This window comes from Mesoplodon mirus (assembly GCF_964341445.2).
Source record: "Mesoplodon mirus genome assembly, chromosome: 11".
NCBI lineage: Eukaryota > Metazoa > Chordata > Mammalia > Artiodactyla > Ziphiidae > Mesoplodon > Mesoplodon mirus.
Window position 1 is genome coordinate 96,496,564 of NC_138987.1, and position 133,904 is coordinate 96,630,467.

The 133,904-nt window shown below is 54.5% G+C and overlaps 11 protein-coding genes across 21 annotated transcripts; 3 read left to right on the forward strand and 8 right to left on the reverse strand.

Moving 5' to 3' along the window:
- The first annotated feature begins 18,419 nt into the window (after positions 1–18,419).
- Positions 18,420–20,469, forward strand: SPSB2 (splA/ryanodine receptor domain and SOCS box containing 2). Of its 2 annotated transcripts, none has more exons than XM_082635564.1 (2): positions 18,420–19,230; positions 20,166–20,469. In XM_082635564.1, the coding sequence occupies exons 1-2, from the start codon at positions 18,564–18,566 to the stop codon at positions 20,291–20,293; spliced, it is 795 nt and encodes a 264-aa protein (XP_082491690.1). In that variant the 5' UTR covers positions 18,420–18,563; the 3' UTR covers positions 20,294–20,469. The 2 variants fall into 2 exon arrangements, with proteins under 2 accessions (XP_082491690.1, XP_082491691.1); XM_082635565.1 differs by having other exon boundaries at positions 19,670–20,286.
- A 139-nt stretch (positions 20,470–20,608) lies between these two features.
- Positions 20,609–24,209, reverse strand: TPI1 (triosephosphate isomerase 1). Its single transcript, XM_082635557.1, has 7 exons — positions 24,047–24,209; positions 22,789–22,912; positions 22,601–22,685; positions 22,394–22,526; positions 22,022–22,107; positions 21,344–21,431; positions 20,609–21,225 (listed from the first exon to the last, which is right to left on the reverse strand). The coding sequence occupies exons 1-7, from the start codon at positions 24,159–24,161 to the stop codon at positions 21,107–21,109; spliced, it is 750 nt and encodes a 249-aa protein (XP_082491683.1). The 5' UTR covers positions 24,162–24,209; the 3' UTR covers positions 20,609–21,106.
- Positions 24,210–25,556: 1,347 nt separating this feature from the next.
- On the reverse strand, positions 25,557–38,853 carry USP5 (ubiquitin specific peptidase 5). 3 transcript variants are annotated; one of them, XM_082635501.1, is made up of 20 exons: positions 38,671–38,853; positions 35,554–35,679; positions 35,238–35,304; positions 34,907–35,040; positions 34,605–34,750; positions 34,179–34,363; positions 33,615–33,709; positions 32,870–33,063; positions 32,070–32,141; positions 31,711–31,798; positions 31,457–31,582; positions 30,830–30,983; positions 30,320–30,494; positions 29,612–29,700; positions 28,380–28,571; positions 27,734–27,877; positions 27,503–27,648; positions 27,131–27,284; positions 26,804–26,888; positions 25,557–26,180 (listed from the first exon to the last, which is right to left on the reverse strand). In XM_082635501.1, exons 1-20 carry the CDS (start codon positions 38,779–38,781, stop codon positions 26,087–26,089), a joined length of 2,577 nt encoding a protein of 858 aa, XP_082491627.1. In that variant the 5' UTR covers positions 38,782–38,853; the 3' UTR covers positions 25,557–26,086. The 3 variants fall into 3 exon arrangements, with proteins under 3 accessions (XP_082491627.1, XP_082491628.1, XP_082491629.1); XM_082635502.1 differs by having other exon boundaries at positions 28,449–28,571; positions 38,671–38,852; XM_082635503.1 differs by having other exon boundaries at positions 26,094–26,180; positions 26,808–26,888.
- An 803-nt stretch (positions 38,854–39,656) lies between these two features.
- CDCA3 (cell division cycle associated 3) lies at positions 39,657–41,888 on the forward strand. The gene is made up of 6 exons (XM_082635563.1): positions 39,657–39,733; positions 39,948–40,122; positions 40,369–40,495; positions 40,875–41,168; positions 41,306–41,409; positions 41,536–41,888. The coding sequence occupies exons 2-6, from the start codon at positions 40,003–40,005 to the stop codon at positions 41,689–41,691; spliced, it is 801 nt and encodes a 266-aa protein (XP_082491689.1). The 5' UTR covers positions 39,657–39,733; positions 39,948–40,002; the 3' UTR covers positions 41,692–41,888.
- A 2,130-nt stretch (positions 41,889–44,018) lies between these two features.
- GNB3 (G protein subunit beta 3) lies at positions 44,019–50,964 on the reverse strand. Of its 3 annotated transcripts, XM_082635550.1 has the most exons (10): positions 49,937–50,964; positions 49,613–49,699; positions 49,295–49,333; positions 47,663–47,769; positions 47,511–47,574; positions 47,231–47,393; positions 47,080–47,146; positions 46,780–46,981; positions 45,017–45,233; positions 44,019–44,238 (listed from the first exon to the last, which is right to left on the reverse strand). In XM_082635550.1, the coding sequence occupies exons 2-10, from the start codon at positions 49,667–49,669 to the stop codon at positions 44,132–44,134; spliced, it is 1,023 nt and encodes a 340-aa protein (XP_082491676.1). In that variant the 5' UTR covers positions 49,670–49,699; positions 49,937–50,964; the 3' UTR covers positions 44,019–44,131. The 3 variants fall into 3 exon arrangements, with proteins under 3 accessions (XP_082491676.1, XP_082491675.1, XP_082491677.1); XM_082635549.1 differs by having other exon boundaries at positions 49,295–49,699; XM_082635551.1 differs by lacking the exon at positions 44,019–44,238 and having other exon boundaries at positions 45,022–45,233; positions 46,780–46,851; positions 49,295–49,699.
- A 150-nt stretch (positions 50,965–51,114) lies between these two features.
- On the reverse strand, positions 51,115–61,577 carry P3H3 (prolyl 3-hydroxylase 3). 4 transcript variants are annotated; one of them, XM_082635508.1, is made up of 15 exons: positions 60,741–61,570; positions 59,673–59,825; positions 59,120–59,321; positions 58,893–59,039; positions 58,302–58,438; positions 57,792–57,881; positions 56,690–56,742; positions 56,508–56,575; positions 56,271–56,395; positions 53,598–53,699; positions 53,172–53,322; positions 52,836–52,953; positions 52,684–52,759; positions 51,807–51,947; positions 51,115–51,661 (listed from the first exon to the last, which is right to left on the reverse strand). In XM_082635508.1, exons 1-15 carry the CDS (start codon positions 61,236–61,238, stop codon positions 51,506–51,508), a joined length of 2,217 nt encoding a protein of 738 aa, XP_082491634.1. In that variant the 5' UTR covers positions 61,239–61,570; the 3' UTR covers positions 51,115–51,505. The 4 variants fall into 4 exon arrangements, 3 of the variants coding, with proteins under 3 accessions (XP_082491634.1, XP_082491635.1, XP_082491636.1); XM_082635509.1 differs by having other exon boundaries at positions 58,908–59,039; positions 60,741–61,567; XR_014295281.1 differs by having other exon boundaries at positions 51,528–51,661; positions 51,807–52,009; positions 60,741–61,577.
- A 427-nt stretch (positions 61,578–62,004) lies between these two features.
- Positions 62,005–65,683, reverse strand: GPR162 (G protein-coupled receptor 162; the record flags this gene model as incomplete). The annotated part of the gene is made up of 4 exons (XM_082635537.1): positions 62,005–62,857; positions 63,161–63,318; positions 63,912–64,101; positions 64,817–65,683. 4 exons carry the CDS (start codon positions 65,681–65,683, stop codon positions 62,318–62,320), a joined length of 1,755 nt encoding a protein of 584 aa, XP_082491663.1. The 3' UTR covers positions 62,005–62,317.
- A 4,734-nt stretch (positions 65,684–70,417) lies between these two features.
- Positions 70,418–90,177, reverse strand: CD4 (CD4 molecule; the record flags this gene model as incomplete). Its single annotated transcript, XM_082635340.1, has 9 exons — positions 90,145–90,177; positions 83,040–83,145; positions 82,736–82,900; positions 74,645–74,803; positions 73,998–74,231; positions 72,671–73,009; positions 71,502–71,702; positions 70,808–70,929; positions 70,418–70,489 (listed from the first exon to the last, which is right to left on the reverse strand). The coding sequence occupies exons 2-9, from the start codon at positions 83,086–83,088 to the stop codon at positions 70,418–70,420; spliced, it is 1,341 nt and encodes a 446-aa protein (XP_082491466.1). The 5' UTR covers positions 83,089–83,145; positions 90,145–90,177.
- A 9,174-nt stretch (positions 90,178–99,351) lies between these two features.
- Positions 99,352–105,102, reverse strand: LAG3 (lymphocyte activating 3). 2 transcript variants are annotated; one of them, XM_082635545.1, is made up of 8 exons: positions 104,656–105,102; positions 104,204–104,351; positions 103,559–103,818; positions 102,641–102,904; positions 101,969–102,244; positions 100,199–100,441; positions 99,784–99,911; positions 99,352–99,504 (listed from the first exon to the last, which is right to left on the reverse strand). In XM_082635545.1, the coding sequence occupies exons 1-8, from the start codon at positions 104,711–104,713 to the stop codon at positions 99,400–99,402; spliced, it is 1,482 nt and encodes a 493-aa protein (XP_082491671.1). In that variant the 5' UTR covers positions 104,714–105,102; the 3' UTR covers positions 99,352–99,399. The 2 variants fall into 2 exon arrangements, with proteins under 2 accessions (XP_082491671.1, XP_082491672.1); XM_082635546.1 differs by having other exon boundaries at positions 103,559–103,814; positions 104,101–104,351.
- A 1,392-nt stretch (positions 105,103–106,494) lies between these two features.
- PTMS (parathymosin) lies at positions 106,495–111,308 on the reverse strand. The gene is made up of 5 exons (XM_082635575.1): positions 110,762–111,308; positions 107,658–107,729; positions 107,411–107,486; positions 107,211–107,272; positions 106,495–107,049 (listed from the first exon to the last, which is right to left on the reverse strand). The coding sequence occupies exons 1-5, from the start codon at positions 110,804–110,806 to the stop codon at positions 106,999–107,001; spliced, it is 306 nt and encodes a 101-aa protein (XP_082491701.1). The 5' UTR covers positions 110,807–111,308; the 3' UTR covers positions 106,495–106,998.
- Positions 111,309–120,620: 9,312 nt separating this feature from the next.
- On the forward strand, positions 120,621–125,263 carry MLF2 (myeloid leukemia factor 2). 2 transcript variants are annotated; one of them, XM_082635570.1, is made up of 9 exons: positions 120,621–120,827; positions 121,412–121,489; positions 121,742–121,868; positions 122,125–122,160; positions 122,795–122,848; positions 123,240–123,368; positions 123,535–123,694; positions 124,268–124,480; positions 124,724–125,263. In XM_082635570.1, exons 2-8 carry the CDS (start codon positions 121,440–121,442, stop codon positions 124,453–124,455), a joined length of 744 nt encoding a protein of 247 aa, XP_082491696.1. In that variant the 5' UTR covers positions 120,621–120,827; positions 121,412–121,439; the 3' UTR covers positions 124,456–124,480; positions 124,724–125,263. The 2 variants fall into 2 exon arrangements, with proteins under 2 accessions (XP_082491696.1, XP_082491697.1); XM_082635571.1 differs by lacking the exon at positions 122,125–122,160 and having other exon boundaries at positions 120,622–120,827.
- Positions 125,264–133,904: the final 8,641 nt, after the last annotated feature.

Genomic DNA, 133,904 nt, shown 5'->3' on the forward strand with positions numbered 1-133,904 from the left:
ACTATACCAACTGACAGGGATGGAGTAAGAGTGTGATGTATGCTGAAGCACTGTATCGATTGCTAAACCCAGCTTGGGACCATTTCCATCCATCCTCATCTTTTGATGCAAACCTTCTGTGGGATATAAAGGGAGAAAATCCAGCAAGAGCCACTAAAATAATCCTCATCCGGCACTGTCATATAAACAATCAAGAAGAATTGGTACAGCCACACCCAGGCACTCAAGCCTGTGTGACTTGTTGAAGGAGATGGAAAAGAGAGGTTGAGATGCAACAGACATTTCTGGAGGGACGTTGTGCCAGGTATTTCTGCCAGACATGTGTGAGATGCCTTTGCAAGTGCTACTGAATCTCCACATCAGTCCTGTGGGATAGATATTTGGGAGAAGAGGAAATTAAGGCTTAGTGAAGCTAATATTCCTGCATGGGGGAAGGGAGATATTACCAATCCTGTAGAATCTAATGTAAATAAAACAATTAGGTCTCAAGGTAACATGTCGTGTGATTAATTGTTAACGTGTGCGTTACAGACTATACAACAGGAAAAGTGGTCTGATGGCAGATGTGTTGAGTTGAAAATCGGGAAATACTACCTCCTGCCTTGTCCGGCTTGGCTAATATAGTTCACAGACAAATCTGTTCACTTGGTATCATGGAACTAGCTGGGGTTTTAAAGTCAGAGGGAGCAGGTTCCAAACCCACTCCACCACTTAATAGCTGCATGTTCCTCAGCAGGTTATATCATTTTACTGAGGTTTCATTCTCACATTTTTGAAATGGGGATAAACACGTCCACCTCAAAAGACTGCTGGACAGTTAAAAGAGTGTCAGTTACCGCCTTCACTTAGTTGTCCCTCGTAAACATCTCCCACCCACCCCTTGCCTGTTTCCTCGGTCCTGGGGGTGTTGTGAGGAATAAAAAAGAGTAAATAGGGGACTTCCCTGGTGGCGCAGTGGTTAAGAATCCGCCTGCCAATGCAGGGACACGGGTTCGAGCCCTGGTTCAGGAAGATCCCACATGCCATGGAGCAACTAAGCCCATGCACCACAACTACTGAGCCTGCGTGCTACAACTACTGAATTCCATGTGCCTAGAGCCTGTGCTCTGCAACAAGAGAAGCCACCACAATGAGAAGCCCACGCACTGCAACAAAGAGTAGCCCCTGCTCGCCGCAACTAGAGAAAGCCTGTGCGCAGCAATGAAGACCCAATGCAGCCAAAAATAAATAAATTAATTAATTAATGGGAAAAAAAGAGTAGATAGGAAAGCTCTCTGAAGGGCTAGAAGTGCTTTGCAAAGGAGTTATCACATTGCTGGAGTGTGGAGAAGGGGAACATCCAGGTGGTTTGATGTAGTCGGAGAGAAAGGATGTGATTTTCTTCCTTGGCGCAGAGGAAAGGGAGGTATCATTTAGCATGCTTTTGTTAAGCACATACTCTCTGCCAGGCTGGACTGGCTGGGCACTCAAGGACAATAAAACACAGGCCCTGTGTTCAGGGGGCTTACAGTCCAGGGATAGGGTTAGTGGACAAGTAATTCAATATAATGAGAAATATGTTATAATAATGAAACCCAGCACTTACAGGGCTTTTATGAAGTGCCAGGGGATAATTTTATAATACACATGCACACCTAATATCACATATGCAGGGCAGAGATTCTAGACAGAGGAGGCGCCAGTATTAAGTCCTGGAGGAGAAAGAGCTCAGTGTCAGTGGAAGGAAGGCAGGGGTTCTGCTGGCTGGAGCGGAGGTGCACTCAGGGGCATGAGGGAGGGGCAACAGACGGCTGGACTTTATCCCCAAAGCTGTAAGGAGCCGCTGGAGGTTTGATTTTGTTTTGTTGGCAAGGACTGAATTGATGCCGTGGAATGAGAGCTAGAAACTCCACGTCCTTCTCAGTGACATCCTTCCCCCAGTGCCTGGTCCAGAGAACATCTCCTTCGATTACAAAAGTACTATTTAATTAAAATAAAAATGCAAATAGGGCTTCCCTGGTGGCGCAGTGGTTGGGAGTCCGCCTGCCGATGCGGGGGACACGGGTTCGTGCCCCGGTCCGGGAAGATCCCACGTGCCGCGGAGCGGCTGGGCCCGTGAGCCATGGCCGCTGAGCCTGCGCGTCCGGAGCCTGTTCTGCGCAACGGGAGAGGCCACAACAGTGAGAGGCCCGCGTACCGCAAAAAAATAATAATAATAATGCAAATAATAGAGATGTGTATATAGAGGAACATAAAAGTCCATGATCTCCCTCAGCACCACTCTCATTAATATATAGATTTTTAAAAGACAAAAATGGTATCAATCATACATACATCTGGATTATTTTCATTTAACAATATGTCTTAGACATCTTTCATATTACTAAACATTTATCTACCTCTTTGTTTATAGTTTTCTAAGTCTTCCATTATATAGCTATATGGTAATTTTTTAACTGTTTTCTGTTGAGGTGTATTAACTTTAAAGAAAATTATCAACATTATAAACAATCCTGCAATAGAAATCCTCATAGATATATCTTTGCTCTTCGGTGTGAGTACTCTGTAACAGTACTTCTCAAATTTTAGTGTGCATAGGAATTGGCTGAGGAGCTCATTAAAATGTAGATTCCGACCCCTTAAAGTGATACCAATGCTGCTGGTCCATGGACCGCATTTTGAGTAACATGGCTCTGTGGAATACATTCTTAGGAGGTGCAATTTCTGGTTCAAAGTGTATGTACTTATCTTTACCAGTCTTAATAGATTGAAAAATAGATATGTCGATATTATTTTTTTCAGGGAGGTTCGTTTATTATGGCATTTTTAAGTTATAATTAACATGCAACATTATATTAGTTTCAGGTATACAACATAGTGATTTGATGTTTTTATACATTGTGAAATGATCACCCCAATAAGATGAGTTACCATCTGTCACCACACAAAGTTGTACAGTATTGACTATATTCCCTATGTGTACACTATATCCTCATGATTTATTTTATAGCTGGAAGTTTGTACCTCTCAATCCCCTTCATCTGTTTTATCCATCTCTCCATCCCCTGGCCCTCTGACAACCACCAGTTTTTTCTCTGTATCTATGAGTCAGCTTCTGTTTTGTTTGTTCATTTGTTTTGGTTTTTAGATTCCACATAAAAGTGAAATCATGCGGTATTGTTTTTCTCTGTTTGACTTATTTTACTTAGTGTAATATCCTCTCTCTGACTTATTTTACTTAGCGTAATATCCTCTAAGTCTATCCATGTTGCCGCAAATGGAAGATTTCATTCTTTTTTATGGCCAAGTAATATTCCACTACCACACACACACACACACACACACACACACACACACACACATCTTCTTTATCCATTCATCTATGGATGGACACTTAGGTTACTTCCATATCTAGCTACTGTAAATACTTCTGCAATGAACACAGGGGTGCACATATCGTTTGAATTAGTAGTTTCATTTTCTTCAGATAAATACCTAGAAGTGGAATTGCTGAATCATATAGTAGTTCTATTTTTAATTTTTTGAGGAACCTCCATACTGTTTTCCATAGTGGCTGCACCAATTTACATTCCCACCAACAGTGTGTGAGGATTCCCTTTTCTCCACATCCTCGCCAACATTTGTTTTTCTTGTCTTTTTAATAATAACCATTATCAAATAACCACAAAATTATTGTAATTTGCATTTTTGATTGTTGGTGAGGTTTTTTTAATATGTCTATGTATTTGTATTTATTTTACAAAATGCCTTTTCATGTCCTTTTTCATGTTCCTGCTAAGTCATTAATTTTTAAAATTGATTTGTAGGAGCTTTATATGATCTGAATATTAACTGTGGTGGAAACGGCCAGTTTCTTACCTGATATTCATTCTTGCCATCTATCTCACTAACAGAACTGTTTTTAAACAGCTTATATAAATGAAGTTATACAACATGTGGTCCTTTGCGTCTGGCTTCTTTCACTTAGCATTATGTTTTCAAAGTTCATCTGTGTTGTAGCATGTATCAGTACTTCATCCCCTCTTAATTGCTGAACAATACTCCATTGTATGGTTTATACCACATTTTATTTTATTTCTTCATCAGTTGAGAGACATTTGGTTCTTTCCATTTTTTGGCTATTATGAATAATGCTACTATGAACGTTCATGTACAAATTTTTGTGTGGCCGAATATTTCCATTTCCCTTGGTTATATACCCAAATAGCATCAATAAAAAAATAATACTTTTAGTATCAAGATATTGAGTTCTATACAGTAATGAATGGATTCCAAAGGAGGACATGATTCTTTGCCATGTGGAGATTTCATTCTAAAATATTTACAGTTTCAACATATTCATTTATTCAACTATGAATATTGAGTGCTTACTAGGTACCAGGCATTTTGCTAGGAGCCTGAAATAAAATGTTACAAATAGAACCAGACCTCATATATTTCAACTAGTTTATTGGCCAATTTTTCCTTACAAGTGGAATTGTAACTGGATCATATGGTAACTCTATATTTATCCTTTGAGAAACTGCCAAACTGTTTTCCAAAGTGGCTGCCCCACATTACATTTCTACCAGCAGTGTTTGAGGGTTCTAATTTCTCCGTATCCTGGCCAACATTTGCTATTACCTGTTTTTGATTATAGCTGTCCTAGTGGATATGAAGTGGTATTTCATTGTGGTTTTGATTTGCATTTCCCTGATGGCTAAAGATGTTAAGCATCTTTTTTGTTTTCATTGGCCCTTTGTATATCTTCTTTGAGGAACTGTCTGCTTAAACTCTTTGCTTATTTTTTAATTGAATTATTTTGTCTTCTCATTCTTGAGCTAACAGAACTTTTATATTACTGGGGCAACACTGTGCCCAGCTTAAAAAATATATATGTTTCTCAACCTCCATTCACTGCTGATAGGTCGGTTAGTGAAACTTCTAGAATGTCCCTTTTTCCTCCTCCCTTTTCTCTTACTTCCTCTGTAAAGTAGAAATGTGATGGCAGGAGTTCCAGCAACCACATGGGGCTGTGAGATGACCCAGAGAATATGAGCCACATGCTAAGATGCCAGAACAAAAGTAGAAAGCAGCCTACGATACAGAAAATATCATGAAGCTATCGTATCACCACTGAACTGCCTGTCTCCAGACTTATTTTATGTAAAGAGAAAAACTGGTTAAGCCTCTGGGTTTGGGGGATCTATGTTGTAGGCAAATGCAATTCTTAGTTGATTATAACAAATTATCTCAAAACTTAGTAGCTTAAAACATTTATTATCTCAGTTTCTGTGAATCAGGAATCTAAAAGTATCTTAGCTTGGGCTACAGTTATCTGATGGATTGACTGGGCCTGGAGATGGTTCAGTGACATGGCTGTTAGCAGGACTGTTCCTTGCCATATGGGCTTCTCCACAGGACTGCCTGAGTGTCCTCACAATTAGGCAGCTGGCTTCCCCCAAGAGAGAAGGAGACCAAGGTGGAAGCCACTGTGCCTTTTATGACTTAGTCTCCAAAGTCACACAGATCACTTCCACTTTATTCTATTTTTAGCAGCTAGTCACTAAGTGCAGCCCACACTTAAGTAGAGGGGAAATAGGCTCCACCTCTTGAAGAGAGGAGTATCAAAGAATTGGTGGACGCGCAGGCTCAGCGGCCATGGCTCACGGGCCCAGCCGCTCCATGGCATGTGGGATCTTCCCCGACCGGGGCACGAACCCGTGTCCCCTGCATCGGCAGGCGGACTCTCAACCACTGCACCACCAGGGAAGCCCCGTGCCTTATCTCTTTACTTTAGCAGAGCTGAGCTTCTGCCACTAGCTTTGTCCTTGGAGTGTCTGGGTGAGAACAAATCTTCAGTTTTACTCCACTAGACAAACCCCAGCTGTCCAGCCCAGAGGCTCATCTATCTCCTACCTCAGGCAGAGCAAAGAACCTTCTTTTCCAGCATACCCCACTACCCTTGGATACAGTTTAATGTGAGATGATAAATGAGATGATCCTTATGAGATGTCCTTTAATACTATTTGGTCAGAGTTTCTGTGACTCAGTGGAAAGCATCTCGATAAACCTGTCCTTGTAAAATCAGTGATAGATACTCAGAAGAATTTTTTTTTTTTTTTTTTGGCTTCGCCGTGCAGCTTGTGGGATGTTAGTTCCCAGACCAGGGATTGAACCTGGGCCCTTGGCAGTAAAACCACTGAGTCCTAACCACTGGACCGCCAGGGAATTCCCTAGGAAGACTTTCTTTGTATCTCTATCAGCCATAATTTGCAGCACTTCAACAAAAGGGGTGTGTGTGCGTATGTGTGTGCGTGCATTTTTCACATTCAAATTATACTCTACAAACTAAATAACATCTATAGCAGTGATATGCAGGTAAATGTTTAACAGCAGGCTCTCCAGAGAGAACAAAAGGCCCTCCTTTTTAGCATATACTGATTTTTCTGGTGTAAATTCCCACCATGGCTGATTGCAAGTATCAAACTGGCAACTCACAATGTCATGTTTCCACCATACAGATACAATAGAGATAAATATTGGGTTGGCCAGAAAAACCCGAATGAATTTTTGGCCAACCTAATAATTTCAGTTTTGTTAAGGGCTGAATTGTGTACCCCCCAAGTTCATAAGTTGAAGCCCTAACCCCCAGTACCTCAGAGTGTACCTGTATTGGGGATAGGGCCTTAAAAGAAATAATTAAGTTAAAATGAGGCCACTAGTGTGGGCTCAAATACAATCTGACTTGTGTCAATATAAGAAGAGGAAATTTAGGAATTCCCTGGAGGTCCAGTGGTTGGAACTCCATGCTTTCACTGCTAAGGGCCCGGGTTCAGTCCCTGGTCGAGGAGCTAAGATCCTGTGGGCCGAGAGGCGTGGTCAAAAAAAAAAAAAGACGAAATTTGGACACAGAGGTGCACGCACACTGATAAAAATATGGTGTGAGGGCACAGAAGAAGGCAGCCACCTTCAAGTGAAAGACAGAGGCCTCTGTCAAAACCAAACCTGTTGACACCTTGCTCTTGGATTGCCTCCAGGACTGTGAGAAATAAATTTCTGCTGCTTAAACTATTTTAGCATTTTTGTTATGGCAGTCCTAGCAAACTAATACAAAAAGGTAGTAAGATAATTAGAAAGTGATGAGTTTGAGTACTTTTTAACTTTTGTTTTTAATATAATTTATTTAAATTATATTTATACAATTTTATTTTAAATTTTTTTTATTTTTTTTAATTAATTAATTTATTTTTGGCTGCGTTGGGTCTTCGTTGCTGCGCGTGGGCTTTCTCTAGTTGCGACGAGCAGGGGCTACTCTTCATTGCGGTGCGAGGGCTTCTCATTGCGGTGGCTTCTCTTGTTGCGGAGCACAGGCTCTAGGCGCACGGGCTTCAGTAGTTGTGGCACGAGGGCTCAGTCATTGTGAGGCATGGGCTTAGTTGCTCCGCTGCATGTGGGATCTTTCCAGACCAGGGATGGAACCCATGTCCCCTGCATTAGCAGGTGGATTCTTAACCACTCTGCCACCAGAGAAGTCCCCGATTTTATTTTTTTTAATGGCTGCATTTAATAACCGGCTCACAGAATTCATGAAAAATTAACAAACAGCTCTCACAAGCCCGTTCAAGCCAGCTCCAGTTCATTGCATATTTCAATGAGTCTCAAATTTCTATTTCTAACCAAGAACACTTTTCTCAGTCCAAGGCTTCTATAGTTAACCTCCTCCTTCTCAGTTTATATAACTGAGATCTCAAAATTAAAATATACAAACAAATTCCATATCTTTTCCTCTAACTCTGCTTTTCTTCAGTGCTCCCCATGTCACCATTCAGACACCATTCAGATGTTCAAACCAGAAACCTTGCGTCATCCTTGCTGTTTTTTTCTCCCTCAATGACATTTTTCCCCAGGGGCTCCCATGAATCTGTCACCAATGTGATCCATCCCACCTCCAAATATATCTTGGTGACTAAGAAACATATTCACAGCCTAAACGTTGAGAGCTATGTTTTATTCAGTGGACCTACTAAGGACTTCAATTCCGGGAGGCAACATCTCAAGTAACCCTGAGAAAACTGGTCTGAGGAGGCAGGGTGGGAACTAGGACGTAGAGGAGTTTTGCAACAAAGGGCAAACAGTAGTGACAGGGATAGAATAGGATAGTTATACAGGTAGCTGTAGAAGTCCCAGTGGGGGACTATAGATAGGGAAACCTAGGAAACTTTGCAAGACCACTGTAAGTTAATGATCGCTCAAGAAAGCTACTGGAACATCGTGGAACGAAGCAGGCTTGCTTAACTATAAAGCCATAAACAAAAGCACGAGATATGCCCCAGGCCATTAGGTGGAAGAAAAGTGTCACCACCTTTCTACTGATTTAAATAAACGCTACGATAATCCTAGTTTGACCTCATAGGGTCAGACACTCTCTTGCCTGATACAAAGGAGGAACTAGTGATGTAAGCCTCCTGTCTACTCGAAGAATGTGGTCTTTTCCCCTCCCTCTTTCCTTTGACTATAAAATTGTAGCCCACTTAATCCTCAGGGCAGAGAGTTCCCTCACCTGCCTGCTTGCATCTCTTACAAGCATCCTATATTAATAAATCTACTTCTTGCCTATCACTTCATCTCTCGCTGAATTCCTTCTGCGCTGAGACACAAAGAACCTGAGCCTCAGTAAGTCCAGACACCAGGTGAGTGATTCTAATTAAAAGACCGGGGGTTCAAGTCCCAATCAGGGTTCTGGCTGCTTTTGAGTCCCGGCCACGTGGGTTCAAGTCCTAATCTGGGTTCAGACTAGGTTCGAGTCCCGGTACGGGGGTTCAAGTCCAAATCTGAGGTGCACGGTTTCAGCAGGAAAAAAAAGATTACTGTTAATAAAAGAAAACTATACATCTCAAGTTAAGGAATTTAGCGCTTTTCTGTGTCTGGGGAGATGCAAGAGTCTGGGCTCAGTGAAATCATTCCTTTGATAGGCACCTCAGCTATCTGGGACCTGTATCCTGTGTTTTCACATCCTGAGTTTCCTCAGGTTCACCGTGGGGAGTGGCTGCAGTCTGATGGCTGCTAGATGGCAGGTATTCTTTGTTTCCTTCCTGAGTTCCTCAGGGCTCACCAGCTCACCACTGGAGGACTGCAGTTGCTGATGACTGTGACATCCTTTGTTTACGGATAAGGCAGGCAATGTTTTATTTCTCAGTCTTGATTCCATCTACTTCCTTCCATCTTCTGTGACACCTCTCTGGCCCAAACTATTATCATCACTCTCTGGAACTAGTACAGTAGCGTCCTAAATCGTCTTCCTGATTCCACACTCTCTCATCCAACCATCTTTCAAGAGCAGCCATAGTAAGCTTTTTCAAATGTAAAGAGAAGCCTCTGGCTTTTCCTGTTGCTCTTAGGATAAAATGGTTACTCATCACCCTAGCCTAGAAGCAAAGCCTGAAACCGAGCAGGACCCTGTGGGGCCCTCCCTGGTACAAATCCTTTCTGTGTCCCCTGTTTCTTATCTGTAGAAAATAGGCTTCATTCACAAACTTCCCTGAGTTCCAAAGGGCAGGTTCAAACAGTTGCTAATCAGGGAAGGGAGGGAATGCAGAAAAAAGGGGGAGCAGTGAAGAAACAATAGTGCAACCTTGGGGCAGGGTCCTGGTTCCTCCCCAAGAAATATACATAGTAATACCTTTGAGGCTTCCCTGATGGCGCAGTGGTTAAGAATCCGCCTGCCAACGCAGGGGACACGGACACGGGTTCGATCCCTGGTCCGGGAAGATCCCACTTGCCGTGGAGCAAGTAAGCCCGTGTGCCACAACTACTGAGCCTGCGCTCTAGAGCCCACAAGCCACAACTACTGAAGCCCGCAGTCCTAGAGTCCGTGCTCCACAACAAGAGAAGCCACCGCAATGAGAAGCCCGCGCACCGCAACGAAGAGTAGCCCCCGCTCGCCACAACTAGAGAAAGCCCGTGCACAGCAACGAAGACCCAAATGCAGCAATAAATAAATAAATAAATACAATTTAAAATAATAATAATACCTTTGAGCTCTTCTGCAGGAATTAAGGCCCCCACCCAGGTGGAGGATGGCACCGCCCTGTTACCTCACCACCAACCAATCAGAAGAAAGTCACACCCTGTAGCCCTCACCCCAAATTTTGCCTATAAAAATTTCTTCCCCCAAACCATCAAGAAGTCCTGGGTTTTTGAGCCCTGGCCACCTGTTCTCCTTGCTTGGCCCTGCAATAAACCTTTCTTTGCTCCAACTGGTTTGTTTGGCCTCATCATGCATTGGGTACGTGAACTTGTGTTCTGTAGAAAGCCCAGCAAGGTCTGACCTTTGCTATTGAGCTCCAGCCACACTTGGGTCATAGGGCCAGTTCTGAAACCGTGCAACCCAGATTGGGACTTGAACCCACGGTTTTGTTTTGTTTTGTTTTTGCGGTACGCGGGCCTCTTTCTGTTGTGGCCTCTCCCGTTGCGGAGCACAGGCTCCGGACGCGCAGGCTCAGCGGCCATGGCTCACGGGCCCAGCTGCTCCGCGGCATGTGGGATCTTCCCGGACCGGGGCACGAACCCCTGTCCCCTGCATCGGCAGGCGGACTCTCAACCACTGCGCCACCAGGGAAGCCCCGTACCCACGGTTTTTTAATTGAGATCACACACCTGGCCTCAGGACTTAATGAACTCAGGTTCTTGATGTCTCATGGCAAAAAGAATTCAGTGAGACACAAAGTGATAGGTAAGAAGTGGACTTATTTAGAGAGAAACACACTCCAGAGACAAAGTGTGGAAGGCGAGAGGCCCTGAAATATGGGGGTGGTTAGTTTTTATGGACTGGGTAATTTCATAGGCTAATGAATGGGAGGATTATTCCAACTATTTCGGGGAAGGGGTGGGGATTTCCAGCAACTGGGCCACTGCCCACTCTTTGGCCTTTACAGCCTCAGAACCGTCATGGTGCTGGTGGGTGTGTCCTTTAGCATATGCTAATATATTACAATGAGCATATAATGAGGCTCACGGTCCACTGGAAGTCGAAACTTCTGCCATCTTGGACCTGGTTGGTTCTAACCAGTTTTTGTCATGTCCTATGGCTACATCATTCTTTTAAAGGTTGTGCCCTGCACCCTTCCCTCTGTTTCAGTTCCTTCTCCCACCTAACTCCCTTCTTCTTGTGGCTTTCACTTATATTCTTTTCTTTTGTGTGGAACTCTTAACTAACACCTTGATACTGAACCAAACTTGGATCTGCTTGCCCACGCACAGTAAAGCCAATCTAATGACACCAGGTTGTGGTGAAGGAAAATCCAGTGTTTATTGCAGGGCTGCCAGAGAGCAGCCCAGGGCAGCTGGTGCTTAAGACGCTTAAGACACTGAAACTTCCCATGGGTTTCAGCAAAGCAATTTTAAAGGCCAGGTGAGGGAGGGGGAGTCCCAGTGTATGTGATCAGCTCGTGCACAATTTTCTGAATGTTGGGGTAACAGGCCCGTGTCACAGGGGTTAACATTATCAGTCCTTAGGCACCAGTAGGCTATGTGCTCATAGCCATCAAGCGGTTAATTTTTTCCACTTGGTGGTGGTTCTAGCATCTATGAAACAACTCAGGAAATGTGCATCAGATACTATCATCTAGGTACTTTGGAGAGAAGCTATAAAACAGAGGCTATGTGGGAGGGGTCTGTCCCAGAGAGGCCCACAGGGTCCTGCTCGGTTACACCCTGAGGTCTTCTAGGCCTTCTCAGAAAGGCCATTCTCCTTTTCTTTTTCTTTAATTAATTAATTTATTTTATTTATTTATGTTTGGCTGCCTTGGGTCTTCATTGCTGCATGTGGGCTTTCTCTAGTTGCGGCGAGCGGGCGCTACTCTTTGTTGCGGTGCATGGGCTTCTCATTGCGATGGCTTCTCTTGTTGCAGAGCACGGGTTCTAGGCGCGCGGGCTTCAGTAGTTGTGGCTTGCAGACTCAACAGTTGTGGCTCGAGGGCTCTAGAGCACAGGCTCAGTAGTTGTGGCACACAGGCTTAGTTGCTCCACGGTATGTGGGATCTTCCTGGACCAGGGCTCGAACCCGTATCCCCTGCATTGGGAGGCGGATTCTTAACCACTGCGCCACCAGAGAAGTCCAGAAATGCCATTCTTAACCATAATCTAAATTAGGATTCCCTCTTACCGGGCCCTGCTTTTCCTTGATGGCAGCAAACACAATTTGTCTTTATACCTGCATTTGTGGATCGAGTTTTTTCCTTTCCAAATGTCATCAAGTACTTCTATGTCAGATTCTGATCTTCTATCTCCAACAGACCTTCAGTTTTGCTCTGCATCCCCAACGCCCAGGCCCAGTGCATGCCACATAGTAAGTGCTCAATAAATACTTGCAGAATGAGTATTAAATGTGATTTTTTTTTTTTTTTCAGTACGCGGGCCTCTCACTGTTGTGGCCTCTCCCGCTGCGGAGCACAGGCTCTGGACGCGCAGGCTCAGCGGCCATGGCTCACGGGCCCAGACACTCCGCGGCATGTGGGATCTTCCCGGACCAGGGCACGTACCCGTGTCCCCTGCATCAGCAGGTGGATTCTCAACCACTGCGCCACCAGGGAAGCCCTAAATGTGATTTTTCAAAGTAATTAAGAACTTCCTGCCCTCAATTTGGATTTGCTGTATAGATGAAATGCCTTTAGCTCCTCCCTCCACTTTGTGAATCACTAATGAGTGAACAAAGGACAAGCCAGGGAGCTAGCCCCTTAGGATTCACTAGAAGGAAGTGAAGGCCCTGAAGGATATAAAGGTGGAGAAAAACTAGAAAAAGTTAAGTCAGTCTTTTAAAAATTAGCAATGATAAAGGGGCATTCGATTTGGCAAGTAAGACTTTTGATGACCGACTGATCTAGGCTGGCAGAGTTTAAGAGGGAGTGGGTTTTGTAGGCGTGCTCCTTTCCCCTGCAGTTTCTAGAATAACCTGGGTGTCTCCTACTTCCGGCCTCGCTCTCCTCCCAGGTGAACACAAATACTGTCTCCTGTGGAGGGTCCCTAGACAGAACTACGCTGACCGTGGGAAGAGGAGAGAGATGGGGAAGTAAGGACGCTTTTTTGAGTGATGGAGGAAGGAAGCCCTTCAAACGCAGATAAACTCCATCAGCAGATCTGCTGAAGCACTGTTCCTTCTACTCTCCAGTGGAACCCGGAGCTACAGCCGCCCCTCAGCGGCCCTCACTTCCGCCCTGGGGCCTTTGTTCCGGCGCAGAATGTTCCAGACGCAAACGCCGGCGCCGGAAGGAGGTGAGCGGGGGCGGGAGCTTGCAGGCCCGCGGCGGGCGGGGCGGGGCGGAGACCGCGTCACCGCTGCGGCCGCTGGGAGGCGCGCGAGCCACTCGGGCGGCCCGTCTGCCGCGCCTGCGCACGTAACCGCGCACGTGACCGCGACTCCGGCGAGTCAGCGTGTCCCGCCTCCCGCAGCGCCGCGGTTACGTAGCCGGCGCCCGGGCGGTAGCGCGGGTGTCACGTCTGCTTCAGGGCGTGTTTCCTGCAGTCGCCATTTCGTCCCCGCCCGGGGATTTGGCTCAGTGGCTTCTCATTTCTTGAGCCCCGTTGCTGCCGTTTACCAGATCTAGTCACAGAGAAGTCGTTTAACCTTTCGGAGCCTCGCTCTGTGAATCTGTAAACATTGGGCCGTCTTCGTTGTGGGGATTAAATGAGATGTGGTGGGGTTTCATCGTAGTCACCCTTGCCCAACGATTCTCAGATTAAATAGGGCGGAAGGTCTCCAGCCACCGTTCCATGCGAGCGGGAGGAGGCGGGAGACTGGACTTTGTGCTCTTAGCTGGTTCTCAGCCTCTCATTGTGTGTTTTTTGGGAGGCTGGGTTCTAGTGTTTTGCTTTTTAAGCTAGATTCCAGTGTTTTAAGATGCCTCTTTTCCGCATAACACGACCCACTTGAAGGCAGTCTAACCATTTCATCTGGCGCCCAACCAAAGAAACAGATATCCCTTCCCATGCTGGAAGAAAAATGAGCTTACTTAAGGAGGGGCAGTGTGTCCATCTCCAACGTGGCACATGAGTATGATCTCAAGAAATCACATGTGGGTCTTCCCTGGTGGCGCAGTGGTTAAGAATCCACCTGCCAATGCAGGGGACACGGGTTCAAGCCCTGGTCCAGGTAGATCCTACATCTTCCTGGGCGGAGCAACTAAGCCTGTGCGCCACAACTACTGAGCCTGCCCTCTAGAGCCTGTGAGCCACAACTACTGAGCCGACGAGCCACAACTACTGAAGCCCGTGCGCCTAGAGCCCGTGCTCCGGAACAAGAGAAGCCACTGCAGTTAGATAACCGCGCACCACAACGAAGAGTAGCCCCCTCGCCGCTACTAGAGAAAGCTGGCGTGCAGCAGCCATAAATAAATAAATAAAATTTATTTTTTAAAAAACCACATGTGCAATCAAGATTCAACAGATTTCGTGAAGCCAGGTCATCAAGTTCTGTAACTGTTAAAGTGACAGCAAAGTACATGTGATAAATCTTTAAAAGCACTAAACTTATTCCTGGAAGAAATGAAGCAGAAGTATGTGCCTCACAATGGCCATACATGGCAGAAAAGGAAAAAGAAAAGCTCTTGGTCTCAAGTCACAGTTCACACCTCCTGCCAGAGAAGACAGCCTTGGGATGGAAGGATTTCGAAACCAGCCAAGGATGGCATAACAGTTTTAGAAACCAAAAACGTTCAAACTGTTGATGAGGCTGTATCAGTGGAGGAACAGGAAGCAAAAGCCACCCAGAGCTACTAAAAAGAAGTATTGGGCAAAGGGCTAGCTTCCAGAATATAATGAGGCTGGTATCTTCTGATGGGGAAATGCCCAATTGCCATTAAAGTTCCAAACTAGAAACACAAGGCCCTGGTTTGATAGCAACTAATGACCTTGTGACCACCTCTCTCTTCTTCTCTCCTGGTGGCAGTGTAGCAGTCTGTTTAATAAAGCCAGAAAGTTCTACAGAGGTAAAAATCCCAGTGCTCCCGCCGCCCCCACTTTTTTTTTTTTTTTTTTTTTGCCACGCCTTGCAGCATGTGGAACCTTAGTTCCTGGATCAGGGATTGAACCCGTGCCCCCTGCAGTGGAAGCACGGAGTCTTAACCGCTGGACTGCCAGGGAAGTCCCCACATCCTTCTTTTTAATATGCTTTCTTCTTTCCCTTTAATTAAAACAATGTAAAATGTTATTCTGTACATCATTATATGTGTACTGCCATGTATTGTATTTTACCTGAAACTAACATATGCTGTACCTAATAGATGGGGTAAGGTATTTTCAAGGGTAATTTTAACTCTGAGACAAACCTGTCACCTTACCTCTGCCGACTCTCTATCCCCTAAAAATGTGAAGCGTGTAGCACAGTGCCTGACACACAGGAGGTGCCAGTTCAGCGCCTTCAGCCTGGACACCCACTTTCCACAATCCACACGCACTCTCTCACTAAAATTGCCGATGACCCAAAAAATCATGTATGTAATCAAACCTGAATTGTCTGCTGTGCTGTGTCCTCCTTGACCCTCTCCTCACTCTACACATTTCCTCCAGGGCTCCTCTTGTTCTCATAGTTCAACTCCTGGCTGAAGGCTGATACACCTCCCAAATTTATATCTCCAGTCCAGGCCTCTCACTGCCCCCTCCAGCCCTGCCATTTTCTTTTTCTTTTCCAGACCTGCCACTGTCAAGCGTGTTCTGGATGGTTCTATTGGGTTGTTGCTCAGGCACCTCAAAAACACGTCCTAAAGTGAACTCACCATCTCTCTCTCCCACCCTCCTGCCCCTGCTCCCATCGGCTCCTCTTTCTGTCATCTCCGTCTTCTCGTGGCATCACCTTCCAAAAAAGTCTTCCAGGCTAGAAAACTTCCCTTTCTCTCTCTCTTTTCCCTGGCCTCAGCATCTAATCAGTCACCAGCTCTTGCAGTTTCATCAGTGTTTCTTGAATTCTTTTCATCCTTTTTTTTTTTTTTTTTTTTCGGTACGCGGGCCGCTCACTGTTGTGGCCTCTCCCGCTGCGGAACACAGGCTCCAGATGCGCAGGTTCAACGGCCATGGCTCACGGGCCCAGCCGCTCTGCAGCATGTGGGATCCTCCCGGACCGGGACACGAACCCGTGTCCCCTGCATCGGCAGGCGGACTCTCAACCACTGCGCCACCAGGAAAGCCCTTTTCATCCTTATTTTGACTGCCCTATTCCAGGCTCTCAACACTTGTCACCTGGGCCGCTCCACTGCTGCCGGGATGCTTTTTCTAAAAGAAGTTTCTGACCATGTTCCTCTCCCGCCTCTCTCCTACGTGGCTCCCCCATTACCCATCTGTCCTACAGGGTAACATTTGCATTCTTAACTTGGCCTGCAAGCCCTCCTGATCTCACACCGACTCCCCTAGGCTTGCGTCTCACGCTGCAGCAACCCTGAAATCTTCCAAGTTCCCCAAACCCAGCTACCGCTTCTGTTTTATTTTCATGTTGACCTCTCAGTCTGATGTCTTATTCATGCAGCAACTCTAATCCAACCTCCAGTCCTGCAGAACTACCTCTCAGGCAAATTTCTTGTCATTCTTAAAGATTCAGCCCAAGGACTTTCCTGGTGGTCCAGTGGGTAAGACTTCACGCTCCCACAGGGGGCCTAGGTTCGATCCCTGGTGGGAGAACTAGGTCCCGCATGCATGCCGCAACTAAGAAGTCCACATGCTGCAGCTAAGAGCCAGTGTGCCACAACTAAGACCCCAGGCAGCCTAAATAAAAAATAAATAAATAAATACTAAAGAAAAAAAAAGATTCAGCCCAGTGTCATCTCCTCCAGGACACTTTCCTTTCTGAACTGCTTGATCTCTGGTTAGGAGTCCCATCCTTTTAACTCCTATAGTACTTTCTGGATATCCAGAATTTTATCTACCGCACGATAAACTGTTTCCTTGTAACTTCCTTGAAGATTCCCTGCTTAATCCTCAGAGCTCAGCACAAATGATTAAATTTGAACCAGAAACTAAGTGCTTTATGTATATATAGAACCTCACTGAATCCTCACTAGAACCTATGCAGTAGATACCAATAGTATCTCCATTTTACAGAGGGAGAAGCAGGCATGAGGAGGTTAATAAATGTGCCCAAGTTCCCCCGCATACGGGCCTTCAGGTGTTCACACCCAGTCAGCCTGGCTCCACAGCTGGCATCATTTACTACTAATATTATATTGCCTCTCTATAAAGTGGGCACTTAGTAAATGTTAAGGAAACAGGAATAGCTATGCTTAGTGAGTACAAACTATCTAGCAGACTCTGTGCTAAGTGCTTCACCTGGATTATCTCAACTCCACAACAACCCTGTGAGGTAAGTACCATCATTATTCCCATTTTACGTAAGAGAAAACAGGTTTAGAGAAGTCTGGCAACCTCTCCAAGGTCAGAGAACTAATTATAGTGGTATAGCTTCACTCACAACCAAGGTCTTATCCACACACTCTACCAGATGAGGCTGACAGCTCAGGAATGGATTGACGGGTAGGATGAAGGCTAGAACAGCACGCAGACCCATGACGCCTACCGTTCAGAGCCAGAAACTCAAGAGTTCAGAACCTCAGGCACAGAGCAGACTGACTCACAACCCGGGTCAGAAAAAGATCAGCGCAGTGACAGTGACCCAGAATCACCAGGACTCGGAAATAGATGTCACCACAATGGAAGCCCTTCCTTGACCTCCTGTCCCATATCCCTAGGGGCTCAGGAACTGCTGGCCCAGGAGGCTCAAAGTTCTTGACGGTGGAGAACAGACCTCCAAAGCGATGATACCACGAAAGGGTTAACCCCCAGCTTGGGCGGCCAGGAGCGGACTCCAAGGAAGCCTGGTAAGATATAAGCGCCCGGCCCGCCTCCTCGCGGGGGCGGGGCCTCGGGGCGAGGAGCGGCCTGGGGCTGTGACCAGAGGTTTACCGCCCGGGAATGGGCTCTACACGCTACGTGCCCCCAGCGGCCCAGGCCGGAGCCGAGTGTTAACCGTCCCATGAGGGGCCCCGCGGGGGCGCGGTCTCGGGGCGGGGCGCGACCCGAGACGACGACGAGAGAGTTAACCGCCCGGAGGGGCCGTGGGGGCGGGGCCTCGGGGCGGGGCGAGGCCTGGGGGAGGTGCTGGCGGCGGAAGAGGCCGGCGGTCTTCGCCCGGCGCGGCGGGCACTTTAGGCTGGGCTGCTCCGGAGGGCCTGCGACCTCCCGGCACGGGAAGCCCTGCGAGGTTCGAGGGCGGTGACAGGGGTGCGGGGCGCGCGAGGGGGAAGGTCCCTCGACAGGCCGAAAGGCGGCGACCTCACGAGTCCCGAGAGACCGGGACAGGTGGGTGAGGGCAAGGTAGTGATGGGCCTGGGAGCTTTGGGGGAGCAAAGAGGGAGGAGCGGGGCGGTGAGCAAACCTGGGGAAAGGATGGGGCGCCTGGGTGAGGAGTCCCCTCCAGGATCCCTCGCTTCACACACTCTTCTCTCCCAACTCCTCTCCGGGTCGATCCCGACCGGGAGCTCGACTTTCAGAAGAGAGACGCCCCAGCAAGCCTCTTTAGGGGAGTTCTCCAGATCCTCATCTCCATGGGCCAGACAGCCTCGGCAGGGGGCGGCGGCAGCAGCACCCACAGCCCGCAGGCCCTGTACCCTGACCTGTCTTGTCCCGAGGGCTTGGAGGAGCTGCTCTCGGCTCCCCCTCCTGACCTGGGGGCCCAACGGCGCCACGGCTGGAACCCCAAGGACTGCTCAGAGAACATCGAGGTCAAGGAAGGGGGGCTGTGCTTTGAACGGCGGCCCGTGGCCCAGAGCACTGATGGGGCCCGGGGTAAGAGGGGCTACTCGAGGGGCTTGCACGCCTGGGAGATCAGCTGGCCCCGGGAGCAGAGGGGCACCCACGCTGTGGTGGGCGTGGCCACGGCCCTCGCGCCGCTGCAGGCTGACCACTATGCGGCGCTGCTGGGCAGCAACAGCGAGTCGTGGGGCTGGGACCTTGGGCGCGGGAAGCTGTACCATCAGAGCAAGGGGCCCGAGGCCCCTCGGTATCCAGCCGGACCTCAGGGTGAGCAGCTGGAGGTGCCGGAGAGGCTGCTGGTGGTTCTGGATATGGAGGAGGGAACTCTGAGCTATGCTATTAGGGGCACCTACTTGGGGCCGGCCTTCCGCGGACTGAAGGGCAGGACCCTCTATCCAGCAGTAAGCGCTGTCTGGGGCCAGTGCCAGGTCCGCATCAGCTACCTGGGCGAAAGGAGAGGTGAGGCCTGGGGCAGGTGTGGGGAGAGTAAATTCTGCCACTGGGGTCTGTGGTTTTGGGATGGAAGCTCAACGCCTTACAAGAGCAGAGGGAACTGGCCTTCATCTGACCCATCTCCTACCCCTGTTCAGTGCCAGGAATGGCTGAGAGTCTTCACAGCTGTTACCTAACTCAATCTTCCTAACAGCCATAGAGGTAAAAGTAAGGCTTGGGAAAGTAACTTGCTAGCGAGAGGTGAACCCTCGGAATGGACTGGAGCACTGTGGGAATCAGAGCTTCACAGGGGATCAGCCCCTGGAGCCAGAGGTGCAAAGGGTTAGATGTGTCCTGGGCTCGGTGTACAAGTCCCAGAGGAAGAGGACTGGCGGTGCCAGGCGCCCGGGGTGTGTACCCGGCTCACTGGGCTCTGACTCTGACACATACCTGCTTCCTTCCTCAGTCGAACCCCAGGAAGGAGCCGTTGAGGTCCAGGCACCTGGAAGAGCAGTGAAGGAGGCAGGGCCTTGGGGCTGAGCGGACTTAACTGTTCTGCAGTTGCTGAGTCTGCAGCAGAGGGTGGCTGCCTCTCCCCCGTAGCCCATGGGAGCTATTGTAGAGTGGAGGAGGGCCACCCTTCCTTTCATCTCCTCAGCCCCAGCTCTGGGGCCTCTCTGGATTCCAAGCCTGGGCCAGCTCCACAGTCACAGCCGCCTCGGCCTGTTGCTTAGAGGGCCTTACTTAGAGCTTCACCCTAACTCCGACCGGGGACGTGTGAGATCCATGATGCGTCCGCCACAAGAGCAGATGCAGAACTTTGGGGCACCTTAGACCTCCCCTGAACCGAGGTGGGAGCAGACTTGCAGCAGGAAAACGGAAGGGACTCTGGGCAGGACCCCATGGTTTGATGATGTCTGGCTGGTGGCCGCACCTGTACTTACCTTCCCTCATTCTCCCAGCCGAGCCACACTCCCTTCTGCACCTGAGCCGCCTGTGTGTGCGCCACACCCTGGGGGCTATGCGGCCAGGCCACGTTTCTGCTCTGCCCTTGCCCCCCGCCATGAAGCGCTACCTGCTCTACCGGTGACCCCTGTGATACCACAGATTGCGCTGGGGGAGACAGCACTGCTGGCCTAGACCAGCTGCCTGGAGCCAGTGAGGCTGGGTCCCACCCCACCCCAAGCTCTGGGGAGCACCACAGCCCCAGGGCCACCCAGAGGGTGGAAGGGAGGGAGCTGTTACTCAAGGCTGCGGCAGCCTGGTACACAAGACATTTCTGCAAGTAAAAGTTGGAAGAGATGTGCTGCTGTAGAAACCTGTGGGTTTTTTTGTTTTTTGTTTTTTTTGCACAAGGGTCCCGTGGCTGCCTCAAAAGGGAAAAAGATGATCTGGACAAGTTCAGTGAAGAAGGACACACCCCAAGGCTTAGTGCCAGGTGTTTATTTCCCACACACGCAGGACTGCTCACAGACACAACACACACAGGCATCGGCACCGTGGGAGGGAGCAGCACCCCGGCCTCAGCAGAGGACAGGGCTTTCTCTCAGCCCGATCTCATGGCGTGAGATGGGACAGGACGGGTTCTTGCTCCTGCCTTCACTGGGGACTGAGGGGACCCATAAGCAAACACCCCTCCCACCGCTCAGCCAAGCTAAAGCCACCTTGGTGACAGGTTGAGTTCCAACTGATACAGTAAGTGGAAGCGGGAGTGGCCTGGTCCCAACCATTACAGGGTAGGGTGTAAACGGTAAAGGAAGAGGTACACTTTGGATTAGGCCACAAGAGGCAGCAGGTGACACCATCAGAAGCACGTGTGAAGGTCGGGGGGCAGTACAGTTACTGGGCTTCTGAGCTACCTAGTCCCTGTCTCAGCAGGAAGGGTAGCAGAGATGGGCAGGGCTTAATGTTTGGCATTGATGATGTCCACGAATTCAGGCTTGAGGGAAGCGCCCCCCACAAGGAAGCCATCCACGTCAGGCTGGCTTGCCAGCTCCTTGCAGGTTGCCCCAGTCACAGAACCTGGGAAGGGAGAAGAGAGGGGGAGAGGTCAGGGATGGGAGGGGGTACTCCATGTCGAAGAAGGACTCAATCGGGTTCTCAGCCCACTCCACCTCCGGCTGGAACCAAACTCACTTACCCCCATAAATGATGCGGGTGCTGTGAGCCACTGCATCAGAGATGTTGGACTTAAGCCACCCCCGGAGCTTTTCGTGTACTTCCTGGGCCTAGAACAAGAAGCTAGACTAAGACTTTCACTCAAAGGGGCAAAAACCCTGTGCACCAGTGTAGACAGGCAGTGTGGTTTTGGGACAAGAACCCTGGGATCGGAGATAGAACACCGGGGCTTCGATCCCACCCAGGTCCTGGAATGGATGTCCTTTGACATGTCACTCTCTTTTCTCCTGTCTTTTATTTTTACTTATTTTTAGTTTTTATTTTTTTATTAACACCTTTATTGGAGTATAATTGCTTTACAATGGTGTGTTAGTTTCTGCTTTATAACAAAGTGAATCAGCTATACATATACATATATCCCCATATCTCTTCCCTCTTGCGTCTCCCTCCCTCCCGCCCCTCTAGGTGGTCACAAAGCACTGAGCTGACCTCCCTGTGCTGTGCGGCTGCTTCCCACTAGCTATCTATTTTACATTTGGTAGTGTATATAAGTCCATGCCACTCTCTCACTTCGTCCCAGCTTACCCTTCCCCCTCCCCTCTCCTGTCTTTTAAATGAGGGGTTGGCCCAGGTGGTCTCTGTGACTGTCCAGTTCTACCAAGGCAGGGGAGATGAGGGTAGGGCTCCTGGGCTTGGTTACCTGTTGGGGTGTCGCAGTCTTGCCAGTACCAATGGCCCACACAGGCTCATAGGCCAGGACAACCTTGCCCCAGTCCTTCACATTATCTGTGGGACAGAGATCACAGGTGAAAGGGTGAACAGGAAGGAGATAGCCAGCTGTTTCCCCAGGGAATGAGTGACGGTGGCCTACTGCCCCCTGGCGGCCGCTAGAGGAACTCCAAGTGGCATCTATACCATCGGGGCAGGAGCGGAAGTGATAAGGATACAGGGTTCTCACCCTCCCCTTTCCTGCATCAGCGTGGGGACCAAGTCAGGCTGCAGGGCATCTGACCCCACCCTCTGTGCCTCCGTAGCCCTGGCTAGGCTCAAAGGTCCCTTTCTCCAGAGATACCTGCGATGACCTTGGTTTGCTCGAAAACGACCTTCTCAGTGATGCCAGCTTCCCTCTCATCTAGCTTCTCCCCAATGCAGGCGATTACTCCAAGTCCCTCTGCCAGGGCGTGAGCCACCTTCTGCCCAATCAGCTGTTGAGGAACAGACTTGGTCAGACACCTGTCTTGGGATAAGCCATCTCTTATCTCTTCTCCTGGTTACTAACCTCATCTGACTCCCCAAAGACGTGCCTTCTCTCCGAGTGCCCCAGGACCACCCACGTGGCTCCACAGTCTTTGATCATGCCAGGGCTAAAGGAAGAGAACAAGCCACGGTTGAGCAGGGAGCCCACCCTGTCGCTTTCCCCTTCATGAGAATAATGAGGGCTGCGCCCACCACCCACCCACATGTCACCTGATCTCCCCCGTAAAGGCCCCGTTAGCCACTTTGTAGCAGTTCTGCGCAGCCACTGCAATCTTGGGATCTAGCTTCTGCCGGGCGAAGTCAATGTAGACGGTGGGGGGTGCGCAAACCACCTCTGAGGATGAGACGGTGACAGAGGGGATGAGGTCACAGGAAGCCTTCATTCCCCAGACCCCATCCAGTGCTCGGGAGCCCCCTAGCCTTAACCACTTTCTTATTTCTGCTTTTGCCCTTTTTCACACCAGCACGATAATCTCTGTCCACTCTGCAGCTCAGGCTGGGCCTGGACCCAACTCTTTGAGCCTTCCAGGTACCCCTGAGAGGCGATGGCCCTTGCCCTGCCCTCTGCTCTTTTAACAGCTGTGGCTCCGATTTCCCCAGGCTATTCTGGGCCTGGGCACCTCCTAGACTCAGCATTCTCTGGGGTCCGACCCCGCCTCCCTTCTAAAATGGCCCATCCCCACCTTCGGAAGCGGGCCAGGCAAGGGTTTTTAGCAAAAGCAGAAGGGGCCAACTCCTGGGGTTTGTACTGGCGTCTTTGGGAGTAATAAACCAGAAGGGGATGCCTCTTGATCAGACCCGGGGTTCTGTGACTTAGGTGCGTGGGAGGGGGGAAGGGCTGAGGACTGCACTCTGCCGAGGGTGGCAGCGAGTCGCCTGGCTCATAGAGGCCTTGCGCTTTCCCGTTTCCAGGCTGGAGAAAGCGGTAGGATCGCTCTTCACTCCCAAATGGCTCAGCCCCTTCCGCGGAAGGCAGGAGTCATGCAGGCCGCCGAGGGGAAAGGGTCAGAGCGGTAGCTCAGGAGGCCAAAGCCACTCGGCCGCCCAGGAAAGGCGCGGGGAGGAGTCTCGGGCTACGTGCGGCGGCGCACGAAGCCCGCGCCTAGGGGCAGCTTAAGCCCGTACTCAGCCTCCTCCCACACACACCGGGCTGCCGCCGGCCTCTCCCGATCGCCCGCAGGGGCTGGGCTCCGCTTCCATCCCCGGCTCTCGTAGGGTGCAGCCCCCGTCCGCGCCCCGGGGCAACCATCCTCCCGACGACCCACAGCCGAGGGCACCGTGAGATGCGGCCCCGCCTTTCCGCGTCGACACACCCCGGGTCCTGCGGCCGCGGGGCCAAGGCCCGGACCCCGACAGCCCTGGTCCCCAGCCGTGCACGCAGGGCCACGCGGACACCGGCTAAGAGAGCTCGGGAGAGGGTGCCGCCACGCCGGCCCTCCCACCCCGGCCCTCCCTGGCCAAGGCTCACCGGTGTCGGCCGGCACCTTGGCCGCGTTCAGAGTGTTGATGAGCTCCCCGAGATTGTTCTTCCGCCCGTTCATCTTCCAGTTCCCCCCAACGAAGAACTTCCTGGAGGGCGCCATTGTGCTGAATCTGGCACACTGAAGGTCACGAGCAGCGCGCAGCCGCTTCCACTGGCCGCTTATATAGAGCGCGGAGAGGCAAAACTCCGCCCCCACCGCGTCCTCTGCCATGGCTGGCCCGGCCCGAGGAAGCCCTGCCCCCGGCCCCGCCCACCGCCGCGGAGGCCCTGCCCCCGGCCCCGCCCGCCGCCCGCGTTGCGAGGTTCTGACGTTATCACCCTTCTTGTAGCAACGTTCCAGGGCTGACTGGGGCTCACAGTCGCTTCAGCCGCAATTGCCAGACTTTGGGGAGAAAGCGAGAACTGTGCGCCCGGCAGGCACTCAGGGGAGCCCCCGCTTCACGGCTGCAGCCCTCCAGAGGGCCAGAGGGATCCCGAGGGGGGCGCTGGCTGCAGGCCCGGCCACTCCACTCCCAGGCTTGGCCTCAGAGCCCTGAGGGGCATCTCTCCCAACTCTGGGAAAATGAACCCCCTTCCCCCATCGGAGCGGCCACATCCCTGACTGCTGAGCAGGCACCTTCGACCTACCAGGGCGAGCCCAGCCCAACAGAAACTGGGCAAGTAACAGGGTTCAGAGGCGGAGGGACGGCCCACGTTGGGTGGAGACGGTGCAGCTAAGAGCCAGTTCAGAAGTCTGCCCTGACCCCAGGAATACCCCGCTTTTTAAAAAAAAAATATTTTATTATTTATTTATTTATTTATTTATTATGGCTGGGTTGGGTCTTTGTTACTGCGCGTGAGCTTTCTCTAGCTGCGATGAGCGGGGGCTACTCTTCGTTGCGGTGCGCGGGCTTCTCATTGCAGTGGCTTCTCTTGTTGCGGAGCACGGGGTTCAGTAGTTGTGGCTCGCGGGCTCTAGAGCGCAGGCTCAGTAGTAGTTGTGGCGCACGGGCTTAGTTGCTCTGCGGCATTTGGGATATTCCCGGACCAGGGCTCGAACCCGTGTTCCCTGCATTGGCAGGCGGATTCTTAACCACTGCGCCACCAGGGAAGTCCATGGAGTACCCCACTTTTTACTCCAGCGGGCCAAGGCCTGACAAGGGGCTGCAGGGCCTGGGGCCCAGGGCTCCCTAGCCACTGGGGACATTTGGGAGGTACCCATTTGGGCCCCCTCTCCTGTGATGGCTGGAAGGAAGGACTCTTCACCCCATCTGTGCTGTCACCCCACTCCACTTCTCGTCCTGACAGCCCGCACCCCTCAGCTTTCCTCTACTCCCCCAGTGCTCACCTCACTCAGCCCCCAATCTCCCAAGAGCGCTAGAACAGTAAAAAGCACAGAACTGCCTACGAGGGGGCACGAGGGTCAAAGGGCTGGGGCCGGGAGTTTTCCGAAACTGGCCCTCCTGCTAACCCCAGGGGGTTAACAGTCTCCCCCAAGTTATCAAACAGGACACGATTGAGCCATTGTACTTTTATTCACATCCTGTATTTTGGCATTTTCCAGAGAAGGACAGGGGAGAGACAGGGTGGGGAAAAGACTGAGGCAAGAGGGTGAGGGGGGTCCCCATTTCCCTTATGTCCCTCCTTGCCCGACCACACGGGGAGCAAACACAAAGTGGGGAGGGGAGGCACAGAAGCCCCCTCCTGTGGAAGAGGCTGCACAAAGCTACACCCACACCACACACACAAACAAGCCCGCTCCACGCCAGGCCGGCAGGATCACAGAGAAGCAGGGCACTATGGGGTCAAGGGCAGGAAAGCAACCGTCTCCTCACAGACAGGCAGCCGGCCCTCCTGTCCCCTTCCTGCTCTATCCCCAAAGTCTCCCGAGCGCCCCCCCGCTTTGCTTGGCCATTCTCCCATGGCCACTAGCTTCTTCCCTGCTGCTGGGGACGAAAAGAAAAAGGGTACAGAGCAGGGGGGCGCCCATCCCTCATGCTGGGTGGTCTGCCCCCGCCCTCAGTGGTAAGGGCTCAGGGCAGGCTCTTAGCTGGCCACTCTCTGGTAGAAGTAGATGTAGCCCAGGTCCTTGGGCGGCTTCTCAGAGGCACACACTTTCTGGTCGTTGTAGATCACCCATCTGGGGAAGGGGGTGGGGGAAAAGGATGAACAACCCAGGCATTCCCAACTCAGTCTCTCTGACGTGGCGCCTGGAGTTGACCCTGCTGACTCTGGGGCAAAGGCTCCCAACATTCTCTGCCTGGATCCCCAAACCTACAGTCCAGCTGCCACCTGTCTCAAGGGAACGTCCTGAGCTCACGGGGTCATTCCTACTCTCCTCGGTGTCTTCAGACCCTGTGGTATCTTTAGAGCCACCCGCACCCATTCCTTTTAGGTGGGGATCAGCAACCTTTGTCTGTCAAGGGCCAGACAGGAAATGTTTCAGGTTTTGCAGGCCATCCGGTCTGTCACAACTACTCAGCCTGCCTGTTGCAGCGTGAAAAGAGCCACAGGCGATACATAAATGAGTAAGTGTGGCCGTGCTTGTAAAAACTTTATTTACAAAAGCAAGTGGCGGGGTTCAGCCCCCGGGCCCTAGGTTTGCCCACCTCTGCCGTCAGGCTTTCTGTCTATTTCTGGTGAATTTGCGCCACCATGAGGCAATGCTTTATTGTCCCTCACAAATATTCTAGGACTTCCAGGATGCCCCTCCCCATCCCCAGAAACACTGCCCCATTCAAAAGGCACGTGCCGTCCCCTCACCTGCCTTCCTTCTTGACGTGGCAGACGTAGTGACCACACATGGTTGAGGTGCCCATGTGACTAATGAAGGCGAAGAGCTGATACTCTAGGGACGGAGGGGGAGGGGAGGAGACAGTGAGGGCGGAGGCATCCAGCAGCTCACACCCAGGACGGGGCTTCAGGGGGTGTGGATCAGCCCCCGAGGATCCCACCTTCAGGAGTCACGTCGGTGGAAGGAAGCTTCTGACCTCTGTGCCCCCCGAGGGAAGCAAGCTGCCCTGGGATGAGGACCTGGAAGCCGACTGGCTAGATTCTACCAGGCCCGCCCTGTTTCCCCGGGACACTCACTTCCAGGACCGTCCCGGACTTTAGGTCCCACCGGTATGGACTCGGAGATGGAGTCGGCAGCTGAGCGGCCCTCGGAGATGTCCATGGCAGCTTCCGCGTCCAGGTCGTCTATGTGACTGAAGATCCAGTCCACAGCCCGTTCTAAACTATTACTCTGGGAGAGAAGGGAAGCGTTACTTTTTATTTTTTAGCAAAGTCAGGGTCAGAAAGCCCCCAGTGAAGCCCCCTGCTCCCTCATCACAGCCCCTAAAGGGCAGAGCCCCAGACTGGCCGTACCACACAGGTCATCCTCGGTCTTGCTCACGAGGGATGGAACCTCGCTCCCACCCGCTTCTTCCCACAGGTCCCGTCCTCATCTGGGGGCGTCCATACCGTGGCCCGCAGGGCTTTCAGGGCCTGGTCCCGGGAGAAGCCCATGGAGACGATGGTGGTCACACAGTCCTCTGGCGGGGGGTCAGCTAATGCGCTTGTGGAGCCGGGCCCACTGGAGCCAGGCAGGATGAGGGGGTTTGCAAAATCTGTGGATGTGAGGGGGTGGAAGTGTTTGCGGGAGGGTGCTGGCCCTGCCTGCTCACCACCCCCCAGCTCCCCAGCTCTGCTTACCTGGATCATCCATGTGCGACATGACCCAGTTCATGGCGGCCTCGGCCCCGCTGTTGCCCGTGTAGTAGACGGCTTTGCGGCAGGCGTCCATCGGGAAGCCCATCTCCACCAGCTGGATGATGACCGATTCATCCAACATGGGCGCTGTTGGCGGAGAAGCGCGGGCACAGGGGCCTGACTCCTTGGGCCACTCCCTGCCCCTCCTCGTTCCCACAGTCCACCCCAAGCCCTCTTCCAGCCACCGGTTCCATGTGTTTTTCCTCCATGGCCTGGCACCTTATTCCAGAACTAAAATGACAACACAACATCACGTGTGCCAGCAGTATCCTCAAGGTACAGAATTGAGGCTAGAGGTCCCCCAGGGAGCCCCTTCCTTGCCCATTGTCTCAGAACAGGCCATTTCTGGAGTATGATAACCTGCCCCCCACCCCCTACCCAACTCAAGGTGAACGAGGGCAGAGGCAATTAGCCAGCCACACAGAGGATGTGGCTGGGGGTGCTCTATTGGTCCTCACGTCCATCAGGAGGGCAGAGGAAATTTGAAAGGGAGGACAGGAGAAACACAATGGACAGGGACAAGGGGAGGCAGGCAGAGAAGACCCCCATCAGCAAGGGAAAGAGACAGGCAGGAAGAAGAGTCACTAACATGTCGGAGAGGAGAAGTGAGGGGAGCAGAAGGAGTCTTCGTCTTCGTTGCCATAGAAACCAAGGCTACCTTTGGGCTCATCCGGAGTGACCAGGGGTGGGGCAATGTCGGGCAGCTCCTCCTCTCCAGGCTGCAGCCCTGTGCCCCTCAGCTGGGAGATGTCTAGCTCCTCTGGCATCTCAATGGATACATCTGCAAGTGGAACAGCAGGACAGAGGTCACCTCAGCAGCTCCCCGAGGCCCTCTGGGGATAAGCACTCCAGGAATCTCAAGCCCCTCCCCCCATCCTGCTCTGTAGTAAGATGCTGCTCAGAGCAGGACCCATTGTAGGGGTCTCAGTGTAATAAAAATCATCACGGGCCGGGGTTCAGGAGACCAGGATTCCAGTCCTGGATCTACCACCAATGAGCCACGAGCCAGGAAAGGGCCTCCGACTGCGCCGCAGAATGATTCTATACTTCCGTGGGGCTCGACTTATCTAGGAAATGAAGTTAATTCTGCAGTTCGCAAAGTCATCAGGGGCCTGTAGGGCCCGTAAAAAACTGTTTCAAGATTATCAAAATGAAAGCATCTTACCAATTATATAAAACTATGAAGATAACTTTTGGTTTTAAGTCATAACTATAAAATCGAAGAAGTGTTAAACAACAAGGTCCTACTGCACAGCACAGCAAACTGTATTCAGTATCTTATGATAAACCATAATGGAAAAGAATACTAAAAAAAAGGAATGTGTACATACAACTGAATCACTTTGCTGTACAGCGGTAATTAACACAACGTTGTAAATCAACTATACTGCAATTAAAAAATGTAGTGAAGGGCTTCCCTGGTGGCGCAGTGGTTGAGAGTCCGCCTGCCGATGCAGGGGACACGGGTTCGTGCCCCGGTCTGGGAAGATCCCACATGCCGCGGAGCGACTGGGCCCGTGAGCCATGGCCGCTGAGCCTGTGCATCCGGAGCCTGTGCTCCGCAACGGGAGAGGCCACAGCAGTGAGAGGCCCGTGTACCGCAAAAATGAAAAAAAAAAAAAAAAGTAGTGAAAAAAGTAAAAAATTAAAGAAGTCAATATTTTTTAGTCAGCGCTTTTCAAACTAGACACATTTTGAAACATCTAAAGTAATGTTTCCCCTTTCAGAGGGAAGTTGGAGAAGCACTAGTTTATGTGTTAAGGCCCCTTCTTTTTCTAGCACTTTCTGCTTAACCTCCCTCGCTCGTCCCAGCCACCATACCCAGTTTCTTGGGCACCCAGTCTAAGCCGAACGTGAACTTCTTGATCTGGATGACCAGGTAGTCAGGGAATGAGGCAAATCGTGTGGTCCTAGGGAAGAGAGAATGTTCTGGTACCCAGAGAACCTCTCCTGAAAGCCCCACCCTGGGTTCAGCCTGTCATGGATAGAAGACCTAACAGCCCAGAAGACGCTCCATATTCTTTTCTTGCCCTGGCCAGGCATCAAGAGCATCTGTGGACAAGGAGAAGCAGAAGCCGGGGAAGTGGTGGGGGAGGGGCGGGGGCGTCTCACGGGCAGGAGCAGCAAAGGGGCAGATGGCTGAAATCCCGGAGACCAGAGACTCTTTCACATCTCAAGTTCACGCCCAAGGATGGGTCAGCAAAGAGTAAGATCATATACTGGAAGTTTCAATTCTGTCCACGACTGTTACTAAGTGCCTGTGCTTTGCCAGGACTGGGGAAGTGAACCGAGAGAGGCTGCCCTGGAAACTGATCCCATCCCAAGAGAGACGAGGGACTGGTAGGGGCAGGTCAAGGTAACGTGTCACAATTATCCGAGTCCACTCCTGCTGGGGCCTCCTAGACCGGGGTACCAGCCTCAACTGATACAAGTCTGAGATTCTGACCACAGAGGGACTTGAGAATGCAAACAAAGGCTGACAGCACCTTTGGGTTTACCCTGACACAGGCCTGGACCCACAGGACTTACTTGACGGCTACGGATTTGGCCTGCAGGGCCGTGCTCCAGAAGTCATCCACCTGCTCGGGGGCCCCGTAGGCCTCCAGGCAGGAACTGAAGGGCACCTGGGCCCGAACCAGCTCCGGCAGTGGCAGCTTCTCCTCTTCGGCTTGCCGCTTCTTCTCCTCGTACTCCAGGAGCTCCTCTGGTGACAGAATCAGTGGGTGGGTCCTTCAGAGGGGGCTGCCTCTTTCCCCCCTTAGCCTCTCCCTACTGGCGCTGCGTCCACGACCACCTCAGCTCCTCCACCTCTCCAAACCTACCGGACACACGTCCGTCTGTGATCTGGCCTCTTTCTCAACACAGCTCTGCTGACCAGCTGCAGGCAAGGTTAATCCCACCTGCCCCCAACAGCCCCGCCTCGGCCCTCTGGCTGGGGAGCAGGGCGGACCACGGGCTCTGCTTCTGTAAGGCACCCAAGCTCTGCTCCCAGGCCTCCGCCTCCGCCTCCAGGCCCCGCTGGGAGAGCAGGGTGCCCACCTTTGTTGAGGGCCGCGTCCATGGGCACCGGCAGCTGCATGATGTAGTCCACTCGCTGGGTGTACTTCACCTTCTCTGTTGCCAGGCACTTGATCTTTTCTTCCACCAGGAAGCGGAACACTTCATTAGGATTTTCAGAGCTCCGGCAATTCCTCTATGGGGAAGAGGCAGGGTGGGGAGGTCTGGGCAGCCAGGCACTGGGATGGGAGCCTAGAAGAGTCACTGGGGGGTCAGGGAGAGAGGGGAGTGGAAGAGAGACGACCACGAAGCGGTGCAGGGCTGCCAGACCAGAGCAGAAGCCTTCCCTAATCAACCCGCCCGTCCTGGCCCATCCGGGCACGGTGGGACTGCGTGGGCAAGTGCCTGTACTTTCTAAGTGCTCAGCAACCGCCTATCGTTTTCTTTGGGTGCGTCCTTCACTAGGCTGCAAGCCCAGCGACTGTAAGGGTCACTCCTTGGCTGCTCTCCTCAGGTGCAACTGCTCCTCGCAGGGAAAGCTCAGGGCGCGAAGGCCGTGGGGTCCCAGGGCTGGGAGTGGGTCAGGGCTGACGGGAAAGAATGGGCAGCAAGGAGAAGGGAGGGAACTGAATCGCAGGCAGACAGAAGGTGTGTGAAGAGCGCCCTCACCTCCACCATGTTGATAAGGTGAAGGAAGAACTCTTGGGCATCCTGCTGCCGGTTGGTGGAGAACTCGGGGTGACCCTTGCCGATGAGGGCCTTGAACATCCGAGGGGCGATGCCGTCTTGGACTTCCTAGGCAGAGTCAGGGCGGCGATTCAGCTGGGGCCCAAGAGGCCACCAAGTGGCCTTCTTTAGACACCTCCCGGATCTCAGTTTCCCCACAATTCCAGAGCCTGAAAGGGATGGAGGCCCAGACTCACCTTCTGTTCTGGCACCTGCTCCGCGTCGCCTGACTCTGCTGCTGGCTTGGAATACTCTCCCGAGAGAAGGCCATGGCCCAGCTTGGCCCTGCGTTAACATCCAAGAGAACCAGAACCACTCAGCTTCCGTGTGACACCAACCTACACCTCATCCTCCCCAGCTCAACCCCTGCTCAAAGCCCCCTTAGACAGCTCTCTAAAATGTGAAAATCCTTAGATTCCATGGGAACCCAACTCAAGGCAGACAGCAATGCCCAGAAGGCAGTCATCTGAAAGCCTCTAGCTGGCCAGGGGCTAAACTGCTGTCCACCCCAGGGGGTCATGGAGGAGCAAGAAGGCACACAGGACTGGCTACATACACCTGGGTGCTGAAATCCTGGGTAGGGTCCGTCGGGGCGTTCTGGAAGATCTTCTCCAGCTTATCCACATATCTGAGAGCAAAGGGAAGGACCATTGGAGGGGCTTTGGCCCAGGCCCAGAGGAAAAGGGAAGGGAGCAATTACCTACTAGCTCAGCGAACAGGTTCCCTCCAGAGCAGGTAGGCACGCAGTTGACCCTTGGGGTCCACTTCTTTCCAGCAACCTGCCCTCCCTCCCATTTCCAACTCGGTCAGCATGCAGGGCACTCCAGCCCCCTCCCTGAGAGAGTCGGGGGAAGGGAGAAGACAGCCCAGGAGAAGGATAAATACGGTTCATATTCTTTGAACAGAACGTGTCAATATGTTCTAAGTTTTCACGTGTGCACCAGGCCTTCCCAATTAAGACAGTAAACTCACTTATGCTGAGAACCTGCCTTTCTTCCATCGTCACGTCCCTAGCCCTCCCCTATCCCCAAATGCTCCATGTACCTGTTAGGTGCTCACCTGATGTCACTGGCCTAAAATAAAGACCACCTGCTCGCCCTTGAGTCAGTCAGGAGGCCTCGGGGGGCCCTGGGGTTGGGCGTCTGGCCCCACCAGTGGGTTTGTGTGTGGCCAGGTTGATGGTGACGCAGCCCTAGAACCTGCTCCCCTCGCAGTGTACCAGGAACTAAGACTGAGCTAGAACAGAGGTCCTGAGGGCAGCCAAAGGAGGGTGCCTGGAGGCTGGCCGCCAGGGGAGGAGCGGGTATCAGGGGCGCACAGCCCAGGGGCCGGCCTCGGGGAGAGGGCAGCACTCACTTCCTCTGGAAGTCGGGGATGCTGAAGAGCACCTGGACCACCGAGTTGAGGTAGCAGCTGTTGCCCAGGTTGCGGATGCCTGTGTAGCCGGGCCCGAACAGGGGCTTGAGCGACACCCCCGACTCCTGGATCAGCTCCCACTCGCCGATGCGCTGGTTCATGTCTATCTCCAACTCTGTCATCGTCTTGTCCGTCTGCACGGGAAGGGGCACCGCAGACAGGCTAAGAAACGCAGCCCTGCGTCTTTTCCGTTCTCTCACTTGGTCTAGGACAAGAGCCAGCTGGAGCCTGGACTGTGCTGAATTATGGGCTGACACGGGAGGCCCACCGGGTATCCTCCAGTGCAAGTTCCGGAAGGCCACAGGCAACTGTCCCAGGGGCCCGTTAGGCAGCAGGCCTCTGCCCAAATGAGGGGATGAAACGAACTCAACTCCCCCGAGCTGAAGCGTTCATCCATGCTGAAGCCACCCCTTCTCGCCCTCAGATCACCCGAGCATCACTTCCTCAGGGCCATTTCCTCCATCCCCTGGACTAGGTGGCCCCCTGGAAACTCCTGCACACCCTCCACAGTCTGCAGTTACTCCCGTATCTGTGTGAGCATCTGATCCACGCCTGCCTCTTATGTGGAATAGAAGCCTATGAGAGCGAGGACCACCCCGTCTCATTTGCAGTGACCAGCACATAGTAGGAGCTCAGGAGTAGTCAGTGAACGACTAAATGATTCTAGAAGCTGAAGGGGTCTCACCTTCTGCATCTTCAGCATGTCGATACCAAAGTGGGACAGGTGCTCGGCCAGGTTGGGGTCCAGGACCATGTCATCCTCGTCGTATGAGTACACGTCTAGCACAGGAGGCGGGAGCAGCGTCAGAGGGGGCGGCTCAGGCCCCGCCTGACCACCAGCCCCAGCCCCTGCCCCGAGAGGCCTCGGTGGGATGGAAGGACGAGCCGTGAGGGTAACGCTCTTAGCTCCCTCGAGCATCAGTGAGGCCGTAAGCCCTTCTGGGACTGGCTGTCCGGGAAGATGGGGTGAAACAGGGTAAGGGTTGGAATTCATTGTGTCTCCACCCTACAGGGAAGGTTCTAGAGTGAGATGGGTTTGAAAGAATACTCACTAAAAGACAACGACGGTGACCCCTAGGAAGGGGACTGGGATTTGGGGGGTTAACTGCAAATTCAGTTTTACTGCAATATTTTCATCGTTTATCACGAGAACAAACGGGCATCTTGTTCGTGTCACGTGAAATGAGTTAAGGGTTAAGACCCCGCGATTTCCACGTGGAGGTGGTCGGCGGTGGGAGGGATGTAGTACCAGCTCCGTCGGGTGTGATGGTGCCCAGCTTGACGGCCAGCGGGTAGCCCGTCTCCCTGTAGCGCTCCACGGCATGGTTGTTGCCCCCGCTGCCGTCGAAGTAGCGCCGGCCACAGAGGATGGAGCCGTCGGTCAGGTTGAGCCACAGGTTCTCCCTCATGTCGCACTTGGAGCACTTCCAGCCACTGACCCCGGGAGAAGAAAATTAGCCGAAATATGGGTCAGGGCTTTATGGGAGAGGTGGGTCCCCCGCTGGTCCAAGACCTCTCCCTTCTCTCCTCTGGAGGTGCCCTCACTTAGCTCAGCTCCCCCAGGCCTCCCTCCTCAGCCTGCTCCCGACCCTCTCTCCCACCAGACCCCCAGGAGGGTGGCCTCTTTGCCCCAGCTCTGGGGGTTGCACCCCGAGGTGGCGGGGCCAGGCCTCACCAGGGAGGGATTCGAGCAGGGCTGTCCAGCTGCTTGAGGTTGAAGGCATGCTTAGACACCTGCCGTACCTCCCCGTCCCAGGCCTGCACCTCCTGCTTGCGGGAGGCCGAGTCGGCCGACAGTAGGGCCTCCACCGCACTGGTCACCTGGGGGAAGCAGAGGGTGAGAGACAGGACCCAGCCCGCAGCCCCACATGCCCCTCTAGCCCCACGGTCTTCAGCTTTCTCGGGCCTTGCCCACGACATCACTGCTCTGGCCCCGCCTGCCCTAGACTCCTCGGTAGGGCAGGAAGGTGTGCATACCCGATCTCTGACAATGTCAGGCAGTCCCCCCAGCCCATCCCGGGCTATCTCCAGGTAATCCGGCAAAATGACGATCTTCACATCCTCATCGTATTCAAACTTCTCGTCGTTGAGGTCAAACCCACCTTCGACACCTGGTAAGACAGGGAAGAAGAGGGGGAGTAGGACCACCACCACAGGTCGACAGCCCTCCTCTGATACAGCACTTCACCTTGTCCCCTCCAGAGCTTCAGGGCCACGGATCAGGCCCGTCCTTCGGGGGCTTTCCTAGCACCTCTGAGAGCAGGAATGGCCAGCTCAGGGAGGAGAACAGGATGGCAGTGATGCTCACCAATAGCCAGACGGGTGGGCTTCTTGCGGGGGGGGTCTCCAGTGCTTGCAGTCGTGTCTTCCTCTTTCTGCAACGAGGCACGCAGGGCAGCATCAGCCACGTGCACCAAGGAAGGTACCAATGAGGAGGGTGGACGGGATGGAGTGGGCTAATCTCGGAAGAGAAAGGAGCTAAAACACACACGTGCTGGGTTTTAATGACACCAACAGAAATAGGTGAGGGGGAAACTGAGGCCTGTGGGAGGTCAGGATGGAACAGACAGATTCAATACGGGGGCCCAGTGGGATGGGCCCGAATGTCCTCAGGCCTTGCCTACCGGGCGCCGGGTCCGCCGGAGGTGCAGGTAGACTCGCTGGCCAGTCTTGTTGAAATGTCTCTCCACATACTGTTTCCCAAAACCCAGGAATGTGTTCATGCAGATGTAGAGGCCACCCTCAGACTCCTGCAGGACAAGAGGCAGGGGAGGGAACACAGGCAGGATGAGGCCTGGCAACGGAAAACCAAGACCTGGAGTCAGAAACTGCGGGTTTCCGGAAGAAAGATCTGTCCTCAAACACCGTGTGGCTTTTGGCGAGTCACTTAGCCTTTTAGGACCCGGCACCTGGCTAAGTCTCCCCATCGTCCTGGGACTTTGATAACAACCCACAAGGACACCGGGGCTGAGCAACACCTATCGGTCACCATTCCTCTTCCTTCCTGCTCCTTTTCTGGAGCCCTTTGGTATACTGCAGAGAACTCCCTTTACCTCTTTCCTGGAGCCTAGAGATCCGGAGAGTGAATGGGGGTCAACTACCATAGACTTGGAGAGACCTCCATGTCAGACATGAACCTTATCTAGGGACACCATGACCAACCCCACCCGACCTCCAAGATTCAGCAAACCTTCCAGACCGGAGGAGCACAGATGCCAGCACCTGAACAAGACACCTAAGCCCGAGCTTGCCAGCAAGGCCAGACCTTTCCCTTCCCTCACTCTACTAGGCAGTCGACCCCTGGTCCACACGGGTCTCCTCCTTCCTTGCCTGCTGAGGCCTGGCTCCAGGGGAACAATGCCTTGCTTGGGGCTCATAGCTGAACTGGGACCCAGTCTGGCAAGGACATGAAGTCCAGCATTCTCCAGTCACCGCCCTGATGCTTCGCCACTCCCGCCCCCGACCAATAACCAAATCCCCACTGAAGTCCCATCAACCTCCAACCTCAAAGCCATCCTCTTTCTAGAACCATCTATCAACACCTTCTGAGACAAGAACACATATAACCCAGGAAGAAAACAGGGAAAGACAAGTGTCCACTGTAAATCACAGCTGAGGAGGGAAGATGGGTTTTCCCCAAACTGAGCAAGTCCACCCGTGCCCTTGTGAAGAGACTGATGGAGAAGGAGGAAACTGGACAACAGAGTCTTCCCTCAGATCCAAGCAACGACAGGCATCTTCTTCCTGGAATTAAAGCCTCAGTGGCCTTGAAAAACTCTCTGCTGTGAGTTAAAAATAGGGCACCGGGGGCTTCCCTGGTGGCACAGTGGTTGAGAGTCTGCTTGCCGATGCAGGGGACACGGGTTCGTGCCCCGGTCCGGGAGGATCCCACATGCCGCGGAGCGGCTGGGCCCGTGAGCCATGGCCGCTGAGCCTGCGCGTCCGGAGCCTGTGCTCCGCAACGGGAGAGGCCACAACAGTGAGAGGCCCGCGTACCGCAAAAAAAAAAAAAAAAAAAAGGGCACCGCACCGCAGTTCTCAGTCCCATAGATTGCTCTGTACCACTCCCTAGGACAGTGTGGCTTATGACGTTCATGAACAAATAGAGCATTTCTCATCACGGAGGTCAAATAAGCTCTTTCTACCATGAACCCAATTTGAAGGTAATCAAATATGCCAGAAGTTGGTTAGCAAAGCCAACCAATGGAGATCTCCTGACTTGGGGTGAGAGAAGGAAAGTGTAAAGCGATTACAAAAACCCCTTTTGGATTATTCAAACCATTACTAAGGAGAGGGACAGGAGTGTAGAGAGGGAACCACTGTAGGTAATTGAAAGAAGGGAGACTTCTACCATCTGTTGATAATTAAGGAAAAAAACCTTTCCCTCCTGAGAAAGACAGTGCTTCACCAATGCATGCACTTGATAAAACTGGGAGGCCTGTGGGAGCTCTGCAGTGATTAACTCCTATGTTGCAAAGAGAAGACGCTGATTCCACCAAAGATTGGGAACCCTGGAGCTCTGCTCTGAGCAGCCGTCCTCTCTTAGCTCTGCCAAAGCCAGACTTCAGAGAAGCAGCACATTGTCTGCGGCCCAGATCAAAGCCTAGCAAACCAAGCAACCTACAAATCACAGTGATGATCCTGAACTGGGCCTCAGGTCACGCTGCTATCCTCAGCGCTGGCGATGCATTAATGAAGCCTTTCCACTCTGACTTGCAGTTTTCCCAGCCATGAGCTGGTCCGGCTGAACACCCTGGGCAGGGCCCAGCAGCGGCTTGAGGGAGGGGTGGTGAGGGGGGCGGATCCCAGCCAGGCTGCTGCCCTCTCAGTTCAGGCTCTGGCCTAGCTGGAGGCTTGTGTCTGCCTGAGGGTGCCACAGGAAGGCAGAACTGCAGGAAGGGAGGGAGGTGCCGGGTGGAGCCTGCAAAACGTGAAGCACGGTGTGGGTGGCGGCTTTGCCTAACTAGTCAAGAGTGGGAGCGGGATGGGAAAGGGGCCTTAGTACCCGCCATGAAAGAAACCACCTCTCTGGGAATACTTTCAAAAGGGTTCCCTCTGCTCTCTGTGATAGGCGGGAGAAAGAGAGAGGGCTGCGGCCATAATTCACCTCAAATGAGAAACGACTAGAGCTTTCCTCTCCTCTTTCCTCCCCTCCCTACCACCAATGACCCACCTCCCCGGCCCCTGTCCATATTAACCATGGGTGGAGGCTCTCTAACTCTGCCTTTTTCAGAACCGGGTTTCTTCAAGGCCACTTCCAGACTACTAGGCGCCTGGGAACTGCAGTCCCCACCCTCCTACCCCAACCCGGGCCCAGAACTGTGTGGGGGGGGGGTGGGGGGAGTCGCACCATCCCTCCCACACGAGACTACAAAACCCGGAGAGCCATGCGCGATAGGCAAGGCCAACTCCCAGGCTTTCGCAGGGGTCCACATGGGAGATGTAGTCCGGCAACCCGGTTGCGCCTCTGGCTTAGAACGGTAACGAAGGGAGTGAGCGACTACAATCCCCACAGTGCTCCACGAGACCGGGTGCGGGTGAGGCGGACGCGGTGGCTTCCGGGGGTGGTAGTCACACGACAGCTCCCGCGAATTCGAAGCAACGGCAGGGGTAGCGTGGGAGACTACAAGTCCCATGGTGCACCGCAGGGAGGCGGTGGCCCAAGACTTGCAGGCCCCGGCGGAATGACCAGGGCGATGGAAGGAAGTCGTGCTCGCTGCGGCCGTGGGGAATGGGCTTACCGGTGTGTCGAAGGAGAAGGCGCATTCGTCTTTGTGGACCCGGTCTCCAGCCTTGGGGACCCGGATAGTCGGTAATACTGACAGCAGCGCCTCCTCACTCAGCTCCGCCATGACACCGGCAGCAGCTCCTCCACACACAGCGGCTCCCACCGCTTCTAGTTCCCCACCCCCTACCCTTTAGTCCAATGAGCGCCACTCGTTAGGCGCATGCGCTGAAGGAAAGACGCGCGAGAATGGCAGTCGGACGGAGCCTGCCCGCTAGTGCTCCGCCCTCTGCCCGGCTCTTGACTACCGCCAATGAAAAGCGCCTCTAATGCAATCGATGCTCGGAAGAGCCAATCCCACTCCTCCAGGGTAGAGCGCACGTAGAGCAGTGAGGTGGGTCCCGGAGTTTTGGCTGCTGGGACTCCGGGACCCTACAATCCATTAGCGTGCTGTCTATTGAAGAGCAGAAACTGACGGTGGTTTAAACCAGTCAATCCCAGAAACTTTCCTGGGGACCTGTCCAATGGGAAAATAGAAGGACAGTTGTAGTATTGATATTTGAAAAGGGGCTGTCCAATGAGGCGGGGTTTGAGAGTTAGTGTCGAGTGATTGCTAACTCCGTCGACCAATAAGGATTACGATCTCTTTGGCCTCAGAAAAATCTTCATAACTCCGTCTCCAGCGGGATATGTACATAATAGCGTAATAATTCATGATTCTATTTTTTAATAAAATCATTTGATTTCGAAACTGAAGGTCTCAAAAGCGAAAACTGGCATTCTGCAAAGTCTTACGACAGACAGCTCGCAGCCCTATACTGAACAAAAGTCCCCCTATCGAGGAGGCGTCACCCCTGGCAAGTCAAGCCGTCGTCCATTGGCCCCACGGTCCCCATGATAGACGTCCTCCCAGCCCAATGGCTTCCTGCACTGGAGGCGGGTCTCACACAGCGGACCTATAGGAACCAGGGTCGACTCAGCCAATAGGGTCAGGGCAGGGGCGTGGCGGGAAGTTTGAAACTTAGCTTCGGGAGTTGAGGATCGAGCTGTTTTGCATCCAAAGCTGGAACTGGGGCCCGGTAAGTGATTTGAATAAATTAGTGAATAAGTTAGAGAGCCCAGGAGGCCCCGAAGGAGCTGCCTTGTCATCTGTATCAGTCATTATCCCCTCTGAGACCTCTAGCCCGGTGGCCAGGCGCTTCCTCGGCGGGGAACTGGGGAAGTTCGGGTGGTCTGGAGTCAGAGGGCGAACGTGGTCGCGGTAAGGACTGAGACCCGAGTCACTTCTCACAGGCATTCCTTCCTCGCCCGGGCAGGGCCCTGCCCCATCCTATTTCTCCTGGTTGAGATGGGCTCAGCCAAGAGCGTCCCAGTCACTCCAGCGCGGCCTCCGCCTCACAACAAGCTTCTGGCTCGAGTGGCGGACCCCCGTTCACCCAGCGCCGGCATCCTGCGCACACCCATCCAGGTACTCAGGATCGGGGTGGGGGAGGCAGCGAAACTGTCTGAATTTGGGGGCCTCTGCCTAACCTGATTCTGAGAGAGCTCACTCCCCGCCACCACCCCCCGCCTTATTTTCCACATTCTCAATCCCGGTGAAGTAGGCTGAGTGTCTGAGGGCCTTGGCAATTCTCGTCTGGGTGTGGACCTGAGGCTAGAGACCTGGCGGGGAAGAGTGAGGGCCCAGACTTGTTCTAGCCTTTGATCCTGACAGGTAGAGAGCTCTCCTCAACCAAACCTGCCATCAGGGGAGCAGCTGGAGGGCCCTAAGCAGTCCCAGGACTCAGATCCCCGATCTCCTACCCTTGGCATTGCACGGACACCTATGAAGACCAGCGGAGGTAAGTATTGGGCCCTAGCATCCTTGGGTGACAGCATTATCAGGAGGGGCCTCCATCCTCCTGCTTTGAACCCATGTCACTCTTTTTTTTTTTTTTTTTTTTTTTTTGCGGTATGCGGGCCTCTCACTGTTGTGGCCTCTCCTGTTGTGGAGCACAGGCTCCGGATGCGCAGGCTCAGCGGCCACGGCTCATGGGCCCAGCCGTTCCACGGCATATGGGATCTTCCCGGACCGGGGCACGAACCCGTGTCCCCTGCATCGGCAGGCGGACTCTCAACCACTGCACCACCAGGGAAGCCCAAGGCTCATGTATCTTATCCTCCTTGCTGAATGCTTTGTAACAGAGAGTCACTATCTCATTTCACTTCTCCCCCGCATAGAGCCCCCAAGCCCACTGGTGAAACAGCTGAGTGACGTATTTGAGACCGAAGACCCCACATTAAGTCTTCCCCCAGAGCCTGTTCTGCCCCTAGAGACACCTTCATCTTCTCCACTGGACTCGCCTCTGGGCACCCGGTTTTCCCTTGAGGATCAGATGCCACCTTGGAGCCAGACTGAGTTCCCCTCCAGGCAGGTGTTTTCCAAAGAGGAAATAGGACATGCCTCGGAAACCACTATGGCCAGCCAGGACTCAGACAAGCCCTTAAGAGACCCCGAGACTCCTCGGTCTTCAGGTACAGAATCTAAGGGCAAGGTATGGGGTAGAGAAATTGGGAGAACACTCTGGGATAATGTCCATGAATGGATGGAGGAGAAATAAACTGTAAACCCCTAATCTTGGCTCCTTGTTTTAACTCCTTACCAACCCTAGGTTCTAAGTGCAGCAGATGGAAACCAAACAGCAAGGTGCTAGGGAGATCTCCTCTCACCATCCTGCAGGATGACAACTCCCCCGGGACTCTGACACCACGACAGGTAAAGGGAGAGAGGGTGAAAGCTATTACTAGGAAATCCAACGTAAAGATGGGAGCCCTTTTCCCCGATATTCCCTCCCCTGAACAACCTCCCGCCCTCCCTCACCTTGCCCACTGCCTTTCGCAGGGAAAGCGGCCTTCTCCCCTGAGTGAAAATGTTAGGGAACTAAAGGAAGGGGCCGTTCTGGGAACTGGACGACATCTGAAAACTGGAGGACGAGCATGGGAGCAAGGCCGGGGCCACGACAAGGAAAATCAGCACTTTCCTTTGGTAGAGAACTAGGGCGTGCACGGCCCCAGCACTGGGACTCACCAGGGGCCTCGTGGTATTCTGTGTCCTCTCACCCCTTCTTTCCCTGGGAGACCGGAAAGGCTCGTTTTCTTCAACTCCCCCTACACTACCAACTCTGGGACTGAGCTTCCTTGGCTTTCTTTGTGTCTTATGTGTTTCTGTATATTAAAGCAAGTGATTTTAAATGATTTTTTTTTTATCAGAGTATAGTTGCTTTACAATGTTGTGTTAGTTTCTGCTGTACAGCAAAGTGAATCAGCTATACGTATACATATATCCCCTCTTTTTTGGATTTCCTTCCCATTTAAGTCACCACAGAGCACTGAGTAGAGTTCCCCGTGCTATACAGTAGGTTCTCAGTTGTCTATTTTATGCATAGTAGTGTATATATGTCAATCCCAATCTCCCAATTCATCCCAGCCCCGCTTTGTGTCCATATATTTGTTCTCTATGTCTGTGTCTCTGTTTCTGCTTTGCAAATAGGCTCATTTGTACCATTTTTCTAGATTCCACATATATGCGTTAATATATGATATTTGTTTTTCTCTTTCTGACTTACTTCACTCTGTATGACAGTCTAGGTCCATCCACGTCTCTACAAATGACCCAGTTTCGTTCCTTTTTATGTCTGAGTAATATTCCACTGTGTATATGTACCACATCTTCTTTATCCATTCCTCTGTCAATGGACACTTACATTGCTTCCACGTCCTGGCTGTTGTAAATAGAGCTGCAATGAACATTTTGCTACATGTCTCTTTTTGAATTATGGTCTTCTCAGGGTATATGCCCAGTAGTGGGATTGCTGGGTCGTTTGGTAGTTCTATTTGTAGTTTTTTAAGGAACCTCCATACTGTTCTCCATAGCCACTGTATCAATTTACATTCCCACTTAAATGATGTTTTTAAGTGTTATACCTAAACCTTGCACTGGGTCTTCTGTATGCAGAAAGGCAGCCTGGGGTGGGGGCGGGGTGTGCTTGTGTTCCACGGCCTGAGTGTCCCCGCACTGACACCTCCAAGCCTCATTTACGCACCTCCCTTAAATCCTGGTGTTCCCCAGGGCACTGTCCTTGGCCCTTTCCTCTTGCTGCCCCTGGGTGTTCACTTCTAGGCCTTCATCTGTTACTCATCTGTATTCTGGTGACATCCAGGTCTCTCTCCCTAACCCTGATCTTCATCCAGCTGCCCCAGAGGAACTTCAGAGCTTGTCTAAAGTTGAATTTGTGATATCCCCCCCCCCCAGTTATTCGTCCTCCCCTATTCTCTCTCCAAGTGAATGACAGCACTATCCACCCAGTTGCCAAACCCTAACCTTGGCCATTACCTTGAATCCTTCCCTTTGAATATCCCATAGCCTAGGCGTTGGTCACTTCCTCCTGGAGATTCTGCATCTTTAATCCCTTCCCCACCCCTTCCCATCCCCCTCTGTCCTATCGCTCTTGCATTTCTTGCCACCTGCCTCCTACCTTGTTTCCCTCCATTTCCTCCAGGCTTCCCTTCCTCCATTTCATCAACCGACATGGCTGCCAGGGCCATCTTCCCGAGGAGCATCACTGATCACGTTACTACTCCACTCAAAACTCTTCAGTCATCCCGCATTGCCCGTAGGGTAAAGTCTAGACTTTTTCGCTTTTTTAGGCCTCTTACAATCTGATTCCTTCTCAACACAGCCCTCCTGTACAGACACACACATATGCACCAAAGGCAGGCAGTGGGGAACCGTTGTGCACAGCCCCCCTCCCAGCCTCCTTCTCCTCCTGCCCCAGCTCAGGCCTTGCCCATGAGGCTTGGGCTCCTGCCTCCACCCTCCTTTCTGCCCACAGCTCTCTGGTACCCAGCCTTTATCATTGCACATGTAATACTTCATTACTTAAGTGGGACCTGCGTCTGTTTGGAACAGAAGTGGGGTGGGAGGCAAACATCACAGACATACCAGGGCACTACTTTATTGCCAGTGCTTTAGGAGAGGCAAGAAGGTAGACAAAGGAGAAAGTACGAAGGAGAAGGGGGCCAGGACCCTAGTGGTGCCAGAGCCATAGTCACGGGGCTGAGGGCCCTGCGCCACTCAGGTCTAGACAAAGGTGGTGTCTCTGGGGTGGGGGGGAATCCTAGGGCCTGTGGCCTCAGATGGGAAGCCTGCTAGGCCTGCCAAGGGTGGAGGTCCCGGGGTCCGTTGTCCTTGCTCATTAAGGGAGAAGCTGTCAGGACCATGGAGAGGGGAGGCCGTGGGAGGAGATGGGGCAGCTCCCCACCCATGTCCCTGGTGTTGCCTCCCAGAGGCACGCTCCCCGTACTCCCCACGCCCTCAAAGGGGAAAGCTGGGCGGGAAGGGTGGCTGCACGGCAGAAGAGAAAATCTTAAAGAACTCGGGCAGGAGAGAGGGCAGCCGAGTGTCTTCATGGCCTTTTACCTCCCCTCCTCCAGCCTCCTCAGTTCCAGATTTTGAGGAAGCTGTCCCAGGAACCAGTGGCCACAGCCATCCCATCAGCTGTGACCCCCAGGCAGCTGACCCTGTTGTCATGGCCAGAGAGGATGCCTGAAGAAAAGGGAGAGGAGTCAGCCTGGCCCTGCACACAGGGCCCCTAGGTTAGCTAGGCGAGACATCCAACTAGAAGAGGAAAGAGGATTAGCCCTAAGGGGCGGGCCTTCTATTGAAGCCAGTCTCTCTATGTAGAACCTGGGGTGGGTGAGGGGAGGGGAGGGACCTGGGAGGGTTGGACATGTCAACGTGCTGGGAGAAAAGCAAGGGCACTAGAAAATGGGGAGGGCTTCCAAATGGAGACTTAGGCCCCGAGAGAAGTGACTTGCCCAAGGCCACTCAGAATGTAAGCAGTGGAATTAAGATTTGGATCCTGACTCTGGACCAGTGTTATCTTCACTGGGCACCTGGCCTCTCCCAAGAGAAGAAGCCACACTATCTGATTCAACTTCAGACCAGGCCAGTCCTAGAGAAGCACCCAGGTTGGGGTCAGGGCCATCAGGTCACTCTCCATCCACCTAATTCTGTCACTGCATAGTCCCTGAGATGGCCCTTCCCTTTGGTGGATGCCCCTGAAACCCAGCACTGACTGGACATTCAAGGCCCACAGGTCTGGGGGTGGCCGGGAGGAGCTCTTCCAGTGGGAAGCAGCCATGGCAGGCGCAGTGGAGAAGGGCCCGTTAGAGCAACTTCGCTTTGAGAGAAGGTGGTCCTAGATTGGGAAACAAGGGGGACTGGCTTCTAGGGGTAGAGCTCAGTTACCCAATACTTAGGGAGCAGTGGTAAGAGGGTCCCCACAAGGGGTGCGAGGTAGCCTTGGTGGGCAGGCTCTTACCCACTCGCTCGCACTTCATGGAGTCCCAGACATTGCAGTTGAAGTCGTCGTAGCCCGCAAAGAGCAGGCGGCCGCTGAGGGAGAAGGCCACGGATGTGATACCGCAGACGATGCTCTCGTGGGAGTAGGTGGTCAGCTCCTGGTCTGCCCGCAGGTCAAACAGGCGGCAGGAGGCGTCGTCCGAGCCCGTGCAGATGGCCTCTCCGTTGGGGAAGAACTGCGGGTACAGGTGGCCAGGGGTCAGGACTCAGACCTGGGCAGCCCGCTGCCTTTCCTGCCCTCTCCCTGCTCCTGCCCTGGTGGCTCCAGGCCCAGCTGTTTCCCTCAGCCTCTCTGGCCCCCGCCCCCAACCCTTCCACCGCCAGCACGGTCACTCTTCACCGCTGACGTGTGTCACATGCCAGCTGCAGCCGGGCTCCCTACCCCCTTCCCTGCTCCACAGTATTTCCACGTTGCAGGGGAGAGCACGGGGCTGAGGGAGGGTGGGCAGCGTGCCCAGGGCCACATGGTCAGAAGGGTGGAGGCTGTCCCAGACGCCAACGACTACAGTCGGCTGGATCAGCGTGTAAGCACAGGGCCAAGTACCAAGGCATATCCTGAATCTCATCGTGAGGACATGTCACATAACCCGATGGAGGGAAAGTCTACAGAAAACTGGCTTGTACTCTTCAAGAATGTCAATGTCACGGAAGACAGAGAAAGGGCGCAAACGGTTCCAGTTTAAAAGAAACTGAAAAGACAAGGCAAGGGAATGCGATACCTGTTCCTGGACAGAAAAAAAACATTGCTATTTTTCAGATAATTGGTGACATTTGAATATAGACTATAGACTGTAGTACTGCGTCGATTTAAATTTCCTGATTTTAAGAATTAGACTGTGACTACGAAAGAGAACGGCCTTGATTTTAGGAAGTACTGAAGTATTTAATGGGTAAAGAGGCATGAGGTCTGCAACTTCCTTTCAGAGAACCCAGGGAAAAAGCTAATGACAGGGCTTCCCTCGTGGCGCAGTGGTTGAGAGTCCACCTGCCGATGCAGGGGACACGGGTTCGTGCCCCGGTCCGGGAAGATCCCACATGCCGCGGAGTGGCTGGGCCCATGAGCCATGGCCGCTGAGCCTGCGCTTCCGGAGCCTGTGCTCCGCAACGGGAGAGGCCACGGCAGTAAGAGGCCCACGTACAGCAAAAAAAAAAAAAAAAAGCTAATGACAAAGCGTGTCTATACCTACATCTAGGTGTGTGTGTGTCTGTGTCCGTCTGTCCGTCTGTCCCTCCCTCACTCTACAGAGAAGGAATGATGAAGCAAATGTGGCAGAAAGGTAACTGAATATGGGTGAAGGGTAGATGGGAGCTCTTTTTGTTACTCTTGCAACTTTTCTGTGAGGGAAAATTATTTCAAAGTGGAAAGTTGAAAGGGGCGGGGGCTTCCCTGGTGGCGCAGTAGATCAGAATCCGCCTGCCAATGCAGGGGACACGGGTTCGAGCCCTGGTCCGGGAGGATCCCACATGCCGTGGAGCAACTAGGCCCGTGAGCCACAACTACTGAGCCTGCGCTCTACAGCCCGCGAGCCACAACTAGAGGAAAGCCCGCATGCAGCAACGAAGACCCAACGCAGCCAAAAATTAATAAAGTTTAAAAAAAGAAAAAAAAAAAGGAAAGGGTCAGGGGGCTGCAGGAGGGGATGAAGGCTGTGTGTGTTGGAGGTGGAGAGGTGTTCCCGGGAGTCAGAGAACAGAGGCGGCGGGGGTGAGGGGGCTGCTCACGCAGATAGCATTGATGTCCGACTCGTGGCCCGTGAACGTCTGCCGGCAGGTCCCCTCCCGCACGTCCCAGAGCTTGGCGTTGGCATCACAGGCCCCCGAAATGAAGAGTTTGAAGTCAGGGGACACGGCCAGGCTCATGCAGTCCCCCGTGTGTCCCACAAACACAGTCTTCTGCTGCCCGGTCTCGATGTCCCACAGAGCACTGCGGGGTGGGGGGAGGGGAGGGGAGGGGGTCACAGAGAAAGGCCAGCACAGAGGGGTGCCTCCCAAGCCCCAGCACCCACAGCGCTCGGTCCTCACCACGTGGTGTCCCCGGAGCTGGTCACAATGTTGTTGTCGTCCAGGAAGCGGCAGCAGGAGAGATAACCTGGGGGTAGTTAGGACAGTGCCCTGGCTGCCGGCCGCCCCCCGCAGGGCCGGGGCTTCCAGGGACCCTCAGTCTCTCACTCACCTGTGTGAGCAGAGAGCTCCCGGCTGACCTTGACATTGCCCTCCCGGGATTTGAGGCTGTAGATGGAGCACATATTGTCCAGCCCCCCACATGCCACGAAGTTCCCCGACGGGGCGTAGGCACAGGTCATGACCCAGGAGGAGCGCAGCGGGATGGCGTGCACCTGCGGGGGGCGGGGCAGCGGGGGCCTGCGCTGAGCTCCCAGGTGGAGAGCAGAGAAGGGGAGCAGGACGCCCCCAGGAAGGAGGGCGGCAGAGGGGCCGGGAGACAGGGCTGATACCTTGTTGGTGGTGTAGGTGTCCCACACAATCAGCTTCCCGTCTTGCGAGGCACTTACCAGCAGCCTGGGGAGAGAACACTCGTGCCACCCAACTCTCCTTCCTGTGTCCCCCTAACACCCACCCCAGGCCGCCCACGCCTCTTAAGCCTCACTTGGAGTCGGTGGCCCAGTGCATGGCGTAGATCTTGGCCAGGTGTCCCCTTAGCGTCCGCCGCGTCCGCATCTGCACTCGTCCCACGACCTCTAGGCCAGACACCAGCTGCAGGAAAGGGAGCATTAAAAATCAGGGTGAGGGGCTTCCCTGGTGGCACAGTGGTTGGGAGTCCGCCTGCCGATGCAGGGGACATGGGTTCGTGCCCCGGTCCGGGAGGATCCCACATGCTGTGGAGCGGCTGGGCCCGTGAGCCATGGCCGCTGAGCCTGTGCTCCGCAACGGGAGAGGCCACAACAGTGAGAGGCCCGCATACAAAAAAAAAAAAAAAAAATCAGGGTGAGGACTTCCCTGGCAGTCCAGTGGTTAAGACTCCATGCTCCCAATACAGGGGGTACGGGTTCGATCCGTGGTGGTCGGGGAACTAAGATCCCGCAAAAAAAAAAAAAAAAAAAGAAATCAGGGGGTGAGCAGGGTGCGTGCCCACGTGTCAAGTGTCAGAGCCACTGATCTGTACAAGTTTCTGTTACATGCCAGGCTCGGGGTCAGGGCCCCAGCCTCAGAGTTATCAGGCCCTGCCCGGGAATGGCTTAGACTGATGCGGAGACAGACACAGGCATGTTGCTAAGGGTTTAACCACCACCTCTCCTGCGTGGGCTGGGGGAGGAGGGGAAGGGGGAGGGGGATTTCCATCGTATAAATAGTACCGCCTTGACCAATTCAAGCTGCCATGTGAGACCACCACACACGGACTTGGGAAGAGATGCACACATCTGGATGAACCCAGCTGCTAGGAGACTGCCCTCGCCCACCACTGCTGCATAGCCAGCTCTCCCTGGTACCCAGAGCAGCTCCATGGCCCTGAAACTCCTTCGACCTTCTAGACTTAGGCTGGGGCTCCAGGGTCAAAAGATTTGACTTGCCATTTACTTGCTTTGTTATCTCAGGCAAGTTACTTAACCTCTCTGAGCCTGTTTTCCTCTGAGCCTGTAAAATGAGGTTTATAGCACCTACCTTATGGGGTTGTCGTGAACATGAAATGAAATTATGTATTTAAGCAACTTAGCCCAGTGCCTGGCTCATGTTCAGTAACTGTTTACTCTTATTACTAACATTTAATCCAATCTAAGATGCCACCAACTCTAAGAAGCACGATTCTCACATGGATCACTAAGAAGGAAAAAATGCTGCGAATTATAATTGTAAGGCATCGATTGTTGGATACATCTCAATTTCCGAGACGTCAAAATGTGAAAAAATGCAACTTAGAACTGACGACTTCAGTATTAGACAGCTAGTACCTAGCGTCGCGAAGGGCTCCTGATTGACAACGCCCTACCCCTCTTCATCCTTGCCACCCCGTGAGGGGGGGTAATCACTCTCGTTTTATGGACAAGGACAGGACAGAGTCCGCCTCCGTAGTCTCCGACTCGGTGCCTGGCCCAGAGCAGACTGACCTCGCAAATGTTTGTGGAATGAATGAATTCATGTCATTCCTCACTCCAAGCACACGCTGTACTAGAGCTTGGGCACCAGGCTGTGGCTGGTCAGGGGGCTCCCGCGCCATCCCCTCCCCTCCCCTCCCCTCCCCACTCCTCCCCTCCGGCCCTGTCAGGGGGACAGGAGCTCTCACCTCTGCCAGAGTAATGTCAGCACAGGCTTTCCTGGCATCCTGGGGGGAAAGCAGACATCGGGGGATGGTAAGGGCAGGGTGTCCGTGGGGGTGGTGGTGCGTGGGTGTCTGATGCGGGTGGGTTTGGGGCTCTAGGGTTTGGAGCCGCCTCTCAAATATGAGATCCAAATTCAGGAGGTCTCTGGCGACTTCCAGGTCAGGGGTCTCTTGGGCGTCACTCAAGGGTGACCCCAGCCCTCTTCCCCCGCAGGCCCCACTCCCGCACGAGCCCGGTTCCCTGTTTTCTGGGGTTCCCTGGTGGGAGGGGTCTGGGGTTACTGCAATCTGCTTCTTGAGCTGCTCTGCTTCCTGCCGCAGCTGCTCCATCTCCCCCATGGCGGGCAGCTTGAGGGGTGGCTCCGGCTCCTGCCAGGAACACGGGGTGGGTGTAGGGGGATCCCCATGTCTCTGTCCCTCACACCCCACACTGGACCCCTCATGAAGGCTGGAGCCCACTCCCCAGACGGAACTGACTGGATGGTCTGCACCCCTCACCCCGCCCCCCCTCCCCGTGTGGAGTCCAGTGCAGCCGGCCCGGCGCTGGCCCAGCCCTGCCTGCAGCCCCCAGCCCCAGAGGGCACAGCCAGCCCAGCTCCCTCTTACTTGGGCTCTGACTGGACCTCTTTAGGCTTCCAGCTCCGGTTCCCAGGCGTCTCCTCGCTCCCTCAGCTGCGACGCCCGCCCGTCACCTGCCCCGGCTCTGCTGCCAGGGGAGCTGGCCTGGCCTGGCCCCGACTCGGGGCGGGGGGCAGGGGGGCACTGACAGGGAAGGGTAGGGCCAACGACGTCAGGCAAATGAAGTCAGCTGGCCGGGGTGGGGGGAGAGGACAGGGCGGGAGGCGTGTGGCTTCCGAGAGGCTTGGGCCCAGCCCAGATTGGGGGGTGGGTGGGGGCAGCAGGAGTGCAGGACTCCACAGAGAAGCAGCCCCCGTGACGAGCCCCGGAGGGAGGAAGGGGTGTGGGTGCTTCCCCGGCCAGTCTCCAGGCAGAGGGCAGAGCATCAGGCCCCATGGGATTAGAGCAAAGCTGTGAGGATTAAGGGCTGGGTTTGGGAGGGGCGCAAAGGAGCAGCACGACCACAGCTCCGGAGAGGGGGGGGGGGCCAGGCCCTGGCCCCCACCAGTGGCGATGATCTTGGCAGTCAGGGCCTGGCTAGCAACCAGTCCAGGAGCCAGAGAATGAGGGTGAGAGACAGCCCACTGTCAATACCCAAAACTGTGTGCCTTAGCTCCGGGTGGGGCGCGGAGAGGGGTACGGTGAGTACGGGGAGGGCGTAGGCCAGAGCTGAGATTAGAAGGGACTGATCTGGATAATCCTTCTTCTGGACAAGCCCCAACCAGCTGCCCCCAGGATCTGATCCCTGGGTAGAGGGGGAAGGTCCGGGGGCTCCAGAGAGGAGGATGGACAGGCCTGGCCCAGCTCTGGGTGGAGAAAAGAATGGCAAGTGGAGGGCAACCCCGTCCCCTGCTCCCATCTGGGGCTGGGCCCACTGCTGGCCCCCAGGACTCACAGGGTCCTTCTGGGGCTGAGAAGGCAAGCACCAGAGGGACGAGGCTGCCCGGAACCCCAGGCAAGCTCGGAGAGGGAAGACAGGGCTTAGAGCAGGAGGCCCAAGGAGCAGCTGTCAGGGTGAGGGCTCATCTGTACGAGGGGAGCAGGTGGCCGAGAGTTCCCTGACAAATCACAGGCTGGAGAGGCCCTGCCTCTGGGAGGCCCACGATACCTGTCCTCCCTGGCTGGTCACAGCCTCTCCAGCCGCCAGGCAAACTGCTGCGACACACTTGACTGGGCCCCGGCTGAGGGGTCTTCAGGATCTTTATTGACGGGCGGGGAGCGGGCAGTGGGGTGACCCTCCCTCTCATCCGCCTCATTTAAAGCAGCCGGGCCCTACCCCCGGCCGTTTCTCTCCACGGCGGCAGCATCGCGTCTTCTGTCTGTCCTAGGGCTGGAGGTCCGTCAGCTGGGCCCAGGCCTGGCTCCCCAGGCTAGTCTGTGCAGTGTCCTCTGAGTCCAGGGCTGCACGGCCCTTGTGATCCCCAGGCTGGCGGGCGTGCAGGGACGGAGAGCTCGCTGTTCTGCTCCCATCACGTGGGGACTTCTTGGGGGTCTTGGCATCAAGGTAGACCCCCCACAAGTCAAGAGGCCACATCCCCAAGGAGCTGGCTCAGCCCCTCACAGCTCCTCTCGGACCCGAGGCGGCTTCCCAGCCTTGTCCTGGACCCGCTGAAGCCTGTGGCTGGGGGGTTCTGGGGCGGGATCTCTGCTGGGCATCCCTTCTCCCTCCTCCTTCTCTGGCTCCTGCAGTAGCTCTTTGGCTTCGGTCCACTCCTGGGGGGGGCGTGGAGAGGAGGGTCTGGCCTGATCTCCTGCATCCACCCTGCCCCAAGGCCCCTCCCTGGCTCAACTCAGCCCCTGCGCCTTACCCGTCAGCCTGCCCACCCCTCACACGGCTACCCCGCTCGCTCCTCCTCACCTGTTCCCCGTGCTCAGGGGCCCACGTGTGCCACAGCGCCAGGCTGCAGCGCCGCCCCCGCGTCACGGCCCACACACCGTGGGGATTCTCCACGCCGGAGCTGAAGGCCACGAGGCGCCCACAGCGAGGACGGACCTGCGCCTGGCAGGCCACGGCGGATTCAGCTCCAGGGAGGGGCCCTCGGAAAACCTGGCCCTGAGTCCCTGGAGTAGGACGGGGGTAGGGGGCCCAGAGAAGGCAGCTCTCTTGCCCACCACTTCCCCTCCGTAATTCAGGGGCTGTCTGGGGGCAAAAGGGAAATGGGCCTCCACTTGGGGAGCACAAGTGCCGGACTGAGGCTAGAGGAGTTGGAGCCAAAGGGAGAAGGGACCTCCATCCGCCCCAGTGCCCTGACTTTTCCTGGCCAACTCTTTGTACCAGGTGTAAAGCCACCTGAAGGCACGAGCCCAGTACCAGACTCTGGGTTCTGGGCATAAGGATCTTGAGGACACTTTTCCAACCCAAAGAGAGCTTGGATTACAGGTGGTGAGCAGAGAAGGAAGGAATTGGATAAGGCAGAGCAATGCACAGTGAAAAAGCAATGCTCCGCTCTTCTACCGATCCTAACCCCAAGCTTGTACCTGGAATAGGGGTTTGGGGTCCTGTGCTTCACCAGCCCTCCTTTAGGAGGGCCTGGAGGGGCCCCTTGGAGGTCTCCTGGGAGGGGCTAGGAGAGCCCCTGAACACACAAGTGGTGGGAGGTGCTGGGGAGGCCAGGGAAGGAGAGGGCTAAGGCGGCCCCAGCCACTTCCGTGCATTTGCCTCTGGGAACCTTCTGTTTTGAATCCTGAGCCCACAGCTGGGCTCCCTGTCCACCCCCCACCCAACCCCCATTTACCGTGACGGTGAGGGCGTTGGGCTCTGTGAAGAACAGGTCGCCACCCTGGAAGTCATCGTTGAGGTAGAGGAGTCCGCTGGGGAGGGAGGAAGACGGGAGGCGGTGAGACCCCCGCCCAGGACCCCCTGCCTGACCCCTGGAGGGCCGCCCACCTGTAGTCTCGGTAGGTGTAGGCCGGGGGCTCCCGCCAGCACTCCCCCGTGTCAGGGTCCAGGACACAGTTGTCTGCGTGCACCGGGTGGCTCAGGTCCATGCGCTGCGCCTGCTCTCCTGGGAAGTGAAGGGGCCTGGTGGGTGCCCCGGTGCCTGCCCACCGACACCCACCCTGCAGCTCCGGGGTCACAGCCAGGCCCCGGCCTGGGCAGGGGAGTCAGTCCGCGTGCAGTGAAGACTGGGGCGCACACAGCTGGGGCTGCGGAAGGTGTGCGGTGCGCCGGCCCCGAGGGGCCCCCAGGCTGGGGCGGAGCGGCAGGGTCCCTGGCGGTTACCTTCTATGGCACTACGGCACACCAGGTGGGTGAAGGAGAGGTGCAGGGTCCGGTCCGGGGAGAAGTAGGCCTGTGTCAGGCTCCGCACGCGCTCGCTCGCCTCCAGAAGCAGCTGGGCGCCCTGACTGCCCACAGTCCCAGCCCGGGCCAGCTGCCAGCAGAGAAGGAAGGGCCGGGAAGGGGGAGGCACTGGAAGGGTGGCCCCTGCCCCCGCCCCACTTCTGCTGTCCTCCACCCACGGTTTGGGGGCGCCCATCCACCCAACTGCTCCATGATGGCAACACGGGCCCCTCGGTCTGGAAGCCCCTCCTCAACCCTGGGCCGAGGACTTGGCTACCCTCGGTCCCGGGAGAGCCCTCCCCAGGAGATGCCCGGCCCTCTTCTCCAGTTCTGGCATCAGGCCACGGCCCGGGGGCCTCCTCTCACCTGGGCGGCCTTGAGCACCGTGAGCCCCTCGAAGCGTTCGTGGGGAGTGTGTGGGGAGCGGCGGCCCTGATAGCCGGACCTGGCTCCAGACTCAGCCGCATCCTAAGCAGGGAGGAGGTTGGCTGGGGAGTCACCCTCCCCGGCCCCGGGCTATCGCCCACCTCACTGCCCACAGGGCCACATGGCCTTCCCTCCAACCCTCCCAACTCCCTGGAAGAGGCTAGAAGCTCCCGGAGTTCTCTGAGCTGCTGCCCTTTCCCAGAGAACGACTATCTCCGCGTCTGTGTTGTCACTCCTGGTAAAGATCTGGAACCCCACTCGCGGAAGGGACTGTGCACAGAACTCTGGAGAGCTTCCTACAGTGGGGAAGGGGCCCTGAGAGCTGAGGACAGCTGGGGAAGGGGGCAGGAGGGGCTTGATCACTCATCCCGATGGGCCGAGAATAGGGGAGTTTCTCTGAAAAAGGACGCTGGCAGGAGGTTCGACAGTCGGGACAGGTCCTGGCTGACTCAAGGTAGGGACAAGGCATCAGCCAAGGTGTCTCTCCTCCATCCCTTCTCACCTTACATGCTCTTGGAGAATTTAAGGCCCTTGATGCTAAGTCCCAGTTACCCAACTGCCTACATGACTCTTATCTACTGGGGGTCTCCTAGTATCTGAGGGTCCCTTTCCTGACACCTACTGTCTGCTTTTTCTTTCTTTTTTCTATTCTGTCTGCTTTTTGAAACTCAAGGTACCACTATCTAATTACCCCGTATTTAAGCCTCATCTCAGAGATGAGGCTACCTGGCCACTCAAGCCATCTAACCCTCTATTCTTTTATTCATTCATTCATTCAGTAGGCTCTGAGCACCTACTATGTGCCAGGCACTGTTCTAGGCACTGCGGACTCAACTGTGAACATGAAAAGTTCCAGCAGGGTTTATATTTTGAGATAATAAACAAACAAACAAACCAGATCAATTCAGACAGTGATAAGTGTTACATGGAAAATTAAAGCAGGGTTACAACCCCGAGAGTGCCCCGGCAGGGGTCAGGGGACAGCTAAGTGATGAGGTGACATCTACATTGAAACCAAATGATATGAAGGAATAGCTGAGAGAAAAAATGTTCCAGGCAGCAGAAATAGCAAATGCAAAGGTCCTGGGGCCAGAATGAGTTTAGTGTAATCAAGGAACAGAAAGGTCTGATACTTGGGAGTTATCCTTGACTCCATTCTTTCTTCATCTTCCACATAGATTTAGTCCTCAAATTCTCTCTTTGATTTTCTAAATATTTCTCATCCGTCCCCATCTTCATTCCCTTGAAATGAGAACCTAACCTAGGGCAGCGGCCCTCTTGCAATCATCCCAGAAGCTCCCCCTCACGTCCCTCTCCCGCTGCATTCTCCACACTGCCACTAGAGGGAGCTCCCAGTCCTACAGGATGAGGGCTCCAGACCCTGACCTTGGAGGTTCTGCAGGAAGACAAAAGTCCACCCCTCCTTAAATCCTTCAGAAAGCCGTCCACAAATAAAGTCCAAACTCTTTGGTAGGGTACAGAGGCCCTTCCCCATCTCTCCTGGGCCTCCACCCCTACACCGCCTCTGGATAATATACGGCCTGATGTTAACAGGGATAGATCATACTATTTCCACATTCTTCCAAGAGCTTTACCATGTTCTAACTCATTTAATCCTCACAGCAACCACAGCAACCCTACAACATAACGGCTGCATTTAGCCCCATTTCATAGAGAGGAAACTAGGCTCACAGATGCTAAAATACATTGCCCAAGGTCACACAGGTAATCCCTGCTGGGACTGGCCCATGTTCTTAACTCCTGTGCTCCACTGCGGTTCCCAGAACCCCCCTTGCTCTTCTCCCTTGCAGCCTGCCTTTCCTTCCCGCTCTGTTTGGTTAACTCATCCTTAAGACGGAGCTCAAATGCCAGCCCCTCCGGTAAGCCTTCCGTGACTTTGCATCTCCGTGCGGGATCCTAGTTCCCCGACCAGGGATCGAACCCATGCCCCCTGCAGTGGAAGTCTGGAGTCTTAACCACTGGACGGCCAGGGAAGTCCCTGGATGAGTACCCTGTACAGACTTCTTTCATCAAACTCACCACCCACTCTGATTATGTCTCCATGCCTGATTCCTTCTCTATACACTGAGCTCCCAAATGCACGGTCTGTGTTCATCTGCCTCTCCCTGGAACCCAGGCATTTCCAGTGTACAGCAGGGCCTCAAAGAGCGTGCGTCAAAGAAACGCTAGCCCAGAGTGAGACTGAAGCTTCATAAAATGGCAGACTCAACCTGGTGAATACAGATCATCCCCCCCAACCTAGGAGGGGATGTGATCATGGAGAAACAGCCTGCATGTCTGCCGAGCCAATAACTGAGCTCTCGGCCAACCAAGGAATCCTCACCTGTGCACTCACCCTTTCTGATGCATTTATGCTTTGTATTTTGTTCTTCCTATCAGGTTCTCGCAAAATCCTTCTGTAAAATGACCAGCCCATGTCAGCTAAGTTAAGAGGAAAAGGAACTTGTCCCCAGCGGGGAGGCAGTGGCGAACAGTCCCCGCTGGAGAGTCAGGGAGGGCAGGACAGGGCGCCGGCCAAGAGCAAGGGGGCAGGCAGCTGTGCCAGCGGGTCCCCAAGTAGCGGCAGTGCCCCCCACACACAGGTCTTCTCACCTTGGCCAGCTGCAGGAGCACCCCGCACTCAGCTGGGGTGAGCAGCCCGTCTAGCACCGCTCGCTCCGACCCATTCAGCTGCCTCGCGTCCTGGGTCAGGGTTACCCCCTCCAGGAGGAGGACATCTGCCGGGGAGGGACAGGACCGGAGCTGAGGGTCCCCTGAGAGCAGGCCCAGCAGTAGCTGGCAGCCCCCAGCCCCTCCAGAATCCTGTCTCCTGCTGTCCCAGGAACTCACCCTTCCAGTGAGTCAAGGGCTTCGGCTGTGGAGGCTCATGGTCCCACGGCCTCTTCTCCAGATCCTCTCTCAGGGGTGAGAGACATGCTCAGCGGACGCACAGGCCAGACCCATCTTCCCCAGGACCCATCCCTCCCCTTCCAGCTCAGGCCACGCCCCTCCCACCACAAGGCACCTCCTACCTGAGTTTTTCTCTAAGGGCCTCAGGGATGAAAGCTGCTGGGGTCCAGGGATCCTGGGACAGTCAGGAAAAGCGCCATCACCCATCAAGTCCGCCCCTGAATCCCTGACGGTAGACCCTGAGCTACCACATTAAGGTCCTCCTGCTTCCAGAGGGGAAGGTGGAGGTGGAGAAAGCCCTGGACTCGGTGTCGGGGGCCCCGGGCACTGGGCACTGGGCCAAAGTCTGCAATAATAATGATAATAATAACAACAGCTGACGTAGCAGTTTGCCAGGTGCTATTCTAAGAGCCTTATACACGGATGTGGAACTTATCATTTAAAGTTCACAATAGTCTTATCACACAGCTCGTAGGAAGGTGCCCAGTTTGCAGCTGAGAGGACTCTGAGACACAGAGACGTAAAGTAACATGCCCAAGATCACACAGCTGATAAGGGACAGAGTTGGGCTTTAACCAACGGTTTCCAAACAGGGAGATTTGCCCGTTAGGGGACGTCGCAACGTCTGCAAACAGTTTGGATTGTCATGACTCAGGGAGTGCTAGCGACACCTACTGGGCAGAGGCCGGGTAAGCTGGCCTACACGGTCCTACGTTGCCTGGACAGCCCCCTTCTCCCAGTTAGGAAGTATCTGGTCCAAAATGGCAATAGTGGCAAACGGGTTGAGGAAGCTGCCTTACGCTGTGGCACCGGCGAGAATAACCTCTGCCCTCTGGTTCCCTTTCACAACTACAACAAAGAGTAAGAATAGCAGCCGCGACAGAGCTTTCTGTACTTCGGAGCAAGAGACTGGCTTCAACAGGGCTATGAGATGAGTGTGATGTTCCCATTTTACAGGTAAGGAAATTGAGGCCGAGGCAAGTGAAGGTCCAGAGCTTGTTCGTGGCAGAGAGACCAACATTTAGGCCTGCATGACCCCAAAGCCGCCCTTAACTACAGGTGCCTGCCTCTGTCCCTGTGACGCTGGGACACAGAGTCCTCTCCAACCCTCGAAGGGTTATGGAGAAATGGGAAACGCTGTTGGGAACGGATGTGGCACATCCACATAGGGCACTACTGCTGTCCCTCTCCTGGGGGCGGGTGGGGAGCAGTGGGGTCACTCACGGGATCCTTGAAGCTGGCCCCCAAGTGCTCCACGGCATAGTAGAGCTGTCTCTTCTCCCCCAGGGATCGAAGGACGAAGCGCTGGATGTCCTGGAGAAGGGGGACAGCGGGGGGGAGTGGGGGTCAGGGAAGTTAAGGCTGGAGAAGGGCAGGGGAGCCCGCAGGCTCCCTAACCTTGGCTGTGCCCCTCGGCTCAAGCCGCCTCCTTCAGCAGCTTCAGGGTGTCGGGGCTCAGACTGGGGGTAGTGTGTGTGTGTGTGTGTGTGTGTGTGTGTGTGTGTTGTGCACTTGTGCTAGGTGGGGGCAGGCAGGGGTGAGGTTAACGGGAGAGGGCTGGGCTGGTGCTTGGACTCAGAAGTAGAGCCTGCAGTGGGGGGCAGGGAGTGGAGACCGAGCAGATGCCGGACTTGGGGTCGCCTTTGGCCAGAATGGGGGGCGGGATCCAGGTGACTTCTCCAGTATATCTGTTTGATTTCGGGCTACCTCACAGGGTGAGTGTGGAGGGGCTACCTCTCTTGGCCCGAGGCCACGTCTTGGGTCTCCTAGCTGGGCCTGGTACTGGTCCAGAGCCTTCCTGGCAGCCTCATCCTCCGGGTAGAAGAGGAGGACACTCAGCACATTTTCCACAGCCTGGGACAGATTCCCTACTGGAGACAGATAATAGCGGGGGGTGGGACCCAGAGACCGGGCACCGCTGTGATCCCTGGGCAGAGGCAAGAAGCCAGGGGGACAGAGGCAGAGACGGAGAAGGTGGCCTCCCAGGACCCCATCCCACCCAGCAGACAGGCTCATCCCGTGCTGCTTTCCAAAGCTTACTGGAACATACCTGAGCTGTGTGGGCAGAGTTCAGAGGGGAGGAAGAGAGGAGAGAATAAGGAAGGTGAGAAACAGCAAGGACAGGAGCCCTGTGACCCATCTCCAAGCTTTCCACAACGGCACCAAAGGAGAGCGAGCGTCCTCCTGAGGTGGTGGTCCCCATGGAGCCCTGACCAACTACAGGTGCAGAGACAGACGGAGGGAGGGAGGGATGGGGCTCAGGATACCATCAGAGACAAACCTTCACTCTCCCCGTTTCCAACCTCAGTCACCCCCAGGGCTCACCCTTGCCCCACTGACCCTGAGCATGGGCCTCGTGCAGCCGCCTCAGCTGGCTGGGCAGGAAGTCTGGGACAGGGAAGCTGCGACCAGGACGTGTGGCCGTGTCCCCCACACAGCGCTGCCGGCACTGCAGGACCCCTATCCAGTGCCCTGCGGGGGACACACGTGCGCCACTCAGCTTGCGCTGCACCTCCCCGGGCACCGTGAGGCCCCACCACCCAGCTCCTTACCCGCGATGGCCTCATACAGGCCTCCCTGGCTCCCGGTCCCCTCCGCCTCCTCTTCCGCCCTCTGCTGCTCCTCGGGCCCCTCGCAGCCAGCCCGGCAGCTCTCCACCTGGGCCAGGCTCTCCTGCAGGGCCTCCTCCAGCCAGGGCAGTGCCAGGGCTGCTTCCTGGTGCCCCAGCAGCTCCAGGCCGGTGTCATAGGCTGCCTGCTGGGGAGGGGAGTGGTCAGTCACCTGAAATCCTGGGGCAAGGGCTGCCAGACTAGATCGGGAGGGAGAAAGAAGGGGAGGGGTGTGGGCCTCATTTGGGGCCTGGACTCCAGGTCCCAGGTCACCTTGGGGAATACAGGGTGGGCCTCGGAATCCAAATGTTAGAACGTGGGACTTTGTGAATCTCAGGAAGAAAACTAAGTCCCAGAGAGGGGCTTCCCATCAGGGTCACAGAGAACGGTACCCAGATTTCCAGATGCCCAGCGGACAATGCACAGTCCGGCGAGGTCTGTGTATCCAGCCAGTCAAAGACTGGGGGCGGGATAGGGGTCGTGCTGAGGGTCTCACCCAGTATGGGGGCGTCTCCAGGTCCCGGAAGCTCTGGGGCCGAACCCCGGACATCCGTCTGTACTTAGCCATGTCCTCTCGCATCTGAAGGTGCGTTGGGTTGGCCACAAAGAAGGTGTGCGCTGCGGCTGCTGCCAGGTCCAACTTCTTCAGCTGAGAAGCGGGGAGGATGAGGGAGTCAGCCCTGGGGTAGGGGTGTCAGACTCCGCCTCCTCCCCAGCCTCCCCACCCCAGACACACCTGGCACTGGCCCAGAGCCTTCTGGAAGACCGGTAGGTGAGAACTGCCCACCACCCAACCTCCAGACCCCCAGTACGTTGGGGCTCTCAAGAGTCTGGTAGCTACGGAAGCGGAAGCGGGGTCTGAAGACTGGAGTGAGTGGGATATGGGCAGAGGGACCTCGTTGGAGAGACGAAGTGGAAGTGATGGCTAAGTGAGGTGCGGAAGTAGAGGTGACCCGAGCGACCAGCAAAAGCCGCTGGGCTCTAGGACCCTGAGCTGAGGTGTGTGTGACCAGCGCCCCCCTTCCCCGGCCACGTAGGCATTATTAGGCAACAGCGACCGCACCAGTAGAGCGCAGTGTCCATTGCCCCTGCCCCGGGACACCGGGCCCCTCAGCCCTGGCCCGCGCCTCCTCCTCTTTCTTTCCCGAAGCTCCCTCCAGCCCCAAGCGAAGGCTCACTCTCACCCCCTTACCCGCCCCCATGCTCTCTCTCCAGCGGCGGATCTCAACCCTAATCCTCCCCCTTCATTCCTGGGAAGAGGCGGCTGTCACTCCACGTAGGTCTCAGTAAGACTTTCTAAAACTCCAGGCCCCTGCCCTCCATCTCCGACCTACTTCCACCCCGCCGCATGACACCCATTCCAACTTCGCTCCCACTCTCCCAAGGCTGTCCCTCGGCGGCCTCGATGGGTGTTTGACGCGGTTTGATAGGACGGACTCCAAAGACGCGGTCCTATCCACACAGCCCCACCCGGGTCCGGGCGCTGGCCCGCCGCCCCTCCCGGGAGCTGGAGGAGGACGGCGGCGGGCCCAGGAAGACCCCCGGGGCCCGGGCCGCCGCGCACCTGGTAGTAGGCCCTCTGCAGGTAGTTGTAGGGCTCCCGGCGGCGGAAGGCGTCCTGGAGCGCGCTCCCCACTCGGAGCCGCGCCGCGCCCCCTGGACCCAGCCTCCGCGCCCCGCACTGGGTCAGGCACTCGGCGCGCCGCAGCGCGGCGCGGAGGAGCAGCGGTTCCCAAGCGCCCCGCGCCGCTCCCGGCCCGGAGTCGGGCCCCGGAGAGGCGGGGAGCAGGGCGGGGAACGCGGCCCCCGGCTCGGCCGCGCAGCGCGCCGCGCAGTCCCGCCGCGCGCGGCCCAGCGCCGCCCGGCTCCGCAGCGCCTCCCGCAGCAGGGCCACCGCCGGCGCCCAGGCCCCCGCCGCGTAGGCGCGCAGCCCGTCGGCGTAGAGCAAGTCGGGGGCCTGGGGGGGCGCCCCCGCGGACAGCGGGGCCAGGCCGGGGGGCTCGGGGGACCCCGGGGGAGGCAGCAGCAGCAAGAGCGGCAGCCACCGGAGGAGGCGGAACATCGTGCTTGAGCCGCCGGCCGGCTGCAGGAGGGAACTGCGGGAGCCGCGAGGAAGAGGGAGGAAACGGGGAAGGAAGAGGGAGGGGAAAAGGAGAGAGAGGAGGGAGGAGAGGAAGAGGGGAGGAATGAGCGGCGCCGACGGGAGCTGATGGGGCCGAGCCCCAGCCCTGGGAGAGGACGCCTGGCAGAAGGTGGAGAACGCGGGCTTTAGGACCAGCGGGGTGGTGTGGACCAAGAAACAGACCGCGGGGAGAGCAGGGCAGGCGGCCGGCGGTGGAGCAGGCCTGGTGCTCTGAAGACAGCCTGAGGAGCCTCGTAGGACCCCGGACTCCAGGCGCCGAGGCCCAGCGGGTGGGAAGAGCTACTGCGGCTGCGTTCTCCTCCACTCTTGGGGTCTAGGAAAAGGAGCGTGGATGCCTCCCACAAACCCGCACACACGCGCTTTTGGACAAAGGAACTTTCGAATGCAGCAGGGAGGGGGGTAAACTCCAGGTCTGTGACACCAAGTCTGCTCAAACCCTTTCCTGCCCAGAAAGTGCGCGCATACAGATTTGGGGAAAGGAGGAGCGCTGAGACATCCTCTAAAACCACCTCCACAGATCTCAACGAAGATCCTTCAAACCCCAAGCCAGCTAACTCAGGTGTCTCCCTATGTCCTCCCCCCTCCACACACCCCTCCCGCCCAGCCCAGCCCAGCCCAGCCCAGCCCGGGGTGCTCTCATAAGGCCGTCTCTGTGAATGTCTCCATGTTTGTCGTTCTCCGTGTATATTTCTGTGCCTCTGTCCAGTGTGCCTGCTCTAGTTTGTCCTCTATGAGCCATTCCACCCCCCAAGCCTCTGACCATCCCCTTTGCCACCACAGCACACTGGACACAGTGGTTTCCATGGTGACACTTCAGACTTTAATACATTTTGCTAGGGATGATGGAAGGTGAGTCAGGCATCTGGTCACTTGGATGGGAGACAGCAGAGGTTCCATCTCCCCAGAGTCTGGGGGCAGCTGACTCAGGCTCAGAGACAGAACGAGGTGTTACGCACCCAGGCCCCCCCCCACCCCCAGTCCAGCAGGCCCACTTGGGCTCACAGGGTCAGCTGGGGGAAGATGGGGTTACCTGGGTCCCAAGGTCCTCCCCAAGCTCTTGCACTCCCCTCGCCTCCTGTCAGGGAGCCGCGTCGCCCTGCACTTAGCCCCAAAGGAAGTCCAACGACTCTGCTATCAGGGGACCCAAGGGAGAGTCGGCGGGGTGAGACTCCCAGCGGCCTGGGCCGGCGAGGAGAGGGCCCTGGCGAGGCCGTCGGAGAAGGCAAAGGTGTCTCGTCAATGAAGGTGGTGATCTCCTCTCGGAAGAAGCCTGGACCCCGTGGGGGTCCCCCACCTGACCCCAGAACTCCGCCCTCCAGGAATTGGCGAAGACTGGCCAGCCCCCCACCTTCAGCCTCCTCCTCCTCCAGCCCTTGTCTTTGTCCCAGGTACTCAGGAGGGCCCCCTAGGGCCCGGCTCTGGGCTGGGAGGACCCGGATATCATCAGAGGACGGCCACTTGTGCAGGAAGGAGCCAGGTGCCCGAGGAGTAGAGAAGATGTTGGTCTCATCGTGGGACAGACGGCGGGACAGAGGGACCTGGGGAGAGGAGCAAGTAGACCCAGGGGTGCTGCCAGGACAAAGGGGGTAGAGGCAGGAACCAAAGCGGGGACTCTGCAAGGTGGCTCCGCCCCTTACACTTCTGCAAAACATCCTCTGATGGGCAAACCTGGTTCTGAGCGGTCTGAAGGGGAGCCTCCCTTGCCGTGCCTTCCTTTCACCTACTCCTCATGTGCCCTGCAGGCTGGGGCTAGGGAATCGGGGGTCGGGATGGATAACAGAGACTGGAGAAAAGTAGTGAGGGGATACCCAGAATAGGAGGTGTACTGCCTAGTCCCATACCTGTAAGTAGTGGACCGTCTCAAGAGGGGGAAAGAGCATGTGCCTTCCAGGCAGCAGCTTCACTTGGGTAGGGTCCCTGCCCCCTGGTCCTGTGGCCCCGTTGGCATCAAAGCGAACTTTGCACACTCGGCCATCTGCATAATCATCACAGCCCCCACCTAGGAGAAAAAAGGGGCAGAGTGGTTACAGGCAGGGAATACCCACCTCCCCACCCCCTTTAAAAGCTCCCACCCCCTTATAAGCTCCCCAGAGAATCCTGTTTCCATTAGTCTGTAAGCTCCAAGAGGAAAACAAGAGTGGCCAGCGTCTGTTGCATTCGGTGCTGAATCCCTAGCGATTCATACATACAGACACACTTGTCTGAAACAGTTACCCCTGGCCCCCCAATCCCACGCCAGGAGCTGTCCCTGTAGCTGGGGAGTCTCTCTCAGGAAGCTTAGCTTTCCCTTGGTTCCACAGCCTTCCTTTATGGTTGTGGGAGTTCTCTGGACTGTTTCGTAGGCTCGGCGGAGGCAGAGCTGGCTAGTGTGGCCTTCGAGGGGGAACAGACACCGAGAGGAGGAAGCAGTGGGTGTGCATCGGGGTGATGACTGGGGAGAGGGGAGCCACGAGTCAACCCAGGGGCGCTGCAGGTTCTGTCCAGCAGGGGGCACTCCAGGGCAGCCCGTCCCCACAAGGAAAAGGGCTGGTAGAAGAGGGCAGGAAAGGGAGCCGACGCCTAGGAAAGCGAAAGCCCAGTCCCTCCTCTGACCGTCGTCGCCGTCCTCCTCGGACATGAGAGCCACGCACTGCTCCCACACCGTGCGCACGTCGGCGCGGTAGCGCTCGCAGGACCAGATGAAGGAAGGCAACAGCAGCGTCTGTGCCATGGAGCACCACAGCACAGCGAGCACCATCCAGGGGGGAGCCGAGTCCGACTTCAGGGAGAAGAAGCTCACCACCTGGCAGGAGGATGGAGAGTGGCCCCGGGTCAGGGCCCAGAGCCGAGGGGGCCCACTCGACCCCAGATCCGACATCCTAGTGCAGACGGGGGCGGGGCAAGGAGTCAGGAGCGGATGGTCCTGATCACGTAGGATCAGGACAGAGGCCAAGTTGGAGGTGAAGAAGGTTGAACAGAGGGGAAGGGATTGACTCAGAGGAAGATCAGGAGAGAGAATACTGGAGAGAGAGCCCAGGGGTGCAGAGGGAGAGGAGCAGACGCGGTACAGTAAACTTGAAGACAGACTGAAATTCAGACAGAGGGACTAGATGGGGATGCAGAAAGCTGGGGGCGGGGGCGGGGTGAGCTCTCTGGGGTTGCCACCCAGGGGTGCTCAAGACCCTGTTGTATCCAGAGGGAGTTCGGGAGTGGAGTGTGGAGCTTAGCAGCTGGGTGATAGGTCTGGGGGGCTGAATCGTGGAGCTGCAGGAAAGATGATGGAGCCAGAGGACAGGGAGTGGGACAGGAGGATGGATGATGGAGTTGAGTACTGGTCACTGGCGAACAGGCTACGGAGCCGGGCTAGTGGGAGCTAGGAGATGGATGATGGAGATGGGGGTTCACAAGTGGGGCTGGGTAGAGGAGAGAGGAAGATGGATGATGGAGTTAGAGGTCAGGTGATCATGCTGGGGTCTGGATCTTGAAGAGAGCAGGTCGGGGGGGAGCCCCAATCTCACCAAGATGGGCACCCCTGTGAGTGAGTCATAGAGAAAGACGATGGCGCTGACCAAGTTGGTGACCTGCAGGGATGTCTTGGCCGACTCGGACCCATCCAGCGAGGACCGCCGCTTCCCTCGGGCATCCTCCACCACAATGGCCGGCACCTCAAAGGCTGGCCGGGTGCCCAACCCCCCTGGCCCACCCCCCTTGGCCCCGCCCCCAGCCCCTGCTCTCCGGGCTTGTTGAGCCCTCCGGGGCCGGGCCCACAGCGTCTGGTAGAAGGTGATGGCCACACAGACCAGCCCCATGACAATGCCCCCAAGTAGCAAGAGGCTGAAGCAGACGCCAAAGCCGAGGCCGATCTTGGAGACTATGAACTGGCAGCCGCGGGCGTAGTAGCGCTCGCCGTTGTTGTGCCAGCCAATGGAGGGCAGTGTGGAGAGGATGAAGCTGACCATCCAGATGCCCACGACGGCGTGCAGTGCCTGCTTCTTGGCGTTGCTGAGGCGGTAGTTGACGGGCCAACGCACCATCCACATGCGGTGGTAGGAGAGCGAGGCGACGGTGAAGCAGGTGGCCAGGGCCAGCGTGTAGTAGGTGGACACGAAGACCTTGCAGATGCTCTCGTTCCAGTCATAGTCGGAGGAGGCCTGGCGCCGGAGCTGCACCACAGCGAAGGTGGTGAGGGGCACGGCCGCCATGAGGATGTGCGTGCCTGCCAGGAAGCAGAGCAGCAGCTCCAGCGGCTTGTGCTTCTGCTGCTTGGCCGAGATGCTGAGGATGATCCAGGCGTTGGCCAGCAGTGCCAGGAGCCCGCAGGCCAGCCAGGACAACGCGTTTGAGCGGAGGGAGGCCTCCTCTGCCCCCGCCCCACCCCGAGCCATCCTTCGTCGATCCCCCCACCCCCCTTGAACTCTTGGGGGTGGGGGCTAGGTCTCACCCAGGAGCCCCACTCACACACACCCCCATGATGCCCACAGTCCTTGCCCTGGAGTGAGGAAGGCCGCCCCTAGGCCTACCCTAGTGCTCAGCATTGCACGACTGACCCCGCTAAGGTCAGGTGTGGAGGGCAGGGGAGGAGACTGAGGGTCAGCGGAGGTGGTCCTCCGCCTCCATGCTGGGTGGGACCCTTCCAGAAGTATCCCTGTAGTTGATGGCGGAGGCAAGCTGACCGCTTTCCCAACTAGGAGGCTGGCTGGGAAGCCCTGGTCCCCATGTCAGGACTTCCAGCTGTCTTCTGCCTCTGGTGCTTGGCCAGTCAGGGGTCTTCTGGATGCCTCAAGGGGCATGGGGGCGGGGCTCAGCCGCCTGGACACACTGCAAGGGAGAGATGAGGTGTGGAAGGGGCGGAGCAAAGGTGGGGTCCAGGCTGGTCTCCAGCTGGCACCCAAGGCTCCCTTCTCTTGAAATGATAGAAATGACTGGCTACTAGGGGTCATGGGGTCATTCAGAACATTCTCCTGCCTTAAAGCAGATGGTCACTCTAACACCCCACACGGATGAGAGCCCTGCTTTCCAGACCTCCAGGAAAGAAGGTATTCTGACCTCCTGTCTCCCATCCTTCGTCAGCCATTTTTCCTGCTTCTGGCGCTCCCGGGTCCCTCTTTCTGTCCCCTGCTAAGCACTCCCCAACCGCTATCTTCACATCCCTGAATCTCTCCTCAGAGCTACCATGGCAGAGGCAAGGCTTGTTTCTTCTTGAGGGCTCACTGGAAACTGGGATATGGTATTACAGCCATTCCCCAACCTTCCAGGCTCCTGGGTCCAGGGGTCCAGGTGCTCAGTTCCATCTCCCCAAGCCTGCATGATCACCCGCCCACTCACCGGGTATCTGGGAAGATGGGAGAAAGGAGGCTGGGACCGAGGCGGGGGTGGGGTGGGGTGGGGGGGTGGCAGGGAACCCGAAGGCAGGGGAACCACTGACATCAGAAGCATCCAGAAAAGGAAAGAGGGGGAACTAGGGGGAAGGAGGAGAGTTTGAACAGAAGAGAAGGAAAGAGGGGGCAAAGTGATAGTATTTGAAAATAGAAGGAAAAGCCAAGAGACCCCTGGAGAGGAGGCTTTGGGGGGAGGTGAGGGGGGGATGGAGGGAGGGAGCGGGGAGCAGGGAGGCTGAGAAGAAAAGCCTGGTGCTCAATAAGGTTCGGACTCCCTCCAGCTCATAGAGCCCCGCTCTCTCCTCCCCTGCCCTGAGCCTCAGTTTCCCTCTGATGGGAAGGAGGATGTTCTGAATTTGGTGACTCTGAGCTTCATCGAGCCCTGGGGAGGGGGTTCAGAGGAACTCGGCTGAAAGCCTGAAGAGAGTGGAGGCAGGAAGGATGGGCGTAAAGGCTTTGGGGTAAGCAAGGTAAAAATGGGACGCATCGGTGGTAGCGTCTGTTTCCTGTAGCAGACCCTTAGACCCTTGCCCTCCCCAGAGGTCCTGGTCCATCCCCCACCTTTGTCTTCCCTCGGAGCCCAGTACACCCTAGTTGCCATGGCAATGGCCAGCTAGAGGGAGATGGAGGGAATCGGTCAGGAGCGCCCCCCACCTCCCCTCCAGCCTTGGACCCCTTCCCATCCACACCCACCCAGGCCCAGAGGGTGGGCTCAGGAGGAAAGAGCTGGGGACTCGGAGAGGGAGGGCGGCAGGAGGGATGTGAAGGACAGAGGGAGGAGGTGAAGGACGGAGAGCGATCAGAGGAAGGCGGGAGGGGGTCCGAGGGACCCCAGGGCGGAAGGGGGTCCCTCGCCCTTCGGGGTGAAGGGGTAAAAGGTCAGGCGGCTCCTCCTCCTGCGGGCCACCCACCGCGGTCTCCAGGGCAGAAACAGCAGGTGGCTGGGGAGGAGGGGCCGGCCCGAGGGGAGAGGAGGCGGCGGGGGGGGGGGGAGGGGGAGGGGACCACGGGGGACAGGGCCGGGGTCGCCTTACCTCGGGCTGCGCCCAGCACTGCCATGGAGACAGCACTCCCGACGCGGCTCTCCCCGGCTCCCGCCGCCTGCCGGCTCCAGCTCGCCGCCCTCCTCCCTCCTCCCTCCTCCCTCCGGGCCTCCCTCCTCCCGCCCGTCCCAGCCTCTCCGTTCGGCCCCCTACGTCCCTCCGAGCCCCTCTCTCCCGGGGTCCTGCCGCCGCAGCCCCGGGTCGGGACGGAGGCGAGGCTTGAGGGGCGGGGGCGAGCGCGGGGCGGGGGACCGGCCGGTGGGGACTTGGAGGGGGAGGGGCGAAGAAGGCGCCAGGAGGGAGGGAGCGAGGAGGGCGGCGGGGAACCGGCTTCATTGGAGAACTGGATCGTGTCCTGCCCCCACCCCACCCGGTTTTCAACACGAACTCAAGCTCGATGAGGCAGCTGGCGTTGCTCGGGGAGTTGGACACGTGTGTCACCGAGTGTCACTGTGTGTATCTGTAAGGGCTGTGCCCGGGTGTAGCTCACGCGGGCATGTGCTGGAGGCTGCCGAGTGAGGGGCGCTGGTGAGGACGCTGGGGCTGCTTGCGGGGTGCGGGGTACACAGGCTGAAAGAAAGCACCCCACCAATACACACCGCTTCCCCCTCCTGGAACACAAATTCACACTTGTGTGGGCGACACACACAATTCTGCACACATCACAGTTTTTCACGTGCAGGGCACACACAGCCCCTGCAGTCTCTCCCCTTCAGTGTATCACACACCCGCACACTCAGGGCCCTCTGGGGTGGGGAGGTGGGTAATCGGCCTCCAGAGGATTTTTCCCTCCCCAGGGAAACTTCGTCTCCTTCCTGGGGCAAGCCTGGCAACCTCCCCTCTGGGTCTGACCCCACAGATCAGAAGATTCCAGGTCCCCAGAAAAGAGCCATTTCTCCCTCTCTCTCTCTCTATTTCTCTCTCTCTCTCTCTCTCTCTCTCTCTCACACACACACACACACACACACACACACACAAATGAAGAAGAGCATCTTCCTTAAAGTCAGTCTCTTGGCTTTTTCTGTCAGCTCAGGGAGGCAGGGGTGGGGAGTGGGCAGGAATACAAAGCAAGCCATGGGGAGCCCTGGAGACAACCGGGTGTTCTTCCTGGAAGAGGCAAGCTGGAAGGAAAGGAAAAGGGGAAAAAGGTAGGGACTGCAGGAGGTGGTGAGAAAGGGAAGGGAGGAGAGAGAGGCAGAGGAGGCTGGGGATCCTGAGAGAAATGGATCAAGAAGAGGAGGAAGAAGAAAACTTGTAAACCCAATTTTCTTGTCTCCTGAGTCACTTGGGGGAGGGATGAAGGGGGGTGTGGGGCAGGGAGACTCTCTGGGGCCCAGAGGTACCCTCAGAGGGTTCACTCTCTAGCCAGCTCCCCACCCTGTCACCCTGGCAAAGCTCACCTTCTAGAAGGTTCTGATAGGGTGAGTGGCGGGCCACTGGACACCCTCCCACAGGGCCTGTGCTTGAAGCCTGTGCCCTGATTAGGAGAACGGCAGGTTTTGTCCTCTGCCAGCAGGTGATGAAGGAGGGACCCTAGGCAGGGAGGCCCTGAACTCTCTGAGGCAACCTCCCTGCGGTGAAGGGAATCCAAGGTACGTACCGGGCATCTATGACCAGCCAACTGCAGAAATCTGTGTGGTATTTGTCCCTGTGTTCAAGAGATAGCAGTGGACCTAGAGGTCAAGAGACCTGGGCTAGTCCACGTACTAGCTGTGTGAACCTAGGCCACCATCTGACCTCTCTGCATTCCATTTCTGGTCTATAAACTGGAGATGATAATCTTGGTCCTGTCACTACCAGTCTTGTAGGATTTTCATGAGGTTCAAATAGACTAAGGATGTGAAACTGATTTGTAGACAGCGCCACGCTGTAAGTCTGTGGTTCTGCTAACACAGGGTAAGACGCAGGGAGAATGGAGCAGCACAGGCTGGCAGTCAGGAGCCTTTGGATCTGGATCCATCCTTGACTGGCTGTGTGACCTTGGGCTAGTCCCTGCCTTCTCTGGTCCCAGGGTCCTCTCCCGTACAATGACAGCCCTGTGCTTCGTGCTTCAGACACCCAGCCTCACCCTCCAGGCCAGGCAGGGCTGGGCCCACGTGCTCCCCTGAGATGCAAGTGAGCAGTGAGGGAGAGGGTCGAGAAGAAATCATCAAAGAAGGGCTAGGGTTTGAGTGAAAAGGAAGTGGGAAGAGGGGGTGTGAGTGAGCCTCTGGAAGAGCGGACCCAAGGCCCACTGGACGGGGAGGGCAGGAGGCGGACAGAGGCGCTATTCCGGCTACATTCATCTGGTCCGCAGGCCCAGGAGACCAACGGGAAATGCAGGGGGAGCCAGCTGGGGAGGCTGCAGGTGGGAAGCTCCTCCTGGCTGGGGCCTCAGGTGAGATTACACGTCTTCTGGAGCCGGCTGGAGGGAAGAAGAATAAGAGGAGCACGTCTGTTCCTCCCCAACTCCTTGCTTTCCAGGCCCTCCCTGGCTCCCAGACCCTGCTTTTCTCTTCCAGCTCAGTGATGGCCTCTGGACACATCGCAGGCCCCCTGCCCCTCACCTCGCCGTCCTCCACCCCCCACCAGCTACCTACCTCCTGGGCCATCCCTGCCCGCTTCTCTCCTCTCCACCACCTCCCTCTAGCCCCCATCTCCTCCTCTCTTCCTCCCCTCCCTTCCCTCTCTTCTCCCCCCTTCCCTCTCTGTCCCCTAGTTACTGCGAGCACTGGCAGGTCTTCTTCTCACTGAGGAGTCTCTTGATCTGAGACGTCCGCTCTGCCTGGCGCTGTCCAGGGAGAAAGAGAGGAGTCGTGAGGGTCCCAGGCCTCTGAAAGGGAGCTGCCCCTTGGAGGGGGGCGTGGGAGGGGAGAGACGGTGACTGTGGCTGAGGCCATCTGTCCCAGAATTAACTCTGTGCCTTCCTGTCTCTCCCTCCGCGTGGGATCTGGGACGGGGCCCAGCTGGCAGTGAGGCTGCTGAGCAGTGGGCCGAGGGAGCCAGAGCAGAAGCAGGTCACCGACACAGGGTATCCGTGTTGCCGTACAGGCCTCAGGTGCTCGAGTGCCCTGCGGGGGAACGAGGGCGTCTGGGGAGGCTCACTCACCCTGCGGTGCCAGCATTTAGCAGAGAAGATGCAAAATCCAGTGAGAAGCAGAAGAATGGTGATCCCCCCCAGCACCACAGCCAGAAGCTTCGGCCAGGCGTGGGTGAGCACTGGGGGCAAAACTGCAAGAGAGAGAGCTGTGCTCAGCTCCCTGCCCGCTGCAGTCAGGCACAGGGCACGCAGCGGGGGGCCTGAGGAGGGAGGGCCCCATTGCCCGGCCACACTTGGGTCTGGTCCTTGGTCTGGGAGAGCGGGGCAGGGTGCACGGGGCCCTCAGGGGCCCCCAGGGCTGGCAGGGAAAGGCTGGGGAAGGGGTTTTAAGGTTTAGACACTGCACTGTACCCTGGGGAGCTAGAAGCGGCGGTCCACGCCATGTGCCGTGCGCATGAATGTGTGTATGTGTGTGTGTGTCTGTCTGTCTGGGTTTGAAGAGGAGCCAGGGAGGGGGGCTCTTGCTCAGGTGGACCCCATTCCTGGGCTGTAGACCTTAGGGAGATGGGAACTTGTAGGACTACAAGAACCCAGGACCACACCCCACCTCACCTCATCACCCCTGTGTCCAGGCACCATACCTATAACCCACCCATCTCAGAGCAACTGGGAGGCTGTGTGGTCTCCACCAGCCTTGGGAGGGTCCCGCAGTGGAGGAGGTCGGGGCTCGGGGTTGGGCCACGGAATCTGGACTCTCACTCACTCTTGACCTTGGATTCCAGCAGGACTTTGCCCTTGTCGCTCAGTAGACACTGCCACATCCCTGCTTCAGGGCCCAGCACCGTCACCAGCTCCTGCTGACCTGAGACCCTCATACTCTGGTTCTCCATCTTCAAGCTCAGTGTCAGCCTGGGGGAGGTGGGTCCCAGCACCTCACAGGTCAAACTGTTTGGGGACTTAGTCACTGCAGAGGGACAAGAGCCTGAGACTGGGAGCCTGGACCTCTGGGTTCCCAGCACCTCCATGCTCTAAGGGGATTCATAGGACAATGAAAATGATACTTTACATTGGCATCCCTCTTTTAGCCTCTCAGAGCACATTTTCCTGCAGTTATAATGGAGGAAACAGGGCTTTTTTTTTTTTTTTTTGGCGGTACACGGGCCTCTCACTGTTGTGACCTCTGCCGTTGCGGAGCACAGGCTCCGGACGCACAGGCTCAGCGGCCATGGCTCACGGGCCCAGCCGCTCCGTGGCATGTGGGATCTTCCCGGACCGGGGCACGAACCCATGTCTCCTGCATCGGCAGGCGGACTCTCAACCACTGTGCCACCAGGGAAGCCCCGGAAACAGGGTTTTTGAGGCCCAACAGTCTTAGATTTGAAGCCCAGCCCCACTGCTTACTCTCTGTGAGTCCCTGAGCAAGTTACTTACCCACCTGAGCCCCAGACAAAAATTAAATGGGTAAATACATGTAGAGCGCTTGAATGGGGCCTGGCAGGTACAAAGCATCAAATATTAGCCGTTATTATTTATGAACTTGTTATGATGATTAAGGAGATAAGGATGGGGAGAACTCAGTGTGGCGCCTGACACTGTCACCATCACTGTCATACCGTTATCCTCCTGAGGAGAAACCCGACCACAGAGGGGAAGGGCTTAGCCGGGGTCACAGAGGGTCGGGCAGAGGCAGCACTAGAGCCTGGTTCTCAGGGAGGCTCCTTGGGGATTCTAGTGGGGGCCACCCTAGGCCGGCTCTTGGATGTCAGGGAAGAACAGAGGATTGCAACCTCAGTTCAAAACCAGCTCTCGATTGGCTCCATCAGGCAACCAGGGCCTAGGCATCCCTCTGGGGGCCTGTCCTGCCTTGGAGGGTCCCAGGGCCAGGTCCCTCCAGCCCCGCCCCGCCCTCACCTTCTCAGCCTAGCTTCTCACCTCTCATCACCACGAGGTTCACTTCCTGATACAACTTCCCCTTGGTGAGATTCAGGGTCAGGTTTCCAGAACCTGCGTACTGAGGCAAAGCCTGGGGCAGAGTCAGGTGGAGGGGGAGTGCCTTCCTCATGTGGAGCTTGAGGTCCTTGCGAGCCTTTCCCACAGTCACCTTCCCGTTCTTCAAGGTGAAGGTGATCCAGGACTGGGGGGAGGAATTCCCCTTTGCCTGCAGCCAACTCAGCTCCCCGCTCAGATCTTCATCTCTGAATGTGAGTGGGAAGGAGAAGTTCACCTGCTCCCCCTCCTTTGCATAGACTGTGCTGGAGACCTCCTGGAAGGCTGGAGGGGGACAGGAGAGAACCCGGGTCCATACGCAGGCACGCGGTGGGTAGGCACGTGGTGGGGGAGACGGGAGGAGACCAGCTGAGTCCAAACACCTAGGCTGCCATTCGGGCACTTAAATTCCCATCTACCTCTCCTCTCCTCTCTCAGCTCTGCACCCCAGGGGGGTCCCACGGCAACACCCCCTCCCCCTAGAAGCCCTCCTAGAACAGCCCAGACACAAGGGGCCTCTCCCTCAGGATCCTGGAGCACAGAGGCCATTTGGCCTGCACCACTTGGGTACACAAGTTATATCACCCTTCACAAGATAAGAGCGGATACTGGCTGACTACGTGCCAGGTGCTGTTCTAAGTGCATTCCGTACGTTACTTCTGCCCAAACACGACAAGGTAGGCTAGACCATCCCTGTTTTACAGATGCAGAAACCAAGGCACAGAGAGGTTCAGTAACTTGCCCAAGGCCACACGGTTAAGTCAGAGCCAGGATTTCAACCAGAGTCCACACACTTCACCACCACACTACCCTACCGTGTGTCCCATAAGCACCTGGAGCACAGGATCTGAGGTAGTGCCTGCCTTCTGGGCTCTTTTTTTCCCTCCCGATGCTGGCTTGCTGCTGTGAGTGTCCCTGAATTAGTGGCTTTGCCAACTTGGTGGAAGGGGGGAGCTGAGGCAATGAAGAACATAGACGCCCTTGACAGCCCTCCTTCGGGGCTTCCTCCTGGGTCTCTGGGGTCCCTCACATCCTTATATCCCCTGTCCCTTCCTTCCTCCATGTCCACTACCCTGAGGCGTGGCTGTAAATCAGCATCTTGAGGAAGAGAGGGCCCAGTATGTCCCCCAGGGCAGACTTCCGCTCCAGGGGGCCCTGACGCTGGTCTCCGTCCACCCCCACCCCACACCAGACCCGGAAGTGGAGCAGCAGAGAGAGAAGAGGGACCGTCCCTCAGGCCGGGGGGCCTGCGGAGGAGGGGAGCGCCTCTCACCCAGCACCAGGATGTGCTTGCTGAGCACCAGCGTCTGCTGGTCCTGGGAGACGGTGCATGTCCAGGTGCCACTGTCCTTCAACCCCACCTGGGGCAGTGACAGACTCCTGGCCTCATCCTTCCTTTTATTGCCTGGACCTCTCCATTGCACTGAAGGGTTACTACCAGAGGGGCCTTCCAAGGTCAGGGTCAGGCTCTGTCCCAGCAGCAAGTGGGTGTCCGAGCTGGCAGTCACTGTGGGGGCAGCAGGTCAGTTGTGTCACACACACACACCATCTCCAAGGAGAGGGGAAGGAGCCAGGAGACCAGGCGTGTCTCTCGTTACCCCCATCCCAGCATCTCCCTTCTGCCCATCCCCCGCCCAAGGCAGCGTTTCCCTCTCCCCTCCCCCTCTCCTCGTCTGTCTCAGTCCTCCCTCTGTCTCCTGCCTTTCCATCCCCCTCACCCCCACCCCTAGGTCTCTTCGACTCCCCCCTGCCTGACCCAAGGCCTGAGGAGGGGCTGAGGAGCCGCGGCGGCCTCTCTGATCAGTCTCTGGACTGTTGAAATGCCACCAGCTCAGGCCCTGGTTTGGGTATATGGGGATGGGAGTCAAGGAGGAAGGGAGATTGGCTGGAGGTGTCCTCATCCCAGGCCGCCCCACTCACATCTGAACACCTGCAGTTCCACCTCGATCCTCTTGTCCTCCACTTCGCAGATGTAAGTCCCCGAGTCAGGTACTTCAAGATCCTTGATGACCAGAGGAAAGGATCCTCGGTCCCACAGGTTTGTTTTTGATTCGACTCGAGAGTTCAGCTTGGAGGCACCTGGGAGTAGAATGCCACCGTACTGAGGAGGTTGGGGTACCCTGGAGGCACGGCACCCCCTGGCGAGGGCGGTGCCCACAACTCTGCTGATCTGAGTTGCTCATTTCCAGCAGAATCTGCCTCAGGTCCTAATCCGAGAACCCCAGACTGGTGAGGAGGTCCCAACACATTCTTTTACCAGGCCAGGACAACATCTCACTAACCCAAAATATAAAACCTTACCCTCATTTAGAGAGCACTAACTCCTACATGCCAAACACTTTACATGCATCATCTCAAGTAATCTTCACAACAGTTCTGAGACATAGGTACTGTTTTGCTTATCTTGCAAATAAGGAAAGTGAGGCTCAGAGAAATTAAATAGTTGCCCAAACTCTTGCTTACACATTATCGGCAGAAACATAAACCAGTACACTTTCTTTGGAAGGTAATTTGTTTTGTTTTCGTTTTCATTTTTAAAATTTTTACTGGAGTATAGTTGATTTTAAATGTCGTGTTAGTTTCTGCTGTACAGCAACGTGAATCAGTTCTAAATATACATACATCCACTCTTTTTAAAATTCTTGTTCCATATAGGTCATTACAGAGTATTGAGCAGAGTTCCCTGTGCTATACAGTAGGTCCTTATTAGTTAACTATTTTATATATAGTAGTGTGTATATGTTAGGCTTAATCTCCCAATTTATCCCTTCCCCTGGAAGGTAATTTGTAATATCTACCAGAATTACAAATGCACATGCAGAACTCAATGTTCACCAAGAAAGGAGAGATTAAATAAATTAGAGTTCACCCATTCAGTGGAATGCTATAAGAGAAGAACGAGAAGGCTCTTTCTATTCTGAGATGGAATAATATCTAAGAAACATCATCAACTGAATAAAGCAAGATATTAAGCAGGTTACCATTGCTTGAAAAGGAGGGGGAAAGTTAGTTAACATCTATCTATCTATATCTATCTATCTATCATCTATCTATCTATCCATCTATCTATCTGTCTCTCTATCTATCCTGCCTGGTATATGAACAAATATTTCTAGAGGTGAACGTAAGGAAATGGTCGCCTTGGTAGTCCCTAGGGAGAGGAAGTGCATCCCCATGAGACAGGTGTGGGAGGGCTTTTCACTTTATTTCCTTTTCTACCTTTTGAATTTTGACATCAGTAAGCGGTGGAGCCAGGATTAAGATTCAGGCTGTTGGGTACGTCATGCAATACTGTCTCTGGAAAGTTCTGCAAGCACGGACATGCGGCCTCCTCCAGTCTCCTCATCAGAACTAACAACCAGCACCCAGAGGGAGCTCTTCTCTTTAGCTAACCATTTTCTGGGTGTAGCAGCAGCCCCAGAACTTCATTACAATGAAGGGCTTTAGAAGCTAAATTTGCACAGTGAACACACAGGCTTTTATTTAGAACGCATATTTGGAGGGAGGGGGTGAAGGCGGCTGAGATAAAGCTCCCACCCTCAACCCCCTGGCCTTCTCCCCATTTTGGCCTTGGTGCGCGAGACTTACTGTCAAGTCGGCTGTCATTCTCCCTTCTTGCCTCTTCCAGACCTCACAGCCCCTTCCCACTGCTCAGGGCCACCCTCTCCAGGAGGCCTTTCCAGATAACCTGTAGCCCTGGGCTCATACCCACCCCAGATTTTCCTCCAGCTCTGCCCACCTCCCCTTTCATTTGTCCTGCAGGAGTCCCTACCCTACCTGCTCTCTCCCCTGGATCCGTGTGCTGGTTAGCTCCCCAGTTTTTCTGAAATCCTACTACATTCCTTTTACAATCTACCAAACTTCTTGAAGGGGTAGCCTCCTCTGGTTCTGCCCCCGTGTCACTTCTTTCGATTCTCTCCTCCACATCTCAGCACCCTTCCCTTTTCTTCATCTTGGACTCCGATTCTGCTATCTACATTTAGGTGCTACTCCGGACTCTCTCCTGGATCCTCTTCCCCGTTTCTGTAGACATTCTCAATTCCACTGCATCCCCTGTCGACTCTGCAGATGACCCCCCAGCCCCAGCCTCTCGCCTACATCCTGGGCCCACATTTCCAGTGGCCCAAGGGATGACTTTAGCTGGATGTCCTGCCATCGCCCAAAACTCAATTGGTTCCAAATGAAATGTAACACCCTTTCCCTAAAATAACTTCCTCCTTGCTTCCCTTTTAAAACGTCTTCCGAGCCTCATCATGACCCCCTTGTCCAGACTGTTCCATACTTTGTAAAAGTGATTCTACTTTGTGAAAGGTCAAGGATTATCAATGCGTCTGGGATCAATTCATGGAGGAAACCAGTACTGAACCAAGCCTTAAAAGAAGTACAGGCGGTGAGCTAGAGGAAAGGGTTGCCGCAAGGACATCTAGGAAGGGGGAAAAGCTCCAGGAAAGCTGCACAGGCAACCACCTCAAAGCAGTGAGGAAAACACCTGGGTGTGAGGTTTCTGGCTGGGGAGCTGCAGCAAGCGATACTGAGGGGGAGAATGTCAGGCAGAGGCTTCCAGGCTTAGCCTAATGGACTAGGGAGTGACACACGCAAAGCATTGCTTTGGGAGCCGGTACTGCTGCAGGAGGAAGAGAATTGAAGTAAGAGAGACTGGTAGCAGAGAGACTTGCCAGGAAGCTTCCACTGTAATCCAGGGGAGGGGTATGTGGCCTTGGCTAATGAGGGTGGAGTTCCCATGAGAACAAAGAAGATGAAACAGAAAAACATTTCCACGGGAAGGAATGGCCATAAGCAGTGACTGATGGGAAATCGGGACTGAAGTAGGGAAAAAAAAATTGGCTCTATGGTTCAGAAACTGGGGGAGTCAGGAGAGTGATACTGCCATGGTCAGAGATCAGGAAGCCGGGAAGGGGAGCTGTTCTGAAGGAAATTCAAATCATGGGAACAGTACAAAAACGTCGACACAAAAGAGGTAAGAATGTTTAGAAGGGAGCACATATGTTTCAATCTCACAGGCGATCATAGAAATGCAAATTAAACCAACAATGATATATTTTTCCACTATCAAATTAGCAAAAAAAAAAAAAAGTTTTAAGTATTACTATTCAGAGTCAGCAAGGGTGCTGGTGAGATAGGCACACAGTGACATTATTATCTAGACTTACTGTAAATGGCTAGAACCTTTCTGGAAATGATCTTGCAGTATATACCAACTTTTTTTTTTTTTTTTTTTTTTTTTGCGGTACACGGGCCTCTCACTGCTGTGGCCTCTCCCGTTGCAGAGCACAGGCTCCGGACGCGCAGGCTCAGCAGCCATGGCTCACGGGCCCAGCCGCTCCGCGGCACGTGGGATCTTCCCGGACCAGGGCACGAACCCATGTCCCCTGCATCGGCAGGCAGACTCTCAACCACTGTGCCACCAGGGAAGCCCCTACCAACTATTTTTAAAAGCTCATACCCTTAGTTTCATTTCTAGAACTTTATCCTTAAAATGATAATTTTAAAATGCAAGCCGTGGTGACCTAAATGAGAAAGAATTCCAAAAAAGAGGGGATATATGTATACATATAGCTGATTCACTTTGCTGTACAGTAGAAACTAACACAATATTGTAAAGCAACTATATCCCAATAAATTTTTTTTAAATGCAAGCCAAAACGTAGGTACAAAAACAATAATTACAGTGTTGTTAATAGGGTACAAGATCAGATGAAAGGGTAATGGCTGAACACTAGAGCATATAAACTCGATGGACTATTAGATTGGCACCAAAAATGATATTTATAAATAATATTTAATGAAATGGAAATATTCATAATATACATATTTAAAGTTGTGTTAAGATCATCTTTACTTTTTCCGTTAGTTATTTGAACTACAAAAATTATACAGACTCAACACTTCGCCCTTGCCCAGCCTCTTAATACTACAACTTGGTGTGGATTCCTCCATGATTTTTTCTTTGCTCATGCAGACATATATTCACACATATTGAATTTTTTAATTAAAATGGGAGTATATTATTGATACATACATAGCTTACTGTCTTTTCTTAAAGATTTATTTATTTTACTTTTGGCTGCGTTGGGTCTTCGTTGCTGCGCACAGGCTTTCTCTAGCTGCGGCGAGCAGGGGCTACTCTTCATTGTGGTGCGCGGGCTTCTCATTGCGGTGGCTTCTCTTGTTGCGGAGCACGGGCTCTAGAGCACAGGCTCAGTAGTTGTGGCGCACGGGCTTAGTTGCTCTATGGCATGTGGGATCTTCCCCGACTAGGGCTTGAACCCATGTCCCCTGCATTGGCAGGCGGATTCTTAAGCACTGCGCCACCAGGGAAGCCCATAGCTTACTTTCCACTTAACAAAATGTGCTTGACATCCTTCTAAGCATGTGTATGTGGAGCTTCTTCATTCTGTTTGTTTTGAAACTATGAAAGCTAATCTTTTTCCTCTGATGATTTTTTATTTTTATTTTTTTATTTTTTTGGCTGTGTTGGGTCTTTGTTGTTGCGCGGGCTTTCTCTAGTTGCAGCTAGCAGAGGTTACTCTTCGTTGCGGTGCATGGGCTTCTCATTGCGGTGGCTTCCCTTGTTGCGGAGCACAGGCTGTAGGTGTGCGGGCTTCAGTAGTTGTGGCTTGCAGGCTCTAGAGCGCAGGCTTAGTAGGTGGGCTTAGTTGCTCCGCGGCATGTGGGATCTTCTCAGACCAGGGATCTAACTCATGTTGCCTGCATTAGCAGGGGGATTCTTAACCACCGCACCACCAGGGAAGTCCCTGATTTTTTTTTTTTTTTTTTTTTTTTTTTTTTTTTTTTTTGCTGTACGCGGGCCTCTCACTTCTGTGGCCTCTCCCGTTGCGGAGCACAGGCTCCGGACACACAGGCTCCGCGGCCATGGCTCGCGGGCCCAGCCGCTCCGCGGCATGTGGGATCTTCCGGGATCGGGGCACGAACCCGTGTCCCCTGCATCGGCAGGCGGACTCTCAACCACTGCGCCACCAGGGAAGCCCTAATTTTTTAAATTAAACTTTTTATTCTGAGAAAACCGTAGATTCCCATGCAATTGTAAGAAATAATGCAGAGAGATCTGGAGTATCCTTGATCCAGGTAACCCCAAAGGTAACAGCTTGCAAGACTATAGCACGATATCGCAGCCAGGATATTGGCATTGATACAAATCAAGATGCAGAACATTTCCAGCAGCATAAAGATGTTACCCTTTTCCCTGTTTTAGCCAAACCCCTTTCCCTTCCAGACCCCTGCCCCCACTCCTGGCAATTACTAATCTGTTCTCCATTTCTATAATTTGTCATTTTAAGAATGTTATATAAATGAAATTATACAGTATGTTACCTTTTGGGATTGGCTTTTTTTTTTTTTTTTCCACACAGCTTAATTCTCTGGAAATTCATCTTGGTTGTTGTCTGAATCTATAGTTCATTCTTTTTACTGCTGAAAAATAGTCCATAGCATGGATATAACCATTTACCCATTAAAGGACATCTGGGTCGTTTCTAGTTGTTGGCTATTACTAATAAGGCTGCTGTCAGGAGAGTGATACAGATTTCCATGTCATCATAATCTTTATTTCTCTGGGGTAAATGTCTCCGAGTACAATTGCTGGGTTGTTGCATGTTTAGTTTTTTAAAGAAATTGCCAAACTGCTTTCCAGAGCAGCTGCACCGTTTTATACTCCCACCAACAATGTAAAAGTAAACCAGTGCCTTTGCATCCTCACTAGCACTTGGTGTTGTCCCTATGTTTTATTTTGGCCATTCTGATAGGTGTGTGGTGATATCTCATTGTGGTTTTAATTTTCATTTCCCTGATGACTAATGATGCTGAACACATTTTCATGTGCTTATTTGCCATCTCTATGTCTTCTTTGGTGAAATGTCTGTTCATGTCTTTTGCCTATTTTCCAATTGAATTTTTTGGGGTTTTTTTTGTATGGAATTTTGAGAGTTGTTTACACATTCTAGATACTAGTCCTTTGTTGGATATGTAGTTTGAATATATTTTCTCACATTTTATAAGTTAAGACAATTTTCCTCTTCTTAATAGAGTCTTTTTTTTTTTTTTTTTTTTTTTTTTTTGGCCAGGCTGTGCAGCTTGTGGAATTTTAGTTCCCCAACTAGGGATCAAACCTGGGCCCCAGCAGTGAAAGCACCAAGTCCTAACCACTGGACCACCAGGAAATTTCCAACATCCTCTGTTTCTTTGCTGAGGCTTTCTGGTTTTCATTTGTTTCAAGCATGTTTGTAACTGTTTGCTGAAGGACATTTTATCATGGCTGCTTTAAAGTATTTGTCAGATAATTCTAACCTCTCTTTCATCTCCATGTGGGCATCTGTTGGTTCTTTTTTTCATCCAGTTTGAGACGTTTCTGGTTCTTAGTATCAAGAGTGATTTTCACTTGGAACCTGAACATTTGAGTGTTATATTATGAGATTCTGGATCTTATTTAAACCTTCTTTTTTAACTGGCTTTCTTTTATACTGTTCTTATTACTGCCAGGTAGAGGAAGAAATCTAGGTTCTCCTCTCACCCTCCACTGTGCTAGAGGGGGATGCTCCTCATAACTGGTCAGAGATGGAAGTTCCAGTTCCCCACGTGGGGAAGTTCCAGTTCCCCATGTGGTCTCCATAGATCCTGGTTACCGCAGGGTGATGGTAAAGGTCTTGACTCTCCACTAGACCTCTTCTGACACCACCCCAGTGGGGGGGGGTGCCTTCTGACTGCTGGGTGGAGTGGAAGTCCAGGATCTTCCGATGATCTCCACTGACTTTACAGGGCGTGGAGGAGCCTTCTCACTGGCTGGTGGGGATGCACAGCGCCATTCTCTACTCTGCATTCTCTGCTCCCATCTCAGTGGAGGTGTTGGGTGCCTTATACAGCCTGGGTGGGGGTGTGTGGAAGTTTAATCTCCCATTCAGCCTTTGTTGGCATGGGAGGGTGTGGGGTCACGGTTTTCCTCTGGTGTTTGGCTGAAGTAGAGCGGTCATTATATTGAAGTTTTTTGTCTTGCTGGGTTGCTCCTTTCCTGGTCCTTTGACTAAAGAGAACAGGCTTCTGTGAGGCTTATTTTCGTCTGTGCCCATCAGAGCTTCCAGGTTGCTGGCTTCTTCAGCTCCAAGACTGGGGTATTCGAGGCAAAAAGAAAACTCACCAACCTGTTGTTCTTCAGGCCCTGAGGTCCCTACCAGTCTGCTCTCTTCTCAACGCCTTTCAGAATCTTCTTATGTTAGTTCTATATGCAATGTCTAGGTTTTCATTTGTATTTCATGAGAGGAAGAGTGAAAAGTATGTTACTATGGACTGAATTGTGTTCCCCCAAAATTCAAAAAAAGAGAAGCATGAGGGTAAAATTTAGGTGAGAAAATAACCTCCTGTACTGCAAGATAACGTTCCTAAGAAGTATTGAAATCTTAATTCTTTCCACTTTAAAAGCTAGAAATAAATCATTCTATTGCTTTTTTTTTTTTTTTTTTTTTTTTTTTTTTTTGCGGTACGCGGGCCTCTCACTGTTGTGGCCTCTCCCGTTGCGGAGCACAGGCTCCGGACGCGCAGGCCCAGTGGCCATGGCTCACGGGCCCAGCCGCTCCACGGCATGTGGGATCTTCCCGGACCGGGGCACGAACCCGTGTCCCCTGCATCGGCAGGCGGACTCTCAAACACTGCGCCACCAGGGAAGCCCCCATTCTATTGCTTTTAATGGAAGTAAACAAAGTATGGTCATGGATCTGTAGCAACAATATTCATGAAACCATGGGTTTTATATGATAGTTATTTTTCTAATATCCATTAATATAATGAAATTATAATAGACCACCAGAAGCCATTCCCCAGCCCACCAGCAGCTGACAGAGGGAGGCTCTGGACTTGGAGAGTCCCTGAGACTCTCAGCTGGAACCTCCAGGATCCCAGAGTTTCCTAGGAGCTGGGCTCTGACACCAGGGGTGTTCAATCCCTGGGGTTTTCCTCTCTGAACAGGGAGTGGGGCCAGCCTACCTTTGTGCCAGAAGTAGCCATGATTCCCCAGAATCTTGGTCTGGTAAGAATTTTTCCAGCTGAAGACCAGCCTCTTATTCTGGGAAGCTTTGCAGGGCAGCTCTGCGAGGTCTCCTGCCTTACCCAGCACCACTTTTTTCCCCTGAGTGCCGGCTGGGAGCATCACTAGGTGGAAAAACAGGGGGTCAGGCCTCAAGGGTGTGGCTGCGCTGCCTCCGCCTTATCCGCCCCCCCACCATTGCATTTCCCAATCAGCCCCTCCTCCCAGGCCACCTGCACCCAGGCTCCAAGTCTGAGCACTCACCCAGTTGCAGCACTAGGAACAGGTGCCTAAGAGAGGTTCCGGGGTCCATTGTGGCTTTGCTGAGGCAGGCAGGGGCCTGGGCCTTCCCCCAAAGAAAAGGCAGGGCCTGGGGGAGACACCAGTCATCAGTCAGCAGGCATTCACCTGTCTTGGGACCCCTTCAGGACCTGGACAGCCAGGCCAGGACCTAGACGTGCAGATCTCTAAACAAGACACCCACTGGACGCGCCATACATGCTGTGCCCAGGCCAGGGGTGGGCTCTCTGCCAGGTGGGACCAGAAACGGATTCTCGGAGAAGGTGGTAAATTGGGACTAGGACCAGGGAACCAAGCCAGGTCATGAAGGTCCTTGAGTGCCATACTGGGAGGCTGGGACTTGACCCTGGGCGCTAGGGAGCTTTACCTAGAGAAGGACAGGAGTAGATTTACAAGATAGATGTCTTCAGCTGCTGAGCAAACAATGAGCTGGAGGAGGTCAAGCGCCAGAGGCAGGATTTCAAGAATCCTGGTGAGAAACCTCCAAACTACAAATAGAACTATGATACGACCCAGCAATCCCACTACTGGCATATACCCTGAGAAAACCATAAACCAAAAAGAGTCATGTACCAAAATGTTCATTGCAGCTCTATTTACAATAGCCAGGACATGGAAGCAACCTAACTGTCCATCATCGGATGAATGGATAAAGAAGATGTGGCACATATATACAATGGAATATTACTCGGCCATAAAAAGGGACGAAATGAGTTACTTGTAGTGAGGTGGATGGACCTAGAGTCTGTCATACAGAGTGAAGTAAGTCAGAAAGAGAAAGATAAATACCATATGCTAACACATATATATGGAATCTAAGAAAAAAAAAAGGTCATGAAGAACTTAGGGGTAAGATGGGAATAAAGACACAGACCTACTAGAGAATGGACTTGAGGATATGGGGAGGGGGAAGGGTAAGCTGTGACAAAGTGAGAGACTGGCATGGACATATATACACTACCAAACATAAAATAGTTAGCTAGTGGGAAGCAGCCGCATAGCACAGGGAGATCAGCTCGGTGCTTTGTGACCACCTAGAGGGGTGGGATAGGGAGGGTGGGAGGGAGGGAGACGAAAGAGGGAGGAGATATGGGAACATATGTATATGTATAGCTGATTCACTTTGTTATAAAACAGAAACTAACACATCATTGTAAAGCAATTATACTCCAATAAAGATGTTAAAAAAAAAAAAGAAGAATCCTGGTGAGAGAAGGTGAGGTCTGAACTCAGAGAGACGGACTTGAAGGAGGAGTTCTGAATTAAAACTCCCAGGACTGGGACTTCCCTCGTGGTCCAGTGGGTAAGACTCCACGCTCCCAATGCAGGGGGCCCAGGTTTGATCCCTGGTCTGGTAACTAGATCCCGCATGCATGCCATAACTAAGAAGTCTGCATGCCGCAACTAAAGATCCCGCATGCCGCAACTAAGAAAGACCAGGCACAGCCAAAATAAATAAATAAATAAATATTTTAAAAATAAAATAAAACTGCCAGGACTTGGGGCCTGATTCAGTGTGAATGATGCTGTCAGAGAAAGAGCAGAGGGCGATTCCTGCTCACTGTCAGAACGACCCTATGAGGCCTCTGAGTGGGACAAGGAGAAAGATGATGTTTGAGTTTCTGTGGGCTTGGAAGACAGACAAGGCTGTGGAGGAGGGGGTCGCAGAAAGGCTCTGAACAGGCCTCAAGGAATGGGCGGCACTAGGTTGGAGCAATGACTCTCAGCGTGTGGTCACAGGTCTTCAGCAGCGGCTGATACCTGAGAACGTGTGAGAAAGGCAAACTCTCGGGTCCACCCCAGACCTGCTGAATCAGAAGCTGGGGGTGTGTCCAGCCATCTGTGTTTTCACAAACCTCTGGGCGACTGATGGATGCTGCTCAAGTCTGAAAACCCTGAGCTAGCTGGAAAAGAAAGGGGAGGGGCATCCCACTGCCATGTGCAAGGTCAGGGGGCTGTGGAGGGAAGTAGTGGGGGGTGACATGGGAAGGCGCATGGAACCTGACCTTGAATCTTCAGAGGCAGGCTAGAGAATTAGGGCTGGGCTCTGCAGGCCACTGGGAGTCGCTGCTGTTTTTTCGAGCAGAGATGTGAGTGGTCTTTGTAGAGCTTTAGGAAGCTTGATGTGGTAACGGGACCAGATAGATGACATGGAGGAAGTAGAGACTAAAGGAAGGCCACCAGACAGTGCCTCGAAGACAGGCAGGGGCAGGCTCGAGTGTCTTCGAGAGAGCAGGGTGGAGGAGGGTTGGATTGGGAGTTTGGATTAGCATATGCAAACTATTATATACAGAATGGATAAACAACAAGGTCCTATAGTGTAACACAGGGAACTATATTCAATCTCCTGTAATTAACCATGATGGAAAAGAATATGAAAAAGAATGTATATGTATATATATATATACATGTATCTGAATCACTTTGCTGTACAGCAGAAGCTAACACAACGTTGTAAATCAACTATACTGCAGTTTAAAGAAAAGTGTCTTTGAACTCCAGGCCCAGGCTGTAAGCGGGCCTCAGAGCATAGCCGGCCTTGGGGGCAGTGTCGGCATGCACCTGGCCCAGAGTTTGTGCATCCAGACCTACTTTTCTCTCCCCCCTGCCTGGTCTTTCTCTCCCCCGAGACCACCTTTGCAATGATCTGCCCCCTCTGAACTCCCACAGCCTCCCATTCTGAACTTGACACCCCCTTGGGCACGTCCCACCTTCTACCTCCGGGTACAATGACTTGGGTTCCCACCTCTCCTCCACCACCTTGATCTCTGGGTTAGAGGTGATGGTCCAGCCAGCAATGCTGCCACTGACACCAGCTGGAGCACAGAGTAAGGTCTCGGGATGTGTTTGGGTAACTTAAACCAAGTTGAATTGAACAGAAGAGGGGAAATCGCTGATTATTTTTTTCTGTACCCAACATGTTAATTCTGTTACTAAAATGGGTCACTGAAGGGTCTGTACCCACCCAAGCCTGGCCTGGATGAAGCCCAGTCATCCACATCCACGCTGCCTATTCTGTGAGCATCCCCCCAGGCATGCTCCATCCTCTCTGCCCTGCTTTCCACAAGGAGGCTGACTGCTACACACCCTACACAGCGTGTCACCCCGGCTCCCTTACGCTCCAACTCCTGGTCGGGGTTGGCCACTGGGAAGCACCCACAAGAGATGGGAGGGCTGAGGAGAGAGGCTGGGGTATTTTATCCTTACTCTCTCCCAGCTCTGGGCATATTTTCTGGCAATGGCTGGATTCCCTCTCTCCCCGCTCCCTCCCCTGGCGACTGCAGCTCCTGTCAGATGGCCCCCTAGAACCCTCACTGGGTTCTAGAAACAACAGGTTGGCCCTTTCTCCTTCAAGACTCCGCCTCTTCCTACTGGCATCTGGTTCCTCACCATGCTGGTTGGGCCCCTGTCCACACCTCTTTCTGCAGATGGTCTTGACCCATCTGAGATGCATTCTGTTTCCTGTTGGGCACTGATCCATGATAAGGATGTAGCACTCAGATGGGTGCTGAGGGCTTGGTCCTCCTCATGAGGTTTGGGGGGCAGGGGGAAAGCCCCCTCCTGTTGCTCCATCTGCCTGAAAGAGGAACTATCCAGGGCCTAACTCATGGTGGGAACTTGACAGAATTCTTTTAAACCAGGGAAATAGGAAGAGAAGAGGTCAGCAAGAAGGTTTCCGGGAAAGGAAGAGGGAGGCTCGTCACGGGCGAAGTTGTTTTGCAAGTTGGCCTAGGCGGTGGAGGCACAGAGGGGAAGGCTGGGGTGAAAGCGTAGGCCAGGGCACGCTGACATCTGAGAGCGGGTCCCACTGCCGCCACCCCAGACTCACCGTGTCCTCGGTGAGCGGAGAGTGAAGGAGTCTGCACGTGGGATAGCCCTTCCCTGGGGTCCAAAGCCAGCCTAGATGCCTGAGCAAGGTTGGGGACATTCTTGCCTCTCCCCAAGTGGTGGTCATTCTTTCTTCCCCACTCGGTGATCCCGGGGTCTGCGCAAGGGCCACCTCTCGCCACCAGCTCCCTGCGCTGCCCCAAACCACTGCAGGGCTCAGCTTGATGGGGGAGGTTCTGGGTTTCCAGCTGCTGCTTTGGTGCCTGGGGCCTCCGTTGCTGCCTCAGAGAGCTGGCCTTTGATTTCCACATCCTCAGCCTCCCCAGAGGCACTCTGCCCCGGTACAGTAGCATCCTGTACACCACAGCCCCTGAGAGCGGCTGGGAGGGCCCGCTGGTCCCCGAGGCCCTGGCTCCTCTCTCCCCCCGTTTCTCTGCTCACATCTGTGCATTCCTGCACCTATGCTTCCCCACGCTGATGCCTCCACCTTCAACTCCCTGCATCCGTGTCCCCCTTCCTCTGTGCCTCAGACATCAGGAGGCGAGTCTGGCTCTCCTGGGCTCACCTTGAGAGCCCTTTGCCTCTTCTCCTTTGGCACCCCTCCTCTCTCCAGCTGCCACTACTCTCTAGGCCCTTCTGGCCTGGAAACCGGCATCCAGACCTCTGGCAGGGATGCAGGCTTCCACAAGCCTCCATGTGAAGGGAGCCTGCAGAACACAGCCTGGAGCCCAGGGGCGGATGTCAGGGAGATGGCTGCAGCCTGGACAAAGGGAAAAGGACAGGGACTTCCCTGGCGGTCCAGTGGGTAAGACTCCGCATTCCCAACGCAGGGGGTCTGGGTTCGATCCCTGGTCAGGGAACTAGATCCCACGCGCATGCCACGACGAAGATCCAGTGCAGCCAAAATAAATAAATTAATTTAATTAATAAATATTAAGAAAAGGGAAAGGACAGATTCAGAGAAACACACAGAAGCCCCAAGGGGGGATGACGGGAGGATGGTTAGGAAAGTGGGCGGCAGGGAGAGACCCAGAGCAGCTCATTAAAGCAGCAGGTGCACTTCACCCAGTCCACGATCACACCCAAAGCCCAGGGTCGTGCAAACAAGGTAGAGGCAGAGGGAAAGCGAAGGAAATTCTGAGAGGCCAGACCCACGCCGGGAGCAGGACACCCAGAGAGAGGCGAGGAGAGGCCCAAGTGGCAAGGCACCGCACACCCTTGGCGCCCCGAGCCTCCCCGCCCCGGGCTGGGCTGAGGAGCGAGGCTGGGGGGGAGGAGGAGGGCGCATCCCCACCGCAGCCACAGCCTGTGGTCCCGCAGGCGCTTTCATCTCCTCCCCACGGCCCCCCACGGCCCCCCACGGCCCCCATCAGCCCCCTCCAGCGCCGCCGCAGGATGCGGCCTCCAGCGCGCGCGCCCGGCTGCTGCTCCCCGGCTTCACGGGAACTAACTTCCTAGAGACGTGGTCCCTCTAAGGGACCCTTGTGGTTCCCTGGTTGCAACCTCCGCCATCCTCTCCTTTGCCTCTGCCGCCCACGTGGGGAGAGCGGAGCCCCCCTCCTACCACAATCCCCCGAAAGGTGCAGACGGGTCCTCGGCCTCGGAGCCCACAGACCCAGGCCCCCGCCTGCCCCTCGCCGACACCCACCCTCATCAGAGGTAGTTCATTCAACCAGCGCTCACTGAGGGTCTACAGACAGCACGCCGGGACCTGTGGGTCGCCAGCGGCGTGGCGGACATCACCGTGGCCAGGATCAGGGCCCAAGGGCTGAGGGGCTTCTGCCCCAAACCGGTCGGTGGGGGGAGTTTTTATCCCAGGGGGGCCTCTTCTCCCTAAGGGAAACAGCCCGGGGTTCTCTCTGACCCGGTCCTCTGGGAGCCCTTTCATCTGAGGTGAGGAGGGCGGCCATTTTGTTCGAGCCCAGAGCCTACACAGCGCAAGAGATTGTTTGTCAGAACATGAGGTGCGGTGACCTCCCCCATCAGGTTCTACCCTCAGCCTCGCACCCCGAGAAGGTCGCGCCACAAGAGCAGGACGTTCAGGAAGAGCTATCCCGCCCAGAGTGAAATCTTTGACTTAGCGAGAATGCGGCCTTTCTATTTTGAGGGATCTGACCGTGGGGAGGGAGGCCGTTCGCCCAGAATCCAGCCAGGAAGGGAGGACAGCGGACACCCAGGGAACAGGGCTGGAGGCCAGGGAGGCCTCAGGAAAGAGGAAAGGACGCAGGGCATGGAAGCGGAAGGCTGGGGTCCTCAGGGCATCCCACTTGAGGGGTATCACCTCCTGCATGCCCCCCCCACACACACGCCCCCCACCAAGCCCGGGGAGGGTCTGCAAATCCTTTTCTAATCCCCACTAGCCTCCTTTTCCAGAGCAGCTGAGACACCTAAAACCAATTCCTTAGAACCAATTTTTCTAACGATGTCGTGGCCTAAAAATACATATCTGTCACTTTTACAGCGTGTCATACCGAAGAGCTCGGTTTCAACCCTTTCTGGGAATTTTACCTTTCAACTGCTTCATTCATTATTTTAAAGCTAATTAAAGTGGAAGTGCCTTTAGACGTATTGTTCAAAAATCCTAAAAACGCACCAAAAGTAAACAAAAGCGTAGAAACACATAAACAGGGAGTCGATGGAGGCTACATCAATCCCACAGCTTACGAAATGCTGCACGTATGAGTTCTGGTGTGAGTTTTTGGTGATTGGGTCATTGGGAAAATTAATTTGGGGGGAGAGCTGTCTCTAGACCAGATTCTACTTCTCTTTCTCTTTTTCTTGCTTTTATTTTGTTTTCTCGTTTCCTTTCTTTTTTCTAGGCCTCCTCCCTCCTTCACATTTGTTGATTATTGTTATGTCTTTCCCATCCCTCCTTCCCTCTTGTCTTCTTCTTTTCCCCTCTCCCTGTCTTCATCTCCTCCACTCCCCATGACTAGTGGCCTTTCTCAGCCCGGGGCACTTGAGCACCCATTCCTTCTCTGCTCTCGGAGTCACCCTTCCGAGTCAACACCCTTCCGCTCCGGGAACTGAGCTGTGCGCCGTGGGACTGCGGAGAGAAGTGTGGCCTAATCCCCGGCCTCTGCAAGCTCCCATTTCCAAGAGGAGATCAATGCTCATGAAATGCAAGAGAAGGTGGTCAGAGCTGTGGGCAGAGACCTGGAAATCCAACACATCTTCTGCGACATTCCTCTCCCCTTCCCGGACCCTCGGGCAGGAACAAAGCCCTGTCTGTCCCTCTTACCTCTGGGCCTGGATCTCTCTTCCCCTCTGCTTCTTGCACAGGTGTGTCTATGTGAGCGTCGGAGCAAGAGCCCACGGGGGAGAGCGCCTGTTGCTTCTGCAGAGATGTGCTCAAACGGAGAGACAGGAAGCCTGGTAGTGAGGCTCCTCCACGCCCCAGGCCTGGGCCAGCCCCCAGCGTCACCACCTGGGGCTGGGGTCCCCACCCCCTGCCTCTTGGGGAAGTTGTCAAAATGAAAATGGCGAAGTCAAGCGAAAAACATCAGCAGAACCTGGCCGGAGCCCAGAGTGTCACCGCACTTCTCACTGAGTGGCGAGAAAAAGGGTCACTGTGCTTTTCATTGGATGACAAGAAAAAGATTGTATCAGTGATACTACAGTCTGGCCTGGGCTTCAGGGAAAGCAGACGTGGTGGGGGGGAGACAGAGGGTCTACGAGATAGCCATTGTGGTCAGCCCCACACAGCCCCTGGCTCCAGGGCCCTGAGGACATTTGTTCAGGGGGGGGCTTCTGGGGCTCCCTCCCCAGGGGCATTATAGTTGGGCCCGTGTAGCAGAAAGGGCCTGGCCTGAGGCATTTCAGACACCCAGAGTGACCATGGACCAGGCTCCTTTCCTCTGGGCCTTCGTCTCTGGCCAACCCTCAAATGTTTCTCTCTGGCCCAGATCTCTCATGAGCACCAAATGGGGGTATCCGTCTGCCCATTGGGTTTCTCCGTTTGGATGCTCATCAGACATAGCAAACTCAACGCATCCCAAACCAAATTCATCCCCGAATACTACTACCCTCCAAACCTCCTTTTTTTTTTTTTTTTTTGCGGTACGCGGGCCTCTCACTGTTGTGGCCTCTCCCGTCGCGGAGCACAGGCTCCGGACGCGCAGGCTCAGCGGCCATGGCTCACGGGCCCAGCCGCTCTGCGGCATGTGGGATCTTCCCGGACCGGGGCACGAACCCGTGTCCCCTGCATCGGCAGGCGGACTCTCAACCACTGCACCACCAGGGAAGCCCCCAAACCTACTTCTTGTTCAAGTTTCCCACTCAGTGAGGGCTCCACCATCCACCAAGCTGCTCAAGCCCAAGGAACTGGGTGTAATCTCTGACTCCTTCCTCACCCGCCCCCTCCCATGTATTTATTTAGCAATTCCCCTGGACGTCACCTTCTAAGCAGCTCTGAAGTCTGTCCAGGTCACTCTGCCCACCACCACCACTCCAGTCCACGGTGCCATCAGCATCCTTCACCTGGACCACAGCTCCTGCCTCCTCACTGGCCTCCTGCCTCTCCATTCTACCTTCCTCCAGGCCATCCTCTGCACAGCAGCCTGAGCGGTCCTTCCAGTATGCGCGTGTCACCACGGCCTTCCCTTACTATGAACAAAAGTGGCTAGTTCAGCTTGCAACTCCAGCTATTAATACAAGTGTTTCTATTGATACAACCATTGTGCTCTATTTGCAGCCAAAGCATTTTCTGCTCCTTCTCGTTTCATAACACAGTGTACCCAAGGGTTGAGTTAATACAATTAATATTTATTTACTGCTTCATCAAGTGCATTCTAAAGTGAAACTGGCATTAATTTTTTCTTCTTTTTTTACTGCAAGTGCCTGGCGGTGGAGAGCACGATGACCATAGCATGGTTTGACACCGTGACCTTGATTTGTGCTAAGGCAGCAGTCTAACCCAGATTTTGCAACATCACTGTAATGTCAACATAGTGACAATGGTAAATAATGTCCTATTATTTTTATGAAAATGGTTTGACCTGGCAACCCCCCCCCTCCCCAAAAGGGTCTCAGGGACTCCCATGGGCCACACGTTGAGAATAACCAAACTGGAAAACTTGTATCCACTCTTCAGATCTTAGCTCTCTCTCTGCACAGACCTTTAGTTGTCCCCCAAATCTGTTTTCTCCTTCTTCCTTAGTAATAGAACCCTCGAATTTGAGCTGAGCTCATTGTTGCCCAGATTTAAGTTATATTTCCCAGTCTCCCTTGCAGCTGGGTATGGCTAAATGACTGGGGTTTGGTTAATGGAAATAAAAGCAAGTGTTAGGTGCAACCTCTAAGGCATGTCCTTCAAGGGAGAGGGTGTGTCCTCCTTCAGGCAGGAATGCAAACATCCTTCCTGTGTACCGCCTGCCAGCTTTTCTCATTTACATGACTGAGCAGGCTCCTGTAGGCATTTAAGATTATAACCCCTGACCCGGCCCAGTTCTCTCCATTCACTGGTATATTCAACAAGTGTGCATTGTTTACCAGCCCAAGGCACTCTGCTGGGGGTGTGATGTTAAGTAAGCTAGACATGGTGACACGGACACTAAACATTTAATAATTCCATCACAACTGGATAAGTGCTACAAAGGGAGAAGCACAGAATTTTGGGACAGCTTATCATAGGGAACCTTATTGCAACTGGGAGGTTGAGAAGGGCTTCCACGGGAAGCGTAGATCAGTAACCACTGGGCTCCGCTCTCAGTGAAAGAAAATTCAACATAACAGAGGCTGGAATGAGACTGAGGTTGATTTCTCCCCTGAAAGAAGCCTGGAGGCGGGTGGTCCAGAGGTGAGGGTTGTGGGGTGAGGAAGAGCACACCTACCCCAGTGGCAAGACTGGCTCTTTGTATCTTGCTCCACACCCTCATCCTGCGCATGACCCCTCCTCCTAGTCTGAGAAGGCTGCTCAGGCGCCCCAAGTTGAATGAAGGTTCCCTTGTGGTAAGACCTCCCAGTACCCTTTGCGGCTTCTCCCTTGGAAGCACTTATCCAAGTGAAACAATTATGAAATTATTGTTTAGTGTCTGTCTCACGGGCTACAGTGGTGACCACGTCTGTCTTACTTAGCACCCAGCAGAGAGCCTGGGGCCTGGTAGACTCTTAATACTTGTCGAATATATATATATATTTTTTGCGGTACGCAGGCCTCTCACTGTTGTGGCCTCTCCCGTTGCGGAGCACAAGCTCCGGACGCACAGGCTCAGCGGCCATGGCTCACGGGCCCAGCCGCTCCGCGGCATGTGGGACCCTTCCGGACCGGGGCACGAACCCATGTCCCCTGCATTGGCAGGCGGACTCTCAACCACTGCACCACCAGGGAAGCCTTGTCGAATACTTTTTAAAATATTAAGTTGTATTGATATTGATTGATTTTAAATATATGGTGGTAAAATTTACCATTTTAACCATTTTTAAGTGTTCAGTTCTATGCCATTAAGCACGTTCATGTTATTGTACAACCTTCACCACCATCCATCTCCAGAACTTTTTCATCTTCCCCCACTGAAGCTCTGTCCCTCTGAAATGCAAACTATCTGTTCCCCCTCCCCCCAGCCCCTGGCTGTTGAATACTTTCTGAATGAATGAATGCAGAGGGGCTATAGAAAGGCTCACAGACTTAAATGCCTATAGGAGCCTGCTAGGCACTATAACTGAGAAAAGCTGATAGTAAACAATAGGGAGGGGTGAGGACTGAGGTAAACAGAGGCACTGCCTCAGCGAATGAGGGTGGCTACTAACCACACAGCTCCAGCTGGGCTGACAGTAGAGGTTGTACCAGAACGTGAACCCAGAGTCGCCAGCTCTGCCAAAATTTCAACAGAAGGTGGAAAACCAGACATTTATGTAATATCTCCTAATTTTAATGTTGGCAACTAATTTTGTGTTTTGTTCTAACACTGAGTAAGTCACACAAAGCATTCCAAGGGCTGGATCTAGCTCAGGGCCCACCAGTTTGCAACTGATGTACCAGATGGACGGTGTGGTGCCACCCAACTCTTGGGTCTGTGGCCTGTGAAGATGTGTTCCCAGGAACCAATGCCTCCCTCTGGGGTTTCCAAGCAGGAAAAGAAAAGGGGAAGAGACAGCAAGTTCATACTGAACATTTAGAACTGCTCTGTGCTTTATATGGCTGTGTATTTTATTTAATCCTTACAGCAATGATCGGGCATAAGTATTATTTTCCAGACCATACAGATGAGGAAACTGAGGCTCAAAAAGTTTAAGAGAATCGCTAACAGTCACAAAGCTAGTAACTACACCTGATGGCACTAAGATTTGAACTTACCTGCTTGGCCCCTAATCCCTGGATGGTCCCCCTCACTGTACTGCCTCTCCTCTTCATTAAGAAAGGCCAGGAGGACTTCCCTGGTGGCGCAGTGGCTAAGAATCCACCTGCCAATGCAGGGGACACGGGTTGGAGCCCTGGTCCGTGAAGATCCCACATGCCGCAGAGCAACTAAGCCCGTGTGCCACACGACTGAGCCTGTGCTCTAGAGCCCAAGAGACACAACTACTGAGCCCGTGTGCCACAACTACTGAAGCTGTGTGCCTAGAGCCCGTGCTCCACAACAAGAGAAGCCACCACAGTGAGAAGCCCGCGCACCGCAACAAAGAGTAGCCCCCGCTCACAGCAATTAGAGAAAGCCGGCGCGCAGCAATGAAGACCCAACTCAGCCAAAAATTAATTAATTAATTAAATTAAAAAAAAAAAAAAAAGAAAGGCCAGGATGAAGGGGGAAGGGCAAGATAGGGGTAGGTGGTTAAGAGATACAAACTACTATGTATAAAATAAATAAGCAGCAGGAACCTATTGTACAGCACAGGGAAATATAACCATCATTTAGTAATAACTTTAAATGGAGTATAATCTATAAAAATATTGAATCACTATGCTGTACACCTGAGACTAATATAATATTGTAAATCAACTTATACTTCAATTTTATTTTATTTTATTTTATTCTATTTATTTATTTATTTTAGCAGTTCGCGGGCCTCTCACTGCTGTGGCCTCTCCCGTTGCGGAGCACAGGCTCCGGACGCGCAGGCCCAGCGGCCATGGCTCACGGGCCCAGCCGCTCCGCGGCATGTGGGGTCTTCCCAGACCGGGGCACGAACCCGTGTCCCCTGCATCGGCAGGCGGACTCTCAACCACTGCGCCACCAGGGAAGCCCCTATACTTCAATTTAAAGAAAAAAAAAGAAAGGCCAGGATGAGGCTGAGGGGGCGGGAAGTCTTCTCCCACAGCAATGGAGGGGGTAGGAGGCCCGTGACCTCATCTGGGGCTTCTGAGGCTGGGCATCACCAGCATCCCTCACATCTATAGAGAGATTTTCCAGTTTCAAGGCACTGTCGCATACATTAGCACGTGCCAGACCTTTTCAGCACGTTTACGATCCTCATTTTACAGAAGAAACTGAAGTTAAGCTCTCTACCCCATTCTGTGACGGTAGGCACGGAGCATGGGGGTTTCCAGAAGTCTCCTGGTTCCTGAAACAAAGCTATTTTTGCCGCGCGTATTTTGTCTCCAGGCTGGAGGTGCGGGGGTAGACCAAGGGGGGAGCAAGAGATGGAGGCAGAGGGTAGCCAGCACCCAGGCTGCTGACAGAATGTTGGGGACCAGGCTGTGGGAGGAGGGGGGTGCCGCCTGTGGAGCAGGGAGGTTGGAAGCCCCAGGTGCAGTCCTGTGGTGGCCTCCTCACCAGAACAGCTGCAGTGGCACCCTCCACAGCCTGGCAAAGAGGGTGCGGGCGGGGCTTGGGGACGGGGGAGAGGGGGAGGGGGGCACAGAGGCTGTCCTCTGGGAAGCAGAGTTCTGCAGGGCTGAGTCACCTCCACCCAGGCCACATTCCACACCACCCCCCCGCCCCCGTTCCACGACCACTTTCTACAACTCTCAGAGGGTGGTTCCAAGGCCTCCCGCCCCATGGGAGGTATGAGCAGGCAAATTTCAGAGCCCAGCCTGGGCTCAGCCAGCTGGCACCTGCAGGCCCTGGAGAAACTGTCAGCCACAGAGTGGAGCAGATAGAACCCATCCCCACCCGAATCTCATTCCCTTCAAAGGGCGAACCCCACCTTGGGGTGGGCCCGAGCAGGGAAAGCAAAGCTCACCTCCTTTGGGGGAGGGGTAACAGCAGGGGCCCAGGCCTAGTACATCTGGTTGCTGGGGGAGGGGAGGCAGGGACCTGTGCGGGGCTGCCCTGCCCTGTGGAGATGAGAAGACCAGATCAGGGATGGGGGACACACCGGCAACGGTGACCACAGGCCCGAAGGTGCACAGTATGGCCTCTTGCCTGACACGCTGGACTGGGCAAAGCTCTGGACCTCGTTTGGCCTCCAGAACTTCTGGAGGAGGCCGTCAGGTCCCTGGCAGGGCTGGGGGTGGAGGTCCTCAGAGAGGCCTCTTCCCTCTCTTGGCCTATGTCTCTTTCGGGCACTGTTCCCCACCATGATAGCGGGGTGCAACACGGACCCCGCGGTTCCTGCTTCGTTCATCTCACACCCTCATGCTGTCCCCGACACTGTACGAGCATGGGCTCTGTGGCCAACAGAAAACAGCAGAAGGGATGGCATGTCACTCTCCAGATTAGGTTGTAAAGACATGGTAGCGTTTGTCTTGCTAGGTCATGAGCAGCCCTGTGAAGAGGCCCACGTGGGGAGAGACCAACACCCCTGGCCGGCAGCCGCCTGAGGGAACCTTTTCACCTCCAGATCCTCCAGCCCAGCCCAGCCTTCAGATGCCTACAGCCCTGGCCCAAATCGTGGCAGAAACCCCCATAATAGACCCGCACCAGAACTACTCAGCCAGGCTGCTTCCGGATTCCTGAACTTGTGAGATAATATCTTTACCGTCTTAAATTACTGAGTTTGGGGGTGATTTGTTACGTGGCAGTAAACAACTAATACACCCCCTTCCCTTTTTTTTGGCTGTACCGCGTGGCTTACGGGATCTGAGTTCCCCAACCAGGACTTGAACCCAGGCCACAGCAGGGAAAACCCGGAATCCTAACCACTAGGCCACCAGGGAGCTCCTCTCCCTTCCTTTATAACGAGGACCTAAGGCGATTCCCCCTCCCCACCCCCCCCATGAGCTCCCTGCCCCGTTGCCGCCCTTTCCCCTCCAGAACTCCAACCTGGAATGTCAGTTTGCAGATAAACTTGGTGAAACAGGATGGATTAACCTCACTCCCTGGACCCTAAGAGGACATGGAAAGGGCTGGAGGTTGTCTTGCTGGATGGGGAGTGGGGCTCAGGGCCAGAGGGGCAGGAGCAGGAAAGTGACCCTGCCCCCAGGAGAGATCCCACAGAGATGGGCCGAGAATTAATCAAAGGAGCACTGTGTACACAAGCCCCCTGCCCCCACTTCCTTCCGCTCTCTGCTCCTCTCTTTCTCAGTGGGTGGAGGAACAGGTGGCCTCTGTCCCCTCCCTGTCCCCTTTGTGCAGGAGCGCGGGGACGTCCCTGCACAGAGCCTGTGAATCCTCAGTGACTCCTCTCAGAAGCCCAAAGGGCAGAGGGTGTCACCTCGTAGAGAGGAAGAATGTCACCCACAGAACTTTCCAGGAAACCCCTGCTCCATTAAAGCCTGGTGGCTTTCACCAGGGCCGTGGGCAGAGCTAAGGAGTCTCCTTGGCAGCGCCCCTAGCCCACACTGATGGTGCTTTGAAGGCCGCTCAGAGGGGCTTCAGGCCTCTCCTTACAGTACGACCGTCCCTGGCGAGCCCCAGAGCCTCCTTTCTGCGCCCCTGTGTCCCTGCCTGTGACGAGACAAGGGTCACCACCATCCTAAGGCTGGGAACCTCAGATGGCCTCACATGGGTCTTTATTCAGGCCCCTCCCCACCAGGGCTCTGCACGGAACGAAGGTGCCCCTCTCCTCATTGTGTCCCCAAGTCTGTGGCCATTGTGTCTCCACGGGGCAGGTCTTCAGCTTCATGGTTCGTGTCTGTGTCACTGCACACAGCACACAGGCTCGGGGGACAGTGGCAGGGCCTTTGCCACATCCTGTGTCTGTGCACCCTCCCTTGGCGCCTGTAGACCAGCTCCCACCCGCTTGCAGTGTGTTCTCCCTCCAGTCCAGGGTGACAGCTCCCTCAGCCCAAGTCCAGAGCCCTGCAAACACTGCAGGCGGAGGGCTGGGTCCCTCGTGTGTGTGTGTGTGTGTGTGTGTGTGTGTGAGTGTGTGTGTGTGTGTGTGTGTGTGTGTGTGTGTGTGCTCTGCTAAAGCACCATCTGCCCCGCCCAGAGAAATGTTCCCTCCTAGAGAGACAGTCAGACAGAGCAAGGAGGCAGTCAGGCTCATGGGTCTTCTCCTCCTTCGCGAATGGATGCCCAGCGCAATCACAGTTTTCAAAGCCCTTGTATTATCCAATATCTGCACAACCCCTTTGGGTGCATTATCACCCTTGTCCCATTTAATAGATGAGGAAACTGAGGCTGAAGAAGACTAGCTCTGGTCACATCAGCACAGCCAGGATCAGAAGCCAGGGTTCCGGACTCCTGAGGCTTTAGCAGCAGCCAGAGTCTGGTTGTCTGTTCTCTTCCCCACGTGGGGGACTTTGCCCCCAGGACTCCCCTGTGTCAGATTTGGATCATAACTTTGTGCCAGGGCCAGGGTGATCTGTCCTGAGGGTGTACAGGGTGGGAGACAGTTGCTGGGTGCGCGCTCGTGCGCGGACCACGGAGAGCGCAGTCACAAAGGTAGAGCCAGCCCACGGGGCGTGGGAGCTGCCTGGTCCCCGGTCCCCACGCTGCTAATCTGCCTCAGCCTGCCCTGGGACCTCCAGTGGTGTGTGACAAACAGAGACCACTGGGTGGCAGTGTGCTCTCGTGCCTGGGACCAGACAGGTCGCCCAGGGCTGCGGAATGTAGGGGTGAGGCGGAGGCTGCCACCCAGAAAGGTTGCGAGACCCCATCTCCGGGAGGACTCGACCCGGCAGGGCTGAGTGTGTGTGTGTGTGTGTGTGTGTGTGTGTGTGTGTGTGTGTGTGTGTGTGTGTGTGTGTGTGTGTGTGTGTGTGTGTGTGTGTGTGTGTGTGTGTGTGTGTGTGTGTGTGCGCGCGCGCGCGCGCGCGCGCTGCCGCCAGAGGGCCAAGGACAGTGCTGAGGTATGGCGTGCGTGGGGTGGGCCTGAGGGGCAAAATATAAAGGAAACCGGGCAGCCAGAGCAACGTGAGCAGAAGGACGGAGGAGAGGGCTGGAGGGGTGAGGGCTGCTCGGACCTTCAGGAAAACGACTCCCCAGGAGAAAGAAAGAGCAAGACGGAGACCAGGAAGAAAGAATCACGAAGAAACCAGGAACGGAAAAGGGGAAGATGCAAGACTGCCTGGGGAAAGTAGGTCAGAAGGCCAGGGTGTGAGAAGGGAGCCCCAGAGGCTGGGGAGAGACAGAACCTTCCCTGGGCAAGAAGGGGCCAGACTCAGGCTTGCTGCTGACGGGGAGTTTATTTGCACTGAAGTGCGGAGATGCAGGGGCTGCCCGGCTCCAGCTCAGGGCTGCTTCAGCTGCGGCTGCGGCTCCGGATCCTCTATCTTGCTCTGAGGCTGAGGTGGGTGAGTCCCATGCTCTAAGGCAGAGAATCTTCTTGGTCGCCACTGTGGGAAGACAGACACGGAGGGTAGGAGGAAGAGGAGGGGGAAAGGAAAGGGAATAAGCTATTCCTTCCCAGGCCCCTCTCTGCCCATATGGTCCCAGGCCTCCTCTCAACCCCTCCGAGCCTCCTTTGGTTCCTTCAGGCACAAGGGGTCCCTGGAGCGCAGAGGCTCATGGAGAGGGGGCTCGGAGGGCAAGTTCAGGGGTCAACCTTGCTCATCTACCTGAGGAAGGGGTGCCAGACAGCACACCGAGGACTGGGGAGGGGGCTCCCGGCTCACCCATCTTCTCCAAAGGTGAAAGCTAAAGGCTCCAGTCACCAACACGAGGAGGAAGAGGATCCCAAGGATGAGGAGCGGGAGGTGGCCTGTCTTCCGGGCCCCCGGGGCTCTCCCGGAATATTGGGCACCTACGGAGAGAGGTCAGGATTGCAACAGCCCTAGGGTCGTGGCTGGAAGGACACCTTGCCATACCCCCACATGTTACCACCAATGAGACCCAGAGAGTTTAAGGGACTTGTCCAGGGTCACTCAGCTAATTATTGGCAGAAGTGGGTCAGGCCTAGACAAGGGCTGGAGGTCAGCTCCCTGGCTGGAGAGAAAGAGCGGGACGGGGCGTGGTGTGGGGAGGAGGTCTGGAAGTGGGATGGAGGTGACTGGTCTGGAGTCGGGGCTATGGCGCTGTGGGGTCTCGGACCTGGGCGGGACAGCTCGGTGAGATACACCGCGGTCCCGAGAAGCCTCTGCCCCTGGTACAGACGGCACTGCCAGGGCTGAGACAGGAGCCTGGCCTCCGGCATCAGCAGCCAGGGGCCTGCGGAGGTCCTGCGAGACCGCTCGTCCAGGGGGCTCCACACAAAGTGTTCTTGTCCAGATGCCGGAGTCACCTCACAAAGCAGTTTTCTCAGGTTGCCAGGTAATCCATGGGATTTGGGAGTCACTGAAAAAATTAGAGGGAAGAGATCTTTTGGGGCCCCGACCCCCTTACATGAAAGCATAGGCTCAACTCCCAAGTCTCAATTGACTTGACTCACCTGGGCTCTGATTGGGTGAGGTTGAGGGGAGGAGATCAGGGTCATGGCCAAATTAATCTTATCAAGACAAAGCTCTGGTCAGATCACTCTGCTGCCCCCAAACTTTCCAGGCTCCCTACTGCCTTCGGGGGACTGTTCAAACTCAAACTGGCCCGAAGGATCACATGACAAATATTTCAGATTCGTTTCCACGACTTTCTACTCAAACGCTCAGAAACCCCATCGTTCCGGTGAGTTGGCCTCCCGGAGACCTTGCACTTTTCCTGCTTCCATGCTGTGGCTCACATCTGTGTCCCCCAAATGAATTCTATCCCTATTTCTGAATGTCTAGAGAACAGATCAACCGATCTAAGGACAGAGCATCTCGAAGCTGTGCGGTGGGGATGGGCAGGAGGAGAAAATTGATGAATGGCCTGGAGCTGAGCATGGTGTACAGGCCCCTGAAGGTTTGCTGGCACAGACACCTGAGTTTAGCCCCAAGTCTGGCACTTCCCAGCTCTGTGACTTTGGAAAAGTTCTTTCTCTGTAAAACAGGGACAACAATCTCTCTCCCATTGAGCTGTCATGCAGATAGCTTGGAAAACTGACTCAAGACAGTTAACCCTCAAGAAGACCTTGGACAGAAAGAATTGGTAGGCTGTGGTAACTGACTGGGAAGGGGGAAGTTGAGGATGAGTAGGACACGAGTGGCTGACGGGAAGGTGACTTAGCAAGAGGATTGGGTGCGAGGAAAAGATGAGGCTCAGAGTGAGGCTGAGGTGTGGGTACCATATCTATGTAGAGATACGTGGGAAGCAAGTGGAAATCCAGCTCTGGTCTTCAGGAGATGTGTTGTTGGCAGATTCATTTATTCATTCAACCAATATACATTATTAAGTGCCTACTTTGTGGTGCTACTATTTAGTGGCATAGCTGAGTACGGCAGACACAACCAAGCGGTGATAGTTACCGATCAATCAACACATACTTTCTGAGTTTGTTTGGTTTTTTCTTCTCTGTTTGTTTTATACTGTCTTGAAAAAGCCCTCGCTCAGTAAATATTTGCTGACTAAGGGATGGATTTATTAATTCCTCCCCAATCCAGGCCACTTCCTGCAACTTTAACCCAGGCCCTGGCTCCAAAATGGGCACGGATTCTTGAACTATATTCCACTTCTCTTGAACCATTCAAACTTTTGCCACCTCTCCTTCTAACTTCTCTGACCCTCCCCCCAAGTCAGAGCAGGGGAGTCCCTTACGGAAGAGTGGAACACTCATCCAGTGACTCAGGGGAGATTTTCAGTTTCTTTTCTTTATATGGGGGCGAGAACAGAGGAGGCTACAAGGGGCATCCCCCTGCAACTTGTGCCCAGTGGCCTGGCATCATGAGGCGGACTTGCCCAGTCTTTGCCCAGCTAGCCTTCCCTTCCTGAACTTCCCCGCCTGGGGCTGACCTGTGATGACTGCCAAAGTGACAGTGGCCCTGAGCTCCTGCCCCTGCAGGTGGACGCCGCAGGTGTAGGTCCCAGCCTGGGCCTGGCCCACAGCCTCTAGTAGAAGGGTAAAGTTGCCATGGTCTCCAGCCACCAGGAGGTCGGGGCCTCCCCCAGGAGGGGCCCACGTGGCAGTGAGGGAAGACTGGGTCTCCACACCCGGAGGCAGGTGGCAGGGCAGCTCCACCCTGGAACCCGCTCCAGCATATACTGTCAGAGGGACTGGGGGCTCCAGGCCTGCAAAGAAAAGGGAACCCCAAGTCACAAAGGAGCTGGAGCGCTAGGTCTGCAGGGAAGAGGGGAGGAAGGGTGAAGGAGGTGGTCCGGCTCTGGAGAGTGCTAAGGAGCTGAATAAGGTGGGTGAACTGCGGATGCTCAGAACCCCCAATGTGCAGGGGCCAGCAGGAGACCAAAGACTGGCAAGTGGGGCTGGATGACCAAGGGAAAAGCTACAAGGGAGAAGCCGCTGAAAGGCTGCAAAGAGAAAGAGAAAGGAGTGGGACAGTGAGGCCCAGAGCAATCACAGGTGCCATCAGCTTGGTTTGGGGGCTCATTAGTCCGGGGGAGGTGACGGGGGGGCAGGGGGGCAGGAAGGGGTTGTGGTCAGGTGTGAAGGCAGACTGGAGGAGTTACCCAGAACAGTGAGGCTGTACGTGGTGGAGACATTGAAGCCATCTCTGTAGGTGAGGGTGCAGCCCCAGGTCCCAGAGTCCAAGGGGCTGACATGGGGCAGGAAGAGGAAGTTTCCCGCTAAGAGGTGATGGGGGGACTCCTGAACGGGGACTATGCCTGGGTCCCGGAACCAGTGCACAGAGGCTGGGAGATCAGGGCGGCTGAAGGAACAGTTCAGAATGACGGAACTGGAGGTCCACAGAGACCCGAGGGGGCTGGCCGTCACTGCGCAAGGACAGAGAAGGTTGATCAGGCCCACTTTCCCGACACATCAGGCCAACTAAGCTGGAAGCTCCTGGAAACAGGCAGCCGGCTGTAGATCTCTTTGTCTTCTCTCTCCCAACCCTCCTCCCACCCACCCAGCCCAGGGCCTGGCCCCTGGAGGTGCTTAAAATGCATGCCCAGGGGTCCCCTGCCTACTTCCCCTGCCCCCTGCCTCCAGTTCACTGGGCTTGGTCTATGCTTCCCCTTCTCCAGGCCTTGCTTGAGGATCCGCACTAAGCCCACCCCGAGCTACAAGACTACAGATGTCTCAACGGAGTCACTCCAGCCCCGCACTCTCCCCTCGAAGGGGTGCCTCCCCTCCTCCACCCTGGCACTCCCGCTGTGGGTCGGGGAAGCGGAGCTCAAGGGGTGATACGATCTCTTCACCGGGCCCTCCCCCGACACACGTGCTTCTCCGGGGGCACCTTCCACCCCGCAGGCAGGCTCGCCGGCCCCTTCCGCCCCTCTGCTCGGGGCTCTCCGGCAGGGCCTGGGGCGCATCCTTAGAAGCACAGCCAGCCTCTGCCCAGCCCTTCCTGCCTCCGGGGCGGCGGGATATGGGGCGCCCTCCTCCTAGCCCCGTTCCCCGCCTCCATCCTCCGCCCCGACACCTACCCGCCGCCTGGCCCACGCGCAGACGGAGGCGGCAGGCGAGAGCGCGGTCTCCGAGGCGCACAGCGGCATGGTACTCGCCGGCGTCGGCGCGTCGGGCCGGGCGCAGCCACAGCGAGAAGTCCCCGCGCTGGAGGCCGCGCTCATCCAGCTGCACGCGGGGCTGCAGGGGCGGCCTCCCGACGCGCAGGCCTCCGGGAGCCAGCCTAAGCACCGTGTAGCGGCGGGGCCCCGGGCCCTGGGGGGAGAGCGCCGCGGGCTCACTGGGCGGGAGAGAGATGGGACTGAGAAATCCGAGGGGAAGAAACCCCGGGGAAGAGGCCGTCCAACCACACTCCGAGGATGAGGAAGCCCACCCAAAGGGAAGATCTCTGGACTGCTAACCGTCCCGTCCCCCGCTCCAGTTGGCCAGCACCATCCACTACCGGAGAGAGGCAGGCGTGCTGGGGGATGCAGGTGTGAGCGGGGCAGGCTGCGGAGGAAGGGCGGGGAGGGGGCCGGTGGGCGGCAGGGGAGGCTGAGCCACTGGCTTCAGAGGGACTGACAGCTCTGGGGAGAACAGAGGGCTGGCTTGGGCCTGGGACTGGAAGTCTGCATGCCTTTACTGCTGGATCTCGGGGTCTTGTTGCTGCAGTTTGGGGTGCATACCTGTCTGGTAGATGCTGCCAAGTGACTTGTCTTGTTCGCAGAAGGCTGAGATCCTGGAGGGGGATTGTGGGGCTGCAGGGGAGCTGGGCAGGAGCCCCCTCCTGGGCCCACACCTCTGGGACCTCTGCCCCAGGGTCTGGAGCCTCCACTGGGGAGGAAAAGAGAGGCCAAGGGGAGGGGCCATGAGCCAAGAGACTTCAAAGCAGAGAAGGAGCCTCAGTGTTTTCTGAGGGGGAAACAGGGCTGAGGGAGACCTTGGGTTTCTGCCCGTTCCCTGCCAAGGGGGAGACCTAAGAGAGGCTTTGGGGGCTGAAGGACTGCCCCAAGAAAGGCGTTAGAAGAATCCACCCAATCTAAGGACCTTGGCATCTGTGTGGTCAATGAGAAATCCCTCCTCACCCCCTGCTGTGGGTCTGGAGGTCAACCCTTCCAGAGGATGGTCCCCACCTTACCTGCAGCTGCCCACAGCAGTTGCAGAAGCAGCCAGACCGAGAACCGAGCCTCCCACATCTCCTCTGAGCCCTGGGCCACGCAGCCCTCCAAACGGAAGAGGTCAGAAAGCGGGGAAGGACTGATGTTCAAAAGAGAGGTTCTGCAAAGAGGGTGTTGGAGAAAGAGAGTCTAGAAAAAGAGGAATGGAGGCCTGGAGAGAGAGGGAGGAACCAACGACCAGGGGCTGGAATCTCAGAGGAAAGCCTGGCAGATCGGGCAGCTGGAGGGTGCAGTCAGGGATGGGGTGGGGGTCCCGGAGGACGGGGCAGGGCGCTGGCAGAGAGCAGAGTGGAGGTAAGGTAGCTGTCTTGAGCTAGAGGCCCTTCTGCTGCTCCCAGGGCCCTGGCCCCTGTCCGTCTTCCCTCCACCTTCCGCACTTCCCCTCCCCGTTGCCCCCCCCACCCCAGCACCCCAGGGCTCACGGTTTCGCTTCGCAGTGGAAAGTCTGAGGGGGCTGATTCCCAGCAGCATTACCTCCACCCCTGTGGTGGCGCTCCCCTTGTTTATTTCCTCAGTCCTGGGTGTCCCCACCGCCCTCTCCCCTCCTCCCCCACCCTCCCGACTGTTCTCTTTCCCCGAGGAACTTCTGCCCCTATCTTCTGCCTTGAACTACTCACTTGCCCATCTCTGAGCTGCCTCCCCAGGCCCCAGTCACGCTTTCTTGGCAAGTCCTTTCCTTGGTACTCATCCCCTCCCTTATTCCCTTACCTTCCCAGAACTTCATTACCCTCGTCTACCTGTCTCCCTACCCATCCAATGACTCCTAGAAGCTCTACTGTACCCGAAGAGATGGTAGGTCTGAAGAGGGGCACCCCACACACAGGGAAAAGAATAGCTACACTGTACTGTGCCTTCATTATGTGCTGGGCATTGTAGTGAGCACTTTGTGTACAATAACTCATGAAATCTAATATTATCCCCCATTGTACACATGAGGAAACTGAGGCAGGCTCAGAGATTAAAGGTGAGGTAGGGAGTGTGAAGACAAAAGCTGTGTGTGTGTGACCCTGACCCCGGGTGAGTTACAGGTGTCTTCTCATCTTTGGGGATGAATGGTATCAATGAATCACACACACCCCTCTACAGCTCAGACCTCTGTGTAATCAGCAGGCTCTCCCAATCCAGAGGCTCTGAACTAAGAGAGGGCAAGGGTGATACGGAAAAACGCAGAAATCTTGCAGCAGGGATCCTGCCTCGGGAAAACCTGAGGCAGAACTGGGGAAGGAAGCCTGAGAAGGCCGGAGGGGAACTCCTCCCCACGCCACCCAGCCTGCGGAGCCAGAGCTTGCAGCAGGCCTGGAACCGCAAGAGGTCCTGGAGTTCTCCCTGCTTGACCAGGAAGGAGCTCACTGCTCAGGGCCAGGCAACTCTCACTCCATCCAAAGAGGCTGAGACCCAGGTCTCCTGCCCTCTCCCACTTCAGGGGCGGGACTTCCTGTTTCTGAGGCCGTTTCTTTGCCTGGTTCAGCACAATAGGGCTGGTAGCTTTCCACTGGGCTCAGCACTGTCTAGCCTGGTGTGGGTTAGCAGGGAAGGGTGTGTGTATGGCTGGGAGGAACATCCCCAAGAATCCAAAACCAGGACGCGCGAGTCAGCTCTCAGAGACACCGCCCCCCCCCACCCCACCCCCCCCCCCCCGCCCCGTCCACCCGGAGCGCTGCTGCTCGCTGCTGCTCTTGTCTTCTCGCGGGGTGGGTGGTAGGAGGGTGCCGCTGATTTTTTATAGAGGGGAGGGGTCCTGATAGAATGTGCCATCGGCCACCCTCCTCCTCGCTCTGCGCGGGCAAGCAGGAGACAGGTTAAAAACAGAAGCGCGACCGTTTCTTTATTAAATTATACAAAAAGGGGAGGGGAGGGGGGCAGCTGTGGGGCTCGGCCCCAACCCTGTTCCCACCCCGGCCTGGCGCTGTCTGAGAGAAGGGGATCTGAGGGAGACCCAGGGATCAGGCAGGGTAGGGATGGGCAGGACGTGAGGCTGGGATGCAGAGGTTAGGAGGGAGAGGCTCCCGGAGGAGGAGGGGGTTGGCTGCGGGGATGGAGGAAGAGAGGAGGGGGAGGGAGGGGCCACTGGGGACCAGCTGGGGAGCTCAGATGGAGCAGGTCAGGAGGTGGAAGATGGCAGTGCGGATGGAGGGGGCAGTGTGTGGAGGGGCGGCATGAGAAGGCTGGGGAGAGAGAGGGCGGCAGCTCTGGCGCGGGGCCCAGAGCAGGGAGCCAGGTGAAGAGCGGCTGTGCTCGGCTGTCCCTATCCTCACCTCCAGGCCCCCGAGGGGCCTCCCACCCCCAGCCCACTGGCAGGGGGCTCATGCCGACGCCCCATTTTCTGTCTTCTGCCGCTTGGGATCCGCTTCATCCTGTGGAGAGGGAGAGCTGCGGTAGCTGTCACCTGGAGAGGGACTGCCCTCTGTGCTGCTCCAGCCCCCGCCCTGCACCACCGGGATCTAGGTCCAAATCCAAAGGGCTCCCGGCCCTGCTGCATCCCTGACAGCCCCTCAGCCCACAACCCAGCCCAAACCTCCTCTTCAGCAGCTCTCTTCAGCGCGGGCCCTTCGTCCTCATCTTCTTCTTCTTCCTCATCTGAGGAGCCAGAAATGGGTCATTGGGGAAGGGCTGGAAGCTCCAGCAGAGACCCCCTGTGGCGGCCCTCAGCCCTGCTCCAGCTCTTCAGACCCGCCCTGACGGTGCCTGAGCCCAGCCTTCCCTGCCCCTTCCCACCTTCCTCGTCTCCTTCATCCTCCTCCTCGCCGTCCTCGGCGGTCTCTTCTTCCTCCTCAGCCCCGTTCTCCTCCTCCTGCGGAGGGGAGAGGGAGAGGGAGGCGTCAAGATGGCCCTGTGCCTCCACCCACCGTCAGCGCCAAGGGTAAGGGGCCTGAGGGCGGGGCGGCGAGGATGGGAGGGGTCAGGGCAAGGCGGGCCCCCAGGAAGGGGGCTGGGGGCACGTGGGCAGGTGACCCCTCCGCACCTCCACCACTTCTTTCTTCCGCTCTTTCCGGCTTGCCTTCTCCTCCACCTTCTCTTTCTTCTCCTTTAGGTCCTGCAAGAGAGAGAGAGGTCACCTTCCTCTCACCACAAACGATCCGCAGCCCTTAAGTCCCTCCAGGCCCGGTTCTCCCTCTGCAGTGACTTTAGAGGAGTGGGAGATGGAGAAAGTGGGCAGTGCGGCTTAGAGACTGAACAGAGGTCCCAGGGCCCTCACAGCCACAGAGGGGCTGAGACCAGACACCTTCCCCAAGACTCAAGGGAGGAGCAAAGTGATGAAGCCCGGGAACAGGCAGCCAAGGTAAGCGCTCATCACCGCCAACCTCACCGGCTGAAGAGTTCAGCTCAGCAAAGCCAATCCCCTCCATCTGCTCGCAGCCCTGACGCCCCACCCCCTCTGGAGGTCCCTCCTTCGCCTGCCCCCTCCCTCTGCCGGCCCTCCTCGGCCTTTTGTCTACCTCTGGGGCCTTTTCCTGAGTACTCTCTCCTGGGCATCCCTCCCAGCTTCCCTCTCAGCTGCGAAAGCCTTTGTTTCTGCCTTTGTGCCCCCCTAATCCTCAGGCTCGTACCTGGCCCAACGCTACAGGAATAGGAAGCGCCCCTTAGCACGACTCCGGGTGCCCCCTCTCACTTCCGCCCACTCCTGCCCCCAGGCAGTGCAGCTGGCTTCCTCCTCCCGACCACCCACGGTGCGTGCACCAGCACGGTGTGGGCCCTGGTGTGGTGTGGGCCCTGGTGTGGCAGAAGGGTAGGAGTCACCGTTGCGGGGGGGGGGATGTAGGGGAAGTGGGATAGGGAAACGTGGAAGGGAGAGACTCTGGGACCTGGTAGACTGACAAGGTCTGTGTGGGCGGGATGGGAAAGTAGAGGGGAAGGTCCCTGCGTAGAGTCCCCTCCCTCCACACGGCCCCTCTCTCCTTCCCAAGACCCCAGCAGGCACACCTTTGATGTCTTGTCCTGATATGATGTGGCCCAGGGAGGCGCTCACAAGAGTCCCCTCTCTCGGGACACCACACCGGCCCCTCTCTCCTTCCCAAGACCCCAGCAGGCACACCTTTGATGTCTTGTCCTGATATGATGTGGCCCGGGGAGGGGCTCACAAGAGTCCCCTCTCTCGGGACACCACACCGGCCCTTCCAACTGAGACTCCAGTCCTCTCTCTACCCCACCCCTTGGCAGGCACTGTGGTGTCTCTGTGATCGGATCGGATCTGGTGTTGGTGTGCAACTGTGTATCCGATTCCACGGGGATGGAAGTTTTCTGGGTGAGTAGATCGCCCGGGGAGGGTGTGTCCTTTCTGGAACAGGGTTGGGACAGGAGAGAGGTTTGGTGCTGGGTGGTTGGCCTGGAGGGACGCTCAATTCCCTTCTCCCTTTATGGGGAGCGCCAAACGCTTGCCCCTCTCACTCCAGCTAGGTTTCTTCATGCCACTGCTGTCCTCATTTCTCCGCCAAATGGTCGGTATGGCATTTCTACTACCTGGCGGGCTTTCCCCTACATCCTGGGCCTGGAGAGCCAGGGGATCGTCAGCTTCTCTCTGGGGGCCCCAGCACCAGGTCTGCACGGCCCTGGCCTGAGTTTCTCATCGGGGCTGATGGAGGGAAGGAGAGTGAGTGCCAGGGAGGGAGGGAGTCTACCAGAGGCCGAAGTCCAAGGGGCCGGGCCCTCTCCTCCCCTGTCTGGTCCTGTCCTTCTGGTCACTGTCCTTCCATGATCCCTTTTCCAGGAGAGTATGTGACCTAGGTCTTGTGCGAGGCAGCTCTCTGGCCTCATTTACTCAACACGGGCACACACACTGACACAGGCTGACACTGATTCACACACACAGCTACAGAGGGGCACCCACGCGATCCGGAGACACATGGCCCGGTGTTTGGGCATTCTGGCACACACTCTTGAGACGGCACAAGAGCACAGTGGAACCACTCGGCACTCACAAAGCAGCAACACGGTTCCAGAACAGCTACGTCTCCACACGCACACATGTAACTGACACGGGCAGTCCCACACACTCGCTGGATTTCAGACATACAAAGACACCTACTCAGTGAAGTCACATGCCACCGCACAGCCCACCGGAGGGCCGTTCAGCACACCTTGTCAGATCTCACACGGAGCCCCTGTCTCCCACTGCCTCGAATCCCATTGGTTCCCCCTTTCACTTCACCGGCCTGCAGGAGACCTCTGTGACCTCCTCAGCAATCACCCCCCACCCAAGGTCGGGCTCCCAGCCCCCAAACCTTGGCCGAATTAATTTCCCCAAGCGACACTCAGCAGGTTCCCTAGGGAAATTAGAGAAAGGCTGGAAGAGAGGCAAGGCCGAAGGGATGGGGCCAGGGAGGGAGCTGACGGGAGCAAGGGCGGCGCGATGCAATGCCATGCAATGCCGGGCCCCAGCTTTTTCGAAGGCTGTTCCCGGCCCCCTTCTGGTTTTTAGGAATTCAAGATTCTTTAAGCGTGGGGGGAGACGCTGGAGGAGGGCTATGCAGACTAAGAGAGCTGAAGGCCAGTGGACGAAAGAGTGGATTCAGATGGAAGGAAAGGAGGGAAGGAGAAAATAGACAGAGGCAGTAGCTGTCGGAGGAGAGAAGCAAGAGTCGGTTGGGCCTCGAGGGGAGGGGCCGAGAGGAGCAGCCTCCCTGGAGAGTCCTGTTTACACCGGAGGCTCTCAAACCGCTTAGCGGAGGAAAGGTGAGGTCAGACTGGAAGGGAAGACAGGGGACGGGGCGCCGGAGAGGGGATCGGGGGAGGGGGCAGGGTAGATGAGACGCGCAGAGTTCCGACGGTCACCGGCCGGGGTGGAGGCGCGCGAGCCGGGCCCGGAGAGGGGTGGGGACGGCGCGGGGCCGGAGCGGCCAGGCCGGGAGCCGGGCGCACGGCGCTCGGGAAGCTAGAGGGCGCTGGCGCGAGCCGCGCGGAGCGGGGCAGGCAGCGCCAGGCTGGGGCGCGGGGGGAGGGCGGAGCGGGGTCCGCCGGGACCCCGCACCGGGGTAGCAGCTTGGGGCCGTCGGGGGCGGCCTGGGGCGCACGACTGCGCGGAGCCCGGGGGGCGTGCGGGGGCCGGGCCACCGCCGGCCCCGCCCGTACCTTGGCGCTCAACTCGGCCGCTGCCTCCACGCTCTTCTCCGACATGGTGCCGGGGCCGGGGCCGGGGCTGGCGGGGAGTCGGGGTCCCGGGGCCGGGACGGAAGGGCCCTGGACGGCGGAGGGTGGCCGCGGCCGGAACCTGGCGCGGTGGCGGCGGCGGCGGCGACAGCGGCAGCGGCGGCCGCTCGGCAAGCTGGGGCTCAGGAAGAGGCGGCAGAGGCGCGCGGGGTGGGGCGGGGGTGGGTCTGGAGCGGAGACCCGCAGGGCTGCGGCCGTCCGGAGGGCGGGCGGAAGGGCGGTGCGGGCGGTGGCCGGCGCGCTCCGGCCGCGGTCGCTCGGTCCTCGGCTCGCCGCCCCCGCACCCGCAGAGCTGCCACCGACCAGCCGCTGCCGCCCCCGGCCAGGGAACCCGCTTATAAAGCGGCGCTGCCCGACGGGAGGGGCTTCCCAGGGGTGGGGCAGGCGGGAGCGGGGAGGAGAGGAGAGGGGAGGAGGATGAAAGCGGAGGTTGGAGAGGTGGGGATAGGAGGATGAAAGCGAAGGGAGGGAGCGCGCGAGAGGCGGGAGGGAGGACTACACCAGGAGGGGGAAATGGAGAGACTATGGTCGCGGCGAAAGGAGTGGGGCGAGGAGGTGGGAAGGGGTGGGGTTCCTGTGGGGAGGGACCTCTCCGAATCCCGACCTACTGCCGGCGAATGTGGAGTGTGTCTTTTGGGGGCGGGCTGGAGGGATGGCCTGGATCCTACAGACACCCCACCAATAGCCTCGAGATTTTTGCCAAGGGGTGGGGTGGGGGGGAAGCAGATGGAAAGGCCGGGCAGGTATTTGAGAAACCAAAAGCTTAAAGAGGAGGAAGAGGGCGGGAGCTACTTCCACATTCTCGCTGGATTTCCCCTCTCCTGCGGCATCTACGTTCCCTGGGTGGCCTTGGGAGGGGTTGAGAGAGCAGAAAGGGCCGGCCACCCTCCGTCCTGCCCTAGGCTGACTTTTGTGACCCCTGCTGGGTTCCTCCCTTCCGGGCTCTCGCTTGTGATCTGCAGGGAGTCAGAGGCCCTCCAATCTCCTTTCCCCTTTTCCATCTTCGACCTTTCTTCTTTGCCCATCCCACCTCACTTTTCTTTGCCTGGTCCTTCTATCTTCATCCCTCCTCATCCATTTCTGTCTCACATCTCTCTTCTTCTGTCACCCCTTCTCCACTTCTCACTTGCCCTCTTCTACCTTCCACTTCTGCCTTCCCTCTCTCTCCAGACAGCACTGTTCTTGTCTCACCTGAGTCTGTCACCCGGCCCTATATCCTTAGCTGATTTTCCTCAACTCCTCTTCATGTCCTCATTTCCCACATTTTCCCTCTCTTGGTCTTTCTCTTTCCTCTGCTGCCATCTTCCCCAGCCTTTCTGGATGATATCTGCTTCCTTTGCAGGGGGTTCCAGCCCACACTGTTCCACACACCCTCAGCTCCTCTCCCTCAGTCTCAGTATCTTTGGGTCATTTTGAGAAGCTTGGGGTTTCAGGAGGGGACAGGAGACCTGGGGTGTGTAGCAAAGGTCAGGAAGGTGGATGGAATGGAGGGCTAGGGTTTGGAAAAAGATATCTTTGGTGTATGTGCACTCCTGTATTTGTCTATCATTAGTCTTCATCTTTTTATCATTTTCATTTTCTTAATAAAAAAAGACATAACGGACCAATCATCACCATTTAGTCTTTGAGTGCTTAAATACCCCATCTTTTGGTCCCTTGGTGTCCACACCTCCTAATTTCTCTTTCGACTCTTCTATCAGTTTCTCGGTCTCTGTCTCCTCAGAAATCTTGGAGCCCCACCCAGGTTTCTCCTTGCCGACTTCTGTCCATCTTTCTCTGAGATCTCTCCATCTCTGTCTCTGTTTTTCCTGACATACTCGCTGATGTCTTTAGCGATCTCTGACCCTCTCCATCTCTGTACTCTCTTGCTTCATTTATCTCCCTCTCCCCCCCCCGCCCCCCCCCGCGCCCAGTCTCCCTGTCTCGCTCCCTCCCCGTCAGTCTCTTTCCTCTCCCTCCCACCCTCCTTTCCTCTTCCCCCCTTCTCCACCTAGCAGCCCCGCCTGGTGTCTCGGACACCCTGCTGGGCTCTTACCCTGTTGCCCTGGTAACCGCCCCCCACTCCGGTCATCTCCACTCCCCTCCCCCCCCTCCAATCACCGCCACCAACAACCTCCATCCACCTTCCTCCTATTTTTCCTGAGAGCCAATAGAAACTCTGTTGCCAGGTGGAATGCTCATTTGAATCAGCCAATCCAGGAGCCTAACTGCTTGCCCTGCCTTATATGGGGATTTGAGGAGGGCCACTCCCCCCACTCCAGCCCCACAGGGGACCAGCCCCTCCACTGTCCTTTATCCCCGCCCTGAAGAGAGCCTAGGACCCTCCCTCTCACCCTTTTATAAGGGTCTGGCTTCCCATTTCCCTAACTGGGACCACCGGGGTTAGTGTGGGCTGTGGGTTGGACTGTGGGCTGGGCCTGAGGGCCGGGGGTGGGAATGAGGTGTGATTAGGGAAGGGGAGGCGGAGGGAGCCGGGAATTTTGCCCAGGGAGGGGTGTCTGGGAGCGGAGGCAGCTGCAGTGGAAAATTCCAGGGAGATGGAGAGGCAGAGAATGGGAATCCTGCCCCAAGGCCCAAGGGAGAGCCTTGAGAATCTAAGAGTTTGGACACTAGGGTCCGCAGGGACCAAAGGAAAAAGTAGGAAGCAGGAGGCCTGGATCTAATTCCTTCCTGCATGGGAGAAGCACCCCTTAGCCCTCGCCCTCTGGTTGGACAACACATGTCTCCTGAAGTCTTGGCTTCCTAAGAAGAAAGCTACACACTTAGGATGAATTTGGAATGGGTGGGATGCTGAAAGCCCACCCCCTATTCCTTGGGGTTGGTCTCTGGGCCTCTGGGGCCAAGAGTGTTAAATGATGCCAGCCTGTGTTTACTGCTTTCCAAAGAATGATTTCTGAGGCCTTGTGGAAGCTTGCCTATTCCTAGAGTTCTTTTAGTCCACAATTCAACGGAGAATTTTCCACTGGTTGAATGGGGAAACCTGTGCCTTCTTACACATTTTCTGGAGGTGGGAAAAGGAAGGCCAGGTGAGAATAGGGGAGGCCTGAGCCCCCTGGAAACTATGACTTCTGACATCCCAGCAGTTCCCTCACTACTCTGTAGAAGGTGTTCAACTCTATAACTATTTCCATCTCATTCTTAAGTGAATTCTTCCCCCTCTTCAGCTTCCTGGGTTTTTTTCAGTTTGCCTCTTTATCTGATAGGTTAAGTGCTAAGGAAGGCGTTGTTAGCTATCATTCAAGGATGGGAGGACAGAAACCTGAAAGTTGGGCCTCTCCACTCCTCACTATACTCTTCATCCCATTCCACTCCCAATGACCTCGTTTGCTATTCCTCATTTTTCCTTTGCTTTAAAAGAAAAATCCTTTCAAAACTCAAGACAGTAGAGAGTTGAGAGGAGATGGATTCCTAGATTTAGTTAGGCTGGACTCTGTCCAATAAAATTTTCTGTGATGACGGGAATGTTCTATATGTGCAGTTTCCAATACAGTGGCCACAAGCCACGTGTAGTTACTGAATACTTGAAATGCGGCTAGTGCAACTGAGGAACTGCATGTTTTACTTTAATTTTAATTAAATTTATTTATTTATTTATTTTTTGGCTGCGTTGGGTCTTCGTTGCTGGGCGCAGGCCACTCTTCCTTATGGTGCGTGGGCTTCTTATTGCGGTGGCTTCTCTTGTTGTAGAGCATGGGCTCTAGGCACGCGGGCTTCAGTAGTTGTGGTGCATGGGCTCAGTAGCTCGCGGCATGTGGGATCTTCCAGGACCAGGGATCGAACCCGTGTCCCCTGCATTGGCAAGTGGATTCTGTGCCACCAGGGAATCCCTTATTTATTTATTTTAAATAGAAGTCTACCTCATTCTTTCTTATTTTACCTATTTATTTATTTATTTTTTCTGTCACGTTGCACGGCCTGTGGGATCTCAGTTCCCTGACCAGGGATTGAACAGGCCACAGCAGTGAGAATGCTGAGTCCTAACCGCTGGACTGCCAGGGAATTCCCAATTTTAATTCAATTTAAATAGCCCTAGTGGCTACCATACTGGACAGCACCACTTCAGACATTGGCCCTAAACTACCTTTTCTTTTTCTCTCTCGTTTCTTGTCTCCATCCCCAGTGTTCTGTACATGGAAAGTCAAAAGCAATTCTGGCTGCCGTGCTGGAAGGTCACCTGGGCCACTGTTGTCAGGTACTTTACCACAGGTGCATGATTGCTCAGGATTTCCATATGTTCACAGATGAAACAGACAATGTGGCTGACCCAGAGTAGAGGAAAGTGAAAGTGAAAAGGCTAGGGGAGATGGGACCAGGATTGACAGCTAGAGGCTTATTTTGCCCAGAAGGTAAAAGGCCGAGGGAGGACTTAATAACCAGGAGGAGGTTATTCAGTCAGCGGTGCCAATAACCAGGAGGAGGTTGTTCAGTCAGCGGTGCCAACTGAACCCATGCAAGTGGTTCAGGTCTCAGGGGTCCTGTTCTCAGTCTCCCTAAGCGACTCCATCTTGCACCTCCAATGGTGCAAGTCCCACTGCCAGCGCATACCTCAAACCCTGATGACTCTCAAACCCACATCTCCAGCGCCAGCTTCTCTCCTGAGTGCGAGTCATGACTCCAATTCCCTTCTGTCTTCTCTCCCTGGATCCTCCACGGTGCCTCAACCCCATGCCTTCCAACGGCAACTCCCCCATTTTTCTATTTCAGTTAAAGATCCTGTCCCCCACCCATTTATTCATGCCAAGGGGTCATCCGAGACGCCGCCTCTTCCTTTCTTCCCTAGATCCTTCACATTTCACTTTCTAAAGTTTCCTTGAGCACCTCCTCTTCTCTCCAAGCCCAGCCCTGCCCCTGCTCCAAGAGTCAACATCACTCACTGACTTTAAGCTTAATTAATTTGGGTTTTCAATCATGATTTAAGAGTTTTTGTATATTTAGCACCTACCACTGTACCTGGCCTATGGTAGAAGCTCAAAAATGTTTGCTGAAATGCATAGACTGCATTTCTACCTAAAATACAAATAGACTGTCGTCATCTCCCTCCATAAAACCTTCGGATAGCTTCCCCAGGCCCATAGGATAAAGTCCAGAAGCAAACCCAGCCCTTCAGGGTCTGGTCCCTTTTAACCTCCGTAGCCTTAGCTCTCACCAAGTTTCCCTCAAAAGTTTTGCTTCAGCATTTTTTTTACTCCTCATAGCTCCTCCCCAACGGGCCCTACCTCTGTGCCTTCGCATTGATCTCACCTTCCGCTTGAAATGCTCTCCTGGCTGCCCTACCCCACCCCACCCCCGAGCCACTCACTCCCTCTTCTGAACCACTTTTGCCCTTTTCATGTACATCTTCCTATGGCAGCCTTCATCCCAGGATTATCATGGATTCCATGTTGGCAACCCTCACTGGGCTGTGAACCCTGTTGGGCAGAGACCGTGTCTTACTTGTGTTTTCATCTCCAGCACCTTGCACTGTGCCTGGCGTGTCGTAGGAGCTCCATCAATGTTTACTGACAGGAACTACCACACAGGCAGTGCAAACTTCAATCCTTTTAGCCCATGTTAATCACGAGACATGCTGCCTTCTTGGGGGTGCCTTCTTGAAATGATCAACAGACAACAGGAAGTTCTTAAGACTTAAAACTCCACTGCTAATGCCAACCATTAACATTAGCATACCTGCCCAAGGTAGTCTAACATCTAATATCTTATGGTCGAACTAGGCATGGGATTCACGTATTCCTGCTGTCCTCCGCCTGCTTTGGGTGACCAACTTCTAAAGGGAAGACTGTACACTCAGTTCTCCTGTGTAGCCATGTGGTTAGGATCACAATTTCAGCCAGACACAATTTCCATATGTTCTCAAGTGAATCCTATATGCACACAGTACAGTGTGGCAAACAGAATGGTCATTTATTTCTCATTCAGTTGCCCAGGTCAAAAAACCCTGGGGTCATTCTTTTTTTTTTTTTTTTTTTCTTTTCCGGCCATGCCTTGCGGCTCGCGGAGATCTTACTTCCCCGACCAGGGATTGAACCCAGGGCCACAGCAGTGAAGGCACCAAATCCTAACCACTGGACCACCAGGGAACTGCCCCTGGAGTCATTCTTGACTCTTCTCCCTTGTACTGCATCCAACCATCAGTAAATTGTTAACTCCATCTTCAAAACATACCTAGAATCTGACCATTTCTCACCTCCACTGTTTCTAACCTACTCTAAGCCATCTGGATTACGGCTACAGCATGCTAATAGGCCCTTCTGTTTCTGCTGTGGTCCCCCCAATGGTCTATTCTCCGTACAACAGCCAGAGTGGTCCTTTGTAGGTCTTACAAAGTCCCATGGGATCTGGCTTCCTTCTTGCTCTGTGCCTTGTTTCTCACTACTGCTCTTCCTTTCACTCACATCAGTCTAGGCACATTGGCTTCTTTGTTCCGTGAACACACTAAGCATACTTCTGCCTCAGTGCCTTTGCACTTGCTTTTTCCTCTGCCCAGAATGCCTTAACCCCAGTCTGAGGCCATCCCTAGTCACCCTAAAAAGCAACTACCACCTCCCAGCTGCTTGCCTGTCCCTCTACCCAACTTCCAACCTGCTTTATTTTTCTGTGTATCACTATATCTCCAGAGCCAGGAACAGTGCCTGACACAGTAGGCATTCAATAAATATTTGTTGAATGGTTGTGAATATAAAACAAACTGAAAAGCTGGTTTTGAAAAACATGTTCCTGAGTCATTTTTCAATCTCACCCTGATCTGGTGTCCACTATACAACTCAGTCTCTCTACCTGGGGCAACTTAGTGCTAATTGTCAGGGTTTATCTCCCCCCCCCCCACCAATACACAGGCACATACACGTACACAAATCACACCCATTCACGTTGGCTCAGGCTGGAATCCAGTCTCCCCTAACTCCATCATCGCCCCATCCTCACTGCTCCAATAGCCAACTGCCCTGGGATTGCTCCAGATGCGTGAGCTCCCGTCTAACAAGGGCCCCTTTTCTGTCCCAGCTCTACGCTCTCAAGGACTTCCCGACTTTGGCTCCATCAGATAAAGCAGTGAAGAGAAACCACTGTTTCTCTTCCTTCCCAACAATGCTTATCCCCTTTTGAGCTCAGCCTCACCCCTGGCAGGGCCCACCCTCCCTCCTACATCTTATCGTCTACAGGAAACTCTGATGACTGAGGAATTTCTGTTCATCAGAATTCACTGGACAGAGATGTGAGAAAGGAAGGAAGGAAGGACAGAGGGAAGGAAGGAAGGAAGGAAGGAAGGAAGGAAGGAAGAAGGGGGGAGGGAGGGGAACGGAAGGGATGGGAAGGTGACGGAGAAGGAAGACAGACACAAACTGTGTCTGGGGGACAGAAAGGTTACTTGTAAAATTACATTCCTTCAATTCCTGGAGTGGATGGCTGCCTGTATGGTCCATCGCTGGGCACTCTGAAAATGAGCTCTGCATTTCCTCTTTCATCCCCATCTGTTCAAGAATCTTTTTTAAAAAATTTTAATTATTTATTTTGGGTGCGCTGGGTCTTCGATGCTGCACGCGGGTTTCTCTAGTTGTGGAGAGCGGGGGCTACTCTTCCTTGTGGTGAGCGGGCTTCTCATTGCGGTGGCTTCTCCTGTTGTGGAGCACAGGCTCTAGGCGTGCGGGCTTCAGTAACTATCGCACGTGGGCTCAGTAGTTGTGGCTCACAGGGCTCTAGAGCGCAGGCTCAGTAGTTGTGGCGCACGGGCTTAGTTGCTCCGCGGCATGTGAGATCTTCTGAGACCAGGGCTCGAACCCGTGTCCCCTGCATTGGCAGGCAGATTCTTAACCACTGCGCCACCAGGGAAGTCCCAAGGATCTCTTTTTAAGCTGAGACAAAGCCCAGGTCATAGTTAGATGCTAAACTGTAATCTGTAAATATTCCTAGGAGAGGTAATTGATTTAAAACCATGCAAAGGTAAAAATGACTGATAACCAGATTTTTTTTTTAATTTCATTTTTTTGGCCACACCATGCGGCACGAGGGATCTTAGTTCCCTGACAAGGGATCAAACCCATGCCCCCTGCAGTGGAAGCACAAAGTCTTAACCACTGGACCACCAGGGAAGTCCCTGATATCAGATTCTTAGGTCTTGGAAGGAAGAAGAGAAAGAGCTCTAGACACCTAAAGGCAGTAGGTAGAGGATACAAGGTAATGGAAAAAGACCAAAGGAGGAGACTAGAAGCTAAGCTGCATCTCCTATGCATCTCTGCGGAAGGCTGGACATGAAATGAGGAGGGAGAGGCTGGAAGGTTAAGGCCCACTCTTCCTTAAGTCTGGGCTGCAGAACTCTCCTGGGACAACTCTCGATCACATGTCAAAATGCTTTTGTTTGGGAGCAAGAGGAAAAGGGGCACTTGCATGGCGGCATGTTTAGAGATAGAGCATCTGGAAGATAAAAGATTTTACTAAGTCTCTTCCCCAGATATATCAATGGAAAATACATTTTCTTTTTTTTCTGTCTTTGGCTTTAACTTTGCCAGTCTGCCAGCTTCTAACTTCTCTCTGTTCCCCTCTGTCTCCACTATTGTGTTTTTCCTCTTTAATAATGATCAAGTCCAAAGAAACCTGAGAAGCCCCGCTCCCACCACCTTCTCCTGAGTCACCAGGGACCCCCTTCACCTCCTTCCCCAGGGAAGTGCTGGGGATGGGAACAAGTCTCTCTCACTGTCAGGCCCACAGACGTCAGGCCCGCTAACGTGGCTAGCGGCCAGTGTAAAGAACCAGGAGAGCTGGAGTCTGGAGGGGTCCGGTCTAAAGTCCACCCCGGACAGTCCAAATCCCCTGACACCCAGGGGGAGGGCCCTTCTCTCCAGCTGGGCCAGATTTTATGCAAGACATTTAGTATGTCAAAGTGTCAGTCTTTGGCCTGCGAGTCGAGTCAGGTCTCCTGGGCCTGTCTGCAACTCTGCCCCTGGGTGAGCTTGGTTAATGGAGCGCTCCACCCCTTTCTTCTCCCAAACGTTAGACCCTTGACCTACCTACCTACTTGACTCGAGGCAAGAAAAGATCAGTGCGGGCTGGGAGCTCCAGAGGATACAGGAGTTAGAGAAGAGAAAGCGGAGATTGGCATTAAACGAAAAGGTTTCAGAACTAGGGCCTCTCCCCAGTGTGACCCTTCACAGCAGGGTAACTGAGGGGGGGTCCGGGAGCCTCGCCAACGCCAGTTCCCAAGGGGCTGCACTTCTAGCCTGGCCGAAGAGCGCCATCTGGCGGCCGGTCCCCAACCTGGATTCTCTTTGCCCCAGCCCGAGTTCTCGAAGCCAAAGGAAGACCTGGGCAGAAATGTCACCTCCTCTCCTACGTCACTCCGAGGGCCCCGCCCCTGCCTGGAACGCGCCTCCTCTCGAGGGGACTGGCCCTAGCGCCTCCCCCGTAGAACTGCCGCCCTTCCTCCCTCTTGGGACGAAAGCTTCCCGGGTAGAAATCTGCTTATTGCTCCCCCAGGGATCCGCCCCACCTCGTGGGGCCCGTGAGGAGCCCGCCCTCCCCCATGGGAATCTGCCCGCGTCCTCTTCCGTCTTCCTCCCCTCGAGGCGATGGCCTCCTCTGCTCCTCCCCCACACCCTTACAGGGAGCCTCCTCCAGTCCACAGGACCCAAATCCAGGTTACTAACGAGGCCTCCCCTCCCCTGGTCCCGGAAGACCCCGCGACTCCTTGCTCCGCGGCCCGGGAGCCAGACTCGGGCGCGCGCCCGCGCGCCACAAGCCCGCCCGTGGGCGGAGCTCCGCAGGCCCAAGGGGGTGGGCTGTCCCACCGTGACGTCACTTCCGCCCGGGCCTGGCCGGGGCTCGGGCTCAGTGGGCCGAGGGGGGGGCACAGAGGTGGCAGCTGTGCGAGGAGGCGGTTCGGGAGGCCGAGGAGCTCACGCCCGGACCAATCCCGCGTCCCGGGCCGCAAGCCCCGATCCTGCCGCGCACCGAGAGGCGAGACCGGCCGGATGGGCCGCTGAGTCCGGATCGGGGACCGGTGAGGCTCGAGCGGAGCGGGCAGCCGGTCCGGGGTGGGAGCGGCCCGTGGGGCTGCAGGGTCCCCGGGAGCCTGGGTTGCGGGGAGGGGAGCGAGTCAGGCCAGCCTCTCCTGCTCGCCCGGCAGGGAGGCAGGGCCTGGGGTGGGGGGGTGCCGCCGCCAGGCGAGGAGGGGACGGTGAGGCCCGCCCGGGGGAGGCCTGGCCGCGGCCGAGTGTGAGGAGGGGGCGGGGTGGGGGTCATTAATGCGGGCGGAGGGCCGGCACTTGGGATTCGCCTGCGGAAAGGTGGCGTCGGGGGAAGGGGAGTATGCTTCTGGCCAGGGCTTTGGGAAGAGGATGGCTCTGAGTGGGGGAGGCAGAAAACAGGCTTGGAAAAATTTTCCATGGTCCTCCTTCGGGGAGAGGTTTGAAGAGCTGTGCTTTCCCTAGAGGGTGATGTTGAACACCTGCAGAAGGGTCTCCCTGGAGTTTGGGGGACCAGTTCCAGTATCTGGAAAGGGACCATGCTCTGAGAGTCCCTGCCCTGAGCGGGTGTGCAAAAAGCCTGGCCGCCTCCAACATTTGAGCCTCCACATCTTCACAGTGTGGAGCCCCCTGGAGCTGAAATCAGGATGTTCCGCTTCATGAGGGACGTGGAGCCTGAGGACCCCATGTTCCTGATGTGAGTATCCCCTCCCCCTCCTGCTCTAGAGCACGCATCCGCTCCACTTCAGGTCTCTGACTAGTTGAGCCAGACATCTGGGCTCCCGTCGCGGGCACTGATCACAACTTGGTGGCCACTCAGCCCCAGCGCAGACTTCGAGGGGAAATCTGTGCCACTGGTTCCCTATGGCTCTTTTCTTCGGGGGAGGGGCGGGTGGGAGGTACTGACTGCTGGCCCTTCTGCCACCCGCACCGTATACTCCCTGCACAGGGACCCCTTTGCCATTCACCGTCAGCACATGAACCGGATGTTGTCGGGCGGCTTTGGATACAGCCCCTTCCTCAGCATCACAGATGGCAACATGCCAGGGACCAGGCCTGCCAGCCGCAGGATGCAGGTAATGGGGCTGCAACAGACCTGAGACCCGAAAAAAGGTTGGAGCGTGGTCAGTAAAGTGCTTGAATTTTCTTGCACAGCGACCAACTTAGCAAGTGGAATGCCTTCTAGGAGAGGGGAAAGGGCTCTGGAAAAACAGGCTTTGTGATCCCCTTTTGAGAGGAGGACGGAAAAGCAACAGAGGCCATGGGCTTGGTTTGGGATGGTGATGAGATAGGATGTGGTCCCTAATTTCTGTTCCTTACGTCTTCCCGTAGGCTGGGGCTGTCTCCCCCTTCGGGATGCTGGGAATGGTGAGTCCTCATCTCCCTGCGTCCTTCCATCTCAGACATGCTCTATACCCTTAGATATTATTTCCAAATGTGCCTCTCTGGATAGCCTTATGGGTAACCCTAGAATCCTCATGTAGCGTTCACAGAGCTCTGGGCCTGCTGTGTGCTGAGTCCTGTGAGTTCACGATGCTAACTTACTGGTTCCTGTACTTCCAGGAGCCGTCCCCATTAGGAAGATATAATTGCCTGATATAGTTGTTCTTTTGAGGAAGGAGGTGCTGTTGAAAGGCCAACTAGAGATGGCTTGTAGAAGATTTTTCTACAGTTGCAGAACCAACCCCTTATAGGTTAGAATCCAGTGACACTGGCTTGCTTCCTAAAGGCAGGAGGAAATAGGGCGGCCGGGAGAAGGAACGTGGGGTCAGAGCAGCCGTAGAGGCTGAGGAGGAGGAGGGCAGCGGCACACAGGAAGAGGAGCGTGGAGAGGAGCGCGCCTGTTCTGGTCCTGTCCACAAGGAATGGGGAGGAGCAGCTGCTAGGTGTGAAGGAAAGGGAGAGAGGGAACGTGTGGCTATGTAGCCCGTGGGAGCCTGAGCGAGCCCACCTCTGATCGTGGCCCTGCTTCCTGACTCTGTTTTCCATCTCTTTGCCCCAGTCGGGCGGCTTCATGGACATGTTTGGGATGATGAACGACATGATCGGGAACATGGTGAGACTCTTGCCCCATCCCATCCCCTTCCCTGGCCCTGTTCCCAGTGATGGCTGGCAACACCTTGAGTCCCCAGAGGCGGGAGTGGGGAAGGGCGTACTTGTGGAGCGTGCAAGCTGGATCAGGCCACTGGACCCGGCGAGTGCGGGTTCCTCAGTGGGAAGCAGCAGTGCACCTTATGAAGCGTGCACTTAAGGCTCCATCTCTTCAGGTCCTTCTGGCGTATTGTTGGACTCAGAGGAATCTGGGGGTAATGAGGAGTCCTGATGTTTTCCTGGTTCTCACGTTTTGCGAGAAAGATATGGGCAGGCACAGGCGGCTGAAGGGAGGGATCCCTTCTCCGGAGGCGAGCCCCTCCTCACACAGCCCTGCTGTTCCCTTCCCTCCTCAGGAGCACATGACGGCTGGAGGTAATTGCCAGACCTTTTCATCCTCCACTGTCATCTCCTACTCCAATACGGGCGCCGGCGCACCCAAGGTCTACCAAGAGACAGCAGAGATGCGCTCGGCCCCAGGCGGGGTGAGTTGGAGGGCTCCTCCTATCCCAGAGGAGGCACGACCGGATGGCCCCCCACAGAAATCCTGGCTGCTTTTTTCAGGATTGGGTCCCGGGCGGCCTTCCTGGGCTGGTGTAGCCGGGCTTTGGAAGGAGCCGCTGAGTGTGCCACGCTCTGTCCCCCCCCCAGATCCGGGAGACTCGGAGGACTGTACGGGACTCGGACAGTGGGCTGGAGCAGATGTCCATTGGGCATCACATCCGAGACCGGGCTCACATCCTCCAGCGCTCCCGAAACCACCGCACCGGGGACCAGGAGGAGCGGCAGGACTACATCAACCTGGATGAGAGTGAGCCTTCCTTCCCGCCGCGCGGCCGGCCAGCCTCCCGGCCGGCCGGCAGCCCCTGCCCCGGTCCCGTGAGCCAGGAGATAGCAGCTCTCTCGCCCTACCTCCGTAGATATTTCTTGGGCAAGGGTATGGATGAGCCCCATGTTCTTAACTTACTCGGAGCCTGTTTGTCCGCTTAGGGCTAAGTCAGTGCCGGCAGTGTCCTCACCGCGGAGGGCAAACTTTGTCACCTAAGTCAGATACTGATAGTAATCTACCCGTCTCCATCTGGATCCGTTGTTTTAGTTCTTCTTACTTATTTTTTTGAAGTCAACAAATATTTATTAAATACTTGCAGTGTGCGTGGGACGGCACTAAGTAACTGAGTAATTATCCCATTCCTGACTGCCTCCATGCTGCCAGGAGCCAGGATGAATCCAACATTGCTAAATAAGTCGCTTCCCTTCCCCAGCACATCCCCCCACACAGCCTTTCAGCCTTCGCCCTGGGTTTTGGTCGTAGACACGGCCCGCGTCTGCCCCGGGAAGCCAGGCGGCACACAGGTGTCGTGTGTGGTCTCCGTGTCCTCCCCAGGTGAGGCCGCTGCCTTTGATGATGAGTGGCGGAGGGAGACTTCCCGATACCGGCAGCAGCGCCCCCTGGAATTTCGGAGGCACGAGGCTTCAGGCGGTGGGGGGCGGAGGGCTGAGGGGCCTCCCCGCCTGGCCATCCAGGGACCCGAGGACTCCCCCTCTCGACAGTCCCGCCGCTATGACTGGTGAGGGCCCCGGGCCCTCGGCCTCTCGTGTAAGTACTGAGGGGGCTGAGGCCTCAGGCACGGGCGGGGGTGGGGAGCGTGTGGCGCCGGGCCCTCAGCCTTGAGGCAGAAACAGCCCACGTGTCCAGCAAACACCGCCTTTGACAGTCGAAGTTGTGGTTGGTACAGAAAGACAGAAGAGTGTCCTCACCGGAATAAGGGATGAGACACCACCCCTGGCTTTTATATTTCGTCTTCCTTTTGACTTGTGCTCGTCTCTTTTCCCCCTCCAGGTACGGGCTGAGAGGCTGAGAAGTCCTCCCCTGAAATAACTTTTCCTCTTCAACTCCCACTCCCAATTTAATATTAAATTAACAGGCCAGCTGGCCCCCACCTCTCCCTGGGGGTCTCAGCGAGACCCTTTCACTGCCCCCTTACCTACGTTTTCCTTCTTTAACCTCCTCACCATGATGACTCCACTTCTCTATCCACTAACTTGATTTTTCACTTTGCTGCCCCATCTCTGAAAGTCCTTCCCTTCCCCGTTCTACCCTGCCATGCATCGAAGGGGCTTTTGGGGTGGGCTCTGGGTTTAGGGGCCTCAGCGACCCTGGATCTTTGCCCACCTCCTCCCCGTATTCCCCGCTGCAGGGGCCATAGCCCTGGCCCAGGGCTGTGTGTGGAGGGAAGAACCGGTTCCCAACCCAGTCTCCCTTCCCAGCCGCTACGCGTCATACAAATCTGCCCCACATCCTTCTCTGCCTTTATTTTTTGATCTGTGCAGCTTGTAACTAGGTGTTGATGGAATAAAGGAGAATGGAGAAAAGACCGAGTATGATTCTGGCGTTACTCTTGTTTCTTTTTTTAACTTATTTTACTGAAATGCCGTTGATCTACAGTGCTGTGTCTGGCTTCACTTTTGCTCTTCTCCCTGTTCAATTTCAACCCTCCTGTCTCCTTCTGGTCCCCTTACCTTCCCTCTATCTCCGTGCGTGGCCTTCTTAACTCAAGTTCAAGCCCAGCACCTCAGTGGTACCGCAGTGGGGCTCTCAGAGCTCTGGTGGGTGAGAAGCCGCAGCGGATGCGGCCAGGCTGGGCCGGGGGTGAGACCGGCGGCGGCTGTCCTGCCAGCTCCCTCGCTTTCACTGTACCTTCACTCGTCGGGGATTACGGAGCATACGTGTAGGCGCCTGAGGAGCTTTCTGCCCCTTGTCCTTGGGCTTCTTTCTGGCCTGCACTGTGGGTGGGAACACTTGGGGTACAGAGCAGGAAGAAGCCCAGACAACCCCACTCAGGTCTTCAGAGGGGAGGAACTCGGGTCAGCAGCGTTCTTCAAACCCTCCAGCCCCAGTTGTTAACTTGAGCCCAGGGAAGGAGACCAGGGAAGAAAACTAGCCTGGAACCTGAGCAGCACTGGACGGGCACGAGGCACTCAAATTTCTCAAGACGCTCCTTCCTGCTCGACCCGGCTCAGCAAATGGGTCGTTCTGTTCCTCCTGGGGACTCTTCAGTGATGGCAAGTGCTTGTGAGAGTCCGAGGGCGGTTTCTGCTTTATAAACATCTTCTGTCCTTCTCAGTTGGTACATCAAAGGCAAAAACAGCCCGCTCGAGGCCCCAGGTCCTCTCAGGGAAGGGGCTTTTCCCCACGTCCTAGATGGACAAACAGATTCAAGAGGATTTGTCCATCCTGATGACGTAGAAGGCATAGGAGCAGAATACAGAAATCAAAAAGGGTCTGAGTATCTATAGAGTTTATTTTTGGGACATTTGAAAAAAATCACATGAGCCAAAGAGTTTCCAAGGGATATATATATTAACAGTCTTTGTAAACTATGACATCACACAAATGTTTAATTTTGAATTTTGTATATGTGTATATATATATGCATATATATATACACACACATATATGTCAATGTATGTATCCATCTATTTATTTGTATTTATATATTTATGTTGTTATATGCCTTACCATTTTGACTTCTGTATAAGGTCAGAAGTCTGGCTCCATGGCGCAGCCTGAGGGGTAAGCATCAATCTATAGTAACCCTGAATATTAAAGATGGTTATACGTTATGTTGATCAAGTCAGAAGCTACTCTTCTGAAAAAGGGGCTGTCTGATTTGCCTTTAGACCAAATTGAAGAATTCATGTATTAGAGCAGCTCTAACTCATGTTATGCTGCAATGAATTAAAGATAAATTTAAATTAAAAAAAAAAAAAGGATTTGTCCAGTCGCACAACAAGCAGAGACAAAGGTGAGCTTGGCAAGCAGGCACTGACGTCCAATCCAGGGCAGGTACTGAGTCTTAGTAAACAGGCCACTAACGATGCACCACCAGGGTCAACGGAACCAACCCAGTGGCTAAAAGAATCCAGGACTCCCAGAAGTCAAACAGGCAGAGGGAATTCCTCTCCGCCTGGGTCCTGAACTGTGGATGATGCAGCTCAAAGCGCCCACAGCCCTCAGCTGCCAGTGTAACCTGTGCTCTGTCCAGATTGCACGTGGCTCCTCCCTCTGGGTGTGGGAGGAGCTGTCGTCAGTCCCTTGAGGAGGCGGCTCCGCTCTGCCACCAGCCCAGTCATGTGTCCTTGGGCAGGTCCCTCCCTTCCCTGGACCTCAGCTGTGGGGTCCCTTCTCACGACAGCTCAAGCCCAACCTCTCAACCTGGATTTCATTCCCAGTGCCCATGCTCCTGGGCACAGTTCAGAGTAGGGGCTGGAGCAGGACAGGGGCCGCCCTGGTTTCAATCCACGTGGGTCATCCAGTGCTTTACAGGCTTTCCCATTTGGGTCCCGGCTTCAGACACAGAAACCAACCAGTTTTCACCCCTGCTCCCTGCTCTTGGGTGAGGACCACCCTGCAACCCAGCACGTATTCGTAGGGCCCGGGACAGCATTTTTCAGCAAGGGTACGTGGGGGGGCATTGGGTGTTAGCGAAGTTGAGTGAGACGCTCTAGAACCAGCCCCCTGGCCCTTTCCTGACCTGTCTAGCACGTGGGGTGAGAGCCGGGGAGCAGACACAGGAAGGGACTCTCAGGAAGAATGCTCACACTGTACTTCCAGGTCCGCGTCCGGAATGGCCCCGCCTCATTCACAATGCCCATCCACAACCCCCCTCCCGCCCAGTCCTCCGCCTGACAGGTGACCAGGGCATGCGGCCACACTCACTTGGACTATTTCCCCCACCCCAGAAAATTACAGGTTGGGAGAGGCTGGTACTTGGTGGGAGGCTGTGACTTAGAGGAGTGAAATGACGACCACAGACTGGGACAAGCGAGCCCGGGCCACGCCGCTTACCTCTGACCCTGACGAAGAGTCCTTATCTCTCAACGTCGGTTTCCTGCTTTGTAAAATGGGCCTTTTTCTAGGCTCTGGTGGCAGTGGGGACATGGATTCATACCTCAGAATTACGAGAATTAGGTGAGTTAGTACAGAGGAAGCATCTAACACGGTGCATAGGATGGATGTCTGATTTCGCCCCTGTTACCCTGCCTTTGTCCTGCACCTTCAGTGCTCTAGGGTGGCCCTCGTGCCCGCTTCCATCCTCAGGACCCCCGAGATACCTTCAGACACAGCCTCGAAATGGTCTTACTGGCTTTGCATCAGCCTCCGTTCTCCCAGCTACCGACTATTATCTTTCACCCTTTCATGCTTCACAGACCAACATGTAGAAACGTTTGGGGCTGTGCTGACTCAGTCCTGCTTGCAGTTTGGGAGTTTTCCCCTCCTAGGGTAACAGGGCCTCAAGTCCTAGTAACGCCCTTTACCCAATGCCCCCTTCCTCTGCCCAGTGCCCAAGTCCTATAAACAGGTTACCCAGAGAACCAGGAGCTGATCCACAGGAAGAACCCAGGGTCTGGTCTCCCAGCCCCCATATTTCAAGTCCATTGAACTCCACAGACCTGGCCTGCCTCGATGCCCTGAGTTTTAGGAATGGGTCATTCCCACGCTGAGGGAGCAGCAAGGGTCAAGGGTTCCTTCTCCCAGGGCACTGCAGTGGGTCGGGGTAAGGAAAAGGTACCCTTAACCTCTCTCCCTCTTAGACATCAGTGGGCTCTTCAGACAGGAGAAGCGGGAGCCAGATGCGGCGGCCCTAGGAGGGAGAGATGAAGGCGGTTAGGCTCCGGAGGCACCAACAGGTAAGAAACGAGCACGGAGATGGGGCACAGGGAGAGACCTGGTGTAGCTGCTCCCAGAAGGAGCCTCCCAGCTAGCCTCCATCCCCAGGGAGAGCCTGCGGAGGGCAGGGAGCTGGCGTGGCTTAAGGGGAGGGTACCTGAGGGGCCAGGGATGCAGAGGCTGGCAGAGCTGTGGTAAGAAGGTGGGCCTGAAGCCCCTCTCTGCAGAGAGTGCTGACGGGCTCTGAGCCTTCCCAGCCTCAGTGTGTGGCCTTAAACAGTATCTCCAGGGAGACGGGGAAGCAGGGAGTCCTTCCCCTTCTGGGCTCTGCCCTCCTCCCCACAACACACAGACCCCACCCCGCTCTGGACCATCCCTGAGATGAGCTGGGTCAGCAGTCAGGGTTGCTTGAGCCTTTTCTCTGCCTTTTGTGATTCTTCTTCCCTGAAGACTTATCTTGAAGGTGGGAATAGGGTGCTGCCCTGGTTTCTCCCAGCATCCATCCCATCCTCTTCATCTTCTCCGTCACCTGCCGCCTGGATGACTTGCAGGTTCTGAACAATTATCCCCAAGATGTTAGTGTCCTCCAGCCGGGAGACCAACTAAGTGTCTGAGGGTCTGCGGCCAGGACATTTGGACACATGAAGCTGGAAGATGGGAGAGAAGCGGGCATGAGAAAGGACCGCAGAGGTGGGACCGAATCTCTAAAAGAAGGAGCAGAAATACCCTGGGAAAGGTCAAGGTGACACTGAGGTGGGAAATGGTCTGATGAAAGTAAACAAAGCTAGATTCTTAGAAAACCACTGTTGAGAGACTTCCCTGGCGGTCCAGTGGTTCAGACCGCGCTTCCACAAGGGCGGCACAGGTTCGATCCCTGGTGAGGGAACTAAGATGCCGCATGCCCCACAGTACGCCATCCCCCCCCCACTGGTGAACTTAGTTAAAGATATCCTAGATTTGGGGTGGGGGGATTCCCAATTCACAGGGAATGTGGCACAGAAGGACAGAAGCTGATTCTTAATACAGATAGAACTTAATTCAAGCAAACCCAGTATATGATATAAATAACAATGTTAGAGTTGAAATAGACCTCTGAGATCGCCTTCTCTGGACGTTCCCCAAAGTGGAAGCAGATCAGAATTACCACCCCAGACCCACTAAAGCAGAATCTCGAGGTTGGAGAGAATTCCAGTGCAGCTTAGCAACGATTACAGATGCTATCCAAACCTGCTCTTATTTTATTGCTTAAGTGACAGGTGGCTTGTTGAACATCATACAGTTACCTAGCAGCACTCAAGAGCCAGGACTCAAAGTCCAGACTGACACAAAAGATACTAATATGCTGTACAGCATGATTCACCATGGGGGTCCTTTAAATAGAAAGTCCCTGGATTATGTTTGTTTGTTTTTGTTTTTTTTTTTTTGGCCTCGTGGCATGCAGGATCTTAGTTCCCTGACCAGGGATCCAACCTGTGCCCCCTGCATTGGAAGTGTGGTGTCTTATCCACTGGACCTCCAGGGAAGTGCCCTTTGATGATTTTTTAAAAAATATTTATTTATTCGTTTGTTTATTTTGGCTGCACTGGGTCTTAGTTGCGGCATGCAGCATCTAGTTCCCTGACCATGGACTGAACCTGGGCCCCCTGCATTGGGACCGTGGAGTCCTACCCACTGGGCCACCAGGGAGGTCCCCCCACTTGATGATTTTTTTAAATTTCAAATTTATATTAACATTTACCCAAGTATTAGCATAGTGTTTAAAACGATGGATGCCAGTAGCCCAGCATGTCCGTTTTTTTCAATATTCTTTTAACATACAATAAAATTGCTGTGTGTATGTTCTTTGAGTTTGAACACATGCAGATTTGTGTAAGCACCTCCGCAATCAGGACCACAACAGTTCCATCACCCCCAAACCCCCTCCTGCTGCTCCTTTGTGGCCACCCCTCCCTCCAGTCCTAACCCTTGGCAACCACTGATTTGTCCACCATTGCTATAGTTGTGCCATTTCCACAATGTCACATAATGAAATCATATACAGGCATACCTTGTTTTATTGTGCTTTGCTTTATTGTACTTCACAGGTACTGCGTTTTTTACAAATTGAACATTTGTGGAAACCCAGCATCGAGCAAGTCTGTCGGTACCATTTTTCCAACAGAATTTGCTCATTTCATGTCTCTGTGTCACATTTTGGTAATTGGGGCAATATTTCAAACTTCCTCATTATTATTATGTTTGTGATGGTGATCAGTGATCTTTGATGTTACTATTGCAAAAATATTATGAGTTGCTCAAGGCTCAGATGATGGTTAGCATTTTTTAGCAATGAAGTATTTTTTTCCTTAAGATTTCATTGTTTTATTTATTTATTTATTTATGGCTGTGCTGGGTCTTCGTTGCTGCACACAGGCTTTTCTTTAGTTGTGGCGAGCAGAGGCTACTCTTCGTTGTGGAGCACGGGCTCTAGGCGTGTGGGCTTCAGTAGTTGCAGCAGGCGGCCTCAGTAGTTGTGGCTCGCGGGCTCTAGAGTGCGGGCTCAGTACTTGTGGTGCATGGGCTTAGTTGCTCCGAAGCACGTGGGATCTTCCCGGAGCAGGAATTGAACCCCTGTCCCCTGCATTGGCAAGCAGATTCTTAACCCCTGGACCACCCGGGTAGTCCCCAGCAATGAAGTATTTTTAAATTAAGGTATGTATATATTTTTAGACATAATGCCAGTGCACATATAATAGACTAGAGTATAGTATAAACATTACTTTTGTATGCACTGGGAAAACCAAAAAATTCACGTGACTTGCTCTGGAACCAAACCAACAATAGAGGTATTGCCTGTGGTATGTAACCTTTTGAGAGTGGCTCTTACACTCAGCATAATGCCTTTTAGATGCACTCACGTTGTGTGTATTAATAGTTCACTCCTATTGATGAGTACTATTTTACTGTGTGTTTATAGTTTACCCATTCATCTGTCAAAGAGCATTCCAGTTGTTTCCAGTTTTTGGCAATTATGAACAGGAGTGCCATAAACAATCATGTACACGTGTGTGAACATGTTTTAATTTCTTTAGGAGTGAAATGGCTTGGGATTGCTAGGTCACATGGGTAAGTACATATTTAACTTTGTGAGAAAATGCCAAACTGTTTCCCAGAGTGGCTGCATCATTTTGCATTCCCACCAGCAATGTAAGAGAGTTCCAGTTGCTTTATATCCTTGCGAGCAGTTGGTATTGTCAGTTTTTATATTAGGTGTCTGGGTATTCTTTTATTCACAGTGAGATATTTATAGACATCTCACCATGGTTTTAATTTGTACTTCCCGGATGATTAATGATGTTGAACATCCTTTCATGTGCTTATTTGTCATCATTATAGCCTCTTTGATGAAGTGTCTAAGTCCTTCAGTCATTTTTTTCAAAATTGGGTTATTTTCTTACGGTTGAGTTTTAAGGGATTTTTGTATATTCCAGTTAGAAGTCTTCTGTTAGATAGGGATATGCAAATATTTTCTCCCATTCTTTAGTTTATCTTTTCCTCTTCTTGGTGTGGTCTTTTTCAAAGCAAAAGTTCTGAATTTTTTTTTTTTTTTTTTTTGCGGTACGCGGGCCTCTCACTGCTGTGGCCTCTCCCGCTGCGGAGCACAGGCTCCGGACGCGCAGGCTCAGCGGCCATGGCTCACGGGCCTAGCTGCTCCACGGCATGTGGGATCTTCCTGGACCGGGGCACAAACCCGTGTCCCCTGCATCGGCAGGCGGACTCTCAACCACTGCACCACCAGGGAAGCCAAAAGTTCTGAATTTTGATGAAGTCCAACTTACCACCTTTTTCTCTTATGAATCATATTTTTGGTGTCATATCTAAGAACACTTTGCCTAACTCCTGGTAACTAAGATTTTCTTCTGCTATCTTCTGAAAGTTTTATAGTCGTACATTTATATTTACATCTCTCTTCTTGGTTGTGTTCTGGTAGCTTGTAACTTTGAGATTTGGTCCATTTCATCTAAATTGTTGAATTTGTGTGTAGAATTATTTGTAGTATTCCCTTACTAACATTTTAATGTCTGTGGGGTGTGCAGTGATATCTCCTTTTATTCCTGATATTGGTTATTTGTATCTTTTCTCTTTTCTTTCTCTTTCTCTCTCTTTTCTTTTTGGTCACTATGGCTAGAGGTTTATCAATTTTATTGATCATTTCAAAGAATCAATTTTTTGTTTCATTGATTTTTTAAAAAAATATTTATTTATTTGGCTACATCAGGTCTTAGTTGGTGCGTGAGGGCTCTTCGTTGCAGCGTGTGGGCTTCTCTCTAGTTGTGGCATGTGGGCTCAGTAGTTGCGGTGCACAGGCTTAGTTGCCCTGTGGCATGTGTGATCTTAGTTTCCCGACCAGGGATCAGATCCACGTCTCCTGCATTGGAAGGTGGATTCTTAACCACTGGACCACCAGGGAAGTCCCAATTTTTTTCTTTTTTGGTTTTCATATTCATTATATTCTGCTCTTGTGTTTTCCTTCTACTTGCTTTCTGCTTATTTTTGCTCTTCTTTATGTACCTTCTCAAGGTAGAAGTGCAGATTGTTGACTTCAGACCTTCTTTACTAATACAAGAATTTGATACTATAATTTGTCCTATAATCACTGCTTTAGATGCATCTCATATTTTGATATTTTATATTTTCCTTTTTGTTAAGTTCACAATATTTTCTAATTTCTCTTGAGACCACATCTTTGATCTCTGGGTTTAGAAGTGTGTTGTTTAGTTTCCAAGTGTTTGGCAATTTCCCTGTTCTCCTTCTGTTATTGATATCTAGTTTTAATTACATTATGGTCAGAAAATATACTTTGTATGACCTTAAGTCTTTTAAATTTGCTGAGGTTTGTTTTATGACCCAGGATATAGTCTATCTTGGTATAATAAATGTTCCAAGTGCACTTGGGGGAAAAAAAGGGTTTTCTGCTGTGTTGGGGAGTGTCCTATAAATTTCAATTAGTTCCTGTTGGTTGATGGCATCATTCAGTTCTATATACTTCTATATATTCACTGATTTTCTGTTTACTTGTTCTGTTGATTACTGGGAGAGCAGTTTTGACATTTCTCTTTTACTATAATTGTGGATTTGTTCATTTTCTCCTTGATATCTATCAGTTTTTGCTTCATGTATTTTGAAGCTCTGTAGTTAGATGCAGAGACATTTTAGAATTATGTCTTCTTGGAAAACCAAAGTTTCTTTTGTTTTTTTGTTTTGTTTTCTTTTTTGTGGTACGCGGGCCTCTCACTGCTGTGGCCCCTCCCGCCGCGGAGCACAGGCTCCGGACGCGCAGGCTCAGCGGCCATGGCTCACGGGCCCAGCC

What these genes read in the sequence shown, in the direction of transcription:
- SPSB2 (XM_082635564.1), top strand. Translation starts at nt 18,564, where the DNA reads ATGGGCCAGACAGCCTCGGCAGGGGGCGGCGGCAGCAGCACCCACAGC. An exon ending in CTACCTGGGCGAAAGGAGAG is followed by an intron (nt 19,231 to 20,165) that starts GTGAGGCCTGGG and finishes TCATTCTCCCAG; the next exon opens with CCGAGCCACACTCCCTTCTG.
- TPI1 (XM_082635557.1), bottom strand. Translation starts at nt 24,161, where the DNA reads ATGGCGCCCTCCAGGAAGTTCTTCGTTGGGGGGAACTGGAAGATGAAC. An exon ending in CAAGGTGCCGGCCGACACCG is followed by an intron (nt 22,913 to 24,046) that starts GTGAGCCTTGGC and finishes TCTCATCCTCAG; the next exon opens with AGGTGGTTTGCGCACCCCCC. An exon ending in AGACTGCGACACCCCAACAG is followed by an intron (nt 21,432 to 22,021) that starts GTAACCAAGCCC and finishes TTCTTGTTCTAG; the next exon opens with GCCCAGGAAGTACACGAAAA.
- USP5 (XM_082635501.1), bottom strand. Translation starts at nt 38,781, where the DNA reads ATGGCGGAGCTGAGTGAGGAGGCGCTGCTGTCAGTATTACCGACTATC. An exon ending in GCCCACCCGTCTGGCTATTG is followed by an intron (nt 35,041 to 35,237) that starts GTGAGCATCACT and finishes CTGTCTTACCAG; the next exon opens with GTGTCGAAGGTGGGTTTGAC. An exon ending in CAGGATTTCAGCACCCAGGT is followed by an intron (nt 31,799 to 32,069) that starts GTATGTAGCCAG and finishes ATGTTAACGCAG; the next exon opens with GGCCAAGCTGGGCCATGGCC.
- CDCA3 (XM_082635563.1), top strand. Translation starts at nt 40,003, where the DNA reads ATGGGCTCAGCCAAGAGCGTCCCAGTCACTCCAGCGCGGCCTCCGCCT. An exon ending in CGAGACTCCTCGGTCTTCAG is followed by an intron (nt 41,169 to 41,305) that starts GTACAGAATCTA and finishes TACCAACCCTAG; the next exon opens with GTTCTAAGTGCAGCAGATGG. An exon ending in GGACTCTGACACCACGACAG is followed by an intron (nt 41,410 to 41,535) that starts GTAAAGGGAGAG and finishes TGCCTTTCGCAG; the next exon opens with GGAAAGCGGCCTTCTCCCCT.
- GNB3 (XM_082635549.1), bottom strand. Translation starts at nt 49,669, where the DNA reads ATGGGGGAGATGGAGCAGCTGCGGCAGGAAGCAGAGCAGCTCAAGAAG. An exon ending in CTGACATTACTCTGGCAGAG is followed by an intron (nt 47,770 to 49,294) that starts GTGAGAGCTCCT and finishes CCTTTCCTGCAG; the next exon opens with CTGGTGTCTGGCCTAGAGGT. An exon ending in ACACCTACACCACCAACAAG is followed by an intron (nt 47,394 to 47,510) that starts GTATCAGCCCTG and finishes CGCCCCCCGCAG; the next exon opens with GTGCACGCCATCCCGCTGCG.
- P3H3 (XM_082635508.1), bottom strand. Translation starts at nt 61,238, where the DNA reads ATGTTCCGCCTCCTCCGGTGGCTGCCGCTCTTGCTGCTGCTGCCTCCC. An exon ending in GGGCCAGCTTCAAGGATCCC is followed by an intron (nt 56,743 to 57,791) that starts GTGAGTGACCCC and finishes TGACTGTCCCAG; the next exon opens with GATCCCTGGACCCCAGCAGC. An exon ending in GCCCTTAGAGAAAAACTCAG is followed by an intron (nt 56,576 to 56,689) that starts GTAGGAGGTGCC and finishes CTCACCCCTGAG; the next exon opens with AGAGGATCTGGAGAAGAGGC.
- LAG3 (XM_082635546.1), bottom strand. Translation starts at nt 104,713, where the DNA reads ATGTGGGAGGCTCGGTTCTCGGTCTGGCTGCTTCTGCAACTGCTGTGG. An exon ending in GCGCGTGGGCCAGGCGGCGG is followed by an intron (nt 102,905 to 103,558) that starts GTAGGTGTCGGG and finishes GTCCTTGCGCAG; the next exon opens with TGACGGCCAGCCCCCTCGGG. An exon ending in CACCGAGCTGTCCCGCCCAG is followed by an intron (nt 99,912 to 100,198) that starts GTCCGAGACCCC and finishes CTCTCTCCGTAG; the next exon opens with GTGCCCAATATTCCGGGAGA.
- PTMS (XM_082635575.1), bottom strand. Translation starts at nt 110,806, where the DNA reads ATGTCGGAGAAGAGCGTGGAGGCAGCGGCCGAGTTGAGCGCCAAG. An exon ending in GGAAGAAAGAAGTGGTGGAG is followed by an intron (nt 107,487 to 107,657) that starts GTGCGGAGGGGT and finishes TCCCCTCCGCAG; the next exon opens with GAGGAGGAGAACGGGGCTGA. An exon ending in AGAGAGCTGCTGAAGAGGAG is followed by an intron (nt 107,050 to 107,210) that starts GTTTGGGCTGGG and finishes CCCTCTCCACAG; the next exon opens with GATGAAGCGGATCCCAAGCG.
- MLF2 (XM_082635570.1), top strand. Translation starts at nt 121,440, where the DNA reads ATGTTCCGCTTCATGAGGGACGTGGAGCCTGAGGACCCCATGTTCCTG. An exon ending in GAGGACCCCATGTTCCTGAT is followed by an intron (nt 121,490 to 121,741) that starts GTGAGTATCCCC and finishes CTCCCTGCACAG; the next exon opens with GGACCCCTTTGCCATTCACC. An exon ending in CTACATCAACCTGGATGAGA is followed by an intron (nt 123,695 to 124,267) that starts GTGAGCCTTCCT and finishes TGTCCTCCCCAG; the next exon opens with GTGAGGCCGCTGCCTTTGAT.